Source organism: Pholcus phalangioides, unplaced genomic scaffold, assembly GCF_987345545.1.
Source record: "Pholcus phalangioides strain wild (caught in Gottingen) unplaced genomic scaffold, Ppha-v1.0 ptg000007l_1, whole genome shotgun sequence".
NCBI lineage: Eukaryota > Metazoa > Arthropoda > Arachnida > Araneae > Pholcidae > Pholcus > Pholcus phalangioides.
This window is the reverse complement of record NW_028301600.1, coordinates 41,667,786-41,811,964: the sequence shown is the minus strand read 5'-3', so window position 1 is coordinate 41,811,964 and position 144,179 is coordinate 41,667,786. Positions and strand designations below refer to the sequence as shown.

The 144,179-nt window shown below is 34.5% G+C and overlaps 1 protein-coding gene across 3 annotated transcripts; it reads left to right on the top strand.

Moving 5' to 3' along the window:
• Window positions 1–48,206: 48,206 nt before the first annotated feature.
• Window positions 48,207–142,883, top strand: LOC149085300 (protein Wnt-4-like). 3 transcript variants are annotated; one of them, XM_089233244.1, is made up of 6 exons: window positions 48,868–48,956; window positions 61,904–61,995; window positions 69,022–69,088; window positions 105,790–106,025; window positions 137,913–138,193; window positions 140,764–142,883. In XM_089233244.1, exons 4-6 carry the CDS (start codon window positions 105,902–105,904, stop codon window positions 141,229–141,231), a joined length of 873 nt encoding a protein of 290 aa, XP_089089370.1. In that variant the 5' UTR covers window positions 48,868–48,956; window positions 61,904–61,995; window positions 69,022–69,088; window positions 105,790–105,901; the 3' UTR covers window positions 141,232–142,883. The 3 variants fall into 3 exon arrangements, with proteins under 3 accessions (XP_089089369.1, XP_089089368.1, XP_089089370.1); XM_089233243.1 differs by lacking the exon at window positions 61,904–61,995 and having other exon boundaries at window positions 48,207–48,956; XM_089233242.1 differs by lacking the exons at window positions 61,904–61,995; window positions 69,022–69,088 and having other exon boundaries at window positions 48,207–48,956.
• The last annotated feature ends 1,296 nt before the right edge of the window (window positions 142,884–144,179 follow it).

The window sequence follows — 144,179 nt, the reverse complement described above, 5'->3', positions numbered from 1 at the left end:
AAAGAATGATCAAGAATTATGGAAAGCTAAAAATATCGGACCACACAGTGGTGAGTCTTTTTGGTAAACCGAAGTTGTTACATAACATGATGCTTTCCAAAAATATAATCCCATAAAATATCAAGATATTTTTTACCTGATATTCTGTAATTCTAAAAATGAGAGTTAATTTCTACGTTACGAAGATAAAAATCAATTATGCGATATTTTTAGTTCACCCTATATGAAAGCTAATAGTTGGTGATACGACAAATTATCAATTCAATAGCAAGAAAAGTATTTTAAAAATTATTATTTGCAGGTTTAACGCTCGTTTTGGACCTACAGATTGCCGAATATATTCTCGGCACTTTTACCGTAGGTGCTAGAGTTTTAATTCATGATCCTGATGAAGAACCCGATCCAGAGAATCATGGAATGAATATATCCCCAGGGTACGAAACATCGATAGTTTTGGAAAAGGTAAATTCATTTTTAAATTGAGTGAAATGCATAATTTATTTTTTTTATTTGGATTGCATTTGTACACATTATATCTGATATGCTGCTATTCACTTTAAATAACATTTCAGAATACGGTACAACGACTTCCTCAGCCGTATAGAGACATGTGTAAAGATTATGGAAGCGGTAGTGTTAATAACTACAGGGATCGTAAGGTGAGAATACGACATTACTTACAGTAAATCGATTCTTTATATGTTTATTTTAGCTCATGTTATATTTGAGAATTATATGTTTATTCAGTATTTATTCACTTTATTATTTCATTTACAAATATAGGATTGTGCGACATCTTGTATTCAGCGGAAAAGTTTCGAAATATGTTCATGTGTCGATCCTACTTTAGCAAATAATAGACATTTCCGACATTGCAACTTATCTAATGATAAAGAATGTAAGCTATGAATTCAATTATTCTAAATATATGTACTTGTAAATGCCATATATCGTATAGCTTAAATCGTAAGTCACTGCACATTTAAACAAATTCGAAAAAAACTGAAAAAATTGTCGTACATTATATCCGAGCTGGACATTCATAAAAATCAAAAATATTGTCTCACGAGTATTACGGTTTGCACCAAATTCTTGACTTGAATCTTATTTTATTTAACAACAAAAAAATTGTTCAAAATTTTGATAAGGGGGCTATTTCATGAGAATCACAAATATACGGAAGAAAGTGCTTTTAGGATTAATTTGCGATCTACAAAACTTCATTTTTTTCTATTCGACAACTTCTTCTTCTTACTTGTTCCACAAGTCTTCCCACACTTCTTCTGAAATCCCAGGCTGCGGTCTCCAGCCCTTATGTGCCACTGGGCGCACGTGTAATTTTTCTCCCTTGTCATTGGATTCAGCTATCCATTTTTATTCAAATGGCTTGTACGTTACATCGAGTTGGTAGCTGTGTTCATGGGGAGAATGACACGAGTGATTTGATACTCGCGAGCACGGAGCAAGGGGCCACTGCTATAAATCTTAGCTAACTTTTCCCGACACAACCCTGCCTCATTTGAAGTAACAGAAGTAAGTTGCTTTGCATCAGTCCGGGTTTGTGAGCGGTTCTATCTATCTATTCGAGTACGAGGAAATCGGCTCTTTCAGCAGTTTTTAGCAAAGACGTAAACTAAAATTGAGGGACATTCGAATAGCACCACCAGACCAGAACATGGTCCCATTCAAATAGCAGAATAACAGAGCCAGCAATGGAATCTATAACAAACAATTTCTGTCTCCAAATAAAATCTTAATGACATGAACAAATCTTAATGAGACAACCATAAATACATTATGGGCATTGTATAGTATTTTATCATGTGTATATATTGTTTATAATTTTAATTTTAATTGGGTTGCTGTATTTTTGAAATATATGACATCCATATTTGTTATGGGCATCTTTTTCTCAGCCACATCGTTGGGCATTTTGTCTGTTGTGGCGTTGTATTTGTATATAAAAAATTGTAGGTATAAAAAAAGTGGCTATTACATGATTTCTATGAGAACTGATGATAGATAATATCACATGTTTTTTTTTATGATTCGGAATCTTTTAGGGCAATGTTTGGAACATGTGTTGGAGGAAATTGATGAAGAAAGTTGTCGTTGCCCGTTGCCTTGCTTGTAAGTGCAGAATTCCGTGAAATTCTGCGTGACCATTGGAAATGAAATCTTGTTTTAATATCGAAAAATCATTGTGAACCAATTGGACAATTTATTTATCACAATCAATCGCAAATCCTTGAATAAATGAATATCCAATCAAACAAATAATTATGCATATAATAGTGCATCATATTTTATAAACAAGTCTTAATTTTGGATAGGACAACTAATAAATTAACTGACACCAGTAATTATGTTAGCTCTTTATTTAATAGATTTGGACGAGATACGAATGATAGAATGAATAAATTTGGAGTAAAAAAAATTGGAGTTTAATCAGATTGTACTTATACATACATATGCATCTTCCTCATTTGTTGCCTAAATTGGGACCAAAATATTAATAAGGGATTTATTTTATCTTTTTCAGAAGTGTAGAGTATGCTATGACGATATCGTCGGCAATATGGCCTGCATATGAATATATAAACGTGAGTGTTTGAAACTACTACGCGATGAACAGTGTCAGAGTCGCCCTTAGGGTGTGACGCGCCGGACTCTGTATATTGAAAGCACCCCCCCCCCCTGCACTTACGGTAAAAATAAATTATTTCATAAATTCTGAATTTCCACCAATTCTGGAATTGTTTCTTTAATAAGTTTTGAATACTTCTCAATTCTGGAATTCTGAATTTTCATCATTTCTTTAATTAATTCTAAATTTTCATCATTTCTTTAATTAATTCTAAATTTTCATCAATTCTAGAAGTATTTCTTTCATTCATTTAGAATTTTTGTGGATGCTGAAGCTGTTTTTCAACTATTTTGAAATTTTATCACACAGTACTAGTTATTTGCTTCACTTATTGTGAATTTTCATTTTAAATGCTGGAATTACTTTTTTTACACATTTATTTCGATTAATTTTAACAAATGCTGGAATTATTTCTCTCGATTATTCTGAATTTTCATGGGTATTGGGGAATTAGATCAGTTATTTTTCTTATTTTCGATTCATGGATTATGAATTTCCATTCGTGCTCAGACAATTTCCATCAATAGATACCAATTTTGATTAATTCTGAATTTAATTTTTTTATCAATTTGAAATTTTGCTTTTTTTAGTTCAAAATTCTTCTTGTTATTTTTTTGTTGTTAATTTACACTAAATTGCTATATTCTCTTGTATAAATATTTTTCCGCATTCCGCGTTCCTGAATATTTTGTAATAATGTATCATTTTTTTGGATGCCGAAATTATTGAGACTCTTCGTGCCCTTCCATTATTTTCGCAGCGGGTCCCGCGTTTGGTAAGGGCGGCCCTGAATAGTGTAGATATATAAAATTTACTGAACATAAATCTCATTTGTCTGAATGAATTTTATAGGAATTATCTGGTAGCATAAATTCATACGTGGACATGGATAACGCGACGGAAGACAGTGAAGATGTTAAACAACCAAAGTAAGCAATGTACATATTGAATGCTTGTATAATCCAAAACATACAGTAATTGTCGTATGATGCAATAATTCACTTTTATGCAAAAAATGGGGTAGCCAGCTGTATCTGAGTTTTAACAAAAATTTTTGCCCCTTTTTTTAATAAATTTTTCAAATTATTGTAGTTGAAATATTTTATACATAGAAATTGCGGGATTATGGAATAACATTTTTATTTTTTATTATTATTCCAATTTAAAAGATAATAGAAACCTGAAACCTGTATTTTCATAAAAATTTGGATTGTTGTCGTTGCATTTAGAAATGGATGGTAGTTAGAAATAAAATATCATGAATAAGGAAAAAAACCTGTTATCGGGAGAATAATATGAAATAGTCGGTTAGTATATGGGATTGGGGTTCAAAATGAAGAAAAGTAACCAAAATTGATCAAAAGCAAGATTTAATGAGCCTATGACAATAAAAAATACAAATTTTATAGTTTGTTCTAATAAATATAAATGGTAGTGGTCCACAGTCTATTTACAAAGTCACATATTCAATGTTCTTCTGTTCATCAAAACAGTCAAGGTAAATCCAAAGAAAACTGGGGACACACACAATTATTCCCAGACCTCACCTCTTGTATCTTCCAAAACATAAAAGGACAATCATAAAGGGATATTCTAGACCAGTGAGGCGCAAATGAACTAGGGAAGGTCGGCAGAGACTCTCCAAAATAAAAATATCCAAATAAGAAATTTATTTGTATTTAAAAATGTGTCAAAGCTAAAGAATGCCTTTATTCAGCTAAGCTAATTCCGATGTATCAAGCAATGCAATTTTATCAAATTCTATTGTACAATAATCAATATTATCGGCTCCGTCATGCCAGAATCACGAATGTGCAATGTCCTTGCAGAAAACAAAAGGAACGTAGACAATCACGTTTGAATGCTTACTCTATGGAAGTCATTTTCCATAGAGTAACTAATGGAAATCTCCTAAAGTGAGAGTCAATATCGCCTGATCAAAATCTATGCAAGCGTTCCGAAACGGGCTGTCGGGACAACACGTTTACTGGCTAAAAATTGGAATGTCCCGATTTTCCAGGACATTCCAATGGTCAGCCCATGTTGGAGTCGCGGGACATATGGTCAGCGTATGTAGGGGTCACCGACCAGGGGGGGAGGTCACGCTTCAAAACGTTTGCGCACCACTGTTTCTCAACCGCCGGGCCCTGACATCATTCATACCGGCCGCGAGTGATTGGCCTTTCCTTTTTTTATCCCATTCATTTTCCATTTGACGTATGTTTGATCGTGCTTTTTACTTACAAAAGCAAATGAAACCGGGCCGCGGGCTTCCGGAGGTTGAGAACCACTGTTCTAGACCAGCGATGAACAAACTTTTATAGGAGCGGGTCAAAAAACAAAAAGAAAATAATTTTAGCATGCTGGACATTGGTTCAAAATTGGTATTTTGATGCTTAAATTAAATGGCGTAATGTGTTGTATACTTTGAAGACTGCCACGGTTTCATTGTAAATGAGAGACAAGGGTATATCCTTTACAGCTGTGAAATGTCATCAAAAGTCAGCAAATCCGAAACCCCTCCCCCCTCGATGCTGACGTGATACTTGAATGACCCCTATCAGAAAAAGAAAGAATAATCAAACTAAAAGCGCTAAATATGAATTTCGCATTAGCAAATCATGTCAAACTACTGGAGAGATGAATAAATTCGAAAAGATAAGTTATTCTAATCTCATCATATTAATTACTGAATGAGAATATTTAGCAATGGACTAGACGTATACACTGTATTATGGAAACGGACGCAAACAAACATGATACTCGTATAAATGAAACGAATTTTAACTAAAGTGTATACAAGATTATTCTGTCAAAAATACAGCGATTTTTGACTGCCTCTCTATTTTTTGTGTGTGTGGATCTGCGGAATTCTATTGCTAAATGCTGAATTATATTTCTAATTGCTGAATAATATTTCTAATTCCTGAACTATATTGTTTGATTCTAAATTATATTGCTTGATTCTAAATTATATTGCTGAATGATAAATTCTATTGCTGAATGATAAATTCTATTGCTGAATGATAAATTCTATTGCTGAATGATAAATTCTATCGCTGAATGATAAATTCTATTAATAAATGTTTTTTTTCAAATTTCTCGCATTCCCAAAAACTTTGAGTTAAGGGAAAATTTTAACCCTAAAATACGGAAAAGGTTCTTGGGCTGAGTGAAAACTTTGAATTAAACAGATATTCGAGTTATCAGAGTTCGACTTATCGCAAATTTACTGTATTTCCCATCATCCCATTAGTCACATAACAATGTGCAAATAATTGTGGTGATGTCTTGATCTGAATGGATACACATGAATTACAGATGTAATATGTTCCAGTTCCTCATATAATAGTTTGAGGTCTTTCAAGTGAACCCATTGTCACTATATGTTGCTTGTCTACAAATACGGCAAATCTATGTCGGCAAAATTTGTCACTAATTTTGGTTCTATATTTACCAGTTTCCAAGTATAGATATAGTTGGCTATATCATAGTCATAGAGTCAGAGTTGGCTATATCATAGTAATAGAGGCAGAGTTGCTATATCATAGTCATAGAGTCAGAGTTGGCTATATCATAGTCATAGAGTCATAGTTGGCTATGTTTTGCCCTATATATAAAGCTGATAGCGCATTTTTATCACAGACCGTTTTACACGTTATTCACCTTCACAGTTATGAAGCTATTATTTGAACACCTGTAGTTTATTCAATTATTATTCCATGAAGTATTTTCTGAAATATATTGTTGAATGTAGGAGAAGTATGGTGAAACTGAAAGTGTACTATAACAGCTTGGAAGTAAGATCATATAAACAAGAACCGATGTTTCAGGTACGTATGTTATAAAACTTCTCTGTTTTTTTGATTTTCAACGCATATGAAGTATTTCTTTAGTTCTAAATCCAATGTCAGGGGTATAAATGTGGTTTTGTAGTTATAATTTCAATAAGTTACATTTTGTGATTTTTCACACGTTAGCAATAGGTCTATGACTTAATTTTTCTTCGAGCAACTAAAAAACGATTAATTTTATGTATTCCTTAATTTTTGATCAAACATATTTTCAAAAGTGTGATGATTTATTCACTGTATATTGTCATTTCCAGGATTCAGAATTGTTCAGTCATCTTGGTGGTCAAATGGGATTATGGATGGGCATATCATTAGTTGCTCTTTTTGAATGTATCGAAATCATATCACTACTGACACATCACTGCATCACAAAATATTACAAGAAAGAAGAAAATGTCAAGTTTGTAGAAAGGAAAAAACAAGTTGCATGGTGTCATCTGTAACTTATTATTTACTATGATATAATTTTAATGTGTATGCGAGATGCACTAACTGCATTGATGGTAATAATAAAGGCTTATTAAACAAAACTTGTCAATTATTTCCCACCATAGTCATTATATGCACATGAGGGTGAACTGGAACATGAACCGTGTACAGTCAACCCTCGGGTTACGAGCATACCTCGTTCCTGAAGTCCGTTCGTAAACTGAATTGTTCGCAAACTGAAATTCTCGCCAAACTCTCTCTAACTCGCCAAACCTGGGAAAGTCCTTTGGTATAAATGAATGTTTATTGTCCTGGGCGAACTCATAAACTTTGCCAATACCTGTTTAATCTAGAAGAAAACTTAACTGTCCATGGTTTAAAATTTGCGAAATACATTCCTACTCACGTTGCAAGGGATGTTAGGATTGTGTGTACTGTTAACCAGCCAATTTTTGTATCAAATCAAGAGATTTCTTTCTATAATGCAAAGGTGAACTTGGAAAAGAAAAGTTGGTTGTCTCCTCCGGGGGGAGGGGGGGGGGGAAATAGTAGCGTGATATTTGGAAGAAAAAGTACTACTACGTTCACAAAAAGTTCCGAGACCTATTCCATTACGGAAGAATGAATACAGATAGAACCTGTTTATTTGGTGCTTCCTTGGAAATAACTACTCTGCTCAATTAGACATTTTTGCCATTGCGCATACAAAGATGTAAATGCGGATTGCAAGAATTTTTCGTCATATCCTCTCGTGCTTTCGTCGCTGCAATTCTTCGGAACCTGAGAATCGTTGCTTTCTTAAGCAAATTCTTTACTCAAGAAAAAAGGAAAAACTCACATGAGGCAAGATCAGAGAAATAAGACGGTTGTGAAAGTATAAAAATGTGGTGTTTTCGCAGGTAAATCTGACACCAGCAGGGACCTGTGAGTCCTTAACGTCTACTTGATTCGGTGAGACACAAGCGACCGGATCTTTAGAAGGCCAACCGTGGGCGCCGTATTACGATAATGCGACGGCTCACAGGTCCCTACTGGTGTCATATTTACCTGTCTATACATCACATTCCAATACTTTTACAACCAGCTTATTCCCCTGATCTTACTCCTTACCTTTCGCCTTTTACCTCGGACAAAGCGTGTTTCCCCCAGCGTCAAAGCTAGAGCCGACTGACATAATGTATATGCGTATATATGAACTGACATCATAATGTCCCCCAGCAATCATCATCGTGCCCCCCAGACTTTCCGCCCATTTCCCAGACTGCAGCATAGGTGGTATGACTGCAAGTGCACACGTAATAACGAAACTTGTCCCAATTTTTACAACAGATGGCGCCACTGTACTGTCCAAAAACCGCACACTACAATACTTTTTCCCTACTGAAACTAGGGCTACTAGCTCCGAAGACTGAGAAAGGAGGACGTCTGCGCACTCACTTCGGGGCAAACGAGAAAGAGAGCCCCAACTGGGTCCTAGCTCCTTCATGTTGCTACTTGCTTTAACTGATCCAAGAATCAAACTTGAATAAACATTTGTCGTTGTGAATTTATAGCTCCTGAGAAACATCCAAATACATGGTAAGTGTTAAATACATTTTCAACACCATCGTTGTTAATATTAATTTGGTAGAGTTGTCTGTATAAGCAAAGCAAATTGTGTATGTTACCACGTGCTAAACTGTTTGTATTTCTGGCGTGGGGACATTGCATGATTTAACTATCCAGTAGTGTATAAAAAAAAGTTAAGCTTGTGATGATAATTAATGAGTTCTCAGTGCCACGATTCCTTATTTTTTTAATCGTTTTCATTTCTGTGAAGTGTACTAAAAGGCAATCGGTTTTGAATCAATTTCTACTTTTATTTACTTTGAATTCTGCTTGAATTACTCGAGCACTCGTTTTTTAAGTACTAAAGTAACTAATAAGTGCTAATCAAATCATCAGAAAAAGCTTTGATACACATGTATGGTACAAATATTAAAATTTTCTTACCTATGATGAGTATAATGCAAATAAAATTTTACGAAATGAGGGGGGTTTATGAATTTAAAGGGTAATGATATATATGTATATTAAGGAAAACAATTGTTATCTTTGAACAAGACTTTTTGTTAGCATTGTATTATATAATTTTTTTTTACCATTTCATATTTCGATATAGAGTAAGCAATTTTCCATTAAATTCAATATTGGCTAACAGGTTTTTTTTCTGTTTGTATAGATATACTGCTATGCCTAAGCGACCTAGTGTGGCAAGTTCCCGATATAATCACCATTCGGAAGAACATACCACAGACACAATAGACATTTTGGATACCAAAGAGGAACCTCTGAGGTCCCAATAAAGTATGTAAGCAAATTTTGTTTTCTGTTTATTTATATAAAGTTGATCCCGACTATAACGTTTTCTTGCTTAACACGACTTGTTTTCGTTTTCTCAACTGTAAGTAATTCTTATTAAGATTTCTCGTTAAAGCTTTTCCCCGCTTACAACGTTTTTGTTAAACGTGCACAAATTTGATTTCAACGTCTATTTCTCGTCAGCCCAGCACTCACCCTTACTGACGTCACTTATCCGAATATCCACAATAGATGGCGCCACTATTCGGATCAATTAAACTGGCCACACAATGATAATTTTTCCCAACTCTAAAACAGAACCGCTAAAAAAAAGCAGAAATAGAAGAAATTCTGGGAATTCCGAGGGCTATTGGTGAATGCGTGTGGAAAAAAAACCCCACAAATTCCACTTACATCGATGAAGAAATATAGAAAGAAAATGTGTGAAGAAATATTATAAAAAAAATTCCTCAGAAAAAATGAAAAATAATTCCGGAAAAATGAAAAGGACAAAAAGGCGAATTTTCCGGAACGTAGGTGGATGGTTGGTAACCCTAACTGAAATAAACCTCTGAAAAAAAAAATCAAAAATAGAAAATAAACCAAATAACGATCTGTCTCCCAACACTTATAAAGAATTGTTCCTACCGGTTCGGTCAGTTTTATTGCTATGCGCCTTGTGTGGAGCATGGCGAGGTTTTCTTAGGTCAAGTACCTTGTGTGTGTGTGTGTGTGTCTTTTGTTACATTTATTGGCATTCTTGAAGCATCCACAGCCTTCACGCTCAGAAGGATTTTTTTCGGGAGCGCTGATTTTTCACCATAGGAATCAGCATTAAGTATTGTTTTTTTTTGCATCCTATTTTTTTTATTTCCAAATGGATAATAACCTAATACACCCCCTTTTGCTCCGCACTTCAGTAGTGGTTTTTCAGACTGTCTTGTTCATATTATCCTGAGAGCAAGCTGAACCATAGTTAAAATAACATCTGCCCTGCTTGGAGGCAATTGGGTTCTTATATTCTGAGAATTTTTGACGATGGTTGGTCAAAGTGTGTACAGATGTGAGGGGGGAAAAACCACACAGACACTCATTTCAATGAAGAGACACGCTGTATATGTTTCACAGTGCAAATGAAAAAAAAATATTCCCAGAAAAAACAGAAAATACATAATTTGGGAAACCTGAAAAAGAAGATCAAAAGAGGACGCTTGACATGACATCAAATAGGACATATTCTCTCATTTTCGTACAAGATTTGGGGTTCTAACCCCCTCCAAGCCGAAATTATAGTGTTATTTTGCAGGGAAAAATGTAACCCCCCCCCCCCTTGAGAAGAAACAAAAATGGAAATCCCCCGAAAGAATTCTGCGTACGCCTATGTATCTTCTTAAAAAAGCTGGGCATCTTCAGGGGATCATTAAGAGCATCTGGGCCCCCGGGCCAACTGATTTTTCCGATGACCTACTAGGTAAATTCTCGATAGTTTCAACCAGATCTCATTTTTCTGAGGGCCCCCTCTTCTCTTGGGGACCCCGGGTCATGCCCGGGTGTGCCCATGCCTTAAGACGGCACTGTCTAAAACAGGATGTCTGGTAACTCTAGGTAAAAATTTCAAAAAGGTACGAAAAATGAGGACGTCTCAGTGATGTGGTAACCTCGTCCAGCAAATTTCTCTCTTTTGACTAAATTTTTCCCACGCATTCCGGAAAATGCACTGCCATCTACCGGGAAAAATGCGTAGTTAAGTATTTTACAATAGAAAAGTATTGCACTGCATTCATTTTTTTTATTTTTTCCAAAAATTCTTTTTGTCTGATAAATTCTCAAAATTTCCCACAAATGCTAAGAAATTTCCCATTTTTCCCATGAATGTGGGAAATTACACCCACCATCACTGGGACGTCTACTAAAAAACAGGCTATGAACCTCCGATACACAATATTTTAGTCACACATTGTGGCGCCACCTTTGTTTCTTTCAGAATTATTATACACGGGAATTCACTGTTTATAGTGTGTTTCACTAGATGGCAGCAATTTCACGATCCGACAGAGGAGCATGTGATTTCATTCAACTATGAGTTGACACACATTGAAACTAATGATTTAAAATCAGATATTTTTTCCGGCACCCCCCTAGTAGCAGACAAAACAGTGATTGAACAATGATTTTCCCATATAGACCCATTTCTAAGCATATCTCGAGGCTATTATGAAACTTAAGGGGTCTCATACCTTTCAACATGGTGAAAAACTATACTCTAACAGAAATATTATACAAAAATACTATTTAACTATGGGAGAATATACGTGGGGGCCATGGCCCCAGCGTCAAAAATGAAGCCGAATGATCTAATGTATATGCGTACAGTTAATTTATAGCATGAAAAGCAAAAAATAATCACGGCCCCAGGGCTAGAGCCTTCTCAGCTCTGCCCTTGTGGGGGTGGGAAGTGCTATCCGATGCTAGTATGGAGTTTTACATATCTCTAATACTTAATTTTTTTGTAAATTTTCAAAAAAAACCCCACAAAAACAGCCTGCGCGTATGATAAAATAAATACCATGACATTAATTTAAATGGATAAAAATCAAAACGTAATGGACGTAAATGTAATTCAATTCAAAACGTAAACGTAACTGTTCAGTTCATGAAATGAAGCAAAATTTGAGATTTCATTGACTAAATCCCATTTATAATTAAATTCAAAATTTGAAAATTTTTGGAATTCAAAATTTGAAAATTTTTGGAATTCAAAATTAAAATTTTTAATGAAATCTCAACCTTTTTCCTCATTTCATGAACTGAACAGTTTCTTTTATTTTGTGAATCTATTTCAATATCTCATTCAACTACATTGATGTCATGGTATTTTATAATGCACGCAACTGCTTTTAATGCATTTTTTTGAAAATTTATAAAAAATGATAAGTATCAGATATATGTAAAACTTTATACCAGCATACAATAAAGAATGTGTAAAAAATTTGAAATAAACCAATGGTTAAATAGATTTTTGATGATGTTTCTATTAGAGCAAAGTTTTTCACCATGTTAAAAGATATGAGACCCTTTCACTCGGTCAAAATACGGAGCTTTTGAGATAAAAAAATCTTTCTTAACTTCTATACACCAGGGCTTGACAAATCGAAACAAACTTTTAAGCACTAGCCCAACTTCTTAAGAGCCACGCATGGTATTTTGCTCAAGAAGAACGGTCCTAAATAATAACGTTTTCTTTTAATTTTTCCCATGTTAAAAGATGTAGCGTAATGAAATAAGAATTTTATGTCACCCTTAGACTCCAATTTAGCAACCACGTGTAGAAAATTTTAGGCGCCAATACTGACTTTCTAGTCACCACGGCGACCTGGCGCCTGGGATTAATCCATCCCTGCTATAGACCATTTCCAGTTTCCAGACTTCTCTTAACTAACCATTCAGTCCATAGTTAAAATTCAAGTACCCCATGCATATAATCAAGTATTCCATGACATTTTGAAAACGCTTTGAATTAAATTAAATGGATTTGAACATTGGAAGGAAAAATTTATTATTCTCAAATATTTTTATGGAAAATTTAAAAACATAATTAATTATTTTAATTAATAAAAAAATCAATTATACAGTCATGAAGAAGAATCTTAGCAGTCAAAATATTTTATTTCTTCACGGGCAAAATCTGAAAAATTGTTTCATAAGAACGATGTGTTGTTTTAATTATTTCATCAATTTTATAAAACATATTCAAAAAAAAATTGTAACTCTCTCCATTAAATGAACTTTGAATGACCACTAAACCAGAAAACAAAATTTAATCAAAAAGGTGTTTACGTGTAAAGTGTAAAACTTCTTTACAGTTGGTTAAGTATGAAGTAACAGATACCTTGTCATTCAATATATATTTACCGACAAGCGCTGTTTAGATAAAAAGATGAATTGTTTCAACTGTTCTTTTGATTGATCACTCACCCTGCGGCTTCTTTCGTGAGTGATCAATCCTCGAATGGCACAAAACCTTAATCCTACACCAAAAGAGGTGGGGCAGCTCAAAGTGTTTCGGACGAAGACAAAATAAACTTCGTTTAAATCGGTTAATATCAGGGATATTGCCCCGAATTCCGACGCCGTATAATATACAGGGTCATTATAATTAAAGTTTCACTTTGAAATGGCCATAAAAGGAAAAATACTGGTCAAAATGTTATCAAACTTGGTAATAGTTTACAGGAGGTCATGGGATTCAATTTTCTGTATAAAAAGTTCAAATACTCACCACCAGCTGGGAATGGCGCTGTATGCAATATTTTTAAACGAAATAAGACATGAAGACATCGCTCTAAAATGCTTATAATCGTTTCGAAAACGAAACTGTTTGTGGGGTTACGCAAAACCGCAATGGCACCGATACACCGACATGTCCGTAACATTCATCCTGATATGCTAAGAGCTACTGTTGAGAACGAAGTAATGCGATTTAACTTGCTTTGTTGGATGTCACATTGTACATGCTTTGTAACACGTTTTAGAAACAATTAAAAATATTTTAAACCAATGTCTTCATGTCTTATTTCGTTTAAAAATATTCATGATCTCCTGTAAACTATTATCAAGTTTGATAACATTTTGTTGTTCATTAGTTTTCCTTTTATGGCCATATCAAAGCGAAACTTTAATTATAAAGATCCTGTACATGACTGAACCATGGTCTACTATCTCATAACGAAAAAAAGTGTTGATTGTTATGAAATTAATTGCTTTAAAATCATTATTTATTTTATTTTTTTACTACTGTATCTGTTAATTTCACATGAAAATACATATATAGAGTGCATTTATCACGTTAACTATTTTATGGTGTTTATTCTTTTCGTACTATTTATTTTATTCTTTCGTATCTTTTTATGAACATGAAGGAAGAATTATATATAGATTAGGACTTACAGTTTAAAGTAGGATTCTGAATTCAGTTTCTTCTTTGCTTGCTTAACTCTTTAACCGGCAAAGCAGAAATCGCTGAGCATCCCGTCAAATGCCATGTTTTTTCTATGAAGTAGGGTTTTTTTTTATGATTTTCAGCAGATGTAAATTAGGGAAAATAATAATATCTTTAACACTTAATTTTTTGCAAATTTTCAACAAAATGCACCAAAAACAGCTTGAGTGCATGATAAATTTTATTACTTTTTATCATTTATAATTTCGATTTTTATAAATTTTATCATGCATAACAAGATAAATTTTATTTTATCATGACATAAATGTAATTGTAGTAATTGTATAGAAATTAATTCAAAATAATGGAAACTGTTCCGTTCATGAAATGAAGCAAAAGATTAAGATTTTAAATCTCAAATTTTGCTTCATTTCATATAATGAACAGTTTCCTTTATTTTGAATCAATTTTTATTCATTGGTGTCATGCTATTTTATCATGCGCGCAAGATGTTTTTGGTGCATTTTTTATTTTGAAAATTTTCAAAACAATAAGTATTAGAGACATGTAAAAATTTATATTGGCATATGATTGCACATATAATCAAAATTATGTGAAAATTTTTTGAAAGAAATCAATGGTTAAATAGCATTCTTAATAATAGTAATACTAGTGCACAATTTTTCACCGTGTGAAAAGGTATGAGAACCCCTTAAGTATGTTTTTTTTAATGTAAGAATGTTAAATAATTATTGTAAGCCCTATTGGCACCAAATTTCTACTCGTGAGATGTTTATGGTGTTCCCTGAGGGTAGGTTTTAATTTTTATTTTACGGGTGTTTCCCCGTATAGCGAAAAATGCGTATACTGAATCATATTCGCCGGACTGGGGTAAGTAACTCATATTTAAGAACATCAACGCTTTAAATCCAAATGCTATGATACGATCTTATTAGAATAAATAATACTATTTACTGTTTGAGACATAAAAGACGATATAAAGTATGCAAATTTTTATCAAGCGTTAACATGTGTTTCTTTAACAACCTATTTACTTTATTTGACTGACAATTTTTCAACTGGATATCAGGTATAATGATCAGTAAATAACAAGACCCCCTGTTTGTAAAAACAATCGTGGGTCAAGCAAGACAAAAGAAAAAACGTTGTTATCATGCACCGCATAAAGCGCGGACCATATTTTACAGCCGGACATAATTCTTATATTTACAACATGATGTTCAACGGCAGTTTGAGAAGCCGATGTGAGAAAATCCTGTAATATTTAAGTCTGAGACACGCGAGCTATCCAGACGAAGAAGAGCACTCGTCGCTCTTCCTATTCAGGTTCAGTGAACTGAACTGTTGAGATTTTAGTATCTGAGGAAAATATTAATGAGACACGTAGGAGTGCGATGGGAAAACAGGATGAATAGTCAATGACAAACTTGAATTCACTGTATGAGGTGCAGAATTCGACTTTTTTCTTGTACAAGGTCTATATTTCAAGCTGGTATGGGTTTTTATTTTGGAATAAAAGGGAAAAACTAAAGGTAAATAACCCGAAAATAACAATAAATTTTGCTGACGCTATAAAATGTTCTCTACTATTTATGTAATAATGTATTTATTATACATCAGTTTGATTTACCACAAAGAATATCGATTCAATCTTCAAATGTTGATAAAAATCTCATCGGTGCACGAGAGAAAAGTCCATCCAATTCCGCAAAACTTTCAATTTTTCTTCCTCGAGATCTCCGTAACCCTATAAGGGATTACAATATCAAACTAGTTTCTGGCAGAGAAATATTTAACATTTGTCTCAAGTGGTATATAACATTTACCTTTACAAAACTAGTAACAGGGAGGGGATTTTGTGTAAGAGCGCTTTCAGTAAGCCATGGGCGAAATGATCGATTCATCCTATCGGGATGTACCATCTACCCTCGAGAACCGGCTCTTTTACAACCCGGGGAACATACAGAGCTTGTTTGTACATGTTATTACCCGTATTCGAGGGCATTTTCCTAGTCTTACTGATAAAAATCCAATGGTAAGGAATTTCAATTTTTTTATGCATCAGTTTCAATTTTGTGTCTGCAAGCTGGCTCATAAATGTAAGTTGGCGTAATATCAGTCATGAAATAATATATGTGTTACGGTAAATGTGATAAATCTCGGTTATTACACATAATTACCGGTTGTAATGCATACTTACCAATCGTCTTGGGAAGTTTGATAAATTTATCCCACTTTTACCCGTGAATATGCATAATACTCAAGCGTCGTTGGTGAATTTTATAAATACTAAAACAATTATAACTTTTACTGGTGAATGTGCATAAAACCCTAGTGTAATTGGTGAATTTGATAAATATGAAAAAAAAATACAAATTAGTCTAGTATGTTTGATGATTCTATAGTCGCACCCCAATGTAATGATAAAAAATTTTAGGATCGTACCCCGATGTAATGATACAATGTATGAATTATCATGTACAGTATATCATATAGTACCATTTATCACGTTTACCAACGGCGCGATGCTTGGGTATTATGCCTAGTCGCTGGTAAAAGTGTGATAAATTTAAGGAAATTTATCAAACACGCGAAAATGCTTGGTAACTATGCGTTATAACCGCATTTATGACATTTGCCGTAACATATGCATGTAAGACATAAGCAGAGAGACCGGGAGTTTTTAGGCTAGAAAAGTTGAAAAATAGGCCGGGAAAAAAGCACTAAAGGGGTTCAAAATAGGAACTAAAAAGACATTTATAAATAATAGCGGAAAGGAAAAGAAACTAAAAGTTAAGATATTAAGGGTCCGAAAACTGTGGTCTAAAAAACGATTGCACTTATATATACTCCGTCTATGTTTCAATTATAGTTTTTGATAACTGTATTATTATCAAGTCAAATGTAAAAAAGAAAAGTTTGTGGCCCCTCAGGATTATGTCGATTCCAAGGCCACTGTTATCAGGCCCGGGACACGTAGAGAAAATGATGCTTGAGGGGAAAAAAAATCGAATTTTTCTCATCATTTCTCATATACCAGGGCTACGTTCAAACAAAAAATTTCATGTCTAACCCCATCCGACCAAATCAAAAGTAACGCATAACAACAGTTTTTTTTCTATCACTCGGGCACTTACAACTGCACCTATCAGCGTTTAAATGAGGCTGGAAGGCTGTTCCTGATAATAATTAATTATTAGGGTTGGAGATTTCAAAAAGAGATTTTTTTTTGAAGTTCTCCCTGCTCAAAATATCCAAGTTCTATAGGAACTTAAAACAATGATAAAATAGGCATTTATATCTAAGAAAAATATGCATAAAAAGCGTTTTTACAAAAAAAAAAAGAAAAATTGATAAAAAGAAAACTTCCGGGCTCTGGAGACTAGCAATGGACGAAGGCTGATTATGAAATCATATAATATCTTTGTCAACAATAGAAAAGATAACTAATAAAGTGGGTCTCAACTTTTATGTGTCAAGATCGTGCCTGTATTCGGTGGGTATAAATATATAAATTTATTGTCATGTCGAAAAGGCTCTTTTATAATCTTGCATAACAACTTGATATTCCTTCAGGCAACTTAAAATATTGTGGAGAGCGCCATGGCACCCGTGGGTACTAGGTTGGAAACCTCTGGATTAGTACATTCAAAGATCTCGCAATGTTGACACATAGCAGCAGAGTGGTTAACACACCAACCTCCAGTTTGTGTTTGAATTCCCGAGTGGAATTCGGAAATATAGCTTTACATTATACGGTATGCCTTGTTCTAATTACCTATTGAGGATGTAAAATGCATAAGAAACAAAAAAAATTATCAGTGGTTTATGGAAATTAAAATATTTAAGGCGTGAAAGATATTTCAATTTTTTGCAAGAAAAAAAAAATCCTACCACGAAAAATCCAATTATCCTCCACTGTTGAATGGAGATTTTTATGCCGAAAGTGTATGCATATACAGAATTACATAGATAATATACATGTTGATCCGACCCAACACACACTCACATAATAAACTTATCTCTATTTTTCAGCACAAAGGTACCTTTTATAAATCAGCTTCACCAATTATTGTCGTAGTCTTTCGGAGCCAGCGTTGGATTCACTATATACATAAAACTTCTACGATTATTGGGCCATGGAATTCCCCAAATCATGACCCTAATAGGTTGGAAATTTTATGTAGTGAATTTCTGTGAAAATCTCAGCAACGAGATTTATTATATCCCAAAGTGTTTCTTTCTAATACACAGTTTGAGCAAATTTTATTTTGAGTCTGTAAAAAAACTAGAAAGAGCTAAAATATAATAAACAACTTTTTCTTTCTGAATACTGTTAAAAAAATTTTTTGTTAAACTTCAGATAAGAAAAGATTAATAATTCAATTTTTGATGTTCCTCAATTTTTTTTTATCGTAAACATTGCTGCTTAAGAAATATAATTAACCATTTCTTATAATTTTTTAACTATCAAACACGTTTTTCTTTATACGGGATATGCATTAATTTTTTGATTGGTTATCTCATAATGTTTACCATTTAATATTACTCCGTGATTAGAGATTTGTTCAGATAAATTGCATTTTTTTTTAATGTAATCAATCAGAACGATGACTGTCGCTCACATTTTTAAACACTTTGAACATGTTCCAAATTGTTTGAAACAGCTACATTGGTTTTGACTGGAGCTAAAAGTCATTTATGAATATGAGATTTTTCTGGACCAATTTTTTTAATTAATGCTGATGTAACATTAAAATATAGATTTGTTAAGGGGAAGAAAAAGGTTGCTGTATCAAATTTTTGCCTTTTTTTCGCATTATTCGTTATATTTGTGTTATGAAATATGAGTCGCGTAAAGAAAACGTCTGATGCTGTTTTAAATTCAGACTTTGAGAATATTTAAAGAATAGATTTTGCGTGAAACGTTTTTTTTTTTTATATTTCTTTGATATTTCAAGTAGCGTACTGGATGTTTCACGAAGAGTATTCGAAACGAATAAAAACTCTATGATTGGTTATAAAATTAAGATGAAATATAAAACATATCACAAAAAAGAGAAAATCGGGCCGTGATAGCTTTACTTCCGAAAAATGGTGATTGGAAAAAATAAAAATAATACATTTTTATTCTGACCTCCCCCAACTAATTGAACCGTTTCCAAAGTTTTGTAGCTTTCTGATGGGTAGTTAAAGTTGTTCACAGCTCAAGAGAACAAGCCACTTTAATTACAGACATCTTGTGTATCAGGTGGTATACGAGTTGTTTCCCGAAGAATGTCCAGGAAAGGTATAAAAATTTCACTGTTGCTTCTGAAATTGAAGAAAAATATTAGGGGTCGTGAATTCTAACACAACTGACACGTTTAGAAATAAATATGATAAACATATTGGGATAAATCGAGAAGCTATCTATACTTAGTTTAAGACAACCATAATATTTTTTATGAGCAGTGTATCATATAATTATTAATTACTAGTTTTTTTTTCGTGATATACACTCTTGTTGTTGTTGCTGTATTCTAGTTATATTTGGCATTCATTTGGCCACCCTCGTTGGGTACTTCGCCTGTTTTGGCCCTTGTATTTGTGTTTGTATATTGGTGATTGAAATTATTAATTCTCGCACTTTTTTCAGACTTGGTCAATTTGGTTCGCAAAAAATCGCAGTAATGAAAAATTTGAATCATGAGTATCTCGATGATTTTTTATTCAAATGCTACATGTTTTTCACTGTATTTTAAGTATTTTATTTCATCTTTTTTATCATTTCAGAGGATAGAAACTACCACTGCTCAATCTGCCTCTTTTTTTCGATCATTTTCCGGATTCCAGCTTTAATTTTATAATCAACCGTAGAGGTTTTATCAACAGAGCATTTTATTCGTAACACATAATACAATATCTATTACCGTATTTGTATTTATGCAGTGTTATATATATATTTTTGGTCGTTTCCTTGATTTTTTTAATGTACTGTAGTATTAGAGGATAACATTACGGTGCGAGAATGTTTCACCTCTTCAGTGTAATGACAATGATGGCATGTAACTTGTTTGGAAGCGATTTATATACAGAAGTATAGAAAAAGTATCTTTATTCTCGGAGACGAACACATTAGTAATTTTTTCAGAGTACACGATGCAAACAGGTTGCGTGTTGGCACTTTAACAACTCGTCCATTATGCCTATAATTCTCACGTTCAAGTCTTCGTGAATGTACAAATGATTTTCTACTAAGTGAAGTATTGCGTTTCGATACCTTCTAGTAGTACATCAGAACCAAAAGTTTGAAACTCATCGATTGCCTTCCATTAACCCTTCATTAATCGTACCTAAAAGAAAAAACTCTATTCCAGAGATCATCAGAGTTACTGTCAGGCAATAAAACTGAACATGAATAGGCGGGATTGAGAAATAGCTGTCATGTCTCTATTTCTTTGGTGAGAGTAGTCATTTAGATGTTGTAAGAGCAGTTGATACGTGCCTAACTGATCTGCAATCGCAAGTGGCAAAATAACATGGTCGAGCTGTAACAAGGCTTGGTTTGGATTCATGTGTAGTTTCTGCTGCCGGGTGAATGTCTTCGTTTACGACTTTCTAATTTGTACCTAAAAAGAATGGGCGGAAGCTCATTGTTAAAAGCATATTATACATTGCATTAAGAGTAATAACCAGAACTGGATCGCAAGGAAGTGAAAAGGGTTTTACTTAATAGTTTCTGTCGTGGTTCGTTGATGTCTATTTTCATGGTCTCTAGCATGGTTTTAATGGCTTTTCTAAATGAAAAAAAAAACCACATTAAGTGATTTTAAAGCATTTTATATTGCTTTATTAGCACGTGTTTTTTGTGTTTTTATATGCAATATCAGTATTCAATTATTCGTCAGTCTAATAGTTTTCATCATGCTACGTATAAAGTTAATGAGATGTTATTTTCCTTTCTGTTATGAGTGATAATATAATGAACAATGTGGTTCCAAATACATTTCAAACCACACATTAATGATTTAAGATGTGAAATGAAATTGTCGAGAACCATAAGTATTTATCGAAATTTTTATATGTTACGATGTCATGAATATTTCAGGAGTATGTTTTGAAAAGATGAAATATCGTGAGGTTGTGGACTTTAGATGAGATATTTATAATGAGCATTTTAAGATTTCGGACTTTACGCACCAACCTGTGGTTTGGTAGTTCTGGGGGCAAATTCCAGTTAGAAGCATGAAAGTGTAGCAGTCCAGCATTAGACTGTAGTGTTCATCATATACACAAATTAGCCTTCGTGTGCATAAAATGGCAGTTACGTGATTGAGATGGTGGTATTTCTTCCACGTGGATGAAAATCTTTTTTTTTTAATCAGTGGTTCTGAACCTATGGTACCATATATGGTAGACAAAAAGGGATCCCCAAAAATCGAACAGCAATGGTGGAAAAAACGAGAAAAATAATATAGCGTGTAGAAGACCAATTAGGACACAACATATCGGGGAAGGAGAAAACGTAACCCTCTTATACATTTCTGAGAAAATGCACGGCTTATTGCTCTATTCTAAGGAGAGTAAGCAATGTTCTCACGCATTTCAAGTTGCATGCATGCCCCTTGCGGATGTTTAAGGGTAACGCCTTATTCAAGCCAACTGCGCATTTCTAGGCGTCGCAAGTTTCCTAAAAATTTCATGGAGTACGCACACCTATGGATTTCTTGGAGCCAGCAAGCACTTTAAGCAATTCCAGGGGTATGTACCCCTTAACTGAATTTCTAGAGGTACGAAACGCATGTCTAGGGGTACACATGCATCCTACGCATTTCCAAGGGGATAGTAGGGTACGTGCTTATTGAAAAACACCGGAATAATCTTACCGCGGTGTATAAGATTTCAGCGTTGTTTATTAGGGTGAAATGATAACACACATCATTTGATTACATATTTCATACTGGTGTTTTCAAAGTTTAAACTGTGGTTTTGACGACTAAATGTCGCGGGAACCACTCGAATGTTATAACCAGGTTTGTTCAATGGTATACTGTTTCCTAGTCCCATATAAGTTATGTCTAGTAAAATACTTTTCATACACTCACATGTTGAATAAAAAAAAAAAAATCATTCTTTGATTCTAAAATCAAATGAGTTAGGAAATTTTTTTTTTAAATTTCAGGAAAATACCTTGTCGAAAAATGCATCATTATAGCCAAGCGTTACGGAGCTGTACTAAAGTTAATGTCTAATGATCAAGATAACTTTCTTATTAGAACTTGATCATATTGTCACGGGGTTTGTTGAATTAATCAAGGCTTAATTATTCTTCAAACACTCGTGAAGGTAATCGTTACAGGAGAGAACAACTGAGTGCTCTAGTAACCGTTCAGTGCCGGGTCATATCAAGGCTCTAGGAGCATTCAAGAAACTCTATAGTATGTAAATCAATATCAAACGTATTTCTGGTTTGAGAGAACATTCTAGAAATCAAACAGATGCACCATGAAAAATACATTTTTTTGTCCGTATCAGGATTCGAACTCGGGATGAGAGACACGTACACTACCACTACGCTATACCTGCCGGTGTTGTCCTTCGTTGCAATATTAAATGTTTTGAGGTGCTCCTGATGAAAATATTGAGTTGAAATAATTGAAGTAATTTTTGAGAATGAATCACATTTTTTTTTCCTTAGCAAAAAAAGTGCTTCATCTTCAGTGAGCTATAACTCGGTCCATTTTAGTTGTAAGAGAATGGACTTTAATTTAACGCGATAGATTTAATATATAAGGATGTAAACATAGTGCAAGCTAGTTTCCGATTCTGCGAGTGAGCGTGCACTATATGCTTGTACCTTAAAACTAAATATGACTTATAGGACCCAGAACCGTATAGAAAACTAAATTTCACAATTTTTTGAGAATTAACTTTTTTGACTTGAATGGCTTCTGGATGATGTCCGACACTTCAAACATTTTTTATAATTAAAAATTTTCTCTAAGACTAATGATTAAGGAATTAGCTATTGGATAACAGTAAGAGTGAACACTGGTATATTTCTGAATATTAATGAGTTTTAGATTAATATTGTACTTTAAGAAACTAATGACGTTTAATATGTAACAGAGGCAAAAAATTAAGTTTTTTCGATTATAATGTCGTGTTTTTAATAAACAGAGTGGGCAAAAAGTCCGTAGAAACTTTAAAAATTCATAAAACCGGGGTTAGCGCAAGGTTAGCATCGCTACGTCACGGGAATTTTTTAAGGCAGGAAAAAAACTCAAAAAATCTGATAGGTGGCGGTGACGTACACAAGTGCAAGGAAAGATACGCAAATAACGAACAGAATGCCTCCAAATCGTTTATTACAGAAGTATGTGTTCCACATGACCGCCGCCACAGGGGATAACACATTGCAGGCGAGTCACAAATCCAGCAACGGCAGAGTACAGCAGGTCCACATACACAGTTTACAACTGTGAACTGATTGTGGATTAGGAGTGCAAGTTCTTATAAACGTCTCATTTTGCATATTTCCAACGAAGTCGCTCGTACCAGTGCCATCTATCGGCTGTTTTTTGGGGTTTTTTCTTGTCCTAAAAAAATTCCCGTGACCTAGTGATGTTAACCCTGCAAAACATTTTTTATTTCGGTTATTTTTCCGGTTTTCATTCATTTTTAAAGTTTATACAGACTTTTCACCCACCCTGTATTTTTACGCACAGTTTTCCTTGAAATACAACTCTTTTACATATTCTTCTAATGAAAAGTGTGAATCCTAATTTGTCCTTAATATAAACTTAAGAGCTTCCTTATATACGCAGTTGAATAATTAAGTTGAATGATATAAATCATTTTATGACGTCAAAACTGCATGCAACACAATCTTGTTTGTACGTAGTAGAAGATACTACAGTACTATGGGTTGGGCTTAAACAGGAAGAATCGAAATATTCTCGATATGTAGTTTCTTTATTCCGGGTGAGTCTTACAATTTATAAAAAGAAAACAATTTATAACAGAGGTATATTTATTTATACAGAGAGGTAATAATTTGTCATATTTTGATCAATAGCTGAGCCCGAATGCGTGTTTCGAGAACCAAGGACGGCGTTTCACAAGAATTCCAAATGCCAGTGAGAGAAACATCCTAAGAATCGGTTACCAGAAGCACCTTTCGTGGCAAAAGCAACAATTACAAGTTTCAATTACGTTCGTAATTATAGGTATAGGTCATCCCTCACGTTTTCACGAATGCCTCTTTCCACGCTCTTAAAAGATGTTTGAAACGAAAATTATCCGAAGGCGTATCCCTTGACTGTTATTAGACGGTCACAAATGTAGACCATCAACTGCAAGAAGGCGTGACAAACCGTGTGCGTATTCAGTTTTCTACCGTGGCAATAATCATCGACTAACCTCAACGAACTCAAATTTTCAAAATTTCAGGAAGCACGTAGCTTTAGTTCGAATCGCAAAAAGAGTTACACATCACTGACCCATCAAATTTGACTTTTGGAAAATGACAACTGAACAAAAGAATATATAGTAAGGTAGCAAAATCACTTTTTTTAGAAACTCAAATGACATGGTGCAATAAAGATTTAAAAAACGGGTATTCTCATTACCTCTAAATTTTATGAATTGGCAGTTTTCTATTGAGGCAATTCATTGGGTTTTAAGTAAAAGAGCTACTGAAGAGTCACTAGAAACTAACCTTTTTCTCCATTCTTCTCATGAGTAGAATATTTAAAAAAATTGAATTATAGGAAATTAACATGTATATTTTTTTAATCGATAGTAAAATTTTGTTATAAAGAGTACGGAATATAAACGAGAATCTCGCTACTCGAGTGATTTGAAAGTGATTGTCTGAGAGTTAATGTTAAAGGTACAAAAATATATATTAGTTTTAACACACATGCCCAACCCATGACCCATGGGCTAAATGTGGCCGCAACCAATAACCAAACCCCTAAAGTGGTCCAAGAAAGGTTTTAAAAACACTCAAGTGGCAGGTGGCACATTTCCAGATTACTTCAGTTTCTCGCAGCAAATTTCCCGATCATTTAAGCTGCCAACGGCGCATATCAAAATGAATGAAACGGCCCCAAGCACATTTCCAAAGCACTTGAGCAACCTGCGGCATTCCTCCAGCTTACTTAAATGGCACGTGGTACTTTTGCAGATTACTCAAGTGGCTGACGGCACATTTGATTATAGATCATTTTAGTGGCTTCTAGCACATTTCCAGATCACTAAAATTGTCCGCGACACATTTCTAGATGACTCGAGCGGCCCACGGCATATTTTCAGATCACCTGAGTATATAGCTCAAGTCACATTTCTAGATCACCTGAGTATCTAAAGTCACATTTCTAGATCACCTGAGTATCTAAAGTCACATTTCTAGATCACCTGAGTATCTAAAGTCACATTTCTAGATCACCTGAGTATCCAAAGTCACATTTCTAGATCACCTGAGTATCTCGTCACATTTCTAGATCACCTGAGTATCTCAAGTCATATTTCCACACCACTCAAGTGGCCGGCGGCACGTTTTCAAACAATGAAGTGGCCCGTACTCCTCAAAGTTTGAGCTCTTGTTTTATAACGAGTTTTAAATCGGGAATTTCAGTTATAATGCTAAACACCATTGCCCCTTTCCATCTCAGAAAATTGAACTACGGATGGAGTATTATCATTTATTTCTTATGCTCCTTGTAAACAATATTGTGAGGTATTTCTGACAAAGGATGCACACCGAAAAGCCACATTTTTTACCTTTGCCTATTCTTTGGCTTTACAAATATGCAGGGTGTACAGGGAAGTCCCTTTATCCAGGAATAACTAACGAACCGTTGATCTTAGAAGCATACTTCCAATTGGGGAAACGTAACCAAATAACGTGTAAACCTCGCGTCACGATACGTCATTCATATTGCAAGGAGGTGTAGAGTTCAGGAAATAAAAAAAATAACTTTTTATTTGATCACCCTATCCTAACAAACCCGATTAGAAAGTTCTTGTCCTGTCTCTCCTGATCACCCAAAAAAACAAATAAAACGTTTTTAGGTGCTTTAAGTGTTTTAAGTTTTATTCACTTAGTTATGTGAATTCGAAAATCGCTGAAAAGGAGGGAAAGAGCAGCATATGGAGCGTAAAATAAGATCGTCCGTTAGTTTATGTGGTTCTTTCCTTCATTTTCAGCGACTTTCGAATTCAAATATCCAAGTGAATATTGCACTTAAAAACATGAAATTTTTTTTATAGGGCTAAATTTTTCCTCAATTGGGATTTTTACGACAGTGGGGACCAAACAAAAAGTTGTTTTTTTATTTCAATGCAACCCCTAAATTGTATACCCTATTAATTAACTAAAAATTAATAAACTAATCAACCAACTAACTTAAAGGTAACCCTTATTAATCAACCCTATTAATTTATACAACCCTTTGCTAATATAAATGACGTATCTGAGATCTTCTTATTTGGATACTTTTTCCGATTGGAAGTATTCTTCTGGAAATTCAACTTTCGACTCTTGTTCCTTCTAGTGACTGACAGGTGACGGTCATCTTTCACATTCATACTGAAGATCTTTCCGATCATTGATCATTGATAATTCTCATCACACCACGATCATTATTTTTCCTCACACGAGGGCTAACTAGACAGGGGGAAAAGATTTTTCCATTTTACACTCCATACACAACCAACAGCTAGCTACCAGCTTTAGTAGATTAAAGCTGGTGTTAGCATAACCCAATTGAGTTCGTAGTGAACCCATCAATTTGTAGTTTTATCAACTCATTTCTGTAACTGATACATGCTAATGGAAAAGACAAGCTCCTAGAAGACAACGTTTTGCATTCGATGGCCATATCGATATTTTCGCGAAGTTATGCGGGCCACATTTAATGGGAGGGGTAAGTCACAGGGGTTTGGCAGCCCTTAAGACTATACAACGAGTTGTTATGGTAAAATTTGAATTTATTTTGCAAAAAAAAAAAATAAACTATGTATACAATCATCAATAATTAAGTAATAAACACTGAATAATTATTAGGTAATTATTAATTAATAGATAATTATTAATTAATAGGTAATTATTAATTAATAGGTAATTATTAATTAATAGGTAATTATTAATTAATTTGACAAATTTAGAGCTCGCCCACTCTGAGAGATTGTACAATAATACCCAGGACTATCATATCAGTCTGATGTTGAAAAAAAAATCATTTTGAAATAATAAATTCCTCATCAAATTTATTCCAAGGTTTTACCCCTCGACCACTACTGATAAAAAATTTCCTGATGAAATTCAGAATATTTTAATAAATTATTTTCTTATTAATTTAAAGTGAAAACTGGTTAGTAAGAATTCTGGTCAAGATTTCATTTTTCTGTAGATATACCAACTGTTCTCACGATTAGAAAGAATGTCCGAAATCAATGAAAATTACGATTACAGTTTCAGATAGTAGAATGCTGATTTCTATATCACTGCATACTCAAAATATACCGTGTAAATTACAATTCAGAAGAGCTCACACTACAATATAAAGATTTTGAGACTGCATATAGTACATAATGTTGAATTGCTTATTTGCTTTACAATTTATTAATTATTGCTTTTACAATTATATTTATAAGTATTACCTTATCAATCTCCCTTTGTTGAACTGAAATTTTTCATTTTCATACTCTACAAAAAAATACCCGGTGCTACCCCGTGTTTTCTGCATATACTGGGGAAATTCAAAAGTGACAAACTATTGTAAAGGCACATACATGTATGAAATGCATTGTAGGAAACCAGGAAATTAAAGTGAACATTCCGAAGGTTATTGTTGAGGCCCAGGTACCATTGTTGCTCGAGGATTGTTCGCCCGTTTCGGGAATTTGCCCTGCTCTGACGAACTTTTTAGGTAGCCTATGGTTCAATCCCGGTCTTGTTTAGTATATATGCAAAATTTGGCGACAATCGGTCTAAAATTGTAGATTTGTATAAAAAGAACGAACATATATTACATACATAATTTCACATTTATATATAAGATGTTTTAAAATCGCTTCCATTCGGTTTTTTTTTATGTTGTTGGTTAGTTCCTAGATTTTATAAAGAGATTTACATGGTTGTTAAAATCAAGAAACAAACAGCATTCATGTTGTTCCTCATCTAAAATACAGACAGGCTATTATAGGCTGGGCCGTAATAAGGATTTTTGCCGCTCCACAACTTTGAAATTCGATAATTTTGTAAAGGGGGATCTTTGTTGCAACTTAAAACTGCCGCCCGGGGCAGTTGCGCCCTGTCCCCCTCTAGTTCCGGCCCTGTTATAGGCGCTGTTTTTTCCCCAAAAGTGACGAAAGTACTAAAAAGTCACTCGAAATCAATTTGATATCTAGTTAGCACTTAATGAAAAGATATATACATATAAAATTTGAAGAGGTGTCTTTTCCGCACCTACATAAAAGAATTAATCATTAGGGATAAACACACGGTATGTTATAAATATTTTTACAAGGTGTGCTATTCACTTAGTTTCTATTAGCCGATATTTCATATTTCTAATGCCCGAAGGCATCTTATTAGCAAATCTTAAGTTGATATCAGCATTGTCTTGAGCTTATTTTTTTGTTTTCAGAAACATAAATGTCAAAAGATGTTGAAATTTGTGAGGTGCGTGGTCTTGACCCTTGCAAATATTGGTGTCGGCTCTTTTTTAGCTTTCAAATAAATTCCTCAATGTGGTCAAGAGCGAAGGACCATTACACTGAGTTACAAGCAAAGGGGGTGTGTTCGTATGTCTTTTCGGTACGATTTCGAAATTATAGAGCGCTTTCGCGTTTTAATGCTGGACTGAGTGTAAGGCGTTGCCACTAAACTTCTAACTTGTTCTCAGTGGTCAGTTAAATTGTGGACGCACGCTTTGTCATTATAGATCGTTCTTAGGGGGAGATTCCTCTATTTTTTTTCTTCTTTGCTTGAGAGAAATCGTTCTTGAAATATACAAAAGCTGCGCAATAACGAGCTTCACTGCAGCAAAAGAGAACAAATCATTATTTTTTAGTGTTTGAAAGCAGTCATTTGATGCAAAAGAGATTTCTTTTCCATTCTCGAATATCAGCTGATAAATGCATGTGCATTTTGTATTCCTTCTTTCGAGTCCATATACAGGGTGTTCTGTTAATGGACCGACAAACTCAGAGGGTTGTTAGTAGGCATCAAGAGGAACAAAAATTGCAATGGAACATGGTGTTGCCAACCACGTTGAGAGGGTGAAAGTCGCGAAAAACGCATGCAGGCTCCGAGTCCAGAGGAGACGAAAGGTCGATGTCAGTTGATCGTTGAATGCGTTCGCAGGTTCGCTCACCATATCTGACGTAAGCAGCTTCGCGAAACGCATGCGCTGGGTTGCAGGATCACGAGCTGCGGACGACGTAAATTAGCGCTATTGCGGTTATAAGCGCGTGTAGCAGTTAGTTGTCTGTTTCAATGAGTATCGTGATGGCTGACTACACGAACGAAGAATACTCTAATATGACTGATAAACTGTACAATGACGTCAGCGGCCGCCACTTCTCCACCAACTCTTGTAATAATTAATCAAATAAATCGTTTTGTAGTTATTACTGTACTTTTTGTCGTTCCAGCGTGACGTAGAAATCTGCATGCGTTTTTCACGATTTTCACCCTGTCAACGTGGTTTGCGACACCATGTTCCATTGCAATTTTTGTTCCTCTTGATGTCTACTAGCAACCCTCTGAGGTTGTCGGTCCATTAACAGAACACCCTGTATACATAGAAGGTGCCTCTAATTGAAACTCCCCTGTTTTGAGTTATCTGCAGCTGAAATTTTTCACCAGAAAGCTACGAAACTTTGGTAAGTTTTTAGTGAAAAGACGAGTAGAATTTTCGAAGTCCCTTCAAAGACCGCAAAGCTTTTGGTGCAAAATCACCGTTTTCGTAAGAGAGATTAGCCAGAAAAGCACGTTCTTATAAACTCTTCGTCATACATGTTCAACCCATGAACCCGCTCTTGGATTCATCTGATATGGACCACGCAATATTATCAAATCACTTAAGTGAGTTAAACCAGGGCCGTAACTAGAGGGGAGTAGGGGGAGGCAACTGCCCCGGGTGGCAGTTTTAGGTGGGAACAAAGAACACCATTACACAATTATCGAATTTTAAAGTTGTGGGTGTGGCAAAATAATCTGATCATGTTTGCCCGCCGCTGAATCATGTTTGCCCCTGGTGGCAAAACTCCTAGTTAAGGCCCTGCTTAAGCATATGATTGATGGTAAAAAATTCAGCCTAGGCAAATTCCCAGACCATTTAAGCTTCAAAAGGCACATATCCACATTACTTAAGCAACCCCAAGCACATTCCCAAATAACTTGAGTGACCCGCGACACACTTCCAGTTCACTTAAGTGGCTCGAAGTATATTCCAAGATTACCCGAGTGGCAAGCGGAACGCTTCCAGATCACTTGAGAGGGTCGCAGCACACTTACAGATCACTCAAGTGGCCTGTAGCATTTTTATAGATCATTTTTACAGTTCTTCCGGAAAGTGGATCTTGGCATTTCCAGATCTTTTAAATTGTCCGCGGTACGTTTCCAAATCACTCAAGAGGCCTGCGACACAATTTTAGACCACCTGAGTGGCATGTGGCACATTTTCAGGTGTGTTCCTCGACACGTTTTCAAACCGGTGAACTGCAGTTGTCAAACAGATGGAGATTCACCAGAAACGAATCTTTCTATCCAACATTTGTCACACAGTATTCCATATTGTCTTGAGGAATGAGTTTATTTTCTGATCTTGCTGAAATGAGTTATCACATTTTATCCTCACATATAAACAAAGCTAATTGTTTTAAAACTTACATAAAATTACCAATGTAGACACACTATGATACGGATTTTTTTATACGGTACGTTATTTTCTACATAAAGTGATAGATGATGTATTTTATTTGATAAAAATTCAACCCATAATAGCCTCAATCCATCTTGTGATTTACAGGGACATGATAAACATTCATTAGTAGTTTTATTGAGCCGAGGAAATCAAACTGATTTCACTCATGCATTTAGTTGATAGAATGGACACAGAAACAGTCAAATGAACAAGTTTACAGAGAAGAAAATTGTGAATAGAATTTAAAATACGCTCTCTCTATCTCTCTCTCTTGTTCATAAATGCATATATCAGAAGATATAGATTGGTTTGAGCAAAACGAGTTCTCGTATAGTCATCACTTAACTTTTTCATCTCTTTCTGTAGCAGTCAACGTCCCTTAAAAGAGCGAGTTTTTACGCGGAAAAAGATAAAAAAAAATCGACTTTTGACTTCTTTTTCTATTTAAATTGGAAAAAAATAAGAAGGTGAAGATAGATGGTATTGATAAAGACTTTCTCTAAGAGATTGATGCATCCTGATAAAACGCCTAGTCAAGATTTGTCATTTCTAATAGTTTACACCCCTTGGGTAAGTCTAGTTGGATGAAAATGAAATTGTGTAGTTAAATGCACGATTTTCAGTATTTTTCTTTTCTTTCTTCAACAACAAAAATAAGGAACATTCAAAGAAATCCTAGTTCCTTTTCTATACCAAAGTAGAACTGACTGAAATTTTATATCCGCGTAATGACTGCAAGGCGCCGTTCGCTATGCTTTGAAGTTATCGTTAAAGGGCAAAACAAAAACACGAAATAGAAGAAAAAAACAGGTCTTAAATAAAAGGACTGCACGAAATTAACGCCTGTCCACCTAGACCCTAGTTGTAAAATATATAAAAAAAATGAAAAACGAGAAGCAATAATTCGTGATACTATAGATTTCTTGGGGTTTTCTCTTTTCCTTAAGTGCGTGCATTTCGCAATGGTTATAAACGCTTCTGGGAAACGTTTAGCCATCTTTACTTATCCAACGTGAATCTATGCATTCTTCTTCGATATGTTCGGAATTCTCCGATTATGAAAGAAACCATTTTATCCTTCGATTTCTATCTATACGTGTACTTTTTTTCTTTCTACCTTACCCTGAAAATATGACTTAGATGAAATAACATGCCTTTGGCGGGTTCTTCACAATCAGACGCGTCGACACCTTCATAAAAGTGACTCATACCTCAAGAAATATTTTTTCTTCAGCTTTCTTCAGGGCCTTGAAAGACCTGGCGTCAAAAGAAGGCTCTATTGACTATCTATTGAGAGGAATGCCATTAATTGAAACATTCTCGTTGACGTATTTACAAGTTTGTTAATGTAAGAAATTAAGGAAGAGGATGACTATTTTTAAGAATATAACGCTGTTAGCCTTCTTTTGATTGTTATACGTCTTTGACACCTCTTAGACGGATTATATTGTGGATTTGAGGGGAGGTTAATAAAGTCAAGGCTTTTTGACTAAGCCGAAGATGTTTGTGTGTGATGACACGCACGTTTAACCCTTTAATTGGCAAGCATTGAAATAATCAGAAGGAAATTTTTTTTGAGAAGTTATATTAAGCAAATGAGGTTCCCTGAATGGTATATCGTGACAAAAAAATACTGTCAATGTTTAAAATAATATGGGGTGTCACATTACAGGGAAAATACTATGTATGATTCACATAGATTATAGAATAGTATAAAAATACTATTTATATTGTTCAACTTACTATTTTATCATTGCTGAAGAATGCACAGCAATATTTCTTCTACTCACATAGTATTTCACTCCAAAAATGCAAGGATTAACAATTGTCGATGCTTGACTTGTCAACAAATAGGAGACGTATATCTTTGAGCCATTCTGTTAGTGATTATAAAATCTTCATGAACAGCTCACAAGTAAAATCCGAATGTTTAGGAGTTGCTTGCTTAGGAGTTAGAAATGTTTAGGAGAAGCATGAATGTAGAAACGAGCTCAAAATATATAATGTCCATACTTAAGAAATATTAGAAAATCATGTTGCTTGAGATCAGCACTGTCGAATAAAAGATTAATTTAACTAGTTTAAAATTTTTTCGACAGTTTTATCAGTCATATATTTCGATTGAAATCTTGGACTACAAATTATATGACAGAACATATAAAATGAAATATTTTTAGTTTCAACCCACGCATTCAAAATTTCTGGGAATAATACTGTTCTTTATGAAAGCTAAATAAATTATCTTAGAAAATACAGTGAGAAATTCATTGAGAACGTGTTTATCGAGAAGGTTCCATAAAGTGTCCATTTTTGGTTCGTTTGATCGGCAACTGGTCTAGAGCAGGTGTTTACAAATATCTCTGCCACTCACACTAATGGTATCTAGAGCAACTAACAAAGTATTCACATCGAAAAGAATGCCGTCCATTTTTTTGATATCTTCATTTCTGTCTTTCTTGAAATCTCTTGGTCTTTGGTAAAAAGAAATATAGAGTGATAGCTAAGAAAAAAAAAACTACCCGAGTTTATGTGTGTATATAAAAAAATGTTGATGTCTTTCTGATGTCATGTTTTGCTTCAATCTCTTATTTTACCTGTCTGTCAAGCAAATTTCGCACAAAAGAACGTAAACGCGAATGGCATTAAATCAAGATTTGTTACCCCCCATTCATGTCCTTTCGAAAATGCAACCCCTGAGGTAAAGTGAAAGATAACTCAGAATATTTGGGGCAAACGTGGGTTGAGGAGGCCAAAGGTCACAGACGCCGGACGCAGAAATGAAGGTAAGATGCTGCCAAAAAAAAAACTGCTAAAATGTTACGCAAAAATAAAGTCGCAACAACTTATACGTTTCTTTCATATAGATTTTGTATGTATTTAAAAGAGTGAACAGACAATATTTGCTTCGACGGAGAATCGACAAAAATCACTTAATTTTATATTTGATACATAACTTACCAAGAAGTGGGGACGTATGGGACTTTATGGAGTGTTACCTTTTGTCTCAGGACACACGGATCCAGAACGGTGTGACGGGAAGGGCGAATTGTGCAAGTTCGTTTGATAGTCTCGTATTTTAAGGGACATACAAATTCCCCCATATTATTTAACTCTTAGAAGGGGCGGTCGTTCCTACCATAACCCCCCCTCTGGATCCGTGCCTGAGTGAAGGCAGACGTCTTCAGCTGCGAATAATGCCGAGGCTGATATCTTCAGTTGCGGATGGAACGGACGCAGACATTTTCAGCGACGAATGGAGCGAAGGCAGACATCTTCGGATGCGAATGATGCCGAGGCTGATACCTTCAGCTGCGGATGGAGCGGACGCAGACATTTTCAGCGGCGAATGGAGCGAAGGCAGACATCTTCAGCTGCGAATAAAGTGGAGATGGACATCTTCAGCTGCGAATGGAGCGGAGGCATGCAGATCTAGCGCGATGTGTCAGAAAATCGACTTATTTTGTAGGTGTATTGAATCATCTCGTATTTTGCGGAACAGACAAATTTCTCCTATATTACTGAGCTCTTGAAAAGGGCGCTTGCCCCCATCCTCTGGATCCGCGCTTGTGCGGATAAATATCTGATTCTAAAGAGGGACATGAAGAATAGTTTCAGTTCAATTAAAAATCAGAGTTGCATGAGATAAACCAGGGTAAACTTAATTAATTTTCTGTTAATCAACGACCCATTCACAATTGCGAGTGCCTACGGAGTCTTTCGTGAAGGGGATAAAAATTCTATGTGGTTGAATCTAAAATTAAAGAAATTGATAAAAATATCAGAAAAAAATGAAAATTCAGCTGCGGTTATATGACATCTCTGAAATTTTAATGAGGGGAAATGAATTAAAATTTAAAAATTGAAATCTTTACACTGTTCCCAATAGAGAAAACGTCAATTAGTAAAATTTGCACCTCCCCGTCTTTATTGACCAGAAATAAGTTCATCTAGTGAGATTCGGATGAAAATTCACCAACAAATCGGTGATTACAATTCTTGATTTTTGCAGTCCTGACACTCTTCGAGATTTAGTTGTTTTATCACGTAAAAGGTGGCAAAAAATACAAATTTTTAGCACCAATAGTTTGACAAATTATTATCTGAAATCCATGGGAAAAATCTATTTCAAAACAATATAGCCACGAAGTTTTATATATATTATCGACATTTTTTGATTGGGGGTTAAATAAAAATCTATTTTCTTGCATTTTCTCCCAATTATTTTATTACCAAAGTACCGTTATGAAACCTGAATTTTAATTTTGTATTTGTTGATATATATCCCAATTTAATTTCAGAATCAATTTAATAAGTTTTTTTTTTTAATTTGGGGTACATGGAACATCCCGTATATCTGCACTTGGATAATTCAGAAATCATTTGTTCCCAAGTTCTTATTAGGAATCAAATGCTTCTTCATCTCAATTTAGAAGTAAATTTCTTGCTCATATTATAGCAGACACAGTGAGCCATCAATCACTTAAGTAATCTTTGAAAAAACATTTTTTTCGAAATTTCCATTTCAAAATGTCAAATCAATAAAAATCACTGTGAGTTAGGGGGATAACTCACTTCATTCTAGGAAGAGGGTGGCTAATTAGCACATCACAAAATCTCTCTCTCTCTCAACGTATCAATTTTAATTTTTCTAAGATTTTTACAGAAAAATAATCTTATGATGAGAAATATTGAAATGATCATACCATACATCATATTCATGACAATGGAATTAAAATTAATTAAGATACAGATAAATAATTTTTAAATAATGATTTCAATATTTTTCTGCCGAATTGTGATAGTATGTCCCATAAACTCGTAAATAGTTTAAAATTCATGAAAAAATTGAAGGAATTGGTATGCTTTAATGCTTTAATGCGGTTTTTATGAAAAATTTATTCTCAGAAGATGGATCATTTTGGTATAGAAAAAAAAGTTAGCTCAATTTTTTGTCTATAAAGGGCACTGCACGAAAGAAAATCCCAGAATTCCTTTCCTGAACATTTATTCAATCTCTTCTGTGTCCGAAATGTTCGTAAAGCTTCAGCCAGCGATTTGTGACTGAGGTAAAACAACTTCACCAATAGCCACCAATGTCAACATCACAATGAAAACCTATGCAAGTGGTAGTAACAGGAAAATTTAGTAATGAACTGTTTATCGTGCCCTCGCATTTTATAGGGCTCTAATTTGTATATTACTGGCGATTTACTTATGTGCAGTACCCTCTATCAACAAAAATTTGAACTAATTATTTTTCTGTACCAAAAAAAATATTCCTCTTCGTGAGAACAACTTTTTCGCAAACCGCATTCAAATACGCTAATTCATTGAATATTTCACGAATTTCCAAACTATTTACAAATTTATAGGTCACCCTGTATTAAGATATCACGCTGGGGCTGTCCATAAGGAATATAAACTTCATGCAGAAATTCATACCTGAGAAGATATCGCTGCATAACTTTTGTATATTCCCGTGAATCATAATAGAGATAAAAAAAAACCATAGATGATAGATCTAGATAAATGCTGTGAATTGATTAGACACTCATGTTAAAAAAAAAATGATTTCATCGATTGTTCGATTATGGAAAGTAGAATAGTGCAATTTTATTTCCTATTCTATTGAAAATAAAGGCTGTGACCTCTCTGTCTTGTGACATTTCAAAGGAGAGATGTCTCTGCTTGTTTGATATTTAGAAGTGTTTTTTTCTTTGTCTTGTTATTTTTGTACCGCCCTAGAGATAAGAAGAATCAGGACTTGGTTGGCTGATGAAATGACAAATAGTCCAGAGGAAACTTTCTGTGTGGTTGCCATCAGCTGCGAAACAAAGTGAGAGAGATATTTCTTCTAACGGCGTCCACATGATTTATTTGCTGAATTTGATGTATAGCTTTCGTTACAAACCAATGATAAATGAGTCCCTAGATCAGCATCTTTGTCTCTTAGCGAACTGTAAGGTCGAGATCATGCTTTAGATCTAATGAATAACTCCACTCTCAGATTGTTTTTCAACAGTATTGAAAATTTTGTCGTAAAACTGTAATTTGTCTTTCGAGCTTAAAATAAGTTCTCGTCTTTTTTCCTCGTTACTTTTGATTCCGGTCCCAAGAATGGTGGAAACGCTTAGAAGTCAGACTTTGGCATCATTAATATTGCTTTATACCTAATTTGAGATTTCGACTTCATTTCTCAATTATATTTCTTTGTGATGATTTTAAAAAATGAATTTGTAAGAGCAACTCTCCCCCTAGAAATACATCTATAATGTTATCGAGATAAAATGATGAAGTCTATGATATTATCGAGATAATGAAGCATTTAAAAAAAAGCATACTTTTATACGGGATGTCCCGCAAGTGCTAATGCGGCCTTTATCTCATCAACCATCCGCGTCGTAGAGGTAAAGTTTAATTTAAAAAATAATCAAGAGGCGTTCAACAATTACCCTGTACCAGAACTGATATTGAAAATATACAGTGTGCAACGAAATAAAAAATCTGAATTTTTATACGGTGCCCCCTGTTCTCTAACTCCCAATTAGAAAGTTGTTGCTCTATCTCTTCTTACGCCAACCAAAAAAAATCCAAGTTTCTAAATGCGATATTTGCTGAGATACTCGATTTTAAAATCGGAGAAAAGTTGGTGAAAACGACAGCATAAATGAGGGAAAGGAGCGTTGTCCGTTAGTTTTTGCTGTTCTTGCATAACTTTTCTCTGTGTTTGAATTAAAATATGTCAGCGAATATTGCACTTAGAAACATGGAATTTTTTCTGTTGACCTCAGGAGATACAGGGCAACAAATTTCCAATTGGAAATTAGAAAACAAGGGAATTGTTAGATAAAAATTTAGATTTTATATCTTGCGACACACCCCATATTTATATTTATATTATATTTCCATTCTTAAAACTGATACAAGATAATTTTTGAAGGCCTTATGAGCATTTTTTAAATTGGAATCATACCTCTACGACGTGACGGACGGTTGATGAGATAAAGGCCGCATTAGCACTTACAGGACACCCTGTATAATCGAGGTGGTAAAAATATAAATAGCCAATGTGGTGATTTTTCTCAGTATGAGACAAAGGTTTTGATGCTGGATTTTTAACCTTCTAAGGTCCCGTGTATATTTGAATATACATGGCAGATACATGGTAAAAAAAAAAACCATCATACCTATTTCTTTTATCAATTTTTTTTGGTATTTTAGAAACTAAATACAGTATTTTAGTGATTTCAGTACAAAATACGGCTATGTAAAAATACAATGCTTTTTTTTCCTAGAAAAACTTTATTCCCCGTCATTGTCATATTTTGAGAACTGCCGAAGTTTTACGTGTTCAGAGATTTATAAAATCGCGAGAAATTAAAGGGATTGAAAATAAAATTCAAGGTAGGAACTATTAAACTTTTCTAAGCAAGATTTTATTTGTAGGTAACGGTAAACTAAAAAACTAAAGGAAAACTGTACATTTTACTCTTAATTGACCATTATAACTAATTATAAAATCCACTCTATTTAAATTGCTGCACTGATATGTATTGTTTCAATTAAAAATATGCTAACAGCTCCCCTTTATACCCATGTATATATTTTAAATTTTCAATACGTTTTCGTGGAGGTAAACTGTAAAGGGTTAATTACTTCATAAATACTTTTTAAGTTGTGGTTTCGGCTTTGTTTGTTTTTTTGATTGATATCATAATGGGAAAACTTATCGTAAAAAAAAAGAGATTTTTGTTCTCAAATTCAGAAATTTGAAAAATATCTGTCTCACAATTTCAATAATAATATCTGTGGGACGTATCATGTACATAATAGTTTTAAAATGGAAAGAAATCTGATTGGTTTCTATAAAAAGCATAATTGCTGAAGTGTCATTACACCTTTCGTCTAATGAAATCATTCGAGTTCTTGATTTGAAAGTGGAAGGATAATCTCTGAAAGACATTGCGCAATTGCTTTAAGCAGGTTGAAATGAAATAAGATACACTGAAATGGGTTAGAAATCACGTGTTACGACAATAAATTTCTCAGTTTCATATTTAGTGATGGAAAAAAAAGCTACAGTCTCCCCTCGGTTTGCGAGCGTTTTGGTTTACGAATAACAAGAAATGATTCTGTTTACGAACTAATCTTGGTTTACGAACGCGCAAAATGACCTATAAATCTTGAAAGAAACATATTTCAGAAGTCTGAGATTACAATCTTTTATTCGACAGAATTTGGTTGAAGAATAATATTTCATCAGAATACAATCGCCGCTACTAAATACAGCTCCTCTCATCCAGCCCATGGATCAGCAGGTAATTTCAAACATCATGAAGCCCTGAAGGGCCACTGGGTATCCGATCAGCTGTCAAAGGTGCAATAATATCTGATGTAGAACTAACAGTCCGTAACTTCTAGAAACATTATTTCATATATCATCCTACATTTCTTAGTTCTTATTTACAAAACTTGGCAGCAAGTGTCTTACACAGAACCATCAATTTGACTTGGAGTATATTCTGTGGCCAGATAGTGTTGCAAGCAGAAATTCTGGGGGCTTTGCATTGTGATTATAGATGGTACAGATTCAGGAAACCAGACTTTGCCCTTGCATCATTTTCATTCCGTTTGCATTTCATCTCTTACGAATTATGGTAATTTTTTCAATGTTAGTTTAATGATATCCGTATTGATTATGCTCAGCGGCAGCAGCACAGTAAAATTTCACACAAAATATCTTCGGAGTCCCAGAAACGGACTAATTCATTTTACGTTGATTTCTATGGGAAAGCGTATTTCAATTTGCGAACAATTCGGTTTACGAACGGAATTCAGGAACGAGTTAAGTTCGTAAACCGAGGGTTGACTGCACATTAGATTGTCCGGAAATATAGACTTCATACTGGTACGACTTCAGACAAGAACCAAGAGCTTTGTTCCGCAGATAGCAAGGTGAACTGCTTCATAATGCTACCTCATTAATGATATCGGCGGCGTTTGCTTTTTAATGGTCAGGGTTTCTCAACTTTTCTGAATGGCCGTCAAAAGTTCTATACTTATAAGGAGACACTCAACGACAATTTGCTACCAATTGGAGAAGTTTTACGAGAATCAAACTAGATATTTCAGGATGATAACACGTTTATTTGCAAACCAATTGCCTCAAATCAGTTTCTTGATTGTGAAGTATATTAGTTTTAAATTTGTAAAATGAAAGCTTAAGGGGCTCCACCATAGAAATTATATACTAAAATGCAGATTGAGAACCGCTGGTTTATATTAATGTTTTGTTTTACGTATACAGATGCTTCAGTTATTATCCAATGAAAAAATGCACTATAATATATTATTTCTTTTTTTTTTTCTCTATTCCACAAAAAATGAATTATTCAAACTTTGGAGAAGGACTGCGTAGGCATTCCAAATTTTTTTACGTTGGAATTTAAGATTGATTGGCATGTCCGTCAACAATGCGTAAAGGCGCACGCAAACGTATAAAAGATGAGCTGGTAGAGTTATTTTTATGCATATAACCAAACAACTTGTTATAAATATTTCTAAACGTTGGAAATAATTATAATTTGGACCTCCCTAGTGAAAGAACAATTCTTGAGTGAGGCGTGGTTGTTATAGTCAATATGACAGAGTCACACGATTAATGGAAGAAATGGCCCATGTTTGAGTGATGTCATAATTTGCAACTGCGTGCCTCATCATCTGTTTTAATGTAATCAGTAGATGCTCGTGCATTAAGAGGTGAAGAAAATCTATATCCGCATTCTCGAAGCAATCTTTCCGAAAGGATGTTTTCATCATTCAAAAGATATTGATGCTTCAATCGACGAAGCAATGCATAACCATTGAAAACGCATCAAAAGGGTCAAGTTCAATGTTCTACATCACGATCATCTAATCCATCAAATAGATGGGTGACAAGAATCTTCTTGACGCCAAGTTATTAGCTGATCCCCTCCTCTAGAGTAGCTCCTCCTACCTTGTTTGAAACAACTCATTTATGAATGAATGTTATGGAACTAAGTTTTATTTTTGGTTATCACTCAATTAATTTCAATTATATGCAATTATGCATTTCCTCTAGTCATTCATCGGGTGTTTGTTGAGTGAAAAACAAATAGGTAAAGGTTAATATTTTTTCTATGAGTAAGCAGAAGAGCGAAGTATTGAAAGAACCAAGAAAATGGTCGGCACACAGTTTAATAGATGCCATCTCTGAAGATACACCGTGGGAACTGACCCGGGTTTGACAAGTGTGACACTAACGCGTGATAGTATCTCGACTTATTTTTCGGAAAAATGACTTTGTAATGGTCTTTGGGAAAATCGTTTTGAGTTGTGGTTTTTTCAAACTGGCGTTTAGGTCGGTGACGCCGTGTTTTGTTAAAATATAGAGATTATATTAATAATTCATCTCGCTGTGAATTTGGAAGCAGCTTTCTACTTTCAACACTTTGCTTATTTTATTGTCGATCATTTGACTATTGAATTACATGAATATTGATGTATCAGTCAAAAACGATCTTATTTAATGACTCTTGAAAATCACTGACCATAATGGTCAAAGCATTTAAACTTTGTTTTACCCTAGATTTTTTCACCTGTGACGAGGAATGCAAACGACAATATTTTTTTAAGTATTTTTCTAAGTTTATCAACAACCTTTGATGGGCTAGGAATCTAACCTTGATAATCGTCGTCTCCAAAATCAAACGGCAATATAACCTGTGTAGAAATTTTATATCAATCATCTCTTATCATAACCACGCAATAAAACTAACTATAAACAGACGATACCGGTTTGTTACACGAGGAAAAGACTTGGATATTTTTCATTTCAAAATAAACAGTAATCAAAAGCTAATACTTCACAAATGTTTTTAGTCGTTTGCCCCAAAATGCATTTTCCGAAATCTCATTTGGGAAGCAACCGATGCATTTTCATAAAAACCATAAACCTAGTTCACATGATCTTCCAAGTGAATCCACAAAGATGCAGATCTTAAACTCCATATATCAATCATAACTTATTGAATTATTCATAAAACACAGACAAAAAGAAAAAAAACCCATATGAGAACACTACGAAGCAAATAAAATTATTTCTTGACAGACTGCAAGCTAATATTCCATATTCTCGTGACTTTTATCGCTCTTTAAATGCATATTTAAGTCGACACTTGAAAGAACAACAGAGGAAATCGTATAAACACTCATTTCAATACAATAAGGGGAAAAAATCTTATTATACGTAACAACAATAATAAAAGTAAGGACATCTTTTTTTCTTATTCTTTGTAGGTCAAACACCTTAGAAATATTATCAATTTTTAGATGGCATATACCACAATAATCACATAAACATTGTCCTTCAAATTACGAATAATTTTCCGAGAAAAATTTTGAGTTTAAGATAATTTTATTCATTCAACCAAAATACAGGTAAAAAATATTTTGAGGCTAAGCTGGCTTTCAAGCCCAAAAAAATAATAATCGTTATATGTTTGCCGGTACAAATAATAACGAAAAAAGACATCTAAATATATATTCAGTTATATAACCCGACTTACGCTTTCCGAGTTGCACGATTTTCTGTGAAAAACGCGCATTTTTGAAATTCAAGGGAATATTGATAATCAAAGGATTGTTGCTGAAATAGAGATGAAAACAAATATTCACTCGTTAATTACAGGAAACGTTCCCATTCTCGGTTGACATAAACAACCTGTCCAAGGAGAGACATCTGCGTTACCAACAATGATTATTTCCTGAAAATCATGCGAAGAATTATTTTATTTGATCAGAACTTTATATGTGGTGAAACTATACTGATTTTTGAAATTTTGCCGAGGTTTAGAAATGGAATCCCATGGCTTTGTTCAGTATCTGCCATGTTTAAAAAGAAGGTTAGAATTTTATACCTGAAGTCCAATGTCAGTTTGAAATATAATTTCTTTAATTAGGTGCTCTTTGATGACAATGCACATGGTCTGTAACTTCCAATCAACTTCAACTAATGGCTGAAAGATTTTTTCTTGCGTCTGAACACAAGCAGCTCACTTCTTTCCATGAACCAAGGTGTATTAAAATATTCAAAGCATTTAACACATGACTTTCATTTGCATAGATTTTAGTGGAATAGTCTTTTTACTGGACCAGATTGCTGTCACAACTTAAGTTAGATTTTATGAAGCCGCAGAAGAGTACCGTAGAATTACAGTCATAGTAAGAAACAAAAAGACAAGTGTTCTTCCTAAAATTTGGTCCCAATTAACTAATATTTATATGTATTTCTGTGGAAATACATCCGACTTACGCGGTTGTCTTCGGTCCCACCTATAGTATAACTTCGGGGTATTACTGTGTTACAAAGAAAAGAGTACAACAAGAATGGAGTTGAAGAATTTAAAAAAATCACCATTTAGCAATGCAAGCATACAAGTAGAAGGAAACATATTGTGATACAATTTTGTGAACAATAGCAATTACATTACAATATATTAAACAGATAATTTATAATTTCTTGAATTAACAACCATGATTTTAAGAGATCTCCTACATTTTAACAAGGTGAAAAACTATGCTATAGTAGAAATATCATTAAAATATTATTTAAAAATTGATTTATTGTAAATTTGATACACACATTTTTCACCGCATATGCTATCCTATGCTAGTAGAAAATTTTACATATTTTTGATACTTCATTTTTTGCAAATTTCCAAAAAATGAATTATCAACAACTTGCACACACTATGAAAATTAATTCAAAATAAACTGTTCAGTTTATAAAATAACGGAAAATATTTGAGATCCATTCATAAATACTTCATTTCAAAATTTAAAAATTTGATTTGGAAAATTTCGAGAGAGAATCAATGAAATCTCAATATTTTTTATCATTCTATGAATTGAACAGTTTCATTTGGTTTGAATCAACTTTTATTCAATTACATTTGTGGCATGTTATTTTTTCATGCGCGCAAGCTGTTAATAATGCTTTTTTTTTTAATTTTCAAAAAAAACCTAAGTATTAGAGACATGTAAAACTTTGTACTGGCATAGGATAGCATACACAATCAAACATTTGTAAACTAAATTTGAAATAAATTTATGATTAAATAATAGTTTTAATGATATTTCTATCAGAGCATGGTTTTTCACAATGTTAAAAGGTAGGAGTTCCATTAAATTTGCAAAAAACGATGTGAATGAAAATTTTTCAATTGTGGAATTAAATTAAATACAGTCGAATCCCGTTATAACGAACCCCAAGAGACCGGAGAAATCACTTCGCAATAACGAAATTTCGTTATAAAGGAATTCAAGGTATTTGCATTGGCCCTAAGTATACTTATCTGGGGGATTAAAATAGTGTTCGTTAAAACGAGATTTTCGTTAAAACGGGATTCGACTGTATTTTAGGAGCTAAAATACAAAAGGAAACTTTTTGAACACCAGTTTTATTTGCTTTGGGTACTTGTAGAGTATGGCATCTAAATTGTATCCTAGATTTATGTAACTTATGACTGAGGTGGGGTCACTTCTACAAAACATTTTTAAATTTTTATAACATACAAATGCTGTAGAGGGAGTGTCTTTAATTGATTGCAAAGTAAATTTAAAGTAATTTGAAATATTTAACTTTATAATAACTAAGACTGGTCCGATTAATGGATTAATCGGGTCGATTAATGAATCAGTTGTTCATACCAGTTAAAAATTTTAGTTTAGTTAATTGACTCGATCAATCTGATTAAAGTTCGATCAAAATTTGCGTAAAAAGTGAGTATAATATATATATATATATATATATATATATAAAACTTGTTTTATCTAACGTAACCGATAAGATGTCTTAAATTATGTGTACCTATTGTGCAACAGTTTGGATAAGGGAATTCAAAAATGTTTGAATCAATATTTTGATCAAATTTTTCAATGTGGGAAAACTAAGTCGATTAAACGAAAACTGGTGATTTTTCAGTTTCAAATTGAGTTTGATGGGAGTTTTGGAAGACAAGATCAAAATTTATCGTCTCCACAATGAACAGTAGTTTTTCGTATTCTTGTAAGAACGCATCAGCTCCTCTTCTCACAAGTACAATTTGGGAAGAGTTTCTAGGAAAATAAGCAACAGTATGATTAAAAGTAGTTGCGGAATCAGTGACTAGCTTAAAAATCCCAATTTTTTTTTACAAAAGACAAAATCCAAAGTAAAGAGATTCCAGGTTTTGACAAAACATGTTCAGCAAATTAAATTGCTCTAAGCGCGCAGCTTCAATTTCTTCATCAATTCCTATTTTTATTCACACATTGCGAATAGAAGAGTGAAATTCATAAAAAATATTTTTATAAATCAATTTACCCTCTATAATCCCGTGTGCATTTAAATATACACTCAGTGGCCAAAAAATTAGGATAATCCCTCACCAAAACTTCGACTCTCTCGTACAGCCCGTGCGCTGACGTTATAAATCGGATTTGCTGATAAAGAGCTTTCTCCTGATCAGAAGCACCAGTTAACGTTGTAATTTGCCTGTTCATGGAGAAAACAAAAGATTTGAACGACTTTGAATGTGGCATGATTGTAGGCGCCAAAAGGGGTGTGTGGTTCCAGTATCTCCGAAGCCGCTACCCTTCTTGGCTTTTCTCGTACAACAATATATCGAGTCTTCATAGAATGGCAGCTAAGAAAAAAAAAGTTCGAGCGGAATAATGGGCGGAAATTGTGTGCGGCAACAGTAGAGCTGCAGCGCAAAACAACTACTGTACCGCACACCAACTTCAGTCATATATCGCCATGCTGCAATTTCCAACCAGTGGAGTTGGGTGGGAAACGAAGGCTCCATCGGTGGTCGCCCAGGTAAAGAACTTGCTTCTGATGTTCTATACCTGGATTTGAACCCGTGGACCTTGATGGTAACTTTCATAGTGGAAGACGAGCATCTTATCACTGTGCCACTCAGCGCAATGGAACGGCGGATCATCGCAAAGCCTATCCGTATGCTCTACAAGACGAATCTTGGGGAATTTTTTTTTTTTTTTAATAGCCGGCGACCAACACACGAGTCCCTTTGATTTCACTGCAAAACCGAAGAAAACTTTTGAAAAGGTTGTTGGTGGAACACGGTCTGGGGAGCATTTTCCTGGTATATACTCTTGGTCCCTTATTTCCTCTGGAAACATCCGTCAATGCCAGCGCCTACCTCCATATCGTTGCTGATCACGTGCACCCGTCCGTTTACAGCCATAACGTTTCCTGATGATGACGGCTATTTCCAGCAGGACAATGCACCCTGCCACGGGGTTGGAATTATCTCAGATTGGTTTGAGGAACATGATTCAGAGTTTCAACTGCTTCATAGCCCCCTTAGTCACTCGATCTCAACCGAATTGAGCATTTTTGGGACGAGGTTGAAAGGTCTGTTAAAAGTTCCGGAACACCACCTTCTAATCTGAGGGAATTAAGAGCTGCCATTTCGTTAGCATGGGCTAATGTTCTTCCTCAACGGTTTCAGCAAATGGCAGAGTCCATGCCTAGAAGAATATCTGCTGTCATCAAAGCCAGAGGAGGTTCTATGAGATATTAGTAGTGAGCAGCAGGGTGTTTCTAATTTTTTATGCACTGGGTGTGCATGGCAAATACATGATCATGGCAAAGTTCATTATATTTCTTTTCTCTTTTTTTTTGGTACAGTATGCTCTCGCTAATCCGGCACATATAGGACCAGGTTGTGAGTAATCCGACACAACCTGTTTCGTTATGCGCCGGATTACCGGTAGTTAAAAAAGCCCACTTAAAAATAATATAATATTCTGCGCACAGACCCACCTACAAAAAGCCTGATTATTGGACGGGCCCGACTAGTGCACAGGTGGATTATCAAGAGTCTACTGTATTTTAGAAAGTGCATTCTTCAGTGTCATTTCATTACAAAATACAGCTATATAAGAGAGTGCAATGCTTTTTTTTTTATCTAGAAGGAGTTGATATTCCTTGTCATTCTTTGAAAGCTGGTAAAATTTTACGCTTTCAAAATTTATAAAATACGTATCAAAATGAAGGGATTGGAAATAAAATTCACACACACAATAGGTAAAAACTACCCAAGTTTTCTACGCAGGATTTTATCTTTTTATAAATAAAATCAAGGCAAACTATATATTTTACCCGTAACTAACCCTGTTAGATAATTAAAAAATACACTGTGATTAATTAAATTGTATTGTTTCAAATAAAAATATGCTAAAACAGTTCCAGTTTACACCCGCTTTTTGTGAAAAAAATGTTTACACATTTTTATGGGGGGCTAAAGTTATCAACCGTTATAACGTCCAAACATTGGTTTTATTAATCAGAAAAAAAGAGTTTCTTTTGTTCATAAAAGCCCTTGACTTTTTCCTCGAAAGTGCGAGATTTCAAACTTAATTTACAAAAACAAAATTTCAATCATTCAATCATTTTATGTCATCAATTTAACTTTTTTTAAATCACCGATTTAAGGAAGAATAAAATTTAATTTTTTTTATTCTTAAGCTTAATGTTGTTTCTATGGACGTGGGCAGGTGCAGAAAACACACAGGGAAATTATTTTCATTTTGATTGATATGTCTAAACTAAAAGAATCAGAAAGGGAAATAAAAGAAAAAAAATTATAAAAAAACCAATCTAAATCTGAATTTGGCTGGTAAAAGTTTAATATATGGTTACGAAAAAAATTCGATTAAAAAAGCTGATTAATCGATTAAAGTTCTTTGATTAACCATTTAAATTTTTTATCGATTCCCTAATAATACCTGTAAGAAAACGGAATGCAAATCAGTGAAAGTGTCTGGAAGTTATGTTTTAAAACAAAAATAAAACTCGTATGTGTTTGGATTTCGCACTTTTCTTACGATCGCCAAATGAAAACTTCGTGATATGGAAAATACCGGTAGTTTGGCGTAATAAGCAAAATGATGATTCGGCGCTTGGCGCTCCCATCACACAAGAATCAAGAAGAAGAAGATTCGGACTTGCCGAAGTTGTGAAGAGACGTCAGTTTAAATTGAAACAGCAAAGAGCTCACTCTCAAATAGTTCTATCGCGGTTAAATAACTTTCTGCAACCGGGGGTTAAAAACAGAAAAAGAAACTTTGTTCGACAAAAAGTTCGGATTATATTAGGTTTGTTTTGTTATCACCACGCGGGATATCGCCATCATCATTAAAGACTATCAAACTATTTTTATTTAGTATGGGAAATTTTTTCGAAGTTATTACGTATAATTCGTGTTCGATATGATGGTCATTATTAACTCTGGAAGATTTCAGTGAAATTTTTTTTTTAGGTAAAAGAGAGGGAACTTTTATTATTTATTTATTAATTATTATTATTTCGTGCTTTCTGTAACTTTTTGGTTTGGTGTTTGTTTTGTTTCGAGTAATAACTGTCAGTTTCGAGAATTTGTGAGAAACTACACGCGTGAGATAAATCGGTGGATATAGGAACGGAGAAAAATAGAGAGATGCAGCAAACAATAATTATGAAAAACGTGATGACAATTATCTATTGACACGTTTCGTTTACGACGGAAGACTGACGTCAATTTACTGAAGAGACAAACAATAAAAGCAAAATTCCATCAATAATTTATGGGTGGTATGAGTCCACAGGTGGAAAAAAAGACAGCAGCAAGCTTCTGCTTGGTCAGTCGTCTATCCCGGAGAAAAATCCTATTTTTGCACTTATCCCTTTTGCTACTTCTGATCTCAGCACCAACTGTTTATCCCATCAAATGGTTGTAAGTACTACTTATTTCAATTTTTTGATCAATTTATCATTTTATTTAATGCATCTCGAGTAATATTTCGAATGGACTGAACTAAAACCTTTCCATCATGATTCATGATTTTGTTTTAAATTATTAAACCAAGTGCATCAAATATATAATTTTGAAACTATGAGAAATTTTATTTTAAGGGGTGTCACGATCTATGAGGCTTCAGAGAATGCTGATTTTTCAAATATATTTCACCCAATTGCAAATTAAATGTAAAATGTTTCGTGCCAATCGGCTGATTGGTTCTTCCAAATGAAAGAAGTAATGAATTACAGTGTAATGTGTGATGACAAGTATTCAAGAAACAAACTTGAACGTGTTTTTGTGAGATAGAATTAATGAAGTTTTTACAGATCATCCGTAAAAATTAAAAAAAGAAAAATCACTGCATCAAAAAATTCTGAAATTTTGCAGAACTATTTATTCAAAATGCGTTAGTAAAACGAACCTCCGATTCAGAAATTGACCAATGGGAAGTGTTTAAAAAATGTTGAATTCAGATTTTTGAAACTTTAAAAACTCATAAAATTCTAACATTCTAACGAACGGTCAGATATCAAAGTCCGAGGTTCGTTTTACTAACCCATATATATATATATGTCGTGTATATATTCTTACAAAATGTTAGAAATTTTAGTACACTTTTTTTAAATCTTACGGACAAGCTCAGACACTTCAATTTGAGAAAATCGCGTTTTTTTTGGTTTTTTTTGCATACATTCACACCATATTTCATTTCTTTTGTCTTCAATATTAGAAGAAGAAATTGACTGATTAATACGAATTTTTTTGCATTTGGCTTGCGTCGAAATGTAGAATTTTATAAAGTCATTTCTGAAAAATCGACTTTAGGTGTCGTGATACCCCTTAAGTTATTCAGGCCGAAATCGTGATCTTGATACTTCAGTGGACGCGTTACCTGATGACATCGACCTATCGCAATTGTTTTGAATGTTTTCGTATGCTGTATTTCTGCGACGGGCTGTTCTGAGTGTATTTTTCATTATTTCGTTTGATTATATATTTCAGTATTGCTAAGAGAGACATTAATGAGAAACAATCACTCGTATCCATCGAGTTTTATAGCGAATCATGCGCACTAAATTGATATGGGCGTTCATTTTATATAGTCTAATAATTCTTAAATATATATATTTTCGATATGTCTTCTCATCGGCCGAATTCAACACAACGTAAAAGAACCATGTCCGTGGTAATAACAGATTCCAAGGCAGAGGAGGAATAATTTTAATGATGCACGAGTCCTATAACATGTCCCGGATCGTGCTCTGTTTTTGTAATCATGGACGTTCCTTGATTGCTTTTATTACTAATCGAGAAATGAGCTTATTAATTTCTTATAGAATAGGTAGGGGGACTATATTTAAGTCTTTTTTTTTCTGACCACCACAGACGACGGGCGTACAGGTGCAGCATCGCATCTGTAAATAAGGGCTTGACAGCCGCACAAATTGTTTCTTAATTGCTGGTTAGTTTTGAAATTTGCATAATTGCTCGCGTCTCAAAACTCACACCGAGTAATTTTCTACATTCGTGAATTGTTCTTTGGTGATATTATCATCGTAGTAGCAATATGGTGATTACCACGAAGAACAATGTCATGTAGTTTTATATGTCCGTGGTTTGAATTATTATTTTTATTTTAGAAAAAAATTGACTTCTATTCGACAAAAAGTATGGTTTATGTGAAAATGGTTCTATAATATAATAAAACTATACCATAGACCAGCGATGGGCAAACGTTTTTTAGGAGCGGGCCAAATAAGAAAAAGTTTTGGTGGGTCGGAGAATATTCGGATTTTGATTCATGATTGGAATGTTTACCTTAGAATGTTCAGTGGCGGGGTGTGTTATATCAGCGTTTCTCAACCTTGAATACAAGGATCAGTAAAATGTCTGAAATGATTCGACGGACCTCCAATTAATAACATAAGTTGCGTGAACATGTGTCCCGTATTTTACGGGACATTTCTGTATTTTTATCCGTTCCGACTTTATACAATTTTTTCAACGAAGTTCATTCGAATTTGTAATCTTTACTTGGAATAATGAATGAAGACAACTTTCGCAATTTAGAAATTATTTTTTGATAATTATTAACTATATTAAATACTTACCTCACATATTTGCCATGATCAACGTTTCTTCCATGAACTATATTTCAATTCACACTGTGACTTCCAACAGTCCTTCATTTCCCACTGATTCGTAATTTTCAGCAACAACTGGGATTTTCCCAACTTGTGGCCATGTTTAAGGCAGAGGTTTTAACCTTTTTTTAGACGCGAGCTCTGAATGTACCCATCATCAAAAGACGAGCACCTTTACGGCAAGTTTGACATGCGAATGCATGAGAAATCAGGATGGTTTTAATCCTTGTGTGAAAATGCAATTTCTACAAAGTGTTTAATTGTAACATTGATCAAGTTCTCGCGAACATGAAATCGGAAACGAGCATCAAACACTCTGGGTGCTTCAGGAAGCACCGTGGTGCTCGCGAGCAACGGGTTGAAGATGCCTGGTTTAAGGAAACAATTGGGAATATCCCATATTTTTCCGTACTTCAGATCACAGTTTCTTGTATTTTTCCACAATGAAAATGGTCTCCAGTCATGATGAAGGCTATTTCATAAAATACATTTTAGATTACTTGCGATTTGTGTTGCACACAATCCTTTATTTCCCCCACTCTTCAGCAATTTTAGCAATAATCAGCAAATTTGTCGTAAGTTGAATTTTTTTTGTATACAATTTACTTCATATTTAGTAATGCTATTTACAGTATTTTCCTCGATTAGATATCGTTACCTTAAATATGCGAAATTTTCAATGGGATGGATAGGATGGACCATGAACTTTTAGTTCACCACCAATCGACTGCTTTTACAAGGGGACACCAGTATCGATTGGTGAGGAACAATGCGAGGTTATGGTGTCACAGGGAATTTTTCTCTAATAGGGTTGTTAATAAATGGAATAGCTTACCCCCAGAGGTAGTTAATTGTAACACAATTGACACGTTTAAAAAGAAATACGATAAACATGTTGGGGTAAATCGAGAAGCTCTGTCCATACTTAGAATAAGACAACCATAAGTATTCTTTATGGGGATTGTATAATTTTTATCACACGTGTATATATTGCTTATAATTTTTATTAATCGCATTTTTAATTGGGTTGCTGTATTTTTGAAATATATGACATCCATATTTTTATGGGCATCTCTTTCTCAGCCACCTCGTTGGGCATTTTGCCTGTTGTGGCGTTGTTTTTGTATTTGTATTTGTATAATATGAAAGTCTAATTTTAGAGTCCCATAAAAATGCTACTCTAACATCAATAAAAACATTTTTCATTTCTTTAGAATTAAAATTATCAAATCTGTCTGCGAACCACCAGTGCCATCGTCACGGAACACTTCTGGTCCGCAGAGCATTGGTTGAGAAACGCTGTGTTATATAATTCGAAGACTGCCATGGTTTCATTCCAAATGATGTACTGTCGGCCCCCCGTATTCGCGATTTCCATATTCGCGGTTTCCGTATTCGCGGTTTTTTTTCCTTCATTGGAAATTTTTTTTGGAAACACTCAGCAATCGTCATTCACGTGTTTTGTTCACAAAATTTGAGTTGTGTGTGTTTAGGATGGCTCATTTTTCAAGTGCTGCTTCGGAAAGACAAAAAAAAAGTGAAAGGTTTACAAGAAAAATTGGATATATTGACTATGCTTGGCGAAAGTAAGTCAATTGCTGCTGCTGTGGCCCACCATTACGGAATCAACGAATCTACGGTGAGATATATCAAGAAAAAGGAATCTGAAATTCGTTCAGCCGTGGCTGCAGCTGCACCTGAGGCAGCGATAACTTTGCATCGCCTACTGGATCCATGTGTTTCTCGTACAGAAAATGCTGTTTTTTGTGAGTACAAGACTGCTACAAAAAAGGTATTCCAATTGATTGTAATATTATAACGGAAAAGGCGATAACATTTTACGCTTCTATAAATGGAAGGGCTGGTAAAACGTCTATTTCATCAGAATTTTATGCAAGTAAAGGTTGGTTTCATAGGTTTAAGAAACGATCCAGATTACGCAATGTAAAAATCTCTGGCGAACAAGTCTCTGCCGACCAGGAGGCAGCTAGAAAATTTTTAAAGACTTTGCAGAAAATTATTGAAGAGAAGAGTTATGCACCTCAGCAGGTGTTTAACGTTGACGAAACTGTACAATTTTGGAAGAAAATGCCGCAAGAACATTTATTAATCAAGAAGAAAAGCGAGTGCCTGGTTTAAAGATAGACTTACTATGACTTCAAGATAGACTTACTATGACTTCAAGATAGACTTACTATGACTTCAAGATAGACTTACTATGACTTCAAGATAGACTTACTATGACTTCAAGATAGACTTACTATGACTTCAAGATAGACTTACTATGACTTCAAGATAGACTTACTATGACTTCAAGATAGACTTACTATGACTTCAAGATAGACTTACTATGACTTCAAGATAGACTTACTATGACTTCAAGATAGACTTACTATGTTGTTTTGTGCAAATGCGTATGGGTACATGGTAAAGCCCACCGTAATTTTCAAATCTGCGAATCCGCGAGCATTGAAGAGAAAGGATGTCAAAGCTCCCAGTATTTTGGATGAACAATAAAAGGGCTTGGACTATGAAAGCAGTTTTCCTGGATTGGTTTAAACGGTGTTTCGTTCCGGAAGTCAGGTACCTTGAGAGTGAGAACATGTCATTCAAAGTTCTTTTGATACTGGATAATGCTCTTGGGCAACAAGATGTCAATGTATTCAAAGCTGATGGTGTGGAACTCCTTTATATGCCTCTTAATCAACATCTATCATTCAGCCCCTTGATTAGGGGGTAAAGCGAACATTCAAGGCTCACTATACACGCCATTCAATGGAGATGATTGTACACGCAATAGAAGATGCAAATCCATAAAATGTCTTGAAGGTATGGATGAATTACATCATCACTAATGCCATTACTGTCATAACTAGAGCCGTGGCAGCTATTAAGTACGTAGACGGCAAGTTCACCGATGCCTTTATGGTACGTCCTTCACATGCAAAAAATTAGTAGAGGGAGCCTTGTCAACATATTCCAACATAGTTGATGATATGAAGAAGAAACATGAAACAGAAATCACAATATCCTTTCAGAAAGCATCGCCAACAACCGCTGCACCCTCTTTTACATTTCCCTTCTACCTCAGCCTTCACCCTGCTCTTCTCATGATGTTCGATAAACGAGATAAACAAAAAAAACCTATGGTTTCGGTTATTCGCGGATTTCCGTATTCGCGGTCACCCCAGGAACGTAACCCCCGCGAATTCGGGGGGGCCGACTGTACAATGGTTTATCCTTTACAACTGTGAAAAATAAATAAATATATTTTAATAACATTATGCACATTTATTAGGGCATGTTCCCTTTCTTGCACATGCAAAAATTTTCGAAAATCAAGTTCTATTTAAATTCTCACCCCTATATTTTCCATATGCAAAAAATGGAATTACTCCTTCAATTAATTTTTTTAAAACATTGAAATTTTAAATTTTTATACTATTATTTTAAAATCTGCTGCGGGCCGGATAGAATCTCTAAGTGGGCCACATCTGCCCCGCGGGTCGTAGTTTGCCCATAACGACCATAGACTATACAACACATGATAATACCGTACATATTTTATCTCAAAAGTCAGACAATTTTTTTGTATATTTAAATACATCTATACAGTATACGTGACCAGAGAGGGTTAAAAAATCAGATGATTTAATTGAAATCGCTTGAAGTAGACTATGATAATTTTGAACCATATTTAGTACGATTTATATTTTGAAATAAGCTGTAAATATGTTAAAAGTGTACCTATATTTAAGTTAAAATGTCAAAACGATATTTGTTGTATTCATGAATTAGTCATTAAAAAAAAAAAAAAACCATAAATTTTAAATTTTTTTATAAAAAAAGAAAAACAATTATTTCATACTACTGAGCTATTATTTAAATTTAGCAAGTAGTTATTGTGGGGTACAAATTTGAGCATATCAGAGTCTGCCGCTAATTTCCTATCCAAATAAATAAACAACAACAAGGAATCAACTCTTTCTAGATAAAAAAAAAGTATTGTACTTATATATTGCCGTATTTTTTTGTATTGAACTGACACTAAAAAAGACGTACTTTCTAAAATTACAATAAAAAGTTGATAACAATAAACTGGAAATATCTCTCCTATATTGATCGTTATTTTTCATAGACTTGAATGTCTTACATGATAGCGACCACCTTAGGGTACGCATTTAAACTTGGGTTATATAATCCAGAACTTCATTCAGAGAATGGCTGTATTTTTTCAACGACAGTAAATATGCATGCATGCAGCTTCGGAGTGTCAAAAACCATGAATCAAATTGATGGTATTTTTTCGAACAATAAACCTGTGAACTAACACCTTCAAAACAAGTTTCACCTGAATATGTATGCACGGATCTAAATTATGCGATACACAGAGTAATCAACACTTTGTCTACATTTCTTGCATCTACTGAATTACAAATATAAGCTATAAGTAGGAAGTTTGTATCGAATAAAAGCAAAGATGAATAAAACATTCATATTGTATTCAATTCCGTCCGATTCTCTCAGATGTAATAATGGCGTTGGAAATGACGAAATAGGGACCAATAACTACTTTGATTTGTTATTTATGTCGTAAGTTCAATCGCTATCACCGTAATAGTGAATGCCGCAGCAAACGTACAAAAAAAAGAGAAAAAAAAAAGAGGGTAGATGATGTCCTGGTGCATGAATCCGATAAATCAATCCATTACTTGCCCATGATGATTGAAATATGCAAATGTTTCCGATCTGGTGCCTATCTGTTAATCTGCACATCTAATTAAGACAGAAAACGAACTGCCATTCACGGAGCAAGCAAGGCTCGCTATTCGGAATCGCCCAGAAGTGCCCAGATGGAGATATACAACCATCAATCACCGGGAATGTGTGTGGTTCATCTTTGGTAGTGGCAATTATACACTTGTTGGCAGTAACAAATGACTTTACAGTTGACGAGAATCCTTGTGTTGAGCGGTGATAGGACAGAAACTAATGACTATTCTCTGAACAAGATCTTCCTCGAGTGGAATGTTTCAATCTCTCTTTTTTTATATTTTTGTTTTTCACACATTTTTTATTTATTCATTTGTTTAAAGTACAACCATGAAAATCGCATTTAAAACCTGTCATTTGCAGATTGATTGCAGCGTCATTTGTTTTTCTCTTAATGTCGTACGAGATGATGTATCTCATTCTTGTTATATGTCTATGGGAGTGGTCGAAAATGACCCGCGGTTATTTAAAAAAGTTTAACGTCTTTTTTTCTTGAATATATTTCATCTATGTTATTGTGATATTTTGGACACGGACTGGATCTCGCTGCTTCATAATCCGAAGGATGTATCAATACAAGGATGCCAGTTGCCCTGGGGGAACCTCTATACAGACCCGTTTCAGCATCCAATGACTATATGTAAATCCCGATTTACGTTATGTTTGATTAGATGAAATAATTTGTAGATCAAGTGAATTTTTCGTTTGAGAGTTCATCGTTTTTGATACAGAGATGGTGTCGTGAAAATAATTTATTTTTCTTTTATCTATGCATTCCAGTGAATACATGAACGCTTATCGAATTGAAATAAGTGGAATGTTATTGCTTTAATTCACTTTGATTTGATCATTTTGTCGCACCACGGTCATTTTCTGCACCCGAGGGTTAATTACAGCAAGACCGACAATGTTTTTTTCATTATTTTACACTGTTTTAATTTACGCTAAATAAAGTACTATATTAAGGAGCCTCGCACCTTTTAACATGCTGAGAAACACACTATGCTCTAATATAAATATTAAAAACACTATTTATCCACTGATTTATTTAAAATGTTTTACACATATTTTTGATTCTATATGCTATATTGTGCTTTTGTAAAGTTTTACATATCTCCGATACTTAAAAAAGAAAATCATTAGAAACAGCTTGCGTGATGTTTTTTACATTTAAAAATTAAAAAAAATGCAAATTTCATTTTAAATAATATTGAGTAAATCAAGATGTTATGCTGATTTTAAGTTTAAAAATTCGAAAATTTAAAATATAATTTTAGATAAGATTGAGTAAATGAAATCTCAATCGCGTTTGCTACTGTTCGAACTGAACGATTTTCTTTAGTTTGAATCACTTTTTATTCAATTACATTGATATCGTGATATTTTATCATGAGCGCAAGCTGTTTTTAATGCATTTCTTTTGAAAATCTGCTAAAAGCTAAGTATCAGAGATATGTAAAACTTTATAATATTTAGCATAAAATAGCATAGAGAATCAATATAAAATAGAATAAAAAATTATAAATGAATAAATGTTTTTACTGATATTTCTACTAGAGCACAGTTTTTCACCTTGTTGAACGGTATGAGGCGGAAATATTTGAGCATAACTCCATATTGTTTAAACTGCGTATGCACATCAAGAATATGGAGTGTTTAAAGAAAAATTTCTCTCAAAATAATAAAAATTTTATAATTTCTAACTTTAATGTTTTTAAATCGTTATTTTTTTTTCACTGTTCATTATTTCATTGTTAACTGAGCATTGATAGAATGCCCGTTTTTTATGAATATCGTCACCAATACGAAATTTTATGTGTAGGGGGGAGTGTAATTTAAAATATCTAATTTACTTTTTTCAAATTTAGTTTAGTTTGTTTTGATGAAAAATTTTTGAATTTCTGTGAATTTTAAACGGACTGATAGAGTCGATTAATTCAACTACAATATTTTCAGCCTTGATTAACAATTGGTCAATTAATCGGACCGGCCTGAAAATTATAATTGGGGGAAATATGAAAAATAAAATTTTCACACTACCCTCAAGTAAAAAAAATGAGCTTTTCTTTATTGCGCTGAAAAAAAATGTATTTGTGACATTTCAATAAAAATTCGTCAAGATAATCGGTGAATGATATTCTTGACTTTTGCCACTTTCCGTGTCTTTTGGAAACCCTGAAAATTTTTGACTTCGTTATTTTAAAACGCAAAAAGTATAGGAAGTCATATATCTCGTAGAATTTTCATTCGATTGCAACGGAAAAATTTCTTCAGTATAAGAGAGAAAGGCATAAAATTTACTAATCGACATTTTTTCCACTGAGGGAAGCATCGTTATCACCAATTATAAACTCACGGAGGTGCGTACAGCCCGGCTCAGTGTCTGTCTTTTTGATAATTTTTTTCATGCATTAATGAATTTAATTATTTCATTTAAAAATCAACCGTAGAATTTTTATTACTCTCTGATATTTCCCGTGAAACACCCTGTATACTTGTGTCGTTTCGCTATAACACAATATAGGTCCTAATTCGTCGTATACCTCATCAATCGCTCGTCATAAAGGTGTAGTTCCAATTTAACAAATACTCACACTAAATGTGTTCAAAACCACCCTATACCAGTTTTTAGAGTGAAAATACAGTGTCACAAAATAGAGTAAAATGTTATACTTGAAATTAAAGTTGTTGCTCTGTCTATCCTGAGCACGTCTTTAAGTGCAATATTGGCTGAGATATTTGAAATCAAAAAGAGGTGAAAAATTGGAAAAGGACAGCATAAATGATGGAAAGAAGCTTTTTCTGTGTTAGTTTACGCTGTTCTTTCCAAACTTTTCTCCGAATTTTGAATTCAAATATCTCAGTGAATATTGCACTTATAAGCATGGACTTCTTTTGTTGGTTTTATGAGAGGTAAGGTAACTACTTTCTAATTGGAAGTCAGATGACGGGGAGGAAGGGGAACCGTGTAAAAATTTGATTTTTTTTTAATTTTATGACACACTGTATTTTCGAAACTGGCAGAGAGGGAGTGGTTCTTGAACATATTTTGTTCAAGAACATTTTGTTCAGTTTTGAACTGAAACCATATAACTACGACGAACGATTGATTAGATAAAAATCGAATCAAGACTTATAGGACGCCCTGTACAAATGCAAACATGATTAACACTCTATGGTTCACCCCCATATGAAAGTATTGGATTTTAAAAAAAGGATGTAAATTAGTGTTATTAGCATAATTTTAATTGAAAAAATATATCAACACATCAATTTAATTAGCGAACTTTTAATTACCTGTAATAACATGATCCCAAGGGATCAGCATTCCCAAGGGATCAGCATGATCCGTCCAGGGAATTTGTTAGTGTTAGCAAACATCGATGCCCGAACACAGACCTGCACAGTGAGAAGCTAGTTCCCTAACCACTCGACTGCCAGGCAGCAAGTGTTTAATTAAAGGTAAATACCGAGTTTGCCTTTATATTCATGCTATTATGAAGAGATTTTTCACCTTGAATTTTACTTACAATCCCCTCAATTTTGTGCGATTTTATGAATCCCTGAACACGTATATTTTCAACCGATCTCGAAACTCTTTTCTACATATAAAAGTATTGTAACTTATGTAGCCGGTATTTTGTAAATACCGGCTACTAAAAGATGTATTTTCTAAAACACCAAAAAAGTTGGGAAACAAAACTGGTATCATGGGTTATTTTGACCATGTACCGTATTTGCCAGGTATATTCAAATATACACGAGACCATAGAGTCACGCATGCACAGTAACTTCAAATTGTTCTTTGGTCATGTAGAGATGTGACATTCTTTCAACACTTTATCGTCGTTTGGTTTTGTGCGACAGAGGATAAGAATGTGGATATGAGTATATTCCTACCAAAAGTCAGCTTAAGATTTATCAACGCAAAAAAAAAAAAAAATCTCCAATAAATTCATTAAAAAATCGTGTTTTGAGACCAAACGATTGTGCTTTTTTTTATAAACGTCACGAAGCCTGGACGAATCGTCACATCGCATGTCCCCAACAAAATGATTACACAACCGCAACGTGTAATTTAGCGGCAAAATTGGGTGTTGATTTTACGTAAAGTATTCGTAAAAATTTTGTTTTACGGTATCCGAAAATAACTAGGTAAAAGACGACTATAGCAAAATAGTGAAAAATACGTTTGTGTTTTTAAACATTAATGCGGTTTTGGTTCTCTCATTGTTTTTATTTTTAAATCCAATCGGCCATCATTTTCGAAACGGTTCTCGTATATGCTTATTTTAACTCGGTAAATAACATGTAAAATCAGTGGTGCTCAAGCTCAGCTAATACTCACCCGAATATACGACAGAAGTTGTCCGTGCGTGATATTTGTGAGAAAAAAAATAAAGATTTCCTCCACTTTTTTATGAAATTCGTGTAAGAATGGGTATTAAAATATCCCTAGCGTAACGTGATTCCTCCAGCATTTTCAGAAAACCGTCTTCTAAGCTCACCAGATAGGCTGTTCCGCACTCAGCAACATAATATTTCAAGTAATATGGGAATTTTTATTACTTTTTATCACTTGAAGTGTTTGTTTGTTTGCAAACCACCCGTAATGAAGGTCTTTCGCTTTAGGTGGTTCACTACCGTCGCTCTTGGGAAGTTGAGTTGTGTTGGAGTTGTCACGTTTACATCAATGTTTCCTAAATTGGGCAATATTGCCCCCTGGGGAAGATGGATAAGTCCAAGTGAAGGTATTACATGGGGTATCCTGTAAGTTCTAATGCGGCCTTTATCTCACGGACCATTCGTCGTAGAGGTATGGTTTCAATTTAGAAAATGCTGAAATCGTCGATGAGATAAAGGCCACATTGGGACTTAAAGGACACCCTGTATATAGGATACTATGGGTTGTCTCAAGTTGGGGGGGGGGGGGGGTTGATGAGAAAAAAATTCTTAAGATTGGGGCGATAGAACAAAAAGTGTCCGAGAATCTAATTTATACGTTTTATTCAATCTCGTTAGGTCTCTATCACATCTAAAGAATATTTATCGATGAATACGTTATTGCAGCGATTATCAACCTTTATTGACTCGCGGAGCCCTTTTTAATTGAAAAAATTCTATGGCGGAGCCCTGTAGGACAATTGTTTAATTATTCATCAAAGTTACTGATTTATTTTTACTATTTAAAAATAGTTATAATTATTTTTAAAATCTTACTGTTTTTTTTTAATTTCCCTGAGCGGCCGCGGAGCCCCTGTAGTGTGTACAAAGATCCCAAGGGCTCCGCGGAGCACTGGTTGAGGACCGCTGTGTTGTTGGTTTATTACAAATACCCGATTTGTTATTACTATATGGGACTTGTACATGTAGAAACGTCGAAACGATGTGAATACATATTGTTGGGTATAGTCTCTTATATAAAAAAAATTACTAAAATGTTTTTAATAAATTGATTTGCATTATTCATTTCATTAAATTCGATTTCAATATACAAACAGTATGAGAGTTTGAGAATTTTTATTGCGTTTAAACGTTTAAAAAGAAGTAAAATGAAAACATTGCCAAATCTCATTTTCTTGGCGATTCCTCTGTTTGCTTATAAAAGTGTAAGCGTGGACGAGATATTCGGTACGTATTATTCTAGTGCTAGCAATTTCCAATCAATAACTGTCAGGTCTTTAATATGATTGCTTACTTTGTTGTCTGTATCTGATATGCCTTGAAGTCACAAAATTTCGTATTCTGCTCGATATTAAGATTTTGAATGTGGCAACGCTTCACAAGGTACGTATGTAAACGTTTTTGATGCGAGTAAGTAATATAATTCCAACTAATGGACTTCATTTCCAATGTATCGATCACGGCAAAAAGCTGAGAAAAACATGTTTTTCTTCGAATGACATTTCCACTAAAAAAAATCATAGCAAAGTATCTTGAAGTCTCTTTTTCCTCCTGATTTAGTAATTGGTGAGTGTATGGACATTTCGGTCAGTTCAGATCGGTACTGTTTTGAATCCTATAGCGTACGAGAATTGCAGATTATGGATTTTGAGGTGAGTAACTTATCTATTTGAGTGTGTTTAAATATTTGTATGGTTTGAATATTTTTTTTATTTGACAAAAACGTGACAAAAAGTAAAAAACATAGAAATTTACATAGATTATAGGAACATTTACTCTGTGACCGTAAAAGACTAGGGCAGAGGTTTTCAACCTTTCAGACACGACGGGTCAAATTGAAACTTCCCAGAAGCCCCGCGGGCCCCCCGTGTAATTTAGTGATATCTTAATAGAAGGGGCCAATGGGCCCCCCGAGTTAAACAAGAACGAAAATAATTGTTTTTATTTTATTTATTCTGCAATTATTTTTTTTTATTAATTATCAATTTTGATTAGTTTTGAAATAATTCTTTCACTAATTCTGAAATTTTTTTCAATGAATTACTTATTAAATTAATTAACTCTGAGTTTAATTTTTATCTGAAATGATTCTTTAATTATTTATTTCGGAAGTTCTGAATAAAAATGTACGTATTTTCCTTCTCAATATATCTTTAAATAATTTCTTACAATAATTATACAATTATTCTATTATAGATTGTGAAATAATTTCTACGAAAAATTGTAAAATTGTTTCTTTTTTTATTGATTTATGTTATTTTTTTACTAATTCCGGAATCGTTCGTTTCAAAAATTCAAAAATTATTTTTTTCGGTAATTCTGAACTATCGTCAATTCTGGAATTATTATTTTTTATTAATTCTGTGTGAGTTTTCATCAAAATTATTTTTGTTTTTATTATTCTAGAATTATTTCTTTCATCAATTCCAAAATTATTTTTTTCATTAACTCTAAAATTAATAATTATTAAATGTTTTCAACCATTTTCTGAAAATGATCGGCTGGCCACGACAAAAAGCTCCGAGGGCCAAATGTGGCCGACTAGGCCACACGTTGAAGACCGCTGGACTAAGGTGTCCTTCCGTTAGGTCTATAAAAATAATTAACCTATTGTCTGTAGGCATATCGCAACAGTCAGTAATTAAATTAGTAATAATTAATTACATTCCTAGAAACTAAAAACAATAACTGAAACTAAAAAAAAAAACAACTCCACGATCTCTATTAGTGTTTAGCAGTGTTTCGAGTTTATGATCTTGGGATGGCGGTCATTTAGAAAATAGTTCAAGCCTCAATATAAAAACTCGTGTCCATCAAAACTCCGGTGCCTTAAGGTCAACAGAAGGTCCGTAATGGGCTCAGCCTATCTATACAAAAGATGACCTTGAAATTAATAGACAGATTGCGTTGGTGAAGCTGACATCATCATGACCCGCAGAATACCTGCTCGCCCTAGTTCACATCATTCAGGATTAACAAGGATTTGACAGCTATTACCTGTTGGTGGACCTAATCTAACATGCGAAGGGGCATTTTACTGTGTAATTATTGGCTTATCTTTTCTTCTCTGAAATCGATCCAAAGATTTAAAAATAAATCAGTTATTCATTAATTACTTGGATATAAATCATTATTGCTCATTAATTACGATTTCTCTGAATTTTCTACGACTTTATACTTCGGGATATTAAAAGTTCCATGTAGTTTGTACGTATATACGCAATAAAAATAGTTAAAAAAAATGAGAAATCAGTATTTATACATTTATAATCGGAAGATCAATTTTTCGATCTCTGATAAAAATAAAAAACGTCTACTACAGTGAAACCTCGCTGCAACGATGCTCGATATAACTACTGTATAAATCCCTCTACAACAGCCATTTTGAACCTGTTGTTCACGAGCACCAAGAGTGCTCTACGCTCGCGTTCGATTTCATGCCCGCAAGCACTTGATCAAAGATTCGATTGAAGCATTCTGTGAAATATGCAGTGATCGCGATTCAATAAAGGTTGAACACCCCTGCTCTACAACGATATTTTTTCAAGTCTTGTTTGGAAATGACGATGGTTCAATGACTACTGTATAAGATTCAACTACCGTCTCTCGATAACGATAATCCCTCCACAACAGAGCTTACAACAAGGGTCTTCAACCCATGGCCTGCGGGCCACATTTGGTTCTCGGAACTGTTTGTTGTGGCCCGCCGACCATTTTTAGAAAATGGGTGAAAACACTGAAGGACGATCAATCCTAGAATTAATGAAAGAAATAATTTCGGAATTAAAGAAAGAAATAGTTCTAGAATTAATGAAAAACTAATTCTAGAATTTATGAAACAACTAATTTAAGAATTAGTGAAAAAACAAAACAAAACATCAGAGAAATAATTTCGTAATTTTTGAAAGAAATTATTTCACAATTAATAAATGGACACTTGCATTATTATTGAAAAGAAATGATTTCTCAAGATATATTGCGAAGAAAATAATTTTGGAATTATTGAGTCAAATAATTAAAGAATCATTTGAAGTGATTTCAGATTAGAATTAATCATAATCAGTTTAATCAATAATTAATCAATAATCAGTTTAATCAATAATTAATCAATAATCAATAATCAATAATTAATCAATAATCAATAATCAATAATTAATCAATAATTAATCAGGAACTACTCCAGAATTGGTGAAAAAAGTGATTTAAAACCAATTAAAATTTATAATTAATGGAAAATAATTTTAAAACAAATAAAAATCTTCAACTACTTTGCCTCAATACAACTCGTGGCCCTATTGGCTCCTTTTATTAAGATTTCACTGTAAATTACATGAATAGGCAAATGGCACAAGGGCAGGGCTGACAAGGTCCGGGACAATTACTATCATTTTTTTGTTTTTTTATGCCATAAATTTACTATAGAAGGGCCCTTGAACAGTCTGTCCCGCCAAAGATCCCAGTTTAGGGGCCCTGCTTTAGGATGTGAAGCCATGAGTAGGCCGTTGTAAAAATCTGTGTGTGTGGATTCTTCTTACAATTATAAGTACCTCAGTTTGAGTTGATGGCCCGTAGGCTTCTTGGACAATTTCAATCAGGCCTGCGGTGTCTGAAATGTTGAAGACCCCTGTTCTGCAACGATAATTTTTCTCGGTCCCCAGAGTAGCGTTATATATAGATTTCACTGTATTACGAGCTTGAACTTGATAGTCTTTTTTACCCTTTAATGCAGGGATTTTCTTAACCTTTCTCAGCGTGACCTAAAATCAACAAGATCAGTTTTGCAACACACGGGACTGTTTGTTTTTCGAAATCAGTGAAACCAGTAACGCAATAAGTTCAATTATAACACGCTGTAAGCGGATTCGAATAACTCATCCAGTAAGCCCCTGCGAATCAAGTTTTAGTCAGGACTTATAGCTCAAGAATCCCTGGCTATAAATGAATTTGAATCAAGTTCGGATCGCGACCCATAGCTCATGAATACTCGGCTGTAAGGGGGTTTATGCGACCTATCTCGGTTGTCCCTGCGAATCAATTTGGGTCGTGACTCATAGCTCAGGAATCCTTGGCTGTAAGTAGATTTGTTTGACCCAAATTCTGTCGTGTACTCTGCCGTAAGAGGAATTTTATGACCCATCTCAGATGCTACTGCGAATCATTTTCAGGTCGTGACCCATAGCTCAAAAATACTCTGCTGAATTTGGGTTTATACGACCCATCTCGGATGCTACTGCGAATAAATTTTCGGTCGTGACCCATAGCTCAAAAATCTGTGGCTGAATTTAGATTTGTACGATTCATTTTGGAAAGACATTGCGAATTAAGTTTCCGTCGTGACTCATTGCTCAAAAATACTCTTCTGTGATTAAGTTTATACGACCTATCTCGGAAGCCCCTGTGACCCAAGTTTGGGTCGCAACCCATAAGTTAAGAACGCCCTGCTTTAATGTGTAGATTTCAATGTGTGCAAATCATTTTCTAAACTCATATTTCTATAACATTGAACATAAATGTATAACTTTACGCATATTTTTTTTAAAACGATAGAAAAGGGAATTACGGCAAAACATTTACATATTCATATATTTTAATATCGCAAGAGAAATTATTATAAGTTTCTCTTTTAACCCTTAAATTAAAAAAAAAAAAATCAAATAATCAACATAAAATGAAAACTTGAGCATTAAAGGATTAATTTCCGTTTGTTAATTTTACTTTTCTGAATAAATGAAAAAAAAAAATGGCGAATAAAAAGGAAGTTATACGGCTGTGCACGAGAATTCGTAATTGTTTACGGTCTTGATCGTGCCTGGTTGTGCGATATCTGTTGAGTGTCCTCTAGGGACATATTGCGACACGTTCGACAAACAACACAAAACGCAACAAATACTCTTCTATGCCTACTGAATCCAATCCCACATACCCCAGCGTGCGTTTTTCCATACATAGAAACACGTAAATTCGCTTTAGTTAAACATCATGTGGTATTACGTATAAGCAATTGTCCTCCAAACGCACTTTCATAATACATATTTTAGTTTCGTGGAAGAGAGTGACGAGACATAATCATTTATAAACCGCAATACAGGGTGTCCCGTAAGTTCGTGAATAGTTTAAAGATTCATAAAAATTTAAGGAATGGGTATGTTTGAATGCGGTTTGTGAAAAAGCCATTCTCAGGAAAGGGGATTTTTTTTCTTGGTATAGAAAAAATGTAGTTTAAATTTTTGGCGCCAGTTCGGTGGGGTGATTCGACGTGAACCTTTCTTCAATCTCTACTCTGTGCGAAACGTCCGTAAAGTTTCAACCGGTGATTCGTAGATGAGGTAAAACAACTTCACCAGCAAACTTCATCCACCATGTCAACCATCGCAATGGAAATCTTATGTAAGCGTCACTAACAGAAAAATTCAGAAATGAGCTGTTTTAGGACTCTGATTTGCATATTTTCAATGATTTGCTTTCATGCAGCGTCTTCGATCAACAAAAATTTGAACTTTTTTCTTTTTGTACCAAAAAATTTCCCTTTGTGAGAATAACTTTTTCGCATACTGCATTCAAATGTATACCAATTTCTATAATTTTATTAATTTTTAAACTTTTACGAAATCATGGGACACCCTATATATAAATGCTCTATAAGTTATGAAACTATTACCGATCGCTAGTTACATATTTCCATTATTCAAATTTCATGGAAATGTATCCATTCTGCGACTTGGACCCAGTTGTTTTTTGGTTTTTTTTGTACTAACGTTGATATGAGATATTTGCATAGCGCAGACGCACATTCTTATTGTATTTATGAATAACGACATAAGGTGGGAAAATTCACATCGTCTACTGTTTAGTCGAAAACTTACCATTTCACCTTTTTGAATTTTCATTTATTTAATCATTTACCGATGATGATATTAATGAATGTGTATGCCCCACAAAGCTATACGCACAAACACTCAGATTAGTTTCTAATTCACGCATATAGTGTATGTTTGTCTAGAACTTGTTGACATGAGTGTGAACTAAAAAACAAAATTGTTCTAAATATCAAGTGAAGAAGTGTGAGTTCAAGTAAAAGTACTAAATGATGAATGAACTAATAAAAAAAAATAGCCCCGTTCACATAGAGTATCGTGTTAGGAGTACTCTACGTTGATGGATTGGCTTGTTGGCGTTTCCGGGAGAGGCTCGCGTACTTCGACGATAATTAAGTTGTAAGAAAATAATTCGTAGAATATAAAAGAGTTCTCAAAACGTAGTCAACATTAACTGCTCCAGACGATTTGGAATTCTCAGCTGTTAATGTCAAACCAAAATTTGAAAGAAAAAATAAAATATGATGGACAATCTTATAAATGATGCGTAGGAGGATCATTTGTGTCATCACTTTTTTTTTCGCCTTCATTAACACTTCCGCAGAATTTTAACACCACGAGCTGATGATTGAAAGAAACATGAAAATGAAATAGATCCGACGAGTGCAATTGTTGGTTGAGATTCTTATTTGAATAACGTTTGGAACATTAATTTAATCGTATATATGCAATGATTTACGAGATATATATGATATGTCGATCATTATTTGATTAATACTCAATTCGAGTCCTAATCAAAGTTGAATCATTATGCATTTATCATTTCTTTCGATTAGTTGGTTTTTTTATTCGTCTTGTTAACTTGTCATAATGGCGTTGAGTTATTGCATCACGATGTGTTTGGAGATTTCTTTGATGTATGCAAAATAACTTGGGTTTTCTGATGAGATTGTGCTCTTTTGTACTCATTAAGGATAGTTCAATCAAACTTCTAATATTTTTGTAGTACCAAGAGTGATTGTGTAAGGACTGTTTGTGCGAATGCCTTACAGATACAGTCTGAATGGCACAAAAATGTCTCTTCCATTCGTCTAGAACCAATAAGAAGTAGATAATGTCCATACACCTCCGAGGTATATTCGGTAATGTCAGCTTTTAACGCAGTTATGTGTTGCATTTAGACATCAAGAAAATTGGGCAACTGTGGTGATTCACAAAAGTTGGAGAAGTACATGTATAGGTTATACTCACACTAGAGATAAAATTGACTGCCACAGCAAAAACGATTGCTCGTTAAAAAAAACCAGACCTGTGACAAACCAAGAAAAAAACATATATATACAGATAAAAGTATATCTAGATCTTTTCTCACGGACGGATATTTCATACAAAAATAGTTGAAATCGTGACGGAAATTATTCAATTTTTAAATTTTACCTTGCCGTGATTGAATTAAATCCGAATTAAAACATTTACGATTATATAATATTATGGGTTAATAGAAAAACTAAGAATTGTTTTTTTTCTCTCCTTTTTTTTTTATAAAGAAACAACAATTTATCAGTCAAAAAGTATAGTAATAGTAGCCTAATCTTGGATTTTAATTTTAAGATTCTTCTTATAATAGAAACTTGAGGAAGGTGTTATGTGTGTGTGGAAAATAGCAACATTTTTTGCAGGACAGTATATTCACGTTGTAACTTACAGAACAATATCTTAATAACTTTAACCTGAAAACAGTGTTCCATTATGTACATACATGATGATAGTATATTTTATAGAAACCATTGTGACCTTGAAATGATATTGTAAAGTATCTATCCTATCTAAAATGAACTTACCCCGAATTATTCATTTACACAGGGTATTATTTTCCCGTCGCGAAGATGCTGTGAGGACCACGCCTGGGTTGGGTTGGACCCCTTAGAAGGTATGGCCTCTTGTGTATTTTGAAATTACAGTATTTTAGGAGATAATTGCCTAATAAGCATAAAAATAACGTATTTCGGAAAACAATCTGAGAAAGATTTTTTTTCTTCACAAGTTTGCGTCATCAAATAAATATAGAATGTTCTCAGCGTGCATGCTTTAAAAAATGAGAGAATGATCTACGCCAGAACTGATATATATACATGTATACATTATCGTATTATCAATAATTGGTTTTTTGAACTGTAAACGATGTAATTAACTACCATAACGTAGTTGAGAAATCATTACTGCTTGAGTCATAATATTACTGCATTTGTTGCAAACGGTTTTTCCCACAAAAAATATAATATTTTTCAAATTGCAAATGGTGAGAAGTGAAGGTACGATTCTCAGGTCCTTGATCGTCTTAAATGCATTAGTTTTGTTCACTCGTATCATCTTACATCGGATGGGAACGACATGTCATTTCTGGTCACGTCGCATGTCGCATGGGTGGTCTTGTCGCTCGAAATCTACGGAGGAACTATTGCATTATTTAGCGAAGAAGACGGCTAAAAAAGCTAGGTCATACCCCATCACGGGGGAGCTGGTAATAACACACGCTGTTCTCTCCGCTTTTCAGCAAATACTTACTTATGCCATCGATGCATAAAAGACACTGCCAGGGAATTTAATGATGATAGAACAGACTTAATTATTAAATTAATTGATTCTAGACTTTATAGATTAATTATTTTAGAAAGACAACCTCGACATTATGCAAGTACCTATAAAATAAAAAAGGGTTGGCAAACGTGTGCGTGTTTCCCAAACTGCAGTTAACGCTGAAATGAAAATTACATCCTAACCTATACTATGGCGAAACACTGAAATACATTATATGTTGTAGAAGAGATCGATAGACTTCTAAATTGGTTGCTTATAGATAGGATGGGCGTATGACTGAAATAAAGATATTTAAATGAAATAATTTGCTGGTTTAAAAATTCAAAACAAGAAAAAACTGCAACAAAACGTGAGGTGATACATGGTTGGTTTTAAGCTACAGAGCACAGAATTCAATAGAGGCTGCCAAATGCTTCTTGCATGCTAAACGTGCCGCGACGAGTTGAACCATGCTATCTGAGGTATTATGGAGTCTCAAAGCTTACAGTGCGCTCACTCACATACAGTGATGGTCACTTGTAGAAAATTTCCTATATGCTCTTTTTAACATTAAATAAAAGAATAATTTTGAAGGGAAAAAAATTCATTGTGGCGCTTTTCTTGAATTCTTCCCATGGTTCTAGAATTTCTCAGTTTTTTAGTTATCTAAGTGTCCAAATTCTTTAAATCGACACCATTTCCATCGAAATTCAAAATAAAGAATATTTTTACAAGTGTCAGTGATAAGAAAGTTTTTTTTCTAAAACAACTCTCCGAGTTTTTGGATTATTAAGAGTTCCGTGAGATTTGATTCCGTGGAGCCTCAAAAAACTCACGAAACCCTAGCGTTGGAAACCTATGTGCTAGAGGGCCGAAATGTTAGAAACGGTGGTCTAATAGCTTAGTTCTGATCGGATCGCTAGATCTGTAGTGTCTGGATTCATTTTGTGGGAGATCTTGAATGTCTTATATGAAACTCCTCTCCCACTGAACGCTGTTAGTTTCAGTCGTCATGTAGCTGTGTTCTAGAATGCCCCTAATTTAAAACTAACATCTATTTTGAATTACCCTGTATATATACTACTAAAAGAACTATTAAAGAAAATAATTTATATACCATGGAATAACAACAGATAGGAGATATCAGTTTATTTTGCGTGTTAGATCAAGAACAATGTTGCTTTCAACTCGGTAGATAAGATCAACTTCTGGAGAAGCGAAATTCGAACCTAGTGCTATGATTCCTAGCTTGTTAAACCAATTAACTGTCGCTTGTCATAAATAAAGTAAGAATCTTTTATCTTTAAGGAAGATATCGAAAAAAATAAGGAAGAGAAAAAAACTAAAATTCATGCCGCTCACGTGCCAATTCACACACAGAAAATGTGTGTAGTCTCTGGGTTTTTTCATCACGTGGAAGCCCCCTTAAAAGATAAAAGAAACAAAAAATTGCGAGTTAAACAGCATCGAACAAGCTGTTTCGAGGTCTGGGCAAATCAGTGAAGGTCATTACACTGTTCGCCCTACAATAATACCGCTGTGGAAAGATCGGTTTGAATCTTTTTTCTAATTCACGCATCGACGCTTGCATTACTTAATGATGCGTCAAGAATAAGAAGCAAAAGAAAAGGCACCACATTTTAACAAAGACCCGATAATAATCATAATGCTTCATCACATTTAGATTTGACGCCTTCCAACAAGATGAATTGTCTTTGTATCTTCTACCTCAAGGTTTGTTTGATATTAATTCATTCGACGGCGGTACCAGAAGTTTGATGAAGCAGTACAAAGCCTGTGCTAAATCTTAAAATCTTCCTTTTGTTGCGAAAGTCACTCTATAGAAAGTCCCCGTTAAGATGGATCAAAATCTACATATCAAAATCCATAAACTTCATAGTACTTGACAAAAATTAAACCCGATGCTCAAGTTTTCACACAGTAAGAACCTCTCTTAACCAGCCAATAGGGACCAAGAGTCATCCGATTTAGAGAAAATCTGGTTTATCGAGTGAGATAAAAACCAGTGAGAAATCTGTGCGTGCGTTTATCATACTAAAATCTTGCATATCCTCTCCAAACCTGGCCAAAACTAACTATTAAATTTCTTTCTCGGTGAATTTGTGTTTATTGTGTGTCAAAATGCTCTTTGAAAAAAAAAACTAAATTAATTAATTTATTTATTTTGGATAGATATCTTTACCAGCATCATTTGAGTTACCCTTACGCATAACTAAAGTCTTAATTTGAAGACAGAATCAATATAAAATATTTAAGACCATTAAAAACCATTAAAAAAGAAGGTACACATATGTACCTCTGGAACGAAGAGAATATTAGACTAACAAATAGCAATTAAAATAGATATATAATAGTAAATCTTATTATAATGATAGTATTTAGATCCAATTTATAGTATTTCTGCATTGCTCACCGAATCCCCAAAGAGAGCTGGAGCCCGATTTTGTGTTAGCGAGATAATCAAGGATACGATTCGAATTTGAGCTTATGTCAGACTTGCATTATAGGGTGCTTTTCTTCAGCTGACGGAACGGTGTTCGTGACTCGAAAAACGTTGAAGACTTACAACATTAGTCAACCTTCTCAGTGGTTATTAGGAGATATCTCGCATAACTTGATGCCTTTTTTTTCAGCAACTACGAGATATCTCGCCACCTAAAAAGCCTCTTATTTCGGTAACGACGAGCCCAGACACTGCGTTGTTGTTTATATTCACAGTCGAATATATTTCCTATCCCCCAACCTGGAAAACCAACTGCCGTTGGACGGAGTCAACTTTTATTCAAAGTTTGGTAACAGAAGGAAAGAGACGGTATTTTTCCCTTCGAGAGAGAGGTAGTGTAGAAATATGCGATATATAAGTATTTATTTTTCCTTGGTTTATTTTTTTCAGATAACGGGGGGAGCACTATTACCTGCTCAAAATCGGAAAAAAAATTATTCTTGAAAAAAGCGTGGCATTTTACAGAGGGTTTAGTGATTTCCACTGTGCCAGTTATATAATGAGGATCACTTTTTTAAAACCGCTTAAAACTTTGAAAACCGCTTAAAGGGTTAAGGAACAGTATATTTAGAAACCGGTTAAAGGAAAGATGTTCTACTGATGTATTTGGAATATAATATCGTTCTTTGATAACAAGAATATCATAATAATGACTAATGCTCTTCATAAGTTAAAATTTCTGAAATCTGATAAAAAAATATTATAACTCGTAACCATTTGGATTTCGAATATCTTATTATATGAATTGATTTCGTACTAATGATCTCAACATTCCGTTGATGAATCATGTGAAACCTTTTCAAATTTTTTTTAAAATCATTTCTCGAGTTTCCGAATATATCATGTTTGCCATTCTTAGGTAACACCTTTGTTCTGACGTTGAAAAGGACCTCTGGCGCTGAGCTGCCGTTACCTCCGACAGAAACACGAAATGAATATGGATACTTTTTAATCGAATCTACGGCTCGAAAATGAGGACAAAGAAGCTATTGATCACCGAAAATAGAGTGGAGAACCCTTTTATTATTACAGGCAGTAATTTGCGTTCTGTAAACAGCAACCGGTTACCTGTGCTCTCTGTGTAAATTGCTTAAGGATTGATGATGAACGAGAAGCAAAAAGAAAAAGAAAAAAAATAGATCTATTAATTTATGGGTCCTGTCGTCAAGAATATCATGGCAACTGATATCACCAAAAATAATCTGTGTTCGACTATCTATTATCGGACATTGATGAACTTGTGTGAAAAGTGATACGATGTGATTTCCATTCGAAGTGAAATATAAAGAATCAGAAGACGGCTAAAGTGGATGAAAATACCTTAGCAAAGAAATCAAGAGACCTAAATTTCTCATAAAAAAAAAAAGGTTATTTATTTCCCATTTAATAAAAGGTGACAATTTGGAATATTTATCCACTGTCAGATGTTCTAAGAACCGAAACGTAACAGCTACGAAAAACTTTTAGTAACAATAAAAACGCATATTGTTGACAAAAAAGAAAATTTGTGTCTAATGGTTTATTCACTTATTTAATGATTTATTAACTTACGAAGAAAACTCTTGTTTTTGAAATCATCTTTATTTTGTGAAACTTTAGTTTTAATCAACAATCATACAGACCTTTGGAGAGTGAAAAGGATCTTTCCTTTTCAAAGGATTTCCTTGAAAAGGATCTTTCCTTTTCACTCTCTTGCAGGGAAAGAGAGAGAGGGAACAAGTTTATAGATATACGTCGCAAACTAAAACATAATTTTTACTGAATAATTATTGTTGTTGCACTGTAGGAATATCGAACAGTTTAAAAAAGCAAGGGATCAAATCTTTAGTGAAATAATCACCTTTAATCGGATTTACAATCAAAGATCATCACCTCTTTTATATCAGTCAAAATTTCTATCCGTCGCTGCAAAGAAATTCTTCAAGAATAAAGTATGCAGGATGATTCTAACTTTATGGGACAAACTTTAAGGGCTGACATAAGACTCATAAACAAGCATTTTTGGTCATAGAATGTGTGGTCAAATCGCAATAGCAAAAAGGCGGTAGATGGTTTTTTTTAGAGAGTGCACAACAACATTTCACCAAAAGCAAATGCCATATTTTTCTGACGGATTTGCTGCAATAAGTGCAATCAACCATTCGAGGGTGGGTGCAGAGTATTGTAATGTGGTAGCCCTTCTCATGGTGCAACCTGGAGGGTAAAACAAATTCTACCATAAGTCACGTCATCATACCGCTTCATCATTGTTTCGCGCAGCATAACCGTGATGGGCCTTCCACCAATAAAACACAAACTCCAATCTAATCCTAAGGTGCATATACACCCTCGAATGGTAGACAGCACTTCTCCAGCGAATCCGTCAGAAAAATATGATATTTGTCCTTGGTGAAGTGCCGTTCAGCACTCTCTAAAAACATCCTCTACCGCCTTTGCTGTTGCGATTCAACCGCACATTCTATGGTCAAAAATGATTGTTTGGGTGTCTTATATCATTTATTAAAGTTTGTCCCATGAATTTAGAATCATCCTGTATAGGAAGTGCAGGGATTATGGAATAGTCACGTAATGTACATATCATATACATGGAATACCAGGTATATACAATCTTCGTGTATGGCCACCTAGTGGAACAGTGATAAACTATTAGAAAATGTCCCTATTATGCTCTACAATTAGAGTCAATCGATTGTCACTCATTATCACGTCTGCTTTAGGAGTATAGATTTGTTTTTCTTTTCCATAAATTCACTGACACATTTTCAAAAGCGTTTGTTAATTAATGCAAGAGTGCCCAATAATTATAAACTAGTCGCATGTGAATCAAAAAAAGGTGCATTTTATTATGCTATTTTCAATTTTTAGCTAGTGGTTTTTTCCGTTTAGGATGGACGCTTTATTTTCAGATGTGTTGGGTTTTATACGGAATACTATTAGTATCATCTGTGTTAGGAGAAGCGCCGAAGCCCAGGTCGATAAGATACTCGCCTAAAGTACCAAAGGATGTTTAGAAGTGTCGCGAGTTCGATACCCGGTTCGTCCTGGTCAGATACGTTCCTGACGCGAAGGTACAATAAAAACAACATGACCACAGTTGCTACCGCAGGGAGTCCTACACCGAGGGGTTAGTGCACCAATCTCTCAGTAAGGGCTACCATTCGGATAAAAATGGGCTACCATTCGGATAAAAATGGGCTACCATTCGGAATTGGCAATAAATTGTAGGTCTCGGGTTTAATTAGCCGTTATTTGCAGAAAATGACGTGGTGTGACAAAAATGATCAAACCTGTGTTGGGTTTTGTACCATCTACTGTAATATAACCCTTATACCCTATAAAGACGATGTAGAATATCTCTTGAAGGCAGAAAGTTTTCGGAAGATAGGAAAGTTGAGATCTGGGAATAATGTGTGCCCTATTACCCATGAGCCCACCTCACCTTTTATGGGGCAGAGAAGGAACATTGAATTTGTGACTTTTGTAAATGGACTATGACTCCACGACTATCAACATTTATCAAACCAAAAATGATTATTTTTTCCTATTTTTCTTGTCTTATAGGGGCTCATTAAATCTGGTTTTTGATCAATTTTAGTTAGCTTTATTTGAGAACCCGCTATATTCCATATATTACCCTCTTAATAGTTTATTTGAATTACATTTTTCTCTGATCTTTGATATTTATTTTTAAAAACATACATACATTTTGCAATGCAACGACAATAATCCAAATTTCATAAAAATACAGGTTTCAGTTTCCTATCATCTTTTGAATTGGAATGATAAAAAATAAAAATGAACCGCATTCCATAATCTACGCACTTCCTCTATATTAATGCTTTTACTGTATAACTGTGGTGTATACGAACGCTAAATAAACTTCGAGTGTTTTTCTTGTTTGTGATTATAAAATATCATGACAGAAACGGAAGTTTAGCTTTAGGGAATTCTCTCTTCTTGTCTTTAACGAAAGATAATTAAAACATTTTCAAGAAAATCTTTCGTTATTGAACGTGTCCAAATAAATCACAGATAGCCTTGTTATGGTTATCCAATCTTGAAAAACGGGGCAATCGCGATCCCTCGGGAATTTTGGATATTTGACTTCCTCTTGAAAAGTTGCAGCTGCCGTGGAGAATTAACAGGCCTCTGTTTCCAGAAACGTTAACGTTTAAAATTTTCGACTGTAAAATACGATTCCTGGAGAACCAATGAACGAGATAATTAACTTGTTAAACGAAATGGCGGATTGAAAACACGTCGAAGATGCGCGGTTGCTTTAATTTATAGTAGAGGTTGGTGTTGGTTTGATGTCCGTGATTAAAGTGTATCAGTCTGAATGATTGAATTATTACGGAGCCACCTGGCAGAGAGAGAGAGAGAGAGAGAGTTGTGTGTTAAACGCTCCGATATATTTGAATGTGCAGGTCTGGGGTTAAATCCCAGTTGGGGCATGAATGTCTTTGTACAGATGTTTGGAATCAGTCATAAACTCGATGTAATGTTTGATACTTCATAAATTTTTGGTATTTATAACTATTTTTGATCGAAATCTCGGTTTTTCGAAATAAATAGCAGATATTTATGAACGTTACTTGACCCAAATTTCATGGTAAATTTATTGTACTTCGTTTTTTTCAATGATTCAATAAATATTATTTATCCCACTATCGAGCTGTTTAACGCTATTCCCACGCTATTTTAACCTACAAGATCAAACAAATCATGCATAAGAAAAATGAAAACAGCTGAAAATAATTTGTATCAATAATTAACGCAATTAATCTCTATAGTTGATGTGTACGCCTTGGAACGCCCATTTCTTTAAAGTTGCGGAACCCGAGGGCCCTGAAGATGCTGGAAAAAGGAGAAATCAAATCTTAACGTTGATATTTCAGAGAGCTTTTTTTTTAACCTTATTTTTTTTATTGGAGAAACCTGTCAGAATCCAGTTTGAAACCAACGCGATACTCTCAAGTGAAGCCTCGTTAATGCGTTAATGTTTGAATTATAGATCAACCGGGGTGAAGAGAACGTACAATAGTTTCGATAGCGGAAGAAAAGTAGCTCCAAAGCGATAAGACTTTAGGCCAATAAATCGATACAAATTCTCCACTTGTTGCGTGGAAAACATTTCCTTCATTAACTACTTCGCCCACGTATCCAGTTGGGATTATTCTTGTTGATTTTAATTTGCAAATTTAATTTTATATCAGCATACAGGGATACCTCGGCTAACGAAGGTAATTCGTTCCGCAATCACGTTCGTAAGCCGAAACGCGATTTCTTACACGTTTCTATGGAAAATCATTTAACTCGTTTTATGTCAGTGCTTCTTGTGTTTCCCAATGTGGGCAATATTGCCCCCTGGGGACGATGGAAAGGTCCAGGGGCGCAGTAGAAGCATTTAGTATAGGATCCTATGGGTTAGTTTGAGTTAAGAGGTGATGAGAAGAAAATGTTTTTTTGAAAATCGGGGCGATGGCCCAAAAAGTTTGGGAAACTGTTCTAGGTTCTGAACAAAATTTAAAGATACGTTTTTTTTTTTTTAAACACGAAAGAGCTCTATAAAAAGTACAAAAACTGGCCGAAGGCTCAAATGAACAGCTTTAAAATAGGATAAATGAGAATTTATAGGAAGATGAGATGCTAAAAATCTCTTTATTTTACACTATGTACATAACCAACAATTGCTTTATTTAGCTTGCTGGTGTTGACACAATCCAGTTGAGTTCGTAGGTGTCCTCATCCATTTGTGATGATTCGGTCAACTCATTTCTGTGTCTGATACAGTAAAATCTGTCCGATTGGACACCTCTGTATCCAGGCACCTCCCTACATTGGGCAGTTATGAATGAAACCGACCATAATCGGTTCCATTAATCCTATAATACAGTGTGTATAGGATACAATACAGTATTTTAATGTCTTGGACACCGCTTTGACATGGACATATTTTAATAGAACCATAGATTTCCAATTCGGACAGATTTTTCTGCATATACAGAGAGAAAAGACAAGCTCCTAGAATGTCCAGGCTGTTCACTTTGATGCTAAGAGTCTTGCACTGAGAAAACACGTGTTCTAAAAGCATGAACTCTTTTTTTAAGAATTTTTATATAATTCACTAAATCTTTCATTTTATATGAAACAGTTCAAAAAAATTCAGAAAGAGAAGTGGAGATACATATATAAAAAGATTCCGAAGTGGACATGGGTTAATTCACAGTTCGAGTGACAGAATTCTGATGATGTGTGTGTGATTGGCGTTAAAATTCAGCTCACGACGCGGTTGTTTCATGTTAGCGCGTGCATCCCTATCAACGAAAACGTTCGTTAGCCGAGCCAAAAAACACGAAAAAATCCTCGTTAGCAGAAAAAAACGTAAGACGAGGCGTTCGTTGACTGTATTTTCATTGTGCTCGAACTGAGTTTGCTTTAACACCAGAACTACTGCTGGGTCATTTTGACCGTTTTTCAAACTCTGATCGCTATTTGCAACTCTATTTTTCACAATTTGTAAATTTCCCTCCGTGATTTTTCCTAATATGTTTTGGAGCAAAAAACAACTAAAATATTTTAAGTCATTCCGTTGATTTTTTTCAAAATTACTTCTAACGTAAAACTGCCGAGGGGTGATTTTAGCCGCAGTTAAAACTTTCGTTGCTTAACCAGATTTTAAATAGTACTATGAATCTATTTTTTTAGGAAATAAAACTATTCATTTTCTCTTCTAAAAGTAGGGTATAGAATCGTTCCTGTTTCGTAGTGCCTGAGGCTTGAGCAAACATACAGGGTGTTTCAAAAGAAAGGCTAATTTATAAAAAGTGGTAGAATGATTTCGAATAATCTATTTTTTGCCTTACAAATACTTAGTATAATAGGGCACAAATGTGCCAGAGTGCTCTTTAGGGTAAAGCCAAGGTGGTGAATACATTTTATATTCGACTATAAATTTTCCGGCCGCAGGCCCACGTCGATGTATCAAAAGATTGACTATATGGGGATAAAAGGTGTATACTGACCTTAGATCCTGCATTTTATAGGACACAACCTTTTTTTTCCATATTATTTGGGTTCATTATGCAACTATATGATAAATGGCAAAATTGCTTGCCTGTTTCACCCACCTGAAAATAGAAGCGACAAAACTGCAACGACAACACCTCACGTTTTTCTACTAATAACTTCAAGTTTTGCTTCAAACGTAAAATTTTCTTGACTGCTCCGGCTGGGATAGGGGCAGAATGGAGGATAGTTGGCGGAATCCTGAGAATTCGGGTCACTTGGGCCCCTAAGAATTTCTATTAAGCGTGTCCTCATTAATTCACGAACACATTAAGTCATGCACGTACCCTTCCCAGCGTGCTTTATTGAATCTCTTGTCTGGTATTCTTATCAAGCGTTATAAAGGTGTTTAAGTAACATATCTTTAAAGATGGGTATGGTTTTGTTTACAGGGTGGTTCATAAAAAAGTATATAGTTTTCATATGCAGTAAAACAGTAAGAGCTGAAGACAATAACCATAATTGCGATGTAGTAAATAGATGTAATCATAAGATTTATCTCCCAATAAAAACTGAAAAAAAAAGGAATGTAGCTAATAGCGCAGATGGGTATGTAACTAGGTAATTAAACTGACATCTTCTGCAGTGGAGAACGCATTTTGCAATTGGTGAATATAGTTTTCGCCGTCTTCTTGCAACTGTAACATCAACCAAGGACATATCCAGAAAAGAACTTCTCGTGACAATTTTCTCTTGAATAAAGATTCAAAGAACGAAAAATGCCTTCTCAACTGTAGATGTTGCTATTTTGACTGAATATTCACACGACACACACGCTATTGCCTACGTACTCTCCTCAGTATTTGAAAACCAACCTTACGAGTGCATCTACCCCAACGGATCACAGTTGTTATCCGTGTCGTCAACTCTGTTAGTTTTACAGCATCTATAGAAACTGTATACTTCTTTATGAATCACTGTGTATGCAAATTTTGGTGAAGATTGCTTAACCCCGTCAATCCCTGCTTCGCCTGTGGGAGATACTGAACTGCATTTAAAAAAATAACAAACTTAAAAATGAAATGTTCATAGAGATCTCAAAATTGATTCTAGATGCTGTAAACATTTAGTTTTAACTTATTCATACTCATCTGTCGGTAGAAACTAATTTTAGGCTGTTTGTTAGTTAAAAATAAACGTAGAAAACGTAAAATTCAAAAATGACCTTGATGACTGAGAAGGTTAAGAATTGCAGATATATATTGAAATAAAACATGTTGTATGGAAAACCACAATATCATTAATTGAACTTTTGTGTATGGTCAGTAGTCAGTAGTACTATGCAGAAAACCATAAAAAAATTGAGGACCATAATTTATGGCTATATACCTCCGTAATCCTTGCAATATCATCTTGAACATTCAGATTCACGTATTAAACTTTCAAAAAAATAAAATAATCGAAAATCCAATTACGGGTTATTTTTACATATTTTACTTTTTATGTTTTATTTCTTCAGTTTAGAACTTTCCTTACTTCACATCGTCAAATGTAGTCAAAGAAAATAGGTTACAACGATCATAATCATATGATAAAAGTAGATATAAAGGAATATGGAAAGGAATACAGTTCTTCATTCCAAAACGGTGATGATATGTATAATTTATAAACATAAGTTTTTTCTTTAGAAGCTAGACTGTTATTGGCTTTCTAAAGCTTAACGTCGGAATCAATTATTCTCGTTTTACTTATTACGAGAAAGAACAATGGTACACCATTGTGCGTCGCGAGTTCATGGACTGGTTTAATTGGGAAAAAATATCATATTCGTAAAGAGTATTACTATTATTATTTTACTATTCTTGTACTCTCTTCTCATTTCGGATTTTTATCCATATACATATATATAATATGTTTTTTTATTTGGTTAATTTCGTGTGGTAGACCTATGTGCTGTGCGTGCAGATGTGCTCAGCTTACATGATGAGATGCGTGATTAGCAACCGCCTCGAGCCGTGATTTTCTCTAGGTCAAACCACACACGCATCACATTTTTTTCACTGGAATTACGTGTGGCATTTATCTTACACATAGCTAGAAAACGATCCTTTCTATTCGAAACAATCATCTCTGGTAGTACAGCAATATTGTCTAGGAAGCAACTTTGAGTAGTCGACAGCTGCTCAAATTTATGAGGATCATTCGAGAACATACGCGTATAAATTGAAGAATTTTGACAGACAATCTACATGTCTCGTAAAGCATGTACACGACGGCCATAAATTATTGAAAACATTTCAATACCGTTTACTAAATGGATCTCTTAGATCATACACTACTGAATTAGATATGCGATGGAAGATCAACTTGGATAGTTTATATTTGCATGTTGAATGTTGATCTCTCGATTGTCCAACAAAGATCATTTTTTGACCACCCAGATGCAACCTAGATGTAGTGGATGTTACACTTTTTAAGTAAGGGTTTGTGAGAAACTGTTCACACGCAACTTAAGTGCGTGACACTTTGGACTGGATACATTATGTTTTTTTGGTATTTTTTTTTTAAAGAAGAGGAATCCATCTCATAGATTTATCATTAACATGGAAGTTTTTAAAGTCCTGTAGGGGTTGGGGGATTACATTTTGGTTAAATACTTAACAACTGCGTGCATACTCGTTAAACCCAATAATAATTATTTCTTCATTGAAATAAAAAAAAGATCTCAGGTTAAAAGGTATCTGTTCCTATTCGTGACTTTGGTAAATTAAGACGTCTATTTAAAATATAGTTTTTTCCTTCCAGCTTGGTGTGATGATGTTTGCACATGTATTCAACCGTAATATTATACGCAAAATGGTTTTACTTCGGATTAAGAAGCATGTAATAATCTAGAATATAATGAGAGATATATAAGTTGGTATTACAAGTTTTAAACGGTAATGCTATAGAATTGTATTTAGCTGTCGATATTATATGCTATAGTTAACACGAAATCTTTTATGATGGATGCGTGGTAAGTCACTCCTTTTCTCCGAAAACGATTTTAAAAATAGGTCGATAACATCGAACATAACAAAACTTGGGAAGACATCTTCAATATTTTAGAATATGTAATTTGTTATAGCTTATACTTTATCTCTGGATAAGGAATGAAAATGGGCAATATATCTTAATGGTTTCAATCAAGAACTTGTTTGCATATATAGAGTGTATCTATTGAAGCTAAAGGTTCAAAAACCATTGATTGGTTCCTATCATTATGTCATAGCATGGAATGGAAACACGGAAACGTACGGCAAAAGAATTAATGTTTCAAAACAATAATTTTGTGACATCTGTCTTCTGAAATTGTCATCATTTTCGATACATATTTTTGTTCTTTTAATAAAAACTATCGCAGAGCAACTTAAAAGGTATGTTGATCTGCAAATTTGATGCCAAAAATGCATTAATCGATACTAAAAATGTAGTCGGCCTAAATGGAAAAGTTAAATTTTCGAATCTCTTCTACAGATACGAACTGAAGGTTTCAAAATTCGTGAGCATATAGAGTATCAATAATTCGGAATTGTTTTTAGAAAAACCATTACAGTCAACTTTAAAATATACTTAGTTTTTAAAGTATGCATGCTTGTTTAGAATGGAGAGTTTCTGCATCAGTTTTCAAAATTTTGTTTCCGATGTTTTTAAGAGCTTGGTTAATTAATTTTTATTAATTAGGAGACGGACATTGATAAAAACGGGAGTTTTCGTGATGGAAACAAATGTGTGACTTTGTCTGCATACATAACAAATGTTTGAGATAGGACAGTATGCAAAAAATAAAACATATAAGAAAGTTTTTTTAAGAATTCTATATCACATTCCTTCGATAAAATTCACGTAAATAGAGTGTTTGAAAAGTTTGAGAAATGATGAACACAACCAACACAGAGAAAAAATTTCAGAATTTTGAAAGTATATGAATAAATGTCGAAAAGAATGTTTCGGCTATTGTGATGCAAATGAGTTGAGTCAACTCAACAACTCTTCATTCTTGATCCCTTCAAATAATTTCTTTGTTACTTTGACAGAAATTTCCGTTCTATTATACGACAAATTACTGACCAGTCATGAACAGTTGATATGATATTGTCGACGATAAGTATGATTTAAGGCTCTTATAATTACATCGTAATCTAAGAGAAAACTCGAGTTATGTTTTCTTTAAATAGCGACTCGATAGGATTCCGAAGTGATGATGAATTTTGAACATCAATTTCAGAAAAAAACAGAAATGATAAAGAAATATTGCGGTTTAAGAAAACTCGATGTACCTGGTTTGGTTATTTGCGTTGATATTTTAGAAAGAAAAAAAAAAGAATATTTTTTGATTATATTGTGGTGTTTGTAGAGTTGTAAGTTTTTTTCCCACAGCCAAATGAACAGCAACCATTATTTACCCACAATGGCCGCGGGTGTCACCTCTAATAATTTGATGAAACAAACAAAAAAATGGGTCACTGTCGCGCGATGACCAAACAAGCGTCAATTATCATCTACTTCATTAGTATGCTAGATCGAATGTAGTAAAACGATGCGACCCTAAACCACAAAGTCAATTAGTCTAGTAATAATGTATTTGATTAATTGATTTCCGAAATTCAATTATTTCACTCGTAAGTTCTCCGGGTTCAAGTTTATACAGCAGAACATGTAACTTTGCATCGCTAAATCAATTTACACAACCGAACAAACAGTTAACGCCAAGTATATTAATTAAGTAAAATAAATCTTGAGGATTTACGACTCACAGAACGATTGGAAAAAAAATGGATCGAATTCATCAAACACAAATAAACATACGTAAGTCGTTATATAAGAACAACTACTCTAACTAGTACGTCGTTTTAATTACAGAAAAATAATTACTCCCGATGTATATCGCAAGAGAATGAGCTATATTTAAGTTTGCTGGACTCAAAGTCAAGAATGATGGAAATGCCTGAAGTGTCATGCTATATTTTATTCCGTGGCCATACGTCCCGCTTTCAAGTTGTCCCGCCGGCCGCAGTGCAGCTTTCATTAATGAGTCGCTATTGCTGGTATTTATACTATCGACTCGACAGAAAGTAACAATGTGACGTTTACGAGGCCATTTATTTTTAAAGAATTTAAATTGAAAAATATGAAAATTCAAACCACATAAGGATAGTTTATTTATATATACAGAAATTCCAAATATCTTTTTCATTTTGAAGCTACATTTTAAAAGTAATTTAAAATTACTCTGATTATGGAGTTGAATCTCGTCAACGTGAAACCCACCTCCCCATCCTCTTCAAACCTAAGCCAAAACTAACCATTAAAAAATGTGTTTTGATTCTTTTGTGTTTATTGCATGTCGAAATGCCCTTTATAAGTAAAAAATGAATGTTCTTATAAGTTAATTAATTAATTATTTGATTAATTTGAATTGATATTTTTACTAAGACGATCTGAGTTAGGCATGCTTACGCATACTTCAAGTCTTAACTTGAAAAGAGAATCATTGAAACCATTTAAAATCATTAAAAATGAAGGTACACATAATATGTGTATCTCTGGAGCGAATATGATGAAGCGCGGAAAAACACTAACTCTCAATGGTCCCAGGTCTATTTGAATATACATGGGTCAAAAAATCCGTTTAATCAATTTGTTTTCTCAATTTTTTCAATGTGTTTTAGGAAGTACATCTTTTTAGTGTCATTTCAGTACAAGTAAAATACGGCTATTTATAAGTACAACTTTTTTACTAGAAAGAGTTAATTTTTCCCTGTCTGCGTCATTTTCCGAGTAGCTACTGCTGAAATTTTACGTGTCCAGATATTTATAAAATCACAACAAAATTAAGGGGATCGGAAACAAAATTCGAGGAAACAACTATTCAACTTTGCTGAATATGATTTTATCTGTTTATAGACAACAGTAAAATTAAGGCACACAAAAACAGGCAGCTGTTCATGCGCAGTCCCGTTCAGCATTCATACATATGCTCTAAGGAAGGCGAATGTGTGTCCTCTGTAGCTCAATGGTTAGAACACTCGCCCGGACCGTGAGAGATTGGTGGTTCGATTCTCCACAGAGGAACGTGAATTTTCTTTCCGAACTACATCTCAATCTTCGCTTGGCTATCCAGTAATTTCGCGTTTAATTGAGAAGAAAATTCAAAAAATAAAGATTTGCTGATATTTACGTTTTTAATATATTTATTGTGTATCAAGAATGCAAAAAAGTATTAAAAATATGATAAAGTGAATGCTTTTTGGGTCTGAAAGGATTATGCACATGCAACTTGGTCAGCTAGGACAAACATGCATTTTCGAGTCTCCAAGTAACGTTGAAGAAGATGCAGTTAAAGGGTGAATTTGTCACCAATTCGGGTCCTGCAACCGGGGATTACTAGACCCATCTACTCCCCCCCCCGTTCTTCTGATTTCGGTCCTGCTTGAGTACCATCAGCACATAGTTTCCGCCGCCGTCTTCCTAAAGCATGAGATTAATTCCAATTGAATGACGTGTTGTGTCAATTATATTATAAGATTCGAAAAAAAATATATTAGTCCATATTATGGATGATTTACTACAAATGCAGGGTAATTCCATGATTCCCCTTGCCACATTTCACTGGCGAACTTTCTTCCAATTAGATGAAGTATCAAAATAACATGTAAAACTCAGAGACGTCATTCATGTTGTGTGCAAAGGATTCTAGAGTTATTGAAGTATAAAAATTGATTTTTTATACGTACGTCCTTAAAAACCCAATTAGAAAGAGTTGTTGCTCTGTCTTTCCTGAGACCAACAAAAAAAAAATTCCACGTTTTTAAGTACAATATTCACTGAGATATTTGAATTCAAAAGCGGAGAAACGATGGGAAAGAACAGCATAAACTTACGGACAACGTTTCTTTCCCTCGTTTACGCTGTTCTTTTCCAACCTTTCTCCGATTTTGCAACAAAAAAAATATCTCCACGAATATTGCACTTGAAAAGGTGGAGTTTTTATTGTCCGCCTTAGGAGAGACAAGGCAATAACTTTCTAATTGGGGTTTTCAGGTCAGGGTGCCCGTATAAAAAGTTAATTTTTATATTTTAATAACTGTACAACCCCTTGTAACATGAATGGCGTATTTAAGTTTTACACATTATTTAAGTACTTTTCCGAATTCTTAGTATGCTTCTAAGAGCAACGGTTTATCAATAAAATTAAGTAATCGCCCTGGATAAGTAAATTAAAATTATTTTTGAAGATAAAATAATACTTTCAACTATACCGCTATTTTATGTCATTTTAACGTCATTTACTTCACGTAATATTCTGGAAATTTATAGCCCTTAAATTCATATTTATGACCGTAAAAAATTCAATTTTTATCATAAATATAATTTATAATGTTTATTCGGATGACAAATATTCTCCGATTAACTTTTTCGAGTCTGAACATGTTTTATGATATGTAATCCTGGAATCACTGACTTTATTTTCTACCACGAACTGTATTTTGTTGTGATAAATTATACTTGATACAAACCTCAAAATGAAGTATGAATAGTTGCCCGTGTTATCACAATTTATTAATTCCCATTGTTTCTATCTCAGTGTTGAATCAGTAATCTGTGGAAAAAACAAGCAAGAATATCTAGATATTTAGCTTCCGCGTAAACTCGTTTGTCAGATGCCGAGAGAAATAGTCTCCATACAAGAAAGACATTATTCATGTTGGTTAGGGATCCTTGATGAGGATCTCAAGCATCTATGATGAAAAAAAATAATAATAATCCAACGCATGCTGAATAACAATTAGAATTCAAACAGGAAGGGAGAAATAATCGGTATGGTCAAGTAAAATGTTAAAAAAAATGGCCGGAGCAGGTGCTAGTTTTTTTTTTTACCTCCCAAAATATGGTCAGAGGTGTTTCGGTTGTGGCGTGACAATACCATTATCTTATATTTAGTTAGTACTTTTTTTTTTGGCTGAATTTCGTATTTGTGCTCTGTGATGGAATTTTTAAGATTGCCTAACACTATTCTTGGCCTTGCCTTTTCTTTCTCTTGCCAAGTCACGAACTCACGAAGGTTACTGACGTGGGCGTTGTGTGCTGCTTTGCTAACATGTCTTACGGTAGCTAATTCGTTCATATAAATTATAATGGATTTTTTTTCCCTCAATAACAATTCTTTGAAGCCGCTTTTGTGTATCTTCAAGGTGAAGTCATGATTGGTTTTAATTTCGAGAAGAAACTGAATAATGCTCGTAATCGAATTTACGGAATTTTCTAAATCAACTGTACGTTATAGAAATGTTTACTTTTATTACACAGATCTAGAAGGCACGAATGTACTTATACCGGACATAATAAATTATGTGAAGTAAAGCTACAAACATGTTCATCGTATTAAAAAGTATAAAATATTGAAATGGAATAACAATACGAAAAAGGAAAAAAATGCTGAAATAAGTAAGAATTTTAAAAGTAAAAAATTCTATAAAGTAAAAAAATTCAAAAACTAAAAAACATAAAAAGCATGAAAATATTTAAATTATTTACATATATATAATTATAATAAATAATCCAAATACTGAACTAATAGAGAAAGCACTTCACATACGGGAACCAGGCCTAACTCTTCGATTTCGAAAGCAAAGCTTGCGTTATGTTAATCATATCAAATCGATTTATATGGAATTTGTGACCATTTTAATACAACGACCATGAGTTATTGCAACCGATCCGTTACAACGACCGGTACGATAAACCCAAATGTATTCCGATCCCCATCCTATGTTGTTTTCTTCGAATATAACGACCCACAAAGACCATTCAATCCAATACAACTTCGGAATTCAACTCCGATCTGACTGTTTTTTCTTTTGCAAAGAAATGAACTAAATCCCAGCTTTCCGTTTACCAGAATTGTGTTTCATCTTGACCTTTGGGATTGGAGAATATGGTACATGACTGCGTGCTTGCAAGTATTTATTACAATTACTATTGTTATTATTTTCTAACCTGATGTATTTCAATTTCAATTGCCGATATTATATCAAAAAGACCTGTATGATTTTTTTTATTCCGTCCAAATAGGAATTCTCTTAAGAGAGTTTTTTTTTAAACTTTCAATATAATGACCTTCTAATATAACGTCCGGTTTTATGGAACGAAAGGGGTCATTATGAAGAATGCCGACTGTAGTATTGATATGGTTTAATCAGATTTCAAGTTCTCATATTCATTTTATCTCAAGTCCAATTTTCATACATCACTAGCGTCATGAACTGGAAAGGTACAAGAATCAAGTAGAAAGAAGACTATTCAATACAGAAAGAATGAGTTATGTGCGAATCGAATAAAAAAAAAATATCCTCCATATTGAAATGCTTTTCATACGAATTTTGTCTGAGTCGATTGAAATATATACGAAAGAAGAAGAAAAATGAATTCCTATTGATTATGTTTCTGAGAAATGTGTTGAATCAATGTTCTAATATTCTACCAAGAAGTTGGGGATTTTCCTCACCTCTGAATAAGTCAAAGTTCTTCGAATCATTTATATTCAAAATACATATTCGTTACTTATACGTTTTTCAACGTAAAAGTTGGTTTCCCGTTTTCGCTAGAATAAAAACTGCATTCTTTCTCTGAGGAGAAGTTGCCTGCTTATACGTAAAACTTACCCACGAATACTGAGTAGGGTTTCAAGAAATGTTATTTCATGAAATCAAAATTATGATAAAACAGTAATACTCCGAAGTCTGGGTACAGTTATCCATATGAATACATTTATACAGGGTGTTCTGTAAGTGCTAGCACGGCCTTTATCTCATCAACCGTCAGTCGTAGAGGTATGATTTCAGTTTAAAAAATGCTCAGCAGGCGTTCTAAACTTACCCTGTGCCAGTACAGCGCGTATAAAAATAAAAAATATCTAAATTTCTATACAATCGCGATGCGCTCTAATTTCATTATAAAGTTATTGCAGTATCTCTCCTGATGCCAACAAAAAAAATCCATGTTTCTAAGTGCGATATTCACAGAGATATTCGCATTCGAAAAACGGAGGAAATTTGGGAAAGAACAGCGTTGAATGCACGAGTAAAACGGTTTTTCCATTGCAACTCGGGGTAGGTAGAGTAAGTTGAGATATTACTCTGTATCGAGTATATAATCAATAAAAAATAATTTACATATGAAAGAATCTAAATTAAAAAAAAATATTAAAATTAAAAAAAAAATAAAACAAATGATAAGTCATTAGAAAGCGTCTTCTAGGCTTAGTTAGTTACGCAACAAATTGCGATGATAAAAACAGGCAAAAACGTACCATAAAAATCATTAAACTTATAATTTACCGCTTTATCGGAAGAAAAATTCCTGCGCTAGAAGAATAGCTGTGTCAAGTCCGAAACAAAAACTATTATCCGGACCTTCCCAGAGAAAGATGGAATATCACTTTGCTATCAGTTCCGTTTATAAGTGCCAAGTCAAGTTGATTCGATATATTAGAGACACACCTATACTTTAATTGAATAAAACCTTTCCCACAGTAAATGAATTAGAGATGATTTAGCTCAAGTCATAAGTTGACGGTCCCTATTTCCTGACAGTTTCTCGTTAAGTGTTCAGTATCGAAGGGTGGATGTGCATGATGGACCGAGATGGGAAATCCCCCCAACCCCGTATGATTTGAAATTCAGTAGGCGACTGCCGATGTCTACTGACGAGTATTGGAGAAGGAACCAGTTTCTAATAAAAAGAAAACCCATGAGTTTTTGTGTGTATATATAAAGCTCAAAGCTATATGTAACCACATTGAAAAACGGCCATTTCTCAGCAAATACGATAGCACCCAAGGGACAGTAACTCTAAAAATGTATGGTATTACCTAGCATTAACTATCTAGTTAATGTATAGAACACATTATATAAGTTTTATCTTCAACGTTTTTAGCGTAATCTAGGATGTCTGTCTTACAAGAATTTCTGAAATAATGGCTGAAACGTGTTTGGTATGAGTGTGCGAGCGGCTGTGAATACATGGCCTGTTGCTGAAAAAATATTAGATTACAAAAAATTGAGGTCAAAAGCTAATCGCAAGAAACAACGGAAAAATGAGTTTAATCTTGATATAAGATTTGATTTCTGAGGTATGCATACCTAATGAGATCGACTGAAAATAGTAAGTCCGTGAATAACGATGGAGTAAAGTGCAATTCATTTTTGTTTTTATCACATATGATAAATATGGGTCTTCACTATACATCTGAAATAATAGACATATCACTAAATACAATTCAAGAGACACTGGAAAAATATTCGAATTATCCAATTGATCTATCTTGAATCTGTAAAATGATTAGAAAAAAAGGAACTTAATTATCCACATTCGCATAGGTATCAATTATTAAAACTTTATCATCAGTTGCGAAACTGTTTTACGTATTTTAATAATTTCTAATTATAATATACTGTAGTATATTTGATCTTAGCTGGTACATTATTCCACTGTTCTAGAATCAGCATCCCTGCAGAATTCCATGACTGTTCAAAGCCTGATTTACGGACACAGTTCATGATCATCCGTTTTGAAACTGTTTCCTAAATTTTGTTTATCAATTTTATGCTATCAAATAAATATACTTTCATTAACGTATTAAAATCTCTGAACTTTCCGATACATTCTATACTCTTAATGACGACAAAAATATTCAGATTTTTGAATGTTACACCTTGATATATAGGTTGAAAACCATAATTGGTATTAAGTAATACACAGTTTCGATGCACTTGACCTGAACAATGTTAAAATGGTCATTAAATTATCAAAAAAAAAGTAGAGAAAAATATTTCAATTTTTATAATTGTAACAAATAAAATACATCAAAATTTTAAACTTTTATTAGTCTTTAAAAATTTTTTGTTTTAATGACTTGATCGCAAAAAAGCAAAAAGCCTGGTTTTTTGCATAATTTTTCCAAACTAAATTTGCTCATACAAAAATCATGATTTTTTCCTTCCAACTTCGAATTATACAAAAAAAAAAACGAAATAAGTTCGAATTAAACAATAAACTTCAACATTAAATTAGATAGAAAGCTCAAGGGGAGTGCGTAAAAGTTCGAATTATCCAAAACTCGAATTAACATGTTCTACTGTACATCCACTGAGCTCACGGAGTACATCTATCTGCCCTAGAAGAGACAAACTTCATTATAGGAAAAACAGCGTTGAGTTTTACCTAATTTAAAAACAAATAGAGCACTAGGTTCTCGACGACATTCTGTTAGACACTAGTTTGTTTTTATAGTGTGCATGAACATAGTTGGAAGTAACCCTCTTCTTGACTATGATTAATGTCACGCACTTGTTACGAGTCTACAAAAATCGTTTTCCATCTCTTCGTACAAAAAAGAACGAAAGAGAGATTGTTAGGACTCGTATAACAAATATTCGATACCTACATTAATCATGCACAAGGAAAAAAATTACCCGCAATAATTACTAATAGCAAAGAATAATCTATAATAAACTGTTGAATGTTGTGACTCAACATGCTAATGACCTGAATTTAGTATTGACATTGGGGAACATCATTTGGTAAACATGAAGAACTGCAGCTTTGGATTCCGTTGTTTTTTTATTTCTCTTCATCTTGGTTGTTTTTGATTTAATAAAAAAATGTTGGACGAGTGAGTGTAACAGCCCTGAATGCTTAACGATGGATATTGCCTAAGGTTAACGGGTGATTTTAATCTTTGACTGCATCCTGGTTAAGATTCAACAAGAAGAAAAGAAAGAAGTAACACGATTGTAACACATAAATCCTTACTTTGATTTTTGTACAGAATTACTCGCCCATCATCAGCAAGACCACCAATTATATGTCATATTTGGTGAGCTAGGCCTTCTGTGGGACCACCAATTACGAACCGCTGCATAAGAGAAAGAAAAGACGAATAGTAATGACCCTACTTGAGAGCGAATAATGATAATAATAATAATGCGGCAATAATTGGCTTAGCTAAATTTTACAAGTTCCCAATCAGAAATTGAGAGTCAAGCTTGTGTAATCCAGTGTTTTTTTGTTTTTTTTATCTGATGACCTATCTTCTCTTGTCTGTTGCTAGATTTTGCTTTAATATCTATTACATGCGTAATATCGTGTAATTTCCTTCACCTCGTTAACAGCGAGACTAAAAATAAAATGTCGTGGATCGTTTTGTAAATGGAATTATGAAGAGGTTCGTGCGGAAAATATTGGCTACAAATGCTGCTGAAAATATTTCGTGCCTAAAGAGATAACCTTACCCGTTCCGTTTCAATTTAGAATGTTTCAAGATCAACTAATCCAATATGAATGCAATGAGTGTGTGAGTCATTATTTATTTTTAACAATGGAATGCTAACCGGGTTAACACCTGTACTCCATTAACCATGCAAACGGATTCGCGTCTAGAGCAGACGTTTCCAACGTTCTAGTTCACGCGAAACCCTTGATAGTTACGAGACTCTTCCACGGAACCCTTGATGAATGCAAGAATGTACCACGTAATCCTCAATGCTTACAAGACTGTTACAGGCGACCCTTGATGATGAAGAGTTCATTTTATTGAACCCTGGATGATTACGGGACTGTGTTGCACGAAAATTTAGATGATTGGAAGATGCATGGAATCCTTGATGATTACAAGACTGTTACACGGAACCCGTAATGATTACAAGACTGTTACACGGAACCCTTAATGATTACAAGACTGTTACACGGAACCCTTAATGATTACAAGACTGTTACACGGAACCCTTAATGATTACAAGACTGTTACTCGGAACCCTTAATGATTACAAGACTGTTACACGGAACCCTAGATGATTATGAGAATTCTTTTTCTTTCAAACCTACACACCTCTGGGTTATTGCCATGGGCAATTTAGATATTAAGAAACGATAACGAGACTATTCCATGGAACTCTGGATGTTTATAAAACTCTTCTATAGAACCCAATGAAACCATGAATATTTTTCCAATATAAGTATTATCAATTAAATAACGTCATTGAAATATTTTACAGCTTTTGACGACGCCGAACCGTTGAGATGCTCTTTCGGATCCCAGGGTACCACAGAACACCGGTTGGAAATCTATGGCCTGGAACAGTGATGGGCAAACTTTTTTAGAAGCGGGCCAAAAAACAAAAAGAAAAAATTTTGGCGGGCCGGACGTATTCGGACATCGATTCATAATTGCAATTTTTATGTTATGCAGAAATGAAGTAGGGAATGAATTGTACATTTGAAGACAGTATCATTGAAAACGAGACACAATGGTTTATCTTTCAAAACTGTGAAAAAATAAATAAGTATATTTGTAAAACTTTAAATACAAATACAAACGCCACAACAGGCAAATTGCCCAACGAGGGGGGCTGAAAATTTTTTCCCATAAAAAAATATGGATTTTAAATGTAACCAAAATGCAGCAACCCAATATAAAAGCATGTATCACAAAAAAATAATAATTAATAATATATAATAGACTGCCCATAAAAATGATTCTTATTGTCTTTTCTAAATATAGATAGCTTTTCCAATTTATCCAACTATATTTAGCGTACTTCTTTTTGAACGTGTCCGTTGTGTTAGAATTCGCGACCCCCGGAAGTAAGCTATTCCATTTATTAACAACCTTATTTTATTGTTCCTTACTAAACTGTTGAACCTAGAATTGTTCCTTACTAAACGATACTCGTGTCCCCTCGTCGAAGCAGTTGATTATTGACGGTGTATTAATTACTCATGGTCTATTATACCCATTCCGTTGAAAATTTTAAAGACTTCGATCATATCCCCCGACACCTGCTCATTTGATCATTTTTGTCGCACCATGGTCTTTTTCTAGACACGAGAGCTAAATAGACCAGGACCTAACAATTTAATGCCGATTCCGAACGGCAGCTTTTTTTTATACTCAACGAGAGGTTGGTCTGCTAACCTACCTGGGACTACCTGAGGTAGCAATTGAAATTTTTGTGGTCACATCGGCTTTGTACCTCTGCGTCAGTAAAGTATCTAGACGAATAGGGTATCAAACTCGCGACAATTCTAAACATCCTTTGGTACTTTAGGCGAGTATCTTATCGACCTGGGCTACCGTGCCCCAGACACCTACGTTCCTCCAATGTAAACATATTCGAGAAATCAAGTTTTTCTTCACAGCTCAAGCTTTGTGCGCCAACAAGAGCACGAGTAGTTCTCTGCACCTCCTCAACGAAGTCTATGTCTCTCTGTAGGTTTATGATGTCGTAAACCTTACGGCGTACACCAGTCCAAGACAAACTAGGCCTATAAGGGAAAGCGAAGAGACCTTTTTAAAGAATGAAAACGAGCATTCTGTTCGATTTTTTTGACCATAGCTGAAGAATGTCCAGAAAACCTAAGCCGCTCATCAGTAAGAATACCCAGATGGTGATCCTAGTTGCATCCGAAATAATAACGTCATTTAACTTGTAAGTGAAACGTGGACTGTTCGAAACAAAATGAGTGACCATGCGCTTGTCGATGCTAAAAGACATGCTCCATTCATTAGCCCATACTGCAATCATATTCAAGTTCGTCTGGAGCATCTCCCTATCACTTAGATGCCCGACTACCCCGATTAGATTCACGTTATCTGCGCATTTGCGAACAGTCTCATTGATACCCTGATCAAGTTTATCGATAAAAAGTCAAAAAGTATGGGGCCCACTTTTGACACCTGTCCAATCAGAAAATTCCCCGTTCACCATTACCCGTTGTGGCGTATCTGTCAACCAGGATTCTATCCGATTCAACAACTTGCTCCCAATCCCAATCTCATATAGACACACTTCAAGAGATTACCATGTTGGACCCGATCGAATACCTTCTGGAAATCATGATAAACTTCGTCGACGTTTTTGCCATTTCGCAAAGCCTTAGTCACGTGATCATAGAAACAAAGGAGGTTGGATACACATGACTCCCCTTCCTGAACTCATCTGATTTTCCGGCAATACATTATTCTCGGATATCCACATCCCCAATTGCAATTGCCTTTTGATAATAATTTCCAAAATTTTCGAGAGGGAACTCGTCAAACTCACTGGACAATAAATCAACACAGTTTTTCTACTACACCTTTTCAAATATCGGAACCACATTAGCAAGCTTCTTAGCCATATTTATTGCATATGTGCTCCATTTTTTTCACATGCAAAAGTTTTCAAATAAATTTTTATTTAAATACTCACAAATATATTTTTCATATGCAAAACGAACAACCCTTGAATGAATTTTCTTAAAATACTGAAATTCAAAATTTTGGGCACTATATTTTGAAATCTGCCGTGACCCGGATAGAACCTTTAAGTGGGCCGTAGTTTCCCTACGACTTGTCTAGAGCATCGGTAGATTTAATTACATTCCAGATTTAATTCCATCATCCTGTAATTAATAAAATGTTCACATATTGAAATAAATTCGCTGATTCATTTAATATCAAACTCATGTTTTTGAGAAACTGTTTGAAAAAAAATCCCATAAATGTCAGATATTGATGTTGAGTTTGTTTTTTCTTTTGGTGATGAAATGAAACCCACACTATGTATGTGTTATGCATGCAAATGCTCGTCAACTTGGGTTCATAATCTAAATTATTGTCGTGAAGTTATATGGTGAGAGATTTATCTGACATTTATGAAACTTTTTCTTCTACCGTATTATTTAAACCTTTGCCCCTACGTAAGGAGAGCAGGAAAAAAAAACCCCGCCAAGGGCATTTTTTTCCATCATATTACATACATAATATCAAATTACTCGAAAAGATAGAATTAATGATATTATATAAGCTCATCGTTTAGTTCCCCAAAAAAACTGTGATTGCTTTGTAGACAGACGATTGAAATTGATTGTTCTAAGTAATTTAATTATTTTCTTCTAATAGCAGCATGTAAAGACGAGCTCTTTTGTTACCATCGTAGTCTGTACGTTAATTGACATCTCAGTTGAAGATGGAAGTTGAAATATTGTTGCAGTACTCAAGCAAAAATTGTCCACTCTTGAGAAAGCGTTGATGAATAGTTGTATCATAAGAACAGGATTTAAAAAAATGTAATCAAAAGTAAAACGTCATTTAAAAGTAATTTTTATAAAGGGTATTTTTTTGTATGTTATAAATATTTAGCGTTTCTGTCATTAAGAATATTTACAATATTATACAAGAATATTATACAAAGCTCGGTATTTGTTGCATCTGCTATGAAAGTTCTACAGTTTTCTGAAACTTCGGTACTTTATAACAGTCATTACGATACTGAGGTACGATGTCTTCTGAACAAGTTGAATCGCGATTTCGTAAATTACAGTATATTGACACGTAGTTCCCGTGCTTTAACTTCTTTACGCCTTTACGGTACATAATTGCTTGGTTCATTTCCATTAGGCGATTTACTGCTACTTTACTTCCAATTTGTTCGTAAAGGAACGTCCAAATCAACCCTTTGGCTGGCCAGTATTGAAATACCCAGAGGAGAAAAATTAAACAAGTGAGGGTTTGTATCAAGTTAGTGAGGTACTCTGAATGCTATTGCATATAAAAAAAAACAAAAAAAAAAAAAAACACTGTATTTGCATGATTTATATAGATTCGAATACAAACATAAAGGATACAACAGGCAAATTGCCCAACGAGGTACTTGAAAAAAGATGCCCGTAAAAAATATGGATGTCACATATAACCAAAATAAAGCAACCCACATCACTAAAGAAAAAAAAAATATAATATAAAAATACACTGCCCATAAAAAAGATTCTGGTTGTCTTGATCCAACTATGTTTAGCGTATTTCTTTATAAAAGTGTGTCATTTGTGTTAGACTTTCCGACTCCCGGAGGTAAGCTATTCCATTTATTAACAACCCTATTGGAGAAAAACTCCCTGTGACACCAAAACTTAGAATTGTCCCTTACTAAACGATACTGGTGTCCCCTTTTCGAAGCAGTTGATTATTGACTGTGTCTTAATTTCGTGCTCAGATGGCAAAATGTTATAAGTCACTTTTTAAAAATTTCACGATGGTAAATTTGTGAACAATATTTTGCCAAAATGTGATGCTGTGGCTGTTTGAATTATTACAATTTGCATCCGTTGTTTCCTCATAAACTGAAAGAGAAAGACAAATGTTTACCACCTTCCAAAATTTTGACGAACGAGACTCCGGAATGTGAACAACTCAATTTTTTATGAAAAGTGATTTATGACATTTTGCCATCTGACCACAGAATTACTCGCGGTCCCTCCTACCATTCCGTTGAAAATTTCAAAGACTTCAATCATATAGGAGAACGCGAAGAGACCTTTTTAAGAATGAAACCGAGCTGTATATAAATGTCATTTATTGTTTGCCACCTTACATTCCTATCATTGTTGAAGAATGCACAGCAATGTGTCTTCTCCACACATGGTATTTCCCTCCAAAATGCAAGGTTCGAAAATCGTCCTTGCTTGGCTTGTCTTCTGCTTGTGATTGTAGAAACTTCATGAACAGCTAACAAGTAGAAATCAAACGTTTATAAGTTTATTAGAAGCGTCAATGCCGTAACGAGCTCTGAATATACAATGGTTTTATGAACTTAAAAAATATAAGAAACTCATGTTGCTTGAGAGCAATATGGTGGAATGAAGGGTTAGAATAGCTGGGCCAGATACATATGATAATATGTTCCACTTTGATGCTCAACAACCCTATGTCCTGGATCACTGGGTGTAGCCGAACTTGCTGAATGAACCTAACGTTTGTATTCAGTTGTTTGATTTAGCTATGATCAGAGAAATAGCTTCGCATTGTTCGCGGCTACGTGATCGATCTGAGCCGTTCAATGTATTCGTTCACTCAAAAAAGAAAACTTGGGATTTCAACTAGCTACACTCTGGTCACGCCCAAAATCAAAACTTTTACAGGTTTTATCACCTGTCGATAATCAACAAAACTAAAAAGCAGATAACCTAATACTGTCAACTATTGGTTATAAACAGTATATGACATGTCATTTAAAAAAGATCTTTTGTTGCGATTGAAATAACGTTACGAATAGGAATTCAATGGCTCCAGGAGGTTCACTTGTCTTTCGATTCACGCAAATGATGACTTGAAGTAGCCGTTGATGTGGTGGACTTGGATGACAGAATCCACCTGAGGCATTTTTCTGCCATACTGAGCGACATCTTTACAGTCACGCACACAGAGCGGCGATATGTGTCAGAACGGCGTCAGAAAGATTGGATCAAAACTTATAAATAACAGCATCTGTAGGTTGTTTATCTCTTTTGCTTTCTTGTCTAAATCTTCCATCATGTCCTGTTGAAGCTCCCCGAGTTCGCTCTTTCATTTTTTACATCTCTCTTTCAATGTTGCGTTGGCTTTATTAAATTTACTGAAGACTGTTCGGCTTTCTAATGACATTGATTAAACAGCAAAACGTCTCTGAATGACTCGGAAATATTATCGGACATCGCTTAAATTACAACATTAAGTAAGGAATGGCACGTCGAAACTCATGCCCGTAAATCACGATGGTGCACGTTGATAAAAACGGTTTAATCTTTCGAGAATAAAAATGCTCTAAGATGCTTTTCAATTTACATCGTACGCCTACTGTATTAGTGAAGGGTTGATGACATGATTTTGTGTGGTGCAAAGCAAATGATTTTTAAAGCAACTGACTAATTCAAATGACGAATCTTTTCATAGTCGAAAAATGTTTGGTTTTTTTTAATTTATTTAAAAGAATGCTTATACACAGAATCCAAATTTATTTTATCCTTATACATATGATAAGTAAAAACAAAGTGATGACTGATATTAAAATCAACTGGAACAAAGGTTTCACTGCAACAAATAGTTTTCAAACACGTTTTTTGAAGATTCAATTCTTTATTCCCCGCGAAACATTAAATTTATCAAAAAATATGCAAGATTTTATTTTCTCATGAAATTTTTCGAAACCGTTTCATATAACATTAGTTGTGCTAGGGATCTCGGCTATATGTTCAGAATTTAATATTTTACAGCTGTTACAAGAACTGTCATATCACAGAGAATATTTTGTGCACTTTAAAACTTTTATTTCATTACACAGGTAATGCACAGATAACAGTCATAGCAACATACAGTATCAAAACTATTCGAATATATACTGTAGTTTTTAGTGTACAATGTCTGGGTAAGTTCTGAAAATGAGCTAATTTTGAGAACATTATATAAAATATCTCAAAAAGTTGTAGAAATATTTTAGGAATTTAGTGGATTTCCTTGTTTTATACGGTATTATGAATAAAACCACACTGTTTAAAAAAAAAGTGTCACGCACTTAGTCAGGTGCCTCAACTAGAAACAAAATATTAAAATTTCAATACTTTTTAACGCTAGTTTTTCTGCAACTTGGAAAAATTTAACGTTAATCGAAATCTTTTGTCTAATCGAATCGTGATTATCTAAAACTATTTGCATGGCAAGTGTATCGGTTATGGACATCAAATGGACATTGAAAGAGAAGAATATTTCTTCGTAATGATTTCTTTGAATGTAGGGGGAAAAAACCAAACAATGCAGAATAAGATTTTATCATTATTCTTAGATGGATTTTTCTCTTCTTATCATATTCACTCTACTACTCACTCTACCTCACTTCTATATACTGGATAAATGACTGACAAGGTGAAGATGATGACCACATTGCGTGTAGACAAACTTCCGTAGTGTGATCGGACATACGTTATGTTAAAGATGTAAAAAAAAATAACGCTAATACGTCTTGTTAGAATCGATCTAACAGCTTAAGGTCGGACTTATTATACGAGTCTTAAAAAGTATAAGAATTATCGCCTTATTTTCTTAAGACCCAATTATTATTAATAATAACATAATCACATGTGTGAGATGTATTTGATCAGCATCTCTCTCGTTTATAATATTGTCGAATCAGTGATTATGATAATGAAATTTCAGAATGCGCTTTTGTCAAAAAATATTCTATTCGAAACAAGCACACATCTGTACATCATGTATTGTGTTGTAAACAAATATTTTTGTCGAAATTTTGATTACTTTTGTTGTATACAGGGTGTCCTGTATCATAATTAAGCATTTATCCCATCAACCGTTTGTCGTAGATGTTTGGTTCTAATTGAAAAAAAAATACTTAAAATGAATGTGTTCAGGAATTACTCTGTACCAGTTTCGAGAGTGAAAATACTGTCATAAAATATAAATAAAAAATTATATTTTTAATATGGCCCCCCCTTCCTCTAACTTTCAATTAGAAAGTTTTTGTCTTGTCTCTCATGAGGGCAACAAAAGAATATCATATTTCTGAGTGCAATATTTGCCAAGATATTTGAATTCAAAAATTGGATAAACGTTAGAAAAGAACAGTATCAATGAGAGAAAGAAGCCTTGTCCGTTAATTTATGCTTCTTCTTAATTTATTAAGCTTCTTCGAAAAAGCTATATCGATGCTGCAGCAATTCACATAGGAAAAATCTTGATGACAAATAAAATTTCCTTCTCCATATACAAGTATTTAACTTCTGGAATCAAAAAGTAGAGAGCCTAATGTACACTTCCATCCAGAGAAGTCTTCTGATTCATTGGTCTATTTTTTTGGTTCCAGCAGCTGAAGACTTCGTTTGCAGATGGAAAATGAAGATTGGAAATGACAATTCGGCAATGTCCATCAAACAACATCAATACTTCGATGGTATTGTGATATCTGATGATTGTTCCTGATGCTGATCCCACCAAAAGATTGTGGAGTGGTGCTGAAAAAAAAGCTAATCAATTACAAACCAGTTGCTATCCGCTCTAAAATAGTGACGTTGGGATTTGTGGTTGAGGTCCGGTCCTGATCTATGCTAGAGACTTATCAATTAAATGTTTTGATGCGTAAAATCCATAATCAAGGCCGAAGATGGCCACAGTACAATGTATTCGTACGATATCAGCACGAGTTTCCTCATACTGTCCAATATACATGTAATTTTGCGTTTGCAGGAATGGCCCGTTTTTCTACCCGTATTGCGAAGATTGAACGATTCTGGGAATAATAATACGTAAGGAGAAGAAACATGAAACACGAATTCAATCAAGATGATGTAAATTTGCATGAAAATATTCATGTAATAATCCGTTTTAAGTCAGATGTTCTAATTTTTTGGAACAACTTTCGTGGGGGAGGGGGGGGGGTGTTTCTAATTTTTTGAGACAAAGAGGAAAAACTGATTTGACACTTTAAGAAACATTCGATCTACAGTAGAGCCTCGAAAATCCAAGTTCGAGTTTCCGGATAATCCGCGGCACGGAAAATTCTCAAATTTCCTTCTTGAGACACTTTTTCTCAGGTTTTTTTTTCCCAACAAGAACTCAACTTTTTTATGTATTTTTTCCAGTAGTACTATGTAGTACGTAAGCGTGTTGCACAGTAATTTCAGTTTGGAAGGGACTAGGCAGCACCCAACCCTATAATGAGTGTAATTGGTGTAATAAAATATTAGACTCCCTTAAATGAACGTAGACCATTTTAACTTCCGGGGGAGGGGGGTCACAGTATATTTGCATGCGGTCTTTACGAAAAAGCTATTCTCACGAAGGAGGATTTTCTTTTGATATAAAAAAAATTATATATTTAGTTCAAATTATTGTTGATAAAGGGTGCTGCGCGAAAGAAAATTACTGGAGCTATATAAGTGCAGGGTGTACGTATATATATATATATATATATATATGATTCTGACCTCATTTCTGAATTTTTCTGCTACTGGGGCCAAGGTGGAACTAAAGGGGAGCGGGGAGCGACTGCCCCTTGCGGCAAAATTTAGAAGACGGCAGTTTTAGGTGGGAACAGAAAACACCATTTTAAAATTTTCGAATTTTAAAGATGTGGGGCTGGCAATAATCTTAGTTACTGCCCAGACAGGTACTTGCATAAGATTTTCATTGTGATGATGTTCACATTGGTCGACAGAGTACTATCGATGAAGTTGTTATACCTCAGCCACGAATCACCGACTGAGGTTTACGAATGTTCCGGACTCAGAAGAGAGTAAAGAATAGTTCAAGTCCAATCGCTTCTGCCGGACTGGTTTCTCTGGCACTCTATGGATAAGAATTTGAACTAAATTTTTTCTGTACCAATCCCCCCCCCCCTCCTCACGTGAGGATAACTTTTTGCTAACCGCATTCGCATATACCAATTCCTTCAATTTTTATGAATTTTCAAACTATTTACGAATCCATTTACGGCTGCTGTGGTGGTCGAGTGGTTATAGTGACGGACTCGCGATGCGAGTATCCTGGTTCGAACCCCACAGTGGTGGTCGGCTGAAGTTGGTTTTCTGTGGTTCCCAACTTCAAGGCGCAAATGCGAGCCGATCTTCCCGTTAAAAAGTCTCGCCACAGTGAGCAACAGTCCTACAACGATAAATCATTCAATCATAACACTTCACTCATAGTTAGAAAAACTTGTGGCAGATGGCAGCACTACACATAACAAGCATTACATAGAAACAAAAAACTTCACGTCAGGTTTCACTATACGTACACGCACATTCCCGCATGTACCGATTCGTTGGGGGTTCCGCGGGGTGCATGTGTGGTGTAGCAGTAGTAGGTAGGGCCTCCAAAAAATGGCTCGGGGATCCATGATGTTCTTAAGTCAGCCACCTCGTTGGGCAATTTGCCTGTTGTGGCGTTGTATTTGTATTCATGGTACACCCTGTAAATTAGAGTATTTATTGGGTCTTAACACAAACAGTTATTTTGCATAAGTCCTTTTAAATATTTATTTTGTTTCTGTTTTCCACGCAACATGAAAAGTAATACTATTAACAATAACTATTCTTTCCAGAAATAAGTTTCTATACTTTCACAAACTTCGGAGCATGGTGTGACACTTAAAGCAGACAAAAAAAAAGCTGCATTCATTTCAATTTTTTTTCACCCTCAAGCCATCATATGCTAATTCAGTATAGTAATATATTAGTCATATAATTCATCTAATAAATTATATCCGCTATAGAAATTATGCATGAAAGTATAATAAATAAATGCATAGTTATTATTATTTAAATTGCTTTTCATCAGTAAATGGAAACTCGAATTGCTATGAAGGGGAATTATTTTTGAACTGGAATATATGCATTCCATAGAAATGATATTTATGCGTCTTATTTAAAACCCAGTATACAGTTACAAGCATATTTATATATGTATCTCTAGATACCTGTTACGTTAACTATATATATATATACACATAATATATATATACATATTCTCACGGAATTTCTAAGAACCACTTTGGCGTCGTATTGAAGTTTGTTTGGTTTGCATATTGAGATTGATTTGATCCGAAGTTTTTTATGTCTCTGAAGTTATTAAATTAATATCATATTGACACGTTTATTGCATTTGCAAACAACTCCTAATTCCACTTTGTAGGCCTCTCATTTATTTAAAGACAATTCCCCGTTGTTAAATATAATTATAAGTGATTGAAATGCTAACGTCTACGATAAGAAACGAAACGTGACCAAATGTAAATGGATAATCTAAGGATGAAATGATGTTTTAGGCATCGGGCAAATCAGATTAAACGAATAGTTAAAGAGAAGATGAAAAATGTCCCGGTCATGGTTCTTGCGAGCGTGCACTAACTAGATATGCCCAGAAGAAAAAATACATTAAATACAAACGCACTTAAGGGGCCTCATACATTTTTAACATCGTAAAAAACCATGTTCTAGTATAAATACCATTAAAAATACTATTTAACCATTGATTTATTTCAAATTTTTTACACGTATTTTCCTTGTATGTTCTATCTTGTGCTGGTATAAAATTTATCTTTAATCATATCTTTAATAAATAAGTTTCTGCTAATTTTCAAAAAAACGCATCAAAAACAGCTTGCCCTCATGGTAAAATGGTACGATATCAACGTAATTGAATTAAAAGTGATTCAAACTAAAGAAAATACTTCAGCTGGAACAGTAGCAAGCGATTGAAATATCATTGACACTCAATCTTATTTGAAATTATATTTTAAATTTTTCGAATTTTCAAAATTAAAATTTAATATTTAAAATAATCGTCTTCTCAATATTTTGCTTCATTTTATCAACCTAACAATTTGTTTTATTTTCAATCAGTTTTTATTCAATTACATTGATGTCATGCTATTTTATCATGCGCGCAAGCTGTTGATTATGTTTTTTCTTTTAATTTCCAAAAAACTTAAGTATTAAAGATATGTAAAACTTTGTACTGGTATAGAATAGCATATACAGGGTGGGCAAAAAGTCCATAGAACTTAAAAAAATGAATAAAAACCGGAAAAATAATCGAAATAAAAAACGGTTTGCAAGGTTAGCATCGGTAGGTCATGGGAATTTTTTAAGACAAGAAAAAAGTAACTCAAAAGACAGCCGATAAGTGACGCTGGTACGAGCGACTTCGGTGGAAATATGCAAATGAGACGGTTATAAGAACTTGAGCTCCTAATCCACAAGCATTTCACCACTGTAAACCGTGTATGTGGACCTGCTGCACTCTGCCGTTTCTGAATTTGTGACGCCTGCAATGTGTTATCCCCTGTGGCGGGGGAACACATACTGCTGTAATGAACGATTTGGAGGCATTCTGTTCGTTATTTGCGTATCTTTTCTTTGACTTGTGTACGTAAGCGCCACCTATCGGCTGTTTTGAGTTTTTTTCCTGTCTTAAAAAAATTTCCGTGACCTAGCAATCATGGGCGGAGATACGGTGAAGCGTCAAAGGTGAAGTTGACTGATCTAATGTATATATGCATATATATGAATTGACATCATCATCATCGTGCCCCCCCAGAAATAATGGCCATGCCCCCCCCCCAGATTTCCAAGTTTATCACCGCCTATGCAAGCGATGCTAACCCTGCAAACCGTTTTTTATTTCGGTTATTTTGCCGGTTTTTATGAATTTTTAAAATTTCTACGGACTTTTTATCCACCCTGTACAGTTAAAAAATATGGGTGAAAAGTTTGAAATAAATCAATGGTTAAATAGTATTTTTAATGATATTTCTACTAGAGCAGTGTCTCCCAAAGTGGGCAATATCACCCCCTGGTGGGTGATGGAATGGTTCGTGGGGGAATAAAAGCTACAGATTTAACATAGGATCCAATGGGTTTACTTGAGTTGGAGGGCGATGAGGAAAAAAATGACTGATGAAGAGGGCGATGGAACAAAAAGTTTGGGAAACAATGTACTAGAGTCTAGTACAATGTACTTTTGTGTTTGTTCATGTTTCCTATTTTTCACCATGTGAAAAGGTATGAGACGTCTTTATGGAGCCAAGATTTGACGTCTTCGCGAAGACCGGTTATGCTATCATCTGGAAATCCAAATGCAAATTTTAATTTCGATTTTTCTTTTAAAAATTTAATTTCAGATCACTTTTGAGAACAGTTTCGATCGGAACAATAGATAGTGCGGAGCTATGTCCAGTTCTGGAAGGTCTTACCCGTAGGCAAATTAAAATTTGCATTCGTAATGTCGAAGTCATGGATAGTGTCCGGCATGGTGCAGAGCAGGCCGTCATCGAATGTCAATGGCAGTTCAAGTACAGGCGATGGAATTGCAGTACTATCAATGGGACGAGACTTTTTGGTAAAATTGTGACGGAAGGTAAGTTCTTTTCCGGATTTTAACGAGTAAAATAGATTCGGTTTCTTTGTGAACTCTTTAACTTGAAATAAATGAGAGTTTTATATTATGATTATTATTCAGAGCATACAAAGTGATGAAGTAGATTGAATTTATTTTAATGTTTGATGTGTTCATCATATGATTGTGTCTCTCTGCTGCATTCGCAAGGCACGGACGTGATTTATGGCTATTAATATGATATTCATAGATGTGTAATATACGAGATAAATATTTTATTTTCACGCTTCATCAACAAGCAAGTATGGTGTGAAAATTATAGAGGATGTAATGTACAAATTCATTTCCGATTCGAGTGGATTTTTTTTCTGCTGCTCTTCCTTATTCGTGGGCTGCTGACAAATACCCGGAGAGGTCAAAGACAAACTTACCCTTAGATTAATGGCGCATAATTTCACGTTGTCTATTTCGGTACAGCATGTTCGTTATACGTCTCAGTAGAATCGAAACAAGTGTCTTTCTCTCTCTTCTTTAGTCACATTAATTGCAGCAACATGTTTATGCTAATGTTCTCAATGATATCAACGCGTAATTGTAGACTTGACAGGACCATTAATGTCTTGACCCCCTTCTTCATCATAAATGGACCAAGTGATTACGTGTCTATGGACATCTGAACGTTTTAGAATACACAGCTGTTGAGCGAGTGAAAGTATACATGCTTGCTAGATTAACAAATGATTTTTTTAATGATTAACACTTAGGTATTTTGCGGTATTTTCGTTTGAAACTTATGATACGTTGATATTAATTACGAGTGACATGGATAAGCGTAAACGAAGAAAGCGCGGTCGTCAGAAAAAAAGATACCTGTCAGTAACCTGTAAATATGATTGATTATAGAGCAATTTTCCTTTCTATTTTCCTAGAGATTGTAGTTTAAGTCCACAATATAGAGAAAAGTGAAGATTTTTTTTCGGCCATGTACAACAAAACCACGACCAGCTTCATTATCACGCGTCAATTCCCTCCTCATTTTCTGCAACAGTGATTTTATCTGCTATTTGAGACTTTTGAAGTCCTTGTAATCTTCGCTCTTTGAGTCTTTAAAAGAAACAGTGGAAACCTTAAAGAATATATTTTTCACGGTTTGCACTTGTGATCCAGTCGAGTCCATGCAAGAATGAACAACGCTACATCATAATTCTTTCACAAAGGGGAAAAACAAAAGCCGAACCTATAAATATGCTTACATTTGAGGAATTTCTCATATCATTATTTTAAATATTCTCGAAACATTTATCCAGTGCAATTTTGATATAGTAAAAATTAATTTTAACGGGAAACGGTTTTTGAAGGAAGGTTTCAGTTGGAAGACTCTGATACATCGACATGATAGTTATTAATTCGTCTATATTCTAACACGAAGAACAAAATAAATCCGATAAACGTTAACATAAGTGCTACGGATCAAGGATCTTCTCAAAAAAGTTATGAGTGGAAAGAAAAAGTCACCCAGTGGCAGCAAATGGCAACTTTTTCGGGACCGTTCACATACATATATCATGACCATGAATCACTGAGCTTTAGTTTCTAGGACAGATGTCGGTATCTTTAGAACGCTTAAAAAAAAAAGATTAATCATTCTTGTTGAAATCTCATTTCACCCTCAACTCCACTGCGGACATAAGATTAACAAAGTCGTGTTTACAAAAGAAGCATCTCTACAAGATGATACGTGCCACACACATATTCAAACCCCACGTGCCTTTCTAGAAGCTGCACATGGTGGACGATTGACGAGTTTTCGCATCGTGTCATCAAAAATCTAAGATCACATTTTCTTTCTCGGGGTTTTGTTTAGAATTTTTTTCAACACTGATATCACGCTCGTCTTCACCATAATTTTCAGTGGAGACGTTCATTTAATTCGAAACTCGCTTGTGAATTATATTTTATGAGAAGATAACGATCAATCACATCCGAACTCATAACAGCATGTAAGATTTTGCGAAATTTTGTCGCTTTAAACGAGATGTCGTTACATCCGAGAGTTAAGACCGAGAGTTACTCATCCGAGTTTTAAAGACCTTTTTAGACTAACAATTTATCAGAGGAAATCAAATATATGCGCATAAAGTTTTTATTTCTTTATGATTAGGTTGACCATATTTGATAGAGAAAAATATAGGGAATTGGGATAATTATTACAGGACATCGCTGGTTCTCGCTAAACTTGTTGCAAACGTTGGTGAAATGCCAAAATATTGCTTATAAATAATAGAGCTGGTCAGATTAATTGATTAATCAGGTCGGTTATCAATCAATTGTTAATCGCATTTAAAAAATCGCAGTTAAAAAAAGAGAGTTAATCGACTAAAATACGATTAAAATTGTTTTAAAAGTTATTAAATTTACTTGATTTGTTTGATACAACCATTTACAAATTATGTTCCTATACATAACATTTTTGTTAAGTGACCATATTTAAGAATATTAGAATCAATATTTTGATCGAAGTTTTCTGCATGGGGAAATAGAAGTCGATTTAACCAAAACTGATGATTTAAGTTTCAAAATAAGTTTGATGGGAGTTTTAGAAGACAAGATCAACATTTATTGTCTCCGCCGTGAACAGCAGTTTTTGTATTCGGGAAACATCAAACTTCTCTATCTCCGAGTACTGTTTAGGACCAGTGTCTGTAAAAACAAGCAACAGTATGATCGAAAATAGTTTTGAAATCAGTGACTAAAATAACCGATTTTCTGAAAAAACACAAGATCCAAATGAAGAAATTCCAGGGTTTGACATATATGTCCAGCATATTGAATTGCTTTAAACAGACAGCTTTAATTTCTTAATCTATTCCTATGTGTTTAAAGCTGGTAGCAAGGAAATAATAATAAGTAAAAATAAACAAAATATATTTTTACAGCATCAAATTAACATTATATAGTTACGAAAAACATTCAATTAATCGATTAATTTCTTTTGATTAGCCAGTTAGATATTTTAATCGCTTCCCAGCCCTAATAAATAACCCTTGACGGAGAAATACAGCGATACAGCAAGTCTGCTAAAATTTATTATACGGGAAGAAAATGAAAAAACTTGGCAAATGTTGTGAGATGAATATATTTATAGTAATATTCATTATAACACGAATTATAAATTATGTAAATTGCTTTCATTCCTGATTCTAGTAAATATTAGGCGTTGAAGCAAGCTTCGTTGAATAAACGGGACATTTGTATAAGAAATAGTCGGTTAGGGGAAAATATGGAAATGTTTTGTAATGTGGTGTCATATCAATGAGCAAGTCGGAGCGTCAAACATGTAAAAAAATCTTTTATTCAACGTTTGGTATAAATAGAACAGATGAACATTCCCCAAATGTGATCAGCTCTAATCTTAGAGATTTCTTGGGAAAGCGCTATTGAAACGGAAACAAAAGTGGCGAAAAATTTGCCGTTATATCCGAGCTGGTGGCTTTCATTGACGTTATGAGCAAAGTTCATTAACATTATTCTCTATAGGAATCAATCCTTACCACCAATAATTGACATTAAGCCGAGGTGTCGTTATAATCGAAATCGTTATACCTGAGTTTGACTGTGTATCGTCATTTCTAATAAACTTCACTAGTTCATGGAAATAAAAAATGATGATTTATTATTTTCCCTAAATGCACGATTTTCTAAATTACAGTAATGGAGTGAATTATCATAAATTTAACTGTATCAAATTAATTATTATTGTCAAATATCGGGTACAAAAAATATCTAAATTACCATTCTTATATGAATAGTAAAAATCAAATTTTGAAATATATAAAAATAAATAGATTTTTCATATTTTAGTGAGTTTTGAAAAATCACCGGCATTTGTTTAGTTTAAGAATGGCAAAATGAAGGTTAATTACATAATAATCTTCTTGTTAATATCATCATTAATATTTCTCGGTTGGGTTCTTCAAAGAGGCTTTTCATTAAAAGATGAGAGAAAACTATTTCTAGAAACTGAATAGAAAAATCTTAAAATACGTAAAATGAGGTTCTTAGAATTTGTCTTAGCTTGAAGTTCTTTCCAGCGAGTCATACATACTATCGTCACACGTTCATCTATAATATCACGTTCAAAGTTGTCAGAAAATTCTGAAACAAAAGACTTGTTCATTGAACAAACACCTTGTAGAATTAATCTTTTTTTTGGTACTACGCAAGTTGCACAAGATAAGCGAGTAATTACCACAAACGCAATTAAAGGTTCTAAAACAAAAAAACTAGCGATTCCATAATGATATCTAATGCACTTGATTTCTGGAAGAAGAAAACTGTGTGTGTATGTGTGTGTGTGTTGTTTCCTTTAAATTTACAAATAAAGTTCGCATACATGAAAACGTATGGATATACTTTTACTTTGAGATCATCTTCATTTGAACCTATTTATCGTCGGTTTTTTTTCGGATTCGAACACAATGTGCTTCCTAGTTTATTTCAAAAGTACTGCTGGTAGTAAACTTTTGGACAATAAACGCTAGACAACAAATTTTAAAAATGTATCTAAGTTCTGAATAAAAACAGTCATTTCCTATGCAATTCGGTGTGTTGATCACGAATCTAACTATAAAAAAAGCTGGACTGGCTCCGGTTTTCTTTGTGTGATTGCACATTTAATACATATATAGTAGTACAATACAAATGAATTAAAACACAATGAGTAAAACTAATAAATGTGCAAAAAAACAAATATATAGAAACCTCGCAAATATATTGACACAATATTAATATTACATAAAAACAACAATGTACAATTTCGTAGTAATACACAATATGCACATAAAAACACAACAAAAACACATAGAAAAAAAACCACAAATATTTTACAGCACTATAAGTTCATTAATTCTTAACATCTCCAATAAAGCAGCCGATAGAAATTTTTCATGGTGATATTTATTCGTGCTCAGCAGATCAAACCATTCAGAATCATGTAATTTCATGTCGGACGCACTTTCATTGTTGTCCACAGATACCGCTCGTAAAGCACTTTTTTTCGCGTTTTACATAGCAATATCTCAAAAACAAGAGCCAATAAAACCTTTTCATGGTAATATTCCTATTTAGCAGGTCAAAATCATTCGAAATTGTATATTTTTATGTCGAACGCAATTTCATTGCTGTCCAGTGTAATCGTAATACTGTTTCTCCTTTTGAGGTAAAATCTTCAGAGTGATCCATTCGAGAGCCTATAATTTTTTACGTTATTTAGGGCATTCTTCAGGTCTTTTTTTTTACCTGTCTGACAACATCCTCACCTTTTCTTAATGAAACAGAACGAATCGAAAAACACTAAACAAGTAGCTCTTAGAAGTTTTATGAACGATGGAACTTTTCCCTCTCAGTGCAATTTAGAAATATTATGAAACCGGATAATAAACGAGAGAGAGAGAGAGAGGAAATAATAAAATAGCTACACGGCATTTAATTAACTTGTTTTAATTACTAGGTAAGGAAAACAACAACAAAAAAATTCCATAAATCAGAGCTATCAAAAGAACAGACAACTGTTTTGTTTATTAAGCGTGTCTAACATAAAATGCATTCATAAGTACTAGTCTAGGGAGTTATGAGAACTTGACAAAACATTCAAGTGAGCTCCACGTTGTATGTTATAGATGATTGACGGGTATAAAACCTTTATTGCTTAGGGTTTATTCATGTCGAAGCTTGGTCGATGAGATGATAATGTACATCACACCGATCAGGTTTGCCAATGTGATATTCTTTTTTTCACCTAAAATTCCATGCCGCGAGTTGAAGTAATAAAGGCAAATCCCCTAAATTTCTGAGCAAAAATAACATTGGTAAACGAGTATAAATATTCTTATGAACGGAATGTGAACCAGGAAGAATCGAATAAATGAAGATTGTTATTATTACGTACATTTCGAAATCTAGTTTCGTAACCTATAATAACCATATTACCTTTTAAAAATCTGACCTTTTGATTGCATGCTTTGGAATCGAACTTATTTGTGTCCATAAAAAAGAAACCGTTGTTAATATTGCAGTCCAACTAGTTTTTTGACAGTCAAGAATCGAATTTTGATTTAAAATAGTAATTATTTTTATTAAAGTTCCATAATTAAACGATATTTTGTCATTATCTTCAGTATTCTATAGTATGAGGATGACTTAAGTTTTGCTTTCTTATGGTCAAATCCAGTTCGAATGCTATATATATATATATTGCAGTAAGTGCCTGTTATTGATCCAAAATTTTAATTGGGAATATTCTCACCGACCGATAATCGAAGGTTTTCGACTCGTATTGGTATAGCTGAGTACGAATATATTTTATAAGTTTATTTTCAAAATATATTGTAGGTCAGGAAAATTTTAAATTTTCAAAATATAGGTATGTATAGCTGATACTTCTTTTCAAATACTATTTGTATGTTCTTTAATTTGCAATTTCACAAGTAGGCTACCATACTAATACAAAGGTTTTTCAGCTAGTGTAGTCCAGTGGTCTAGGGCGTTCACCTGGCAAGTGAAAGGACGTGGGTTCGATTCCCCGCAGGGGCAGTTGAATTTTCTCTCTTCGAAGAATATATCTTCGTATCAGTCAGCTTTTTTTAAAAAACCCTTTGTATGGATAGCGGAGAGTGACATCATCCCCTCGGATACTATACTAATACCATGGTAGGTGGAACCGACACTAAACGCGTAAGTCGGTTTGCTTAAGTCATGGTGCAATTTTGCAGGCAAAAAAATTAAATAGTGGTTAATTGGAACCAAAATATTTCTGAAAAACGTCAGTCTTTTCGGAAAAAAAAACGTGCAATCAAAAAAAAAATGCAAGTTTTCCTATGGAAATTAAAAAATTCTCATTAATATTTTTAAACTGCTCCAAAATATCTACAAACGAAAGTCATATATGTAGTGCAATATTTGGTAACACGTTCGTCTATCGAAAGAAATAAGCTTCTTGCCTTAAAGCAGGGTAATTTTGTTTCTTTGTGTGAAGTCAAGTAAAGTGGTGTCGAAATTAATTGACAGGTGAGCGACCGGGTGCATCGTCAATAAATTTTAAATACATTTTAATTCAACGTATTAAATGGTAACTGAACCATTCTTCATAAATGAAAGGTAGGTTTCCAAATGGTTCTAAGGCCCAAATTGATTTTCAAAATCTCTGGCAAAGTTTAAATCTTAAGCTGCTTACTCGGTTTCTACTTTTAGCACCTTAAAAATTATCAGCATTATCAGCATTTTCTCTTTCATAGTTCAGACTTATCAGTTCAAAAGTTGAATCATAGTTGTATTTTTTTTAAATCTATTTTTTGACGCAATTTTTGCGTGGTAGTCGAGGCTATTACTGTGTTTTTATTTGAACTAATAATCATATGTAGTCCATCAAAGATCAACGACCTATTGCAAACCCACTCACGACGCACAAAAAATAACATCAAACTCCAAGAACAAGATAGGTCGTCGCAGTTTTTGTCTCGACTGATAACTTATCATTAGGAAATCGATGGAATATTGAATATCGAATTAAAATACACAAAAAAAGAGATATTTCTATGTATTTCTAAAGAATATCTGTGTTCTCTTTCTTATCTGTTCAATTTTTTTACTTCTTTCTGGAGAGAAAAAAATGCAAGTGTTCTTTTATTTTCCCTAAACTTCTGTCGAAACTTTGTCCCCCGGAGAAATCACCTTTCATTACTTTTGCATCGTCTAAACGATTAATCTGGGCTGATCATCAAACTGTCATCACTTGGACGGACTCTGAGCACCTCTCTCTGTACGTATGTAGGAGAAAACGGAAAAGTAAGGAAGAGGAGGCATAAGAGAAAGAGTAAAAGAGAGAGAGAGATGAGAGGGAACTCAACAAAAAAAAAAAAAAAAAAGAAACGAAAAGACAAACCTTAGTTACTTACTAGAAGCAGCAGCATCCATCGCATCGGTTGGTTGTAGAGAAGACCTTTAGCAAGAAGCAAAACTCCTTGTGCAAGGAAAAGCTAGACCATCTTTTTTCTTGATCATTTTCTTTCCCCTGCTGCTTGTTCTTTAGGAAATGTTGAGTGGGAGGATCCCAAAATTCGGATTCTTGAGATGAATGATGTCTGAAAAGAAGCGAGCAGTCTTTTAATCATCACTCCTTACCGGTAATCCATCACCAACACTGCCAAACTTCTTTCCTAATTGCAGGCTGATGGTTCAGGTGCCTCTGGGACCTCGAACCTCCCTACTGCTTGCTTCTTTTACACTCGCCTCATCTTTTGTTTTATTTTCCGTCCTTTTTATTTCTTGCCGTTTGTACGTGCCTTTCGATGTGATATCTTGCCGTTTATCCTCTTCTTTCTTCTGATCTTGTTGGACCTCAGCTCAGAACTTTATGTATCGTCAAAGAGTTAGACGTTTCTCTCTCACATCTCCATTCTCCAATATCGATGTCTTATGCAAAATACATCAAGGTTTCTGAAGATTTTCCCAAGTACAGTGATAACGAAGATAATTCGTTCTACATGGTGATTTCAAATTCATGGGACAAACTTTAAGAGATGATGTAAGACACCTGAACAAGCATTTTTGATCATAGAATGTGCGGTAAAATTGCAATAGCAAAGGCGGTAGAAGGTGTTTTTAGAGAGTGCTCAACATCATATTTTTCCAACGGATTTGCTGCGACATTTGCTTTCAACCATTCGAGGGTGCATATTCACCTTTGGATTGGATTGGAATTTGTTTTTTATTGGTGCAAGGACCATCAAGGTTTGTTAAGCTGCGCCAAACAATGATCAAGCGGTAAAATGACTTATGGTTGAATTTGCTTTACCCAGGTTGGGTTGCACCATGGAAAGGCCTATCATATTACAATATCTTGCACACTCGAATGGTTTATTGCACTTGCAAATCCGTCAGAAAAATATGATATTTGCTTTTGAAGAAGTGTTGTTGTGCACTCTTAAAACACCCTCTACCGCATTTGCTATTGTGATTCAACCACTCATTCTATGACCAAAAATGCTTGTTTAGGAGCCTTATATCCTCTCTTAAAGTTTTTCCCATGAATTTAGAATACCCCTGTAGTATTTTAAATACATGGGAAGAATTCATAGAATACCCCTGCATTCGTAAGCCAAAATTTTTGTTGCACGAAACGCAATTCACCATAGGTTTCTATGGAAAATCGTTTCGTTCGTTCTAGGTACTGTCCAAAATCTAAAGATAATTTTTATAAAACACCCAGAAAAAAATCACTCTAAAAATAAAAAGAACTGACTGAAAGTGCAATTGGATATATGAGAATTTACAAGAAGATGAGAATCTGAAGATCTTTTAATTTTACACAATGTGCAAAATCTAATCGGGTTTTTCGTGTCCTCTACAACTATCCCACAAGGTGATTCATATATAACCGGCCCCACAGCATGAGATTCATTACAATAGATATCATACGTATAATATATGCTATATATATATGTAATTGACCTAGGATTTTGCACTCTTCGTTCGAGTGTCATTCATTGTGATTAGAGCAGGTGTTGAAAGTGGCGCGCCGTTTTCTTGAAGGCACGTGGCCACTCGATATTTCATATTCTCATTGATGTGTTGTAGTGTTTGTTCCTTTTGAGTGATTGTCCTGATCGCAGGAGGAATGTTGTTCTTCAAATTTTGCAATATGTATGAGGTTTGCTTGTGTAACGCAGGTATACACCAATCTTTCGGAAACGCTTCGATACCTCTCTGAGATCTGAAGCGGGGTGACTCCGGTTCTTCAATCTTCAATGTGTGCACTCTGTTCTTCAGAACCCCCCCCCCCCATAAAAATAAATCAAGGCTTCTGAGGCCTGGGATCGTGGGGCTTATGTGTTCTTGAACTTAGCACCCTATGTGCTGCTACCTGTTTGCACCTCCGCCAATTATTCGACTATCTCATTCTACAAAACCGACAGATGAAGGTCTTGATGTTTAGCTGTTACATGCATCAATTGCGGAATTATTAGCGACCTTATTGGGCGGTTCTATTTCAAAGAATGACCCTGCATGATGTGGTCGCCTCCAGTCCCATTCATGATGATGGAAAAGAAAAGCTCCTAGAACGTCCAGATCATTCAATTTGATGTTAAGAGTTTCGCACTAAAAGAATGTGCATCCAGACCTCAGTTTGATGTCAAGAATCTTCATGTGCACTGAAAGCATTTACCTTTTTTTAGCACATTCTCTTAGATTAAACTTATATTTCATTCGAAATGATTCAAAAACGTTATGGAAGAGAATTGAAGATACATCTGGATAGTGATTCTGAGGCAGACATATACTATTCAGGCCCTAAAGACAGTAATAAAAATGTTCATTAGCTGAATCAGTAGAGTCGAGATCATTCAATCATTCGTCAGTCGAGATAGAAATATCGCGAGAAAAGTGTTCGTTAGCCGAAAAATTCGTAAGCCGAGCTATCACTGCATGGTAAAGTTTGTGTAAGTTGACCACTTGCACGGTGCAACAATTTTTTGGTCGACATACAAAGGTACAGTTCTATCAGCACTAATAATATCATAACAGTTGAGTAAATTGTGCGTCAATCGATAAAATTCTAATTTTCATTAATAAATACATTTATGTTGTATATATAATCTGTAAGTTATAAAAAAGTTTTCTTTTCTCTCGCTTCCAATTAAACACATGGCAAATATGAAATTTTTTTTCCTAAAGGCCGCTGTGGTGGTCGAGTGGTTATAGTGCCGGACTCGTGATGCGAGGATCCGGGTTCGAACCCCACAGTGGTGGTCGGCTGAAGTTGGTTTTCTGCGGTTCCCAACTTCAAGGCGCAAATGCGAGCCGATCTCCCAATTAAAAAGTCTCGCCACAGAGAGCAACAGTCCTACAACGGTAAATCATTCAACCATAATACTTCACTCATAGTTAGAAAAACTGGGGGCAGATGACAGCACTACACATAACAAGCATTACACAGAAACAAACTTTACGTCAGGTTGCACTACAAGTACACGCACATTCCCGCATGTACCGATTCGTTGGGGGTTCGCTGGGGGGTTCCGCGGGGGGGGGGTGTGCATGTGTGGTGTAGCAGTAGTAGGTAGGGCCTCCAAAAAATGGCTCGGGGAATCCATGATGTTCTTAAGTCAGCCACCTCGTTGGGCAATTTGCCTGTTGTGGCGTTGTATTTGTATATATGTATATAATCAGCATTTCATTTTTGCATGGACAAGTGGGTATTTGCCCAGGGTCCCATGATTTCGGTGGCCTCCAAAGTTTAAACATTACATCCCCCAACTAATCAAAAATCTTTGGCACTAGTCCCACGGGCCTCTTCATTCTTGCTTTGTCCAGTGCTCCCTCATGTCAAAGTCGGACTCTATAATCAGCATTTATTTCTTTTTCACGTCATTACAGTATGTACTTGTTACATCAAAACTTTTACTCATAAATAATAATTTATTGGATGCATATTACACATTTTATTTTAGTGAATGTTTTCTAATGTTGACAAGTGAAACCAAAATGTTTTTCCCAATACCCGGATACTTGTATGATGCAGTAAATTTTTAATAGAATTAAATCCTTTGAACATCTTTTAGAATCGTATATTTCTCAAGAAGAACAATTAAACTGATTGAAAATTTAAATGAGAGGGTTCGAATAGGTACATCAACTTATAAAATATATTGAATTGCATATTAAGGTTGAGCATATTGGTGGTCAGCGCACACACAAAATAGGCAGGGGGTCATGTTAGATAGGTATTGTGTAGGTTTTGGTTCCTTGAAAAATATATCTACTTTGATATGTGGACATCTTTATAGGTTTTACTGTACTAGAAATCATTCATTAAGTGAATTGGTGAGAAAAAGAAAGTACAAGTCCAAATTCCGCCTTTTTTTTATTTTTTTTATGAGTCGGAAATAAGAAATGTATTTTAAAATTTATCATCAGAAATGAAGAATGGCTAACAAGAAATGAAATGAAACATCGAATAAATATAGGAAATATTTATCAACTGCCAAAAACTAACAAAACATTATTTCAAAAAGCTTTTATTTTTTTTTATTTTTACATCCCTCCAAAAATAATAAACTTCATCTACTTTAATCACACAAATAACAATATAAATACAGATTTCGATATCGTTTGCATGATCAAAAACACAGATGTTAATATAGTTATTTGAAATAAATTATTGCACCCCAACACATATTACTAATATTATACATAGTCTAATAAATAAAAGAGCTGTTGCTGAAAAAATAAATCCAATAATGAAAATCATATAGGCTTGCTGGAAGGACCTTACAATCTCTTGGGGCTACATAGTGCATATAATATAATATGTGTATTTTGTGTGTTTGTGTATAATTTATGTTTGTGTAATTGCATATTATATATTTGTATTTGTATTTTGTGATATGTTTAATACAAAAAAAATGTAGAGAGAGAGAGATCTAAAACAATCAAGTTTTAAGTATGATTATCTCGAATTGAGCATTTTGAACTAGTACTGTTCTTCTTCTCATCGATTCAAGTTTTTTGAAACATAGATATTACGTGAATTTAGTTGATAAAATATCGCTTCGGTTTATGTCCATGTTGCTGGGAAAAGTATTTTCACCCCTTAGTAATCATGTTCTTCATTGTAGCTTTTCATTCTGTTCTTTGAATGAACATCTATCGATTATCACGTCACAATATGAAAAAATGAATAAACTATATTGCTACAGGGAAACACAGGTGCTTTGGACACAGTTGCTCTTACAGGAGCTTTAGCATTTTAATAAAAGATCGTTTTCAAGAAAGCCTTATCCCCGATTAAGAAAAAAATATATATATATTCTGTAATTTTTTTCAACATTTTACTTAATTTCAACGAGTTGGTATATCAAACTGATGACCTTAGTAGAGTTTCAAGAACAACGAATCATCCTATGATGGATTTTAGTTAGTTTTGTCTTTTCTAGTGAAGGTCAGTTGCCTTGGCGAAAATTCATTAAATAAAAATGTAAGTTTTGTGTGTTCCGTTTTAATCATTTTTCTCTTTTGAATTTACGACAGTTAGATTTAAAAAAAAAAATCACTCGAATTTTTACCAGGATTTGGTAATTCATAGCCATAATTTAATTGCCATGATATCTTATCTGATATCGAATTACGTAAACACCAGAACTTTACAGGTTAATGGGAAGGGAAAAGGAAAACATTCAAAAAAAGAAAGGTTTTCTCTTTAATTTCAGTGAAATTCCCGAAGGTTGCGTGACCGGCAACTATTTGTCGCTAGTACAACATGTCGCACATGTCGAAATAAAAAAAGAAGGAAGGCACACACACACAACATTAGCTAGTAGGTATAGTAGCAGACGTGCAACGATGGCTTCTGGCGAGTTTTTGCTCAAGACCAATTGTCGTTTAGGTAGGCACCTCTTTCCTGCAATCATAAATAAAGGGCAAGCCGCGGGGTGTCGATCGTCTCAGGTGCTTTAGTGAATACTAATATAATAATAATCTTCTTGAATATATATATACATATTGCGGGGCCCCCAGTCCGGCTTCCTAGGCGTGGATCTGCTTGTTTCTTCAAGATGGGTCCGTCACTTCCGTGCTATTTTTCTTATTACCCTTCATTGTTAATGCACAACCTTTTTTGTCACCTTAACCCTCAAATGCATGATTTTTTTCCGAACTGATATGCATATTTAATTAGATGTATAGAAAGGCAGCAAAATCATTTATAAGCATCTACTTTGAATTTTACTGCTTATGCAGGGCCTTAGAGAGGAAATACAGAACCTCAAAAATCACACAAAAAATAAATGTATTAAAGTAATATTACTTTCTAAATATATAACTACCGTCTTTGTGATTCAAACTACAGTAAGGAAAAAAAAATTCTTGTTGCAAAATTCAAGGTAAAAAAAAAAAATAATTAATTGAAAAATTTATTATTATTTTTACAAATTAGCGAAATCGCAGCCCTACATGATCTGCAACAAACAAAGAGTTGTCGTTAATTGGGACATTCACCAGCAAATTCAAAATATAAAATGGAAATAATATGACCTCACCTTATGTGCAAAGGCAATTCTGAATTTTCATCTGAATACTGGCTGCGCCAATGAACTTTTGCACACGTGCAAAACTATGCATTTAAGGGTTAAGACTAAGTAAAGGAATTCGGTTTTCATTCTTGGTGTATTTTTTAACCTCTCTTTTCTAAATTAGGTTTTTCAATCTTTTACAGGCTGAATTTGAATTTGGATTCATTTTTTACTTCATTTCTTACCCCTTAAATACCCCATGATACTTTAGTTAAAAGATATCAACTAAAAATTTTGTTCCTGCATGTTTTCTGGACATTTCGATGTCCATAGAAACATCATTAAAAAAAGACAAAATTAAATTTTAATATTCCTTAAAAATATGTGGTTTAAAAAAATTAAATTTATATGACATAGAACTGAAATGAATGAAATTTGTTTTGTATATTAAATTTGGAATCTCACACCTTCGGATAAAAAAATAAAGTGCTCGCATGAACATGAAATATTTTCTTTCTAATTAATGGAAGCGATTTTTTTCTATTGGGAACGGTTAAATGGTTCATGGATGCTTAAAATTTTTCTATTGAAAGAATAGAATGTCATGATAAATTCGAATATTCTGAAGAAAAATCTCGCCGAAAAAATTTTGTTATTCGATATTTTGAAAAATACCTCACAATGCTCATTTGATCGATGATTAACACATTTATTTTGAAAAAAAAAAATTCAAAAATCCCGCCATTTCTTCAAAAAACAATATCATGTTCAATATGCATATATAACTTGTAACTTATAGTCATCGAGATTTTATCAAGAAAGAGGGAGTGACAACTTTCGAGATTAGTGATAACTGCAACCAGAAGATGGCAGCACGGCCAACTAAAAAGTTAATGTAAAGTTATTATTGCAAATATACTTTCGATTTTCTTCACCCATTTTATACTTGACTTTTAAATTCGCTAATTCGAATTTAATTTTTGTTTGAGATCATTTTTTTAAATACGAATCTCATTTCTCCTTTTCTTTCGTAAAGATTTGATGGTTTGTTGGTCATTTTCTATCGGACAGATGTCTTAATCACTGACATTGCAATTAAAACCTGATTTAATTAAGTAGGGGTTTGATGTACGATCTTAATTTTCCATGCTTTCCTATGAGAAAAATCCCTGCTTTAAGGAAGGTTTGAAAATTTTCTATTCTCACTTTTTATACAATATATTACAATTATTTATACAATTTAACGAGAGCTTTTAGAGTTTTCACTTGCTTGTTTCTTTTAACTGAAATAGCATGCAACCTTTTTAAAAAGCATCAAAATTTACCCATATTTTGTACCACATATTTTTGGGAAACCATTTTAATAAAAAAAACCTTTCATTAAAGCAGCAAGCTTCAATGCTGAGAGACACACACAACGTTTCAAAACATTTGAATGAGTGGTGTTTGAAAAATGTTCCTTATTTGAAAAAAAAAGAACATAGCCCTCTGAGAAAAGAGCGTTTTAATGGAAAAAATTAGTACATATAATGCTTGCCACACACAGCGGTTAGAATATTTATAAAATACTTTTTTTATTACAGGCAGAACAAAAACTCGAACGTACGTAGACGCAGAAAATTTTGTAGTACAGTATTTAAATATTGAAAAGTTGAGAAATGTTTTTGCGTTCACCAACACCCGAAATTAAAAAAAAAAGAAAATTATAAAAAAAAATAAGCGATCTCACAAGAAAGATTCATTGTTTGATGAATGGAGAAAGTCGTAGACATTAACGCAATTCCTCTGCCAAACAAGTATTATGGAAATACAAATCTTTCAGAACACGTTCCAGTTTAACGATGTTAGCCTGGAGAGAGAAAATACCTTCACACAAACAATTACCGATTACTATGCAGAATGTGCGCATCGAAAGGATCAAGAAGAATAAAGAAAATTAATGTTATTAATTATTATACAAATCATTTTTTAGCAATGCAAAACTAATGCATAACATCCTTACTTGACTGGAAAGCCCACAAAGATTGAAAAAAAAAACCCCATGTTATTATCATGTGGTCAAAAGAAATCGGAGAAAAACTCAAATAAGTGCAAGCTTCTATCTGACCTGAAAAGTGTAAATAAATGATTGTAATTCAGACAACAAGTGCTGAAGGTTCAAGAAGAGTCGCGTGTTAAGTCACCTAATGATACATAATTGCCGAGGCCCCGTGCGGCTATATATTGTAAAAAAAAAAATAGGAGTCAATTACTTTAGTTTCTCCCCGTCTAAACATACCACAATTTAAGCAACGGTTCACACTTGTGATCGGCATCATTCATCTAAGAAAAGCTACATATAATGGTCTGTGTAATGAATCTTTCTTTTCAACACCGTTAAAATTATACACATAACGCGCTATTATCCAGAGCATGTAGTTGGTTTCAAGACTATTGATTTCATTTCATTCGGAAAAATGAAAAATGCTTCCGTCTAATCATAAAAAATAGTATTCTCTGATAGTACCGAATTATTACTGGACTATGTATTAGAACGAAGTTTTCTATGAGCTAGAAATGAACAAGACTTTGGTTCCAAGTATATTTAAGACGATTTTGTTCACACACGGTTTTCGAATTGTACAGGGTGATCCAGAAAATGAATCATCTGATTAAAATTGTATATTTTTTAAAATTCAAAGCACGACTGATAAGTAATATATGAATATGAAGAAAAAATGCCCAAGTTTAATCGTAAGTATGAACAATGACGCTAGTGAAATGGCATTTATGAACGTGAGCAACGGTACAAATATTCAATCATTTCACTTCCCTCATAGTTGGCAGAGAACAAAACAGCCTCAAAATTGATGGCAGTACTATAACATGCGTTACACCGAAACAAACTTCACGTTAGGTCCACAACACAAATACAACACCACAACAGGCAAAATGCCCAGCGAGGTGGCTGAGAACGTAATTTTCTGGAGGTGGGTGGGTTTGAACTCCTGTACCCTGAACTCTTCCCAAAACACGCATATTTTCCAGAGTGGCCCAGGTCTGCTTCGAGCACCTGCTTATATCTCTTCATTGAGCCGAAGTGGCGGGCCGTGATCTGATTAGGAGGAAAAGGTCACCACCGTTCAGAGTATTCTTGACCCCACTGTTTGGCGTTATGTTAAGGAAACAAATGTAATACAAGCCGTACAAATTGTATAACTTACAAGTTCCAAAGCTAAGTAATGAGGTAAAACGACTGAAATTTCTGTCTTTCACATGGAAGAGTCCATGGAGGCTGAAGATTTCCGCATTTGACTCCTATTAAAAAGCAAGATTTTTTCATATCACTTCGACATTGTGCATGTGACTAAAGGAAGTCATATTTTGAGCATTTTTTAAAACAACTTAAGACAATTTTCTTTTGTAATCATATATTACTTATGATTGTGTGTCGTTGATTTAGAAAATGTATATATATTACTTTGCAATCTCGGATGATATTTTCTGCATAGAAATGCCAAAAAAGTAGGGATTTGATCCGTTTAAAATGTCCGTAGACATTTTAAAAATGAATAAAAACCCGAAAAAAAAACAGAAATAAAAAACGGTTTGCAGGGTTAGCATCGCTAGGTCACGAGAATTTTTTTCAGACAGGAAAAAAACTCACAAAACAGCCGATAGGTGGCACTGGTATGATCGATATTCAAGTATTACGTATGCAGATTTTTAGCCATTTTTGACTCCCCCCCCCGTCAGCCAAAGTCAGCAAAACACTGACCCCCCACCCCCCGTCAACAAAATTTCGTTAGCAGCTTAGAATATTTCCTATCTTCAAACAGGGGTGGTTGATGACGTAAGCAACCTTCAAACCCCCCTTCCCCCCTTGTCATCAAAAGTCAGCAAATCCGAACCCCCCCCCCCCCACCTCGATGCTGACGTAATACTTGAATGACCCCAAATCTGCAAATGACGACGGTTATAAGAACTTGTGTTCCTAATCCACAAGCATTTCACCGTTGTAAACCATGCTGCACTCTGCCGTTGCTGGATTTGTGACGCCTGCAATGTGTTATCCCCTGTGGTGGTGGTGGTGGAACACATACTGCTGTAATAAACTATTTTGTGGCATTCTGTTTGTTATTTGCCTATCTTTTCTTTGACTTGTGTACGTCAGCGTTACCTATCGGCAGTGTTTGAATTTTTTTTCCTGTCTCAAAAAAATTCCCGTTACCTAGCAATGCTAACCCTTGCAAACCGTTTGTAATTTCGGTTATTTTTCCGGTTTTTATGAATTTTTAAAGTTTCTACGGTCTTTTTGCCCACCCTGTACATTAAAGAAGCAGAATCCAATCCTATTTTCGCGGTTGATTTTCAATTTCTTTGATTTAGAATCTATTATGTTATCTGCATTTGCTATATGATTTTTTATTAATGTTATCTGATTAGTTGTTCCGTACCAAATGTTAGTGGTTAGAAAATATTGAATGTATCGAGGGGAATTTGTTGAACATTCCTATATTAGAGCTCTTCGCTAGCAGAAACAGATTAGATAGAACTGACGGAGATTCCAGAAGAGAGCCGTTAAAGTTTTGAAGTTTCCTATGTTCGAATTTAAAGTTTTAAGGAAAGGGGGGGGGGAATACACGAATAACAAGCCTTATGAAAACATTTCAGTGAGATCCCCACCCAAAAAATAACAAATTCCAATCGATAGATGTGAGTTTATGGAAAAAAAAAAAGACCAACAAAAAACCAATGGATATGTTTGACGTGTTACTTGCTTGGGATTTAAAGATTCCAAGACTTGCCGTCTGTCAACAACGTAATCCCATTACATAGAGTTCCCTCCGCTCGGAAATCTGGCATTTACCACATACGTGTATGTCTAGAAGAAAAATAAAATGAATCAGATTAGCCACCTGATTTTAAAATTCGATTTTCCGAAGACTCTAGTATCTGTTCGCTTGATGGCATCAAAGAAAAACATTTCCGCGAGAATACCTGACTGTACGATATCGTATCGATATATCGTGGCTGGTTGTGTTGAAGGTTTATTCCGTTTTCTTGTCAGCTGATGCTCTTAAAAATTTATAAATACGCGTTGCACGGTTTTTTTTAACAATCGTGTTTCCGTGAAAATTTACCGCCATGCAATTCACCGCTAGGAAAATTCACTGCCAAGAAAATTAAACCGACCAACAGTTCACCGACACGAGTTCGACATGAGTGAATGATCGAGTGAAACCGGCCTGTCACTAGAGCTAGCTCGTTCTCGCTCACTCACTCAACAGTCACCGGGTCATTCAGTCAATTACTAGATAGCTTATGCTAACACTCACTCACTAGCCCCGAAACACTTTTACAGATCAATTAAGGCCGGGTTCACACTGGTGCAATACAGCAAACGATGCAGCATGCAACTCGACGCTGATTGGTTAAAAAAAAATCAGGTTTTAACCAATCCGCGTCGAGTTGCATGCTGCGAAGCTTGCCGTATCGCGCCAGTGTGAACCCGGCCTTAAGTGATCTGTAAAAGTGTTTCGGGGCTATCAAGTGATTTGGAACTGTACTACGGGTATCGCAATATGAGACTTTAAAAAATATATATCGCAAGTCCCTTGAATGATCTGCAAATTGCGGCTTAGTTCATTTCTACAAAATTAGGTTTAAGGTCACTGGCTGCATCAGGTGACTTCGAGGGCCGCGGGTTGAGTATGTATGTAGTAGAGAGTTGGTCCATCTTTAGTTCAAGTAACATTAGCCATACACCATTATGATGACTCAGTTAGATGCGCCAGGATCGAGATGGTTGTATTGTCGTAAAATAGGCGAGAAATTTCCGTCTCGGAGCATATCGCGCCCGAGTGGTGTGGTGGTAAGATGCTCGTCTACCACCGTGAAGATTGCCGTCACGGTCCCACGTCCAAAGCCTGGGGAGAATATAGATAAGATATTTTCTAAGAGCTTTAGGCGACCATCGATAGACGGTACCTTCGATTCCAACGCAGTAAATTGCGATATGGCCAGAGTTAATGAAGTGGCGTCTAGGAGCATAATCGAATGTTGTGAACTCACTGCAGTGCTCCTGTAGCCAATTTTAGTAGTTGCCATATTCTGAATTACCATAATAGTTTGTCTCTTCAGCGTACGTCACTGTGGCTAAGATAACAAAATCGCAAATATTCAAAGAATTTATATTATTGATCATCAATCAGAACACTCTCATAAAATAAATTATGACTCTCAACACGATGTATTCCGTTTCAACTTTTCTTTTTCCAGTCACTTACAATTATTAAACTGTCAATGGCGACAAAAAGATCCTCAAATTATCCTTGATTTATTCACAATCTTGTTTATGGAAAAGAACGCAACAGATAAAACGATTCGATATATTATATATCATATCTAAAATTGCACCAGAAGTTATCGACTATCTGTCAATCTTTCTCTGCCGATCATCTATTTTCATACCACCCATAAATGCGTATGAATTTATTTTATCTATACCCTAGGATTTTTACATAAGCGAGATGGGGAGAAGAAAATAAGATACTTATTTTTATGTAAGCTCGACGATAATCTCTAACCCCAAGAGCTCGATATTTATTGCTCTAATTTTGTTGAAACAAAGAGAACTTATCGGGCAGTAAAATAATAATAATATCAAATAGAAATTTGGTGCTCCTAAGAAGTTTCCTTGCTTACGCGTTAATGGAAATTATGCAATTATGGTTAGCCATGTAACCTGGATTATGTAGAGCAGTGACCGGAGAATGAATTAAAAAATAAGTTTGTGCAATATAATCTGCATTTTTCAAGACTTATTCGAGAAAGTAATCTTTTTTTCGGTATATAAACAATAGTCTTTCTATAGAGGACGGGATTCATTACACTGATTCATGTCATCCATCATAGAAAATCGAAGCTTATAGTGAAAATGGAATTGGGAGCGTGATAAATAAACAGATTGATTTCTTATTATCATTACTAAAATACTTATTGCGAAATAGTTGGTAGGATGGGATTAGGAGAGCTATATATATATATATATAAAGATCAATTTTGAACGAAAACTCATCCAACTCTACTTCAATTTCATAGCATACATAATCTTTTCCATTTTTTTTCCAAATAAGTTTGTTTTGGGTTGAATTTACCTACCAGATTGACATTGATTCGACCCTTTAGCATATAACAACAATGAATTTTTAGAATAAAAATATTATTTTTTTCACTTCTTTTTCAGATATAGAATACAGCTGAAAAATATTAGGGCTGGGAAACAAATAAAATTTTTAACTGGTTAATCAAAAGATTTTATTCAATTAATCAAGTTTTAATCGAATATTTTTCTTAACTATAGTATAATGTTGATTGATCCTATAAAAGCATATTTTGTTCATTTAATTTAAAACTCTACCCAAATCGTACTTGGGGTAGAGGAATTGTATAAAAACTGCTGTTTACAGTGGAGGCAATAAATTTTCATCTTGTCTTCTACAACTCTCATTAAACTCATTTTGAAACTGAAATCATCAATTTTTGTTGAATCGAATTTTATTTTCCCATGCCGAAACATTTGATCAAAATATTGATTCAGATATTTTTAAATATGGTCACTTGACCGAAATGTTATATATAAGAACATAATTTGCAAGACGTCTTCGGTTCTGTCAAACAAATCAAGTTAATTTATAAACTTTTAATAAAACTTTTAATCGGATTGACTCAATCAACTCAACTGAAATTTTCAACTGCGATTAACCGATCCGATTATTCGATTAATCGGTCCTGCGCTAGTTATAATGTATGAAAATATTTAACTATAAGCATTTATACTGAAAAACATTGAATATATGGATTTTGGGTATTGTAAAATCAAATTCATGGGATTTAGAACTCTCGGAAAATCAATGAAAAGCAGTCATTAAATCGTCGTTAGTGAACAATTTAACACTGATTTTCTACTCCGAAACACTTTCTATTAAACATCTTATTCATTTAACTATTGGAATAAATCATACTATAAATATACTATAGACATAATTCATCATACATATCCCGTAAAGAGGTGCTAATAATAGACCAACAAACTTCGATTTCCTAGTGAATTTTTCCTTAAAGTGCTCCATTTTTAGTCGATTTATGTTGTTTCTTTTTATTTCGATCAGTGTAAAGTATTTTCTCAGATGTGCCAATGTGTGGATTTAATCCCACATTTGAAGACAATTAATCGCTATAGAGTATTTTTATCTGGGATCAAGGTGCAAGCACTCAAAAGTCAACATATTGCTATTGTTGCCAGGGGTGTTAATACTTAAGGGGGAGGGGAAGTCATCTAATAATTTCAAAGAAAAGCCTCCAGCTTTGCATGGGCAACAAAATAATAATAATACAAACATGATTAACGACATCGACGATAACACCAACACGGCTGAGAGTCTTTTTTTTCCTATTATTATTTTGAGTTTCAGGAATGTAACATCGACTAACAAAGCACGTATTCCCCAACAAAATACGCTGAAGGGTTGAGCGTCCACAATGCTTTGAATCATTTTTCGCAGATAGGAATATCCATTCTGGTAAGAAGTAATGGCATGGTAATAAGGATCCTTGACAAGGAAAACTCTTAAGATTAATGAAACGAGCTCTTTACATCTTTCATGATAATCTTAATGAGAGGAGGAATTGAGTCGTCATGAATCGACTCGACAAAGAAAAATGGGCGTTATCTTAAATATATATTTAAAAATAAGGTGGAATGAAATGATTTGCTCTCTACTATATAAAGTTCAAAGCTTAGGAACTGCTTTTCTTATTATTACACACACAGGGCCGTTAAATACTCATTCACATGGAACACAATAACATAATCTAATCCTATTATCAAATACTTTCATTTCCGGCTAATCGTTTTGACACGAAGGGTGTGCCACTACTTGATGTCTGCATTTTGTCTACTTTATAGTAGTTTGATAACTGGATCCAGCTTCGAAACTCGTTGGCGGCACAGTGATGGTCGGCTGAAGTCGGTTTCTTGTGGTTTTCCAACTTTGAGGCGTGAATGCGAGCCGGTCCCCCCCATTTGCAAAACTCTCTAAGCAGAGAGCGGTCTGACCTTCATCATGATACAGGGTGGTTATAAATAAACCGACACTACTCAGGCGTGTGTGCTATCCTGATGGAGGTATTTTGATGGTACTTGGTATATATAGGATATATGGACATTGGGGAAAAGAAATATTCAATGAGAGAAAATAGTTTACATTTTTTGATCACCAGGTGTTTTTTAATCGCAGTTACCTTTTTCTCCCATGGTCCAAATAACGTGTATACCGAGTTTCAATGAAATACGTCCACCACAACGGACGCTACATAGGTCGGAGCAGTGTAAGTATAATTAAGCTGAGTAGTTGTCAGTTGAAATATACTAACACTATATTTGAAATATACTAACACTATATTTGAAATATACTAACACTATATTTGAAATATACTAACACTATATTTGAAATATACTATATATATATCTATCTATATATCTATCTATATATATTTATTTATTTATTTAACCGTTTAAAGGCCGAACTATGAACAAAGTCACTTATTGTTTTGAAATTTGGAATTCGGGGTCCTTTTGCATGCCTATACATAGATCAACTTTGAAATTTGAAGAAAGCAATTTTTTTCTTCGTTTTTCACGATGTTCCATAAATGGAACATTGGCACTCGGGGAGAGGTAAAAGCGGAAACTGGTATTTCTGGAGTACAGTTATCACACGAAATTTTTTATTTTCTAATACAAATTCAAATTCGTAACACATACTGGCTTTTTTAACATAAAAATGTGTGTGTGAGTGCAGAAAATTCGAAATTTTTTCTAATGTCAGTAATAACAGAAAAAAAACATATATATTTGATGGACCCGTTTCTCACATTGGTAGCATTTTTACACATTTTTGGCAAACCGCATACCATCCTCGCGTCGCAGACACAATATAATGGCCATCAAATGACCTGACATCTTTTTTTCAGTTGACAACGTGGACCTGGATAAATAATTAACCCCTCCTTCGTTCGTAGAGTTGTCACTTCTCTTCGGAATTTCAAATGCGAAATACGATCCGCTTCTCGCAACTCTGAATGAATTATCCAACGTGCTATAATGGTCATATGACCAATATTTTCCAATAGAATCCAGAGCTGGTTTCGATCGGATTCTAAAAATAACTTTTTTTATCCCATGCAATAATTTTTTTTCGGATTGGTCAAAACTGTTTTGCCTTTATTGAAACTTGAGTGTTACACTTACGTTTTGGTCCTTTTTTTCTACCCTACATCTTTAGAAGAACACGTTTTAGGAGTTTTCTAACACCCCATCCTAGTTGTTGAAAAATTACCTAGCATTTCACATACATCAGTTGCAACTGTTGATGCTAGATCATTTTCAACAATATCATCTTCATCCATGATGTTCATTTTCATTAGCACGTAATTCGTATATATCTACATCCTCTAATTCGGAATCTGCAAATTCGAATCTCTAAATATACTACAGCTTCTTCTAATGTGAGATATTTTTTTTGATATGGTTACATTCAGTTGAACACAACAAGGCTATCTAGAATTGTTGAACTCGGTTTGATTAGTCTGCAGTTCGCAAAAATATACATTTCTAAGAATGCAAGAATAAAAAAGTACTCACTCGATATAAACAATCCACCACATTCCTCTGTGTCATATTACCCAGAATTAGCTCCTATAACCACGTCAAATGGTGACAACCAACCTGAGGTTCGAACGGGAAAATCGAAGCAGCGCACTACAAATTAGATATCCCGCTCTCTTGAAAGGCCAAGGAACATGCATTTTTGAACGCGTGTAACTCTTTAACGTTTAACAGCACAAAGAAACTAATTTATTTACTTTGATTGATATATTAAGTGGTAGAAACACACAAAATAATTTTCAATTTACTCCAAAATTGAAATTTTGGCAAATTTTAATCGAAATGGGAAAAAAATGCCCAGAAAATGTCAAATTTCAAAATTCTGTCAAAAATGTTTGTATCAACCTAAAGTTTCTGAATTTATTTCAAAAAATACTTTGAACTCTTCTCTATATACGATAAAAAACCAGAAATGTTTGAATCAAGTTTTATATAATATTTTTGTAAATAAAAACTATGTTCCATTTATGGAACATTGGCCTTTAAACGGTTAATCTTTCTTTTCTTCATGGTCCATATATTCCATATACCAAGTATCATCAAAATACCTCCATCAGAATGGCCACTGCATACGTCTAAGTAGTACCAGTTTATTTATAACCACCCTGTTCTTGTATAACACGAAAAAATTCATGCATTTATTATCCCGTCTTAATTTCAAAATATAGAAGCCACGGAAAAAGCACAACCCTGGCAACATAATACGTAAGGGCCACACATTCACTCAGAAAACCCATTCCGGCATGTATTGATTTTCGGAAATTACGCAAAGGAATGCGTACGAGTTACATGTACGATTAAATAGTAATATATATATTAGTTTGATAATTTTTTCGTCTATTGAGGAAATGAAAATCCACTGCGTTTAATGACTAGTGACATTCAATGATTTTTACCACGATGTCTAGCCTAATTCTTATTAGACAGAAACTAAAGACTAGTATTCCAGAAGAAAATCAATTTCTATGAGGTATGATTTGCATTAATATATTTGAAATAGCAGACTAAACATAAAACTACTACCAAAAATGATTCAAGGAATTCATAGAATTTCTTATGAAAAATTCAATAGTTATACTCAAGAGAGATTTTGTTTTCTTTTATATGTATATATATATATATATATATATACACACACACACAAATACCAGAATCTCAAAAATAGCGAAAACTAAAATTCCAGAAAATTACACTAAGATATTGACGTATTTCATGCACGTATTTGAGGTGTTTTTCTACCGCCACGGAATATATATGGTGTTGGACACACACACGTTTCAAACACATCTGAAAAATAATTGATTTATGGTATTTTCGTATGTTTCCGAGCTATTACAGTCCGAATATCAATCGAAATTTCACTGTCGTTCCATTTCCATGGACAGGAAAAAACACCCTTTATGATCGATTGCAAAGCTAAGGAAATAAACGCGAGACTCTCACAAAGGGGAAAAAAAGCAATTGCGACAGATACACGTTTTTGTTGGAATTGGCATGGCCATAGGTCATATTCCGTCTGTGTACCGTGTTTTCTTTCATTTTCAGACCTGCGCGTTTTCAATTATACGTTTCTTTCCGGACAAGAGCCAATTATTATCCAATTCGTCTACGTAAAAATACCACAAGGTTTTTTTTTTTCTTTCAATTTTTCGTCTGAGCTACTTTGCCGATTTATTTACATGCGAAAAACAAGAATTTTTGGTGTTTATTCCCAACATAATATGAAGTAATTATTTTCCGGACTGAATATATCGGGCCAACTTGGCTCTGATCGAGAACCAACATAATAGTCAGCTGGCCGCACCAAGAGAAACACTTCGGTGTATAAGCCGCAGCAGTAAAATGACCCAGAAAACTCGCAGATTTTTCTCCGCCATGAATAATGTGGTGAAATACTGACAATATAGTCATCAAACTCTTGCTCTGAGGCGTACGCAGAAATTTTTCGAGGGGGTTTTTCAGATTTTTTCCCTTCTGAGTAGGGGGGGGGGTTTACGTTTCTCCTGCAAAATAACACTATAATCTTGGCTCGAGGGGGGTTAGAACCCCAAAAATCCCCCTTTGCGTACGCCAATGCTCTGGGGTATATATTCCTCCTCTTTTTCATAAACTGGTACATACTCATTATTTATCTGGTTGTTTTTCCAGCTAGATACAATGAATTAAAAAACACAGTTTCTTCTGCAAATTATTTATTCCAATACGTTCATAGTTTGAATATTACAGACAAAACATTGTTTTCTAAATTTTTATACATTTATTTTTTCTTCTTATTCCTGATTTGGTACACCTCGTATAGTGGCAATCTGTTGGCCACATCGCTATACTGCATTTTACTGTCGTTAACGAGTTCGGTTGGAAATGAAGGCGCTAGGGGAAATTTCTTGTTATCTATATTCTTCCCCAGTTGGAACCTGGGACCTGATGGCAACCTTCACGGTGGCAGATGAGCATCCTACCACCACGCCACTCGTGCTGTCTAACAGGTGAAATAGAAGATTGAGGTACGCACCGGTAGACTTTTAGAGCAGTGGTTCTCAACCTTTCGAAGCATGCAGCCCGGTAGAATTTTTTTTTTTTGAGTGGAAAGCTCGGTCATAAACACAACTAATGAAAAATAAATAGGGAAAAATGAAATGATGAATCACTCGCGGCCCGGTTTGACTGATGCCAGGGCTCAGCGGTTGAGAAACACTGTTCTAGAGGAGTTTCATCACCACGGTGAAAAGAGTGATAAACGCTAGTCACGTGGATAGTGTTGATCATCCGAAATAGGTAAACATTTGATGGTACCAACATAAGATAGACTAGGCAAGCAATCTGTAGATGGAAAAAGATGCGATGGCGCGTGGGGGATGGGGGTCTTTACCACACAGGAGATCCTATAACCTCCACCGAATTTGCGATACATGTGTTCTTTTTACGTGAGCTACCTTCTTTAACCGGAATGTCAGTGGTTCGGTTTAAGGAAGTGCCAGTCTAGTTGCAGAATTCAATTTCACCAACTTGCCATGTCGACATTTAGAAATGGATACTTTTATGTTTTCGACATAAAAAACCATTATGTTTGGGAGTGGAACGACACAATATATGAACCCGAGTATCAAATAAGACACACTTTGCTATTTGGAATTATTTGGATCTGCATCCAGCCTAGTCGGTTGAAGTTTTGAGGTGCCATTGTGAGTTGGTATCCAACTCCGAAAAAGTTTCGTCGCGGTGAGCGGTTCACAAAATATGCATTCAGCTGCTAACACGTAGACCACAACTTGCAACAGGCAACTTGCCTTGACAGCTTAGCATTCAAGAATTACGATTAAATGCAGATTTCAAGCATACGTATGTAAACGTTGCCGAAAGGCATATATGCTTAACTCTTTATTTTGCTGCTAATAAATTTTAGCAATAATTAAAAAATGAGTCATAAATCGCATTTCTCGGCTAAAATTACCGATATTAGTATATCTATACATTCAGGATCGCAGTTCCTGTATTTTCTTCGTTGAGATATGGTCACCCAAGAAAGAGAAACTAAAATTTTCCATTTCAACCCATAAGGATATTACTTATAATCAATTACAACAATTTAATAATTTTTTCATTAAGTTAGAATAAAATTAACAAGCCTGCGTGCGAACCACTCGTGCCGTTGTCGTGGACCATAGGTTGGGAAACGCATCAGTGGACTTACATTTTAGGGCTAGGGAATTTTTTTATTTATTGGTTAAGTAATGAATATTGATAATGGAACTAGCAGAAATATCTGAAATGTGCAGTATGTCATCAAATTTTCTTATCGGTTAGACGGACTTGGAAATGTTGAACAGGAATTAAAGTGTTAGAAAGTTGGCCATGAAGATATTAACAATCAGAAATACCTCTGGTCCACAATTTCGACCACTTTAGACTGTTTAACTGAACGACTGCAGCAAATATTAAGCTGTGAAGTGAAAGGAAATTTGAATTCAACGGGACTGTCATTACATTTTATAAAAAGTTATCAGTCAGTATTAATTCTGATCAGGAAAACATTCGAGATGAAATCATGGTGCTTATAATTAAAGTTCCCGTGTACTCTGGGTGGTTTTTCTCCAAAACTAATCTATCCAAATACAGCCAAATTTTCATGCAATAAAAAAAAGTTAATTTTTGGCAACATGAAAATGTGGAGATTTTCATTGCATTTTCCTTTCTCCCATGGTTGATATGGTGTATATACCAAGTTTTACAATGGAATACGTCCATCACAACGGGCGTGTGATAGGCCTGAGCATCGTCAGTATACTTACGGGCTCTATATCGGTCTGAGTAGTGTCAGTATACTGAACCTACTAGTTGGACCTATGTAGCGCCCGTTCTGGTAGACGTATTCTACTGAAATACTTGGTATCCGGGTCCATTTATATGGAACATGGGAAAAAGAAGAAATGCAATGAAGAAGCACTACTTTTTCACCTGGTGGTCGAACATCGAACTATTTTTGTGCATAAATCTCTCTCCCATGTTCATTAAGATATCTTGAAATTTGGCTGCATTCGGATAAGAGTACGGGAACTTTAATTATAAACACCCAGTAGTTGCAGATTGTTATATTAATTCTTCATTGGCGTACGCAAAGGGGAGTTTTGGGGTTCTAACCTCCCGTAAGCCGATATCATAGTGTTATTTTGCAGGAAAAAACGTAACCCCCCCGCCCTTGAGAAAATTCTGCGTACGCCAATGCATGTATATAAGGCATTTCTTCTACATGTTATCTTACGTATAATGACAATTTTTTATGATTTCTTTTCGGATAGAATATTTTATTTTAATGTAAAAACGTGACCTTTTCCCTTACATTTTTCTTCATTCGACTATATTTTTTAACTGATGGAGAAGTTTTATTATAGTTATATTTTATAGTTTGAGACCGTACACATAGAAGACTTTGATAGCATAAGCATTATTATATGACCGTTTGATCATAATCAAACGGAAATAAATTTCATGGTCGTCGGTTGCTCAAGTCCGATAGTATTTGATTGCGCAAACAATTCCGCTTATGGGAAATATACATTTCTACCATTAAGAAAAATTACTATAGGTGATTATATATAATAACGAAGCGCTAGGATTAATCCGGTGATACCTGAATATCATTTAGTTAACTAAATATGGTTATAAATGTGAGAGGAAGAGATTTGTATTTTTTAAACGTTTTTTAGTCCCCACCGAATCTCTATTCATTTCGTTTAAAGATAGTGTTCTCATTATTTTTAGTGTTTCTTATTGATCAAAGATACAACAGATATATCGGTAGAACCAACAGCAACGTGTAATTGTTAACCTTGAGTCCCTATTGTTTAGAAAAAAGGTTCACCCAGCATACCAGAAAGGTCACAAAGGACTTTTTTTCCGGTTCTGTCATGAAGATTATATCTACACACATTGAACATAATTTCCCAACGAACTCAGAGAGCCAGTAAAAACCTGAATGTTTTTCAGATGCTTTCATGTTTTAGTGCTATGTTTTAGGGTAACCAGGAAGCAATTTGTTTTTATGACCGATAAAGGACAATCATCGTGACAATTTTTTAATTGTGTTTTAAACCTGATGAGATAAAAACAAAAGGTAATCAAAAATACTTCAAATAACTCTTCTTTACATTGAATGAAATATTGAATTCATAATTCAAAGTATACTGGCGCCTAAAATATGATTGTTTCACACGCGTTTGCTCATCAACCAGTGATGACCAAACTTTTTTATGAGCTGGCCAAAAAAAAAAAAAAATTTGGCGGGCCAATTTCTTATGAAACTCAATATAAAGACTATAAAAATTTTTTCTCATAAAAAGTTTTTTATCATTAGCTATTTAACTTCTCAGAACTATATTTTGGTTGTACATAAAATGAAATAGCCGGTAGTTTTTCTCAATCACTGAAATTGAAAAAATTTAAACTAATATTTTTAAGATCAGCGGAGGTCAGTATAGACCTCCTATAAACTGGCCTCATCGGACCCGCGGGACGTAGTTTGCCCATCACTACTTTAAACGATGTAGTACGCAGGGCCTGTTTCTATTAGGTCCGGGCTCCGAGCAAGTATGAATTTTTTGTGTGTGTGTGTGCCCCTTATATATAGTATTCTTTGATGCAGGGGCGTGAGAAGGGTCCGTGCTTATAATACGAAGGCAGCCAATTTCAAAGCTCTGAAAATTCGCGCTCCGTTTACCAATGCGAGAAACAGGCCCTGGTAGTACGTTGATTCATTTTGCCGGTACAATGTTAGGACGCGGACGCCTCCGATTCCAGCTCAATGTACAACGAAAATAAATTTCCTGAACTACCGATTTTTTCACCACAAATGTATAAAAAACACAAAAAAAACCTATTCTTAAGAGAGTGAAAAAAAATAATAGGTAACATTATATATATATCGTTGTGTTGTTATATACATAAAAACGATGATTGACAGTAATACGTTCACATAAATGTTCATCTGCGTAACTTTTCAGAACTACGTTTGTATATTATGTACAAACTTTGAAACTAAGGTGATTATAACAACTATATTAATAAATAGTTTTTATTCAAAAAGATATGATGTATATGTCTATTGTAACTGGTCGATACGTCGTAGGTCCAACCGTTGTTCATTATTTTTCTCAACCGCTATGTAATATAGATTGCAAAGAAAAGGGACATAGAAAGCTGTAATTAGAGTTTTAAAAGGCTCTTTGACATGTACGTCATTACGCTGTTGAGTCTGTGCATCGGCATGTAATACTAATTAGGTTGGCAAGCGAGTTTTGCAGCAAAGTGCGGGTTTTAGATGTTCGCGAACAACTTGGGCGTCCGTGATGGCAAGAGGCTGGGCAGGAAGTTTGTTAGCCCTTCCTATAATACGTTGAACGGCAGATAAAAAATGGATTGTACGTCGTCTGTGCCCCCCCCCGAATATCGTTGTTTTTCATCAAGCAATTAATTAATCAATTAACGGCAACTCTACTTTTTCTTTATGTTTCTGATTATGTAGATAATGTACATCTTTTTTCTTATCAGTGGTTGAAGAGGCGCGTAAAGAAAATTGAAATGGAAATTTGAAATGCATTTTAATATGAGTCTATATTTTTTGAATAATTTTTTCAGGAACACGGGAAGCTGCATTTGTTCACGCAATCTCCGCCGCTGGAGTTTCTCATGCTGTTACTAGAGCCTGTAGCAGTGGTCGACTAGTACGTTGCGGCTGTGATCGAACAGTTCGTCAGACACCATCTGACACATTCAAATGGTCGGGATGTTCAGATAACATTGCTTATGGTACGGCTTTTTCCAAGAGCTTCGTCGATACTAATGATGTGAGGCAAGCAAGAGGAAAATCTGACCCAAAAGCTATCATGAATCTCCATAACAATGAAGCTGGAAGAAAGGTCAGTTGAAAATATTTGTGATCAATGGAAAATTCAGTTTATCCGTCAAAACACAATCGTATAATTAAATTATAGACGTACGAACGTACTTAATATAGATTTTCCTTCCGCACATATCGTAAAACCATTGATTTGATTTCAAATAAAAAACCAAATCAAAAGAAGTTTTTTATTATCAAAGATGTTCGCCAATCAAGGTAAAAATTAATCCTTTCAATCCCCAAAACAATCATGTGCAAATAATGGCCGATAAATACTATAAACGTGGCCAAAATATTATGCAACGTACCTATATGAGTTCATCTTAAAGAGTAAAAAGAAAGAAACGTTCTCTCAGCAACCAAGTAATATCATTTAATTACTCAATCAATCAGAATACCATGCCCTTTGGCAATCGATCGCTTCAAACCATTAGGCCACAATACATCCATTATTTACAAGGGGGGGGGGATACTTAGGCTAATGATACGATGCGGCACCTGACTGTCGTTGGACACACGTTCTCCTACATTGTAAATTGCTAGTGATACCATGCACGACGATACGCTACCTTGATATCAAGTACATAGACAAGGAATCATCAATTGATGATATTAGTAAATTGTCTTTTCCCACTTATATGGGGTTTTCATGTCATTCCATGATTCTAAACAAGCTGTTTTCTTGTACGTAATGTCAATTCCTTGCAAACATCAAAGTAGCCGTTCACCGAAGCAAAAATGGTCGAAAATGCCGGTCAAAATGAATCAAATGATGATTTTGGGGAGTACGATATAGCTCTGTCGTGATTTTTTTAAAAGGTTCAGATTTGATCTTCCATTATATAAATCAAATTCATTTATTGCGGATTCAGAAAAAACGGCAACCATCTCATAAGAATCAGACAGTATTAGTTCGGAGTTAAAAATGAGTTTATTGAGTTATGGTTAAATGGAGACTTGTATTACAAATATTAGTCTTTGACTTTTTCGATGGGAAAATTTATGTAGTAGGAGGAAATTTCTTGGGCTTTTCACAGATTGACGTGAGACTAAATACAGCGTAGATTTGTGAAAAGTACACCAAAGAAATATGGTATATTGACAGACAAGCAACAGGCTACACTAAGGTCTCAAATTGAAGATATGCTTTATGACGGATAACTCAATGAACAGTGAAACTTGGAATCGTTTATCGACTTGGTTTATGGGGGAGCACGAGATTTTACTTTTTTTTTCATTTTTCTTTAGATGGTACATTTAGAGCTGAAGTAACATATTTGGGGGAGGGGGAGACATTTACGGCTTTGCAGAGCCGAACCAGAATAAATAGAGCTTCCATTTTTATAGTCTTGGCATCTGCGGGTTGAGGCCATAAACCATATTAGAAGTTTTCAGCTACGTCTGGCCGGAAAATGGTAGTAAACTGCGTGGCGTCTCTATTCCGTGAACCATAATCCCCTTCTCTCTGATGTAATATGGCGTGGTTTTTCTGAGTAATTTTGGCCATGAATCGGGTAAACCTATAGTGAAATCTGTAAACATTGGTAGATAACGTTCGATCTATATAGCATATCAACTGATTTTTTCTGGACTTTCTTAAATAGGACTCGCACACAATAATCTGCATGAAGAAGTAACTATAGACTGGATACGCCGTATTCATGGAAAATCTTAGGTTTTTCGACAGTTGTTGCTGTATAAACGATTTCAAATAAAATATAACTATATATACGTATGAAATGATTCACAAGAGATTCTGAAAGAAAATTATGTTAAAAAACAAATCACAAACGGGGGGGGGGGGGGGCTGAGATCTCAGTCCAACCTTGTCTGACAGGAATTTAAAGCTCGTTTTCAGCTGCAGAAAATTGTGAGCCTGGAATCCTTTGTCACATTTTCAAAACGAGGAAAAATAAATTTTTTCGAACATTGGTTCTTTTTTCCCTTCCCTTCCTTCTGTCTAAAGCCAGGGCCACACTCGTGTTAAGCCTGGCTTAATAATCATTCACAAATATTTGCCTTACCCTGATACAATGAAGTAGCAGCGGTATATAGGCTGGAAACACGTTGGCTCAGCTTGGTCCAGTATTCCTTGGCGAGGATTTGCTTTCAGAACACTTTCCGCGTTGCGACTGTTGACTTCGACCAATGTGTAGCCAGACAGAAGATCGGGAAGGAAGGACCTTTGACTTGTATTATAAGTTAGAAGGTACTGATCGTTCTGTTCGACCAGTTTTCCAATACCTTCCAGCCTTCAACATTTGACGATCATTGACAATGGTAGAGCGGCCACACTGTTTGGCCACGACCAATATTGGAACGTATTGGGCCATAATTTACACGAGTCTTGTCCTGGCTTTATTCGAGTTGGTGAATAAATATGCGAACTGTATATAGTAGATAGAGATAGAGTATTCCATTTCTGGGTTTATGAGAGAAGGGCAACAAACAAGAACACCATCGCATAATTATAGCACACACGAATGTCTGTTACTGTAGACATTCACGTTTGTGCGGTTTAATGATTTCCTTGTTTTTTATTTCTGAATTTTTATCGATAATGTGCAGTATTATTGACTTACCCGATAGGCTATCGAATATAGAATGAGAAGAGAGTGCAAGTGTCATGGTGCCTCTGGATCTTGCCAAACGAAGACTTGTTGGCGTGCCATGCCAGAGTTTCGTCTGGTTGGAGCTAGTTTAAAGAACAGATTTGACGCTGCCACAGAGGTAAGACCCAAAAAAGCCGGTAAACGAACGAAGCTCGTTCCAGTCAGCACAGTTTTCAAGCCATACACAGACGTTGACTTGGTCTATATCAATTCGTCTCCAGATTTCTGTGAACCTAATGAAAAGACTGGAGCACTGGGAACTCACGGGCGTGAGTGTAACAAGACATCGAAAGACGTTGATGGCTGCGAACTTTTATGTTGCGGACGAGGTTATAGAAAACACGTTCAAAAGAGTGTCGAACGTTGTCATTGCAAGTTCCATTGGTGTTGCCACGTTACATGCAAACAATGCGAAAGCGAGATTGAAAAGTACGAGTGCATATAGACAATCCTGTATTTAACATATGAATAAATCTCGCGCAAGAACGTCAAGTTGACTAGACGTCTCGTTAAAGAAGCATCCCATCGTTGAACTAAGTCCGAACTTTTCTAAGAACAAAAGGAAGCATCAAATGCTGTCAGTGGCATGCAACTTGTGAATTTCATTGTTTTGGTTCAATATAGCATGCATAGATACTGTATATGCATGGTGAAACGCGTGTGGCATAAGTAGATATGTCTGGAAGACCATCAAGAATAGCCAGTGACACTGCCGAAATATCTGAAATTGGTTTTCGAATGATATAACTTGAATGTATGTGTATTGGACAGATAAAGTGTTCCCAGTTAATATTTTTTAGTAGACTTACTTATACCAATGTAAGACAATGAAAAAATTCGTTTTATTGAACGCACTGATTTTTCAATCAACACTTTTTTATTTTATGCAAAATCCAATCGACTCATCAATCATAGGGAATATACATATATATATATAACTGTATGTACCTGCAATTTACATATATATTTAGTATAATCAAAATTTGATATTGGGGCTGATAAATTTCTATCAAGCCCAAATATCAAGCCTATATATTAATTAGATGACTTAAGTTTTTATGTCTTGAAGGAGTCAGCTTGAGCAATTGCACATTTTTCTTTCTCCATATAATTTGAAATAACTTGTTGTAAATAATAAATCTTAACTAAAATAAACACATGACTGTTAACATCATCAAGAAATAAGTAAGCAAATTATTTCTCTATTTTAAAATTAAGATTTCCAGTTGCATAAGACTCCACTCTCAATATGACGGAGGTTTATATTCTCTATTCTATGCAATACAGAATTGTAACTTTCATGTAAAAATTTTGTTCTGTGATGATCTTGATTCTGATAACGATTAAAATACACTTCCATGTGTGCCATGCTCAAGGTAAAAATCTTCGAAACTGTAGTGCCAATTTTCAAACGTGTCATGATAAAGTATGTAAAAGCTCGGAAACTTTCATGTATAGAACGTTGTGTAGAAATGCAAGTTGTGTAACGAAATTTATGAATGCAATTTGTATAATTAGATTTTTAAAGATCCTGAACAAACTTTGTGTATCTGGTTGTGTAAAAGGATGTGTATAATTCGTATAATTCATTCATTGATATCTTATAGTCTAGTTGAAGAATATATAATAATTTGTGTCTTCTACATTATATATATAGACCTATATATAATGTCAAAGACGCCGTCCACCTTTTTCTTTTAATATTGGTTTTGAAATATTTAGTTGCATATGACATAGCACTCGTTTATCGAGAGTAATTAATTATTATTAATATGGTAATTAAAAAACTAAATTCCAGCTATGTATTGTATGTATCGCGAGCTACTACTTACTATAGTAAGTTCGTCGAAAAAAAAGCTTGAAAAAAAAGGTAACGAAACCGAATTATTCTGCCTTCAAATATTACTATGGTCTAAGATTGTTGAAAATCGTGTATAATATATACGTACGATATAAAACTATGTACGCAAAATTATTTAAATAATTTCATTTTTGTCTATTGAATATCTGTCTGGCGTTCCATCTTCATATGATAAGATATTGTATTAATAACAAGTGATTGCAATCTGCTCGAATAAAACATCATTATCTCACAAACCATGTTGTGTGGTGTTATATATAATTATACTTTTATATATTAATTAAATGCATTGCTGTTGGAGCTACGTGGTAGTAGAGTGGTTGGAGCATCACCATACGATTCGATAGGTCCAGGTTCTAAGTAGCAAGTAATCGACATTAGACTGTATCATATCTAAGTGTAGTTTTTCCTCGTGTGTGTGTCGTACACGACTTGGACTATGACCGTGAAGTGACAAATATTCGAATATGCTGTTGGACAGTAACATAGAACATCGTAAGTATCATGCCTACATTTATTTATATACAGTTTGATTCTATAAATTCATGGGATAAACTTTAAGAGGTGGTACAAGGTACTTAAACAAGCATTTTTGGCCATAGATTGTCGAATCATAATAGCAAGCACGTTAGAGATGCTTTTAGAGGGTGTTCAACAGCACTTCGCCAGTAGCAAATATTAAACAGGGTGGTTATAAAATAAACGGACACCACACAGACGTATGTAGCATCGCGACGACACGGGCTTGAACCCTATCGTCGCCACAGTAATGGTCGGCTGAAGTTGATTTTTTGTGGTTCCCAACTTCGACGCACGAATGCGAGCCAATCTCCTCGTTAAAAAGTCTCGCCACAGAGAATAATAGACCTACAACGGTACAATTATTCAAGCACTACACTTCACACATAGTTTGAAAAATTGATGGCAGATGGCAGCACTCTATACAAGAATTATACACAAACTAACTTCCCGTAAAGTTCACAACACATGCATGAACTTTCCCTAGCATGGTCCAGTTCTTTTTTGACCACCAGCTTATATCTCTTCATTGATACAGAGCGGTGGACCATGATCTGGTTAGGAAGAGACGTATGTAGCACCCATTCTGATGAAGGTATTTTGATGAAACTCTCTCTCTTGATATATAGGATATATGGACCGTTGGGGAAAAAATATTCAATAAAAAATCGTTAAATTTTTGACCACCATATAAAAAAGTGGAGCTTTCATCGCAGTTATCTTTTTCCCGCTGTCCAAATAACGTATATACCAAGTTTCAATGAAATACGTCTACCACAACGGGCGCTACATAGGTCGGAATGGTGTCAATATAATTCAAGTGACACTACTCCGACCTATGTAGCGCCCGTTGTGGTGGAAGTATTTCATCGAAACTATGTATATACGTTATTTAGACTATGGAAAAAGATAACTGTAATAACTGTAATAAAAAAAGTGTCACTTTTTCACCTGATGGGGTCAAAAATTGAACCATTTCTTTCTTTTTCCCATGGTCCATCAGTACCAAGTAT

What these genes read in the sequence shown, in the direction of transcription:
- LOC149085300 (XM_089233242.1), top strand. Translation starts at nt 48,808, where the DNA reads ATGGGTGGTATGAGTCCACAGGTGGAAAAAAAGACAGCAGCAAGCTTC. An exon ending in GTTTATCCCATCAAATGGTT is followed by an intron (nt 48,957 to 105,789) that starts GTAAGTACTACT and finishes ATTTAATTTCAG; the next exon opens with ATCACTTTTGAGAACAGTTT. An exon ending in ACAATGAAGCTGGAAGAAAG is followed by an intron (nt 138,194 to 140,763) that starts GTCAGTTGAAAA and finishes CTTACCCGATAG; the next exon opens with GCTATCGAATATAGAATGAG.